The 116,492-nt window shown below is 31.6% G+C and overlaps 16 protein-coding genes and 1 non-coding gene across 31 annotated transcripts; 10 read left to right on the top strand and 7 right to left on the bottom strand.

Annotated features, from left to right (window-relative positions):
• Positions 1-8,974: 8,974 nt before the first annotated feature.
• LOC141460151 (cytoplasmic dynein 2 intermediate chain 2-like) lies at positions 8,975-17,859 on the bottom strand. Its single transcript, XM_074139852.1, has 11 exons — positions 17,719-17,859; positions 17,547-17,631; positions 15,930-16,154; positions 15,706-15,827; positions 15,380-15,492; positions 13,682-13,886; positions 12,621-12,769; positions 12,252-12,403; positions 11,935-12,146; positions 9,546-9,655; positions 8,975-9,428 (listed from the first exon to the last, which is right to left on the bottom strand). The coding sequence occupies exons 1-10, from the start codon at positions 17,775-17,777 to the stop codon at positions 9,580-9,582; spliced, it is 1,398 nt and encodes a 465-aa protein (XP_073995953.1). The 5' UTR covers positions 17,778-17,859; the 3' UTR covers positions 8,975-9,428; positions 9,546-9,579.
• Positions 17,803-42,674, top strand: Ide (Insulin degrading metalloproteinase). Its single transcript, XM_074140416.1, has 22 exons — positions 17,803-17,942; positions 18,157-18,326; positions 18,396-18,586; positions 18,694-18,901; positions 19,578-19,747; positions 19,833-19,955; positions 20,187-20,389; positions 22,363-22,563; positions 22,649-22,786; positions 22,867-22,970; positions 23,165-23,267; positions 23,373-23,468; positions 23,546-23,655; positions 23,952-24,096; positions 24,172-24,282; positions 29,613-29,825; positions 30,064-30,115; positions 30,259-30,416; positions 30,503-30,637; positions 31,875-32,084; positions 37,942-38,079; positions 40,515-42,674. Exons 2-22 carry the CDS (start codon positions 18,223-18,225, stop codon positions 40,620-40,622), a joined length of 3,021 nt encoding a protein of 1,006 aa, XP_073996517.1. The 5' UTR covers positions 17,803-17,942; positions 18,157-18,222; the 3' UTR covers positions 40,623-42,674.
• Positions 25,590-28,186, bottom strand: LOC141460154 (uncharacterized). Its single transcript, XM_074139858.1, has 4 exons — positions 27,875-28,186; positions 27,525-27,757; positions 26,078-26,329; positions 25,590-26,007 (listed from the first exon to the last, which is right to left on the bottom strand). The coding sequence occupies exons 1-4, from the start codon at positions 28,064-28,066 to the stop codon at positions 25,812-25,814; spliced, it is 873 nt and encodes a 290-aa protein (XP_073995959.1). The 5' UTR covers positions 28,067-28,186; the 3' UTR covers positions 25,590-25,811.
• Positions 42,675-43,724: 1,050 nt separating the features above from the next.
• LOC141460156 (uncharacterized) lies at positions 43,725-48,604 on the top strand. Of its 3 annotated transcripts, none has more exons than XM_074139861.1 (2): positions 43,725-44,288; positions 48,155-48,604. In XM_074139861.1, the coding sequence occupies exons 1-2, from the start codon at positions 43,979-43,981 to the stop codon at positions 48,340-48,342; spliced, it is 498 nt and encodes a 165-aa protein (XP_073995962.1). In that variant the 5' UTR covers positions 43,725-43,978; the 3' UTR covers positions 48,343-48,604. The 3 variants fall into 3 exon arrangements, 2 of the variants coding, with proteins under 2 accessions (XP_073995962.1, XP_073995964.1); XM_074139863.1 differs by lacking the exon at positions 43,725-44,288 and adding an exon at positions 44,312-44,616; XR_012461751.1 differs by lacking the exon at positions 43,725-44,288 and adding an exon at positions 44,804-48,078.
• A 136-nt stretch (positions 48,605-48,740) lies between these two features.
• LOC141460153 (spondin-2-like) lies at positions 48,741-53,190 on the top strand. Of its 3 annotated transcripts, none has more exons than XM_074139855.1 (6): positions 48,741-49,089; positions 50,113-50,327; positions 50,405-50,509; positions 51,551-51,664; positions 51,817-51,976; positions 52,116-53,190. In XM_074139855.1, exons 1-6 carry the CDS (start codon positions 48,756-48,758, stop codon positions 52,307-52,309), a joined length of 1,122 nt encoding a protein of 373 aa, XP_073995956.1. In that variant the 5' UTR covers positions 48,741-48,755; the 3' UTR covers positions 52,310-53,190. The 3 variants fall into 3 exon arrangements, with proteins under 3 accessions (XP_073995956.1, XP_073995955.1, XP_073995958.1); XM_074139854.1 differs by having other exon boundaries at positions 51,551-51,730; XM_074139857.1 differs by lacking the exon at positions 48,741-49,089 and adding an exon at positions 49,162-49,309 and having other exon boundaries at positions 51,551-51,730.
• On the top strand, positions 49,177-49,278 carry LOC141461540 (U6 spliceosomal RNA). Its single transcript, XR_012462969.1, has one exon. It is a non-coding gene; the product is annotated as a U6 spliceosomal RNA (small nuclear RNA).
• A 246-nt stretch (positions 53,191-53,436) lies between the features above and the next one.
• Positions 53,437-57,809, bottom strand: Sps1 (inactive selenide, water dikinase). Its single transcript, XM_074139853.1, has 7 exons — positions 57,389-57,809; positions 56,572-56,676; positions 56,353-56,501; positions 55,361-55,473; positions 55,080-55,270; positions 54,771-54,983; positions 53,437-54,172 (listed from the first exon to the last, which is right to left on the bottom strand). The coding sequence occupies exons 1-7, from the start codon at positions 57,690-57,692 to the stop codon at positions 53,988-53,990; spliced, it is 1,260 nt and encodes a 419-aa protein (XP_073995954.1). The 5' UTR covers positions 57,693-57,809; the 3' UTR covers positions 53,437-53,987.
• Positions 57,810-58,721: 912 nt separating this feature from the next.
• On the top strand, positions 58,722-78,525 carry slmb (beta-transducin repeat containing E3 ubiquitin protein ligase slmb). Of its 3 annotated transcripts, none has more exons than XM_074139827.1 (11): positions 58,722-58,911; positions 60,203-60,440; positions 61,255-61,441; positions 62,211-62,304; positions 66,371-66,592; positions 66,868-67,008; positions 67,354-67,616; positions 70,011-70,121; positions 72,005-72,083; positions 72,465-72,597; positions 73,683-78,525. In XM_074139827.1, exons 1-11 carry the CDS (start codon positions 58,858-58,860, stop codon positions 73,691-73,693), a joined length of 1,533 nt encoding a protein of 510 aa, XP_073995928.1. In that variant the 5' UTR covers positions 58,722-58,857; the 3' UTR covers positions 73,694-78,525. The 3 variants fall into 3 exon arrangements, with proteins under 3 accessions (XP_073995928.1, XP_073995930.1, XP_073995929.1); XM_074139829.1 differs by having other exon boundaries at positions 58,747-59,062; XM_074139828.1 differs by lacking the exon at positions 58,722-58,911 and adding an exon at positions 59,115-59,292.
• A 1,152-nt stretch (positions 78,526-79,677) lies between these two features.
• Positions 79,678-80,988, bottom strand: PQBP1 (poly-glutamine tract binding protein 1). Its single transcript, XM_074139842.1, has one exon. The coding sequence runs from the start codon at positions 80,986-80,988 to the stop codon at positions 80,161-80,163; it is 828 nt and encodes a 275-aa protein (XP_073995943.1). The 3' UTR covers positions 79,678-80,160.
• A 235-nt stretch (positions 80,989-81,223) lies between these two features.
• LOC141460146 (uncharacterized) lies at positions 81,224-82,182 on the top strand. The gene has a single exon (XM_074139844.1). The coding sequence runs from the start codon at positions 81,224-81,226 to the stop codon at positions 81,653-81,655; it is 432 nt and encodes a 143-aa protein (XP_073995945.1). The 3' UTR covers positions 81,656-82,182.
• LOC141460141 (probable methyltransferase-like protein 25) lies at positions 81,657-87,313 on the top strand. 2 transcript variants are annotated; one of them, XM_074139835.1, is made up of 6 exons: positions 81,657-82,208; positions 82,452-82,868; positions 82,953-83,120; positions 83,406-83,552; positions 83,638-83,653; positions 85,869-87,313. In XM_074139835.1, exons 1-6 carry the CDS (start codon positions 81,657-81,659, stop codon positions 85,901-85,903), a joined length of 1,335 nt encoding a protein of 444 aa, XP_073995936.1. In that variant the 3' UTR covers positions 85,904-87,313. The 2 variants fall into 2 exon arrangements, with proteins under 2 accessions (XP_073995936.1, XP_073995935.1); XM_074139834.1 differs by lacking the exon at positions 83,638-83,653.
• Positions 86,728-95,358, top strand: Oat (Ornithine aminotransferase precursor). 5 transcript variants are annotated; one of them, XM_074139837.1, is made up of 7 exons: positions 86,728-86,867; positions 87,449-87,640; positions 91,795-92,019; positions 92,648-92,871; positions 92,956-93,207; positions 93,352-93,607; positions 95,154-95,358. In XM_074139837.1, the coding sequence occupies exons 2-7, from the start codon at positions 87,454-87,456 to the stop codon at positions 95,327-95,329; spliced, it is 1,320 nt and encodes a 439-aa protein (XP_073995938.1). In that variant the 5' UTR covers positions 86,728-86,867; positions 87,449-87,453; the 3' UTR covers positions 95,330-95,358. The 5 variants fall into 5 exon arrangements, with proteins under 5 accessions (XP_073995938.1, XP_073995937.1, XP_073995939.1 ...); XM_074139836.1 differs by lacking the exon at positions 86,728-86,867 and adding an exon at positions 87,174-87,313; XM_074139838.1 differs by lacking the exon at positions 86,728-86,867 and adding an exon at positions 89,718-89,953 and having other exon boundaries at positions 87,500-87,640.
• LOC141460147 (transmembrane protein 203) lies at positions 91,046-91,538 on the top strand. Its single transcript, XM_074139845.1, has one exon. It carries the CDS (start codon positions 91,046-91,048, stop codon positions 91,448-91,450), a length of 405 nt encoding a protein of 134 aa, XP_073995946.1. The 3' UTR covers positions 91,451-91,538.
• A 102-nt stretch (positions 95,359-95,460) lies between the features above and the next one.
• Rpi (Ribose-5-phosphate isomerase) lies at positions 95,461-98,878 on the bottom strand. The gene is made up of 7 exons (XM_074139843.1): positions 98,723-98,878; positions 98,592-98,652; positions 97,966-98,081; positions 96,354-96,487; positions 96,129-96,270; positions 95,697-95,799; positions 95,461-95,598 (listed from the first exon to the last, which is right to left on the bottom strand). The coding sequence occupies exons 1-7, from the start codon at positions 98,876-98,878 to the stop codon at positions 95,507-95,509; spliced, it is 804 nt and encodes a 267-aa protein (XP_073995944.1). The 3' UTR covers positions 95,461-95,506.
• A 212-nt stretch (positions 98,879-99,090) lies between these two features.
• On the top strand, positions 99,091-100,872 carry LOC141460148 (chromosome transmission fidelity protein 8 homolog). Of its 2 annotated transcripts, XM_074139847.1 has the most exons (4): positions 99,091-99,228; positions 99,298-99,409; positions 99,485-99,717; positions 100,051-100,872. In XM_074139847.1, exons 1-3 carry the CDS (start codon positions 99,209-99,211, stop codon positions 99,695-99,697), a joined length of 345 nt encoding a protein of 114 aa, XP_073995948.1. In that variant the 5' UTR covers positions 99,091-99,208; the 3' UTR covers positions 99,698-99,717; positions 100,051-100,872. The 2 variants fall into 2 exon arrangements, with proteins under 2 accessions (XP_073995948.1, XP_073995947.1); XM_074139846.1 differs by lacking the exon at positions 100,051-100,872 and having other exon boundaries at positions 99,485-99,762.
• U4-U6-60K (U4-U6 small nuclear riboprotein factor 60K) lies at positions 100,023-104,457 on the bottom strand. The gene is made up of 10 exons (XM_074139826.1): positions 104,325-104,457; positions 104,017-104,239; positions 103,734-103,938; positions 103,464-103,591; positions 103,180-103,384; positions 101,910-102,086; positions 100,733-100,948; positions 100,546-100,653; positions 100,304-100,472; positions 100,023-100,223 (listed from the first exon to the last, which is right to left on the bottom strand). Exons 2-10 carry the CDS (start codon positions 104,210-104,212, stop codon positions 100,068-100,070), a joined length of 1,560 nt encoding a protein of 519 aa, XP_073995927.1. The 5' UTR covers positions 104,213-104,239; positions 104,325-104,457; the 3' UTR covers positions 100,023-100,067.
• A 2,306-nt stretch (positions 104,458-106,763) lies between these two features.
• Positions 106,764-116,110, bottom strand: LOC141460140 (APOBEC1 complementation factor-like). 3 transcript variants are annotated; one of them, XM_074139832.1, is made up of 12 exons: positions 115,960-116,110; positions 114,766-115,010; positions 110,616-111,042; positions 110,360-110,537; positions 110,186-110,277; positions 108,692-108,780; positions 108,545-108,618; positions 108,326-108,373; positions 108,051-108,093; positions 107,595-107,685; positions 107,411-107,512; positions 106,764-107,109 (listed from the first exon to the last, which is right to left on the bottom strand). In XM_074139832.1, the coding sequence occupies exons 2-12, from the start codon at positions 114,969-114,971 to the stop codon at positions 106,969-106,971; spliced, it is 1,491 nt and encodes a 496-aa protein (XP_073995933.1). In that variant the 5' UTR covers positions 114,972-115,010; positions 115,960-116,110; the 3' UTR covers positions 106,764-106,968. The 3 variants fall into 3 exon arrangements, with proteins under 3 accessions (XP_073995933.1, XP_073995932.1, XP_073995934.1); XM_074139831.1 differs by lacking the exon at positions 115,960-116,110 and adding an exon at positions 115,488-115,706; XM_074139833.1 differs by lacking the exon at positions 115,960-116,110 and adding an exon at positions 115,488-115,702 and having other exon boundaries at positions 110,204-110,277.
• Positions 116,111-116,492: the final 382 nt, after the last annotated feature.

Genomic DNA, 116,492 nt, shown 5'->3' with positions numbered 1-116,492 from the left:
AGATTACTACGTCGTAACTTTGTATTTCTGGTAGCCATCTTGTTTGTTTTGTTGTCGTTTGACAGCTCGTAAATGCGATACACTTTTCCTTCCACAATTAAAACTTTATCGTACTCTATGGATAGTGCTTGTTGTGATGGTCAACCGAGTCCAGATATTAGCTTAAGAATGGTGTGTTGTAATGATAAACCAGCATTAAGAGTATCTCATTTTTACCAGTACAGTTAGCCCAAGGACGTACCATCTGTTCCTTTAGAGTTACACTGAAAACCAGCTTACTGAGTGAGGGGTTCCGGGTTAACTCAACAAACATAGCATTTTGATTTCATTTCATTTTTTAAAAAAAGTGGTGCAATTTGCAGAATGACAAACACGGTAATAATTAAAACAGTTGATTCTGATTGTGATAAAGTGAGTCCTTTTGTTACCTCGAATGGAAAGAATTCGCCCAGTAAAGGTACTAGGTCGAAAGTTAGATTCCATGGGATGTCACCCACATCCCCTCGGGGCAAAAATCTCTATGAGGGAAGTCCTAGAATGAAACCAAACAACCATGGACCTTATCCGGGTGGCAGGCCACGGAGTTCTCCGTCCAAGGATAAATCCCCTCGTTTATCATCTCCTTATACAGAATATTATGCAGGGTTCAGCGAACCACCATCACCTGATTCTCTTCCTAAACCTCCACAGCATTGGATTCCTACATCTTTGCGTACGTCCACATCTCCATCATATCTCTCGGCTTCCAACGCTGGACTTTCTAATCTAAAGGTACTCCTTGATGCGTTGGCGTAGTCATCTATCATCTTCGTCTCATCGAAACAACAAATACCACCTTTAGTATTAATATAATTGTTTTACTAAAATATAAAATAAGATGTAATATTTTTAATTTTTTATACATAGTGTAGAATATATTTACATAATATAAATGAGAGCAAAATAATGTATAGTTTTCCGTCACTTGGCCTACTTCCATTTTAAACATTTACTTAAGCCTTTTTGATAGATAAATCTCTAATCACAATAAAATAGCAATAAGCATCGTTTTATCAAATTAGTCGCGATTTTTCTATCATCAAAAGGACTTGAAAATACTTTTAATAAATTAATAAATTCATGAACAAATACATTATTTTGCTCTGTTAGTGTTAAAAAAGAAAAAGGTTATTGTATGAAATGGCAAAACAAATTCTTTTGTTGGTTTTATTTCTGCTCACTGCCTATATATTCTAAAAAGTTCTTTTTGATCCCCCCCCCCCAAAAAAAATCTTATAGGCTACTCTTTATTAATTGATGTTACTTCCTGGAAAAAAATCTATTATAATTTTTGTGGCGATAAATACATATCAGTTAGTTTAGCATTAAGGAACTTTTTTGATTATAAAGGCTACTAAGGTTTTTTTGTGATTATTTTTTATATCTTGCTGTTCAAAATAATTTTCTTTCTTTCCAAAATATTTCTTCTTGTTTTTTCATCATAATTTACTTGCCATTTTGCAATAATAGTTAATTTCTATTTTCCTGGCTTTAGTTAATGTTGTGATATTAATATGTGTAGTAAAAAATTCATTAAATAAAAATACGTTTTCTGAAAAAAAAAAAATTAACCAGTGTTCCATTTTTGTAGTTATCAAATTATATTAAGTTATGTCGTACTTACAAACTGCAGGACAGTACTTTAGTTTTCTCCGTGCTTTTCAGTAATTATATTTTTATTCAGTTCATTCCTTCCCTCTTTGAAAGTACTACACATGTTCATTTTATAAAGTTACTCTAATTTTTAGTTCTTGTTTTGCTTTAGTTTAAGTGAAAAAATACTTTAAATAATTTTAAGAAGTTGTTTATAAAAATATATGAATAATGTAACAAATAGAGGAGCTCACTCAAATCAGTGCAATTTTAACAAGTATCTCTACTTTTTTTTATCTGGTATTAAAAAAAAATTTAGTTGAAATTATAATTGAGAATTCTTTGCATTGTTTTTCAAATTTGTTTAATTCTTCTTAAATTTTAATAAAATGTATCTTGTAACATTACAGCTACCATCAAATCAAGCACCAAAAATTGTTGGATTATATATTATGCATTTATAAATTATTGGATTGAAAAAGTAAGGTACGTTTACTATCCACAACCGTCCTAGACACGTAATCAGTGGTTGGACGCCTAACTCGCCTTAAAAAAGGCGTTGCTTTACATATTAATTTATAAGCGCATACATATATTCTAGATATATATCCGAAATTTAACCGAATACTTCTTTCATTTCATTTCAGTAGTCACAACAAAAAAAATTTTTGTCACCATACTGAGTTAGCTCCTTGGAATATAGATTATAAGATATAAAAGTTTTCTGTTATTCATAGCTTACTTTATTATTTCCGTTGCTTTACAAGTATTAAAGTGCATGACATCGGTAAAACAATTGATATGAAAGCTATACAAATTAAATTGGTGTCTAGTCAAAAAAATAAATATACATATATATTTAAAAATACTTCGTCGTGAACCAATGGGATTTGTATGTAATATTAATGAAGATTAATAAGATATAATAACGTGAAAAAATTATATTTTAAATAATAACACGAATACTGTGATTCTTATTATATTAACAAAAAAAAGAAGGTAAAATAAAATGAAAATAATTTTACTAGAAATGTTTTTGAGATGCTACAAATGTGATCAAAGAAACGACTGTTATGAGTGGTTACAATTATGTAAAATATTTTATTGTATTATTATTCAAGCCTTTTATATTTCATCAACAAACATTTTTGGTTATTCCAGCATAGTAAATAGTGGAGGGTTAATTTTTTTTTTTCCAGTCTTACTGGCTAACTACTTAATTCTAAAATTACAATATTTTTTTTTTAATAGGTCATCTTTGCCATTATTTTTGGTTTGAATTCAGGAATTTAAGAGGCTTGAGTGGTTGTGATTTATTTTATTCTTATTTTTTGTTTTTGGTTTAGTGCACTCTTCGAAGCAAATAGCACTGAATAAGCAAAGTTTTAAAAAAAAAAAAATCGATTGTTTTATGCAAAATAAAATGAGATTTATTTTTTAAAAAAATCAATGGACTATTGAGGAAAGGAGGCCAATTATTTTGTGTGTACGGAGTGCTTATAAGACTGATTCTCTTGTTATCATTCCAAAAAATAAAAATTAAAACAAAAAATAATTGAGAAAATTTTGTGGCCGTAATAAGTTACTTAAACGTGAGTAACAAAGGACCAAAACTACGTGGTGTTTAGTTGATATTATTCAAGATTTATAAATAAAGAATATATTTAAATGCATAATAATTAATGGCCTCTAGCAAACAAACGTTAAGTACAAAAAGAACATTTCTGGGGTTTAGTCGACCCACGAATCGGCTAAGTTTGAGTGCCAGAGACTGTTTTAAAAATAATTTCAGTGGGGTAATTAAAGTAAAACCTAGATAATAATTATTAATTATATAAAATAATCACCTTGCCGATTTTATCAAAACAAAAATTCACAAAAATACAAATTATAATAAAAAATAAAAATAAATAGACATAATGTCTTCCATATTTTTTTAATGATATTGTCATGGTACAATATCTTTTCTAAATACGATTCTAAAAAATATATATTCTTTATATTGATTCTCTTTAAGTACCTTTGAGGATTTACATTAAAAAAATGTATAAAATTAAAAAAAAAAAAAAAAGAAAAAACAAAAAAAAATACAAAAAATATGCATGTTTTTCATCTAATGATCTCAAGTACAATTTTTTTTTTTTTGTTCAGAGATATTTTTTGTTTTCCGTTATTATATTTTTACCTAGATTCAGAGTTTTATGTTCTAAAAAAAACAAAATAGTTCTAGTCCAAAGATCTATCAAAAACCAAAATAAAGCTTAAAAAAAAAAGTCCCTTCACAATCCCAAAATTTTTCCCTGACATTTTACCTTCATTACTTGTGTCCTATCTAAAACAATCCTCTTCCTTTTCTTTACCCATCCGGTTTGTTATTCTTTCCAATGTTCTTCCCTTACCACCCCTTTTCCCCGGGCCTCCCAGCCCACCCAAATGTAAAATAGCAAACAGAATCAAGTCACCCCTGAAAAGGGTGCATTTTTTTTTTAATAATTTTTTCAGATACTTATTTTTGGAGCAAAGCTGTAAAGTATGAAATTTGCTAATAAAATAGTAATTTTGGTAATTGTAACCTTTCAAGATGGACACTGACTAGAACTCTAATATGCAAAATAACGATGCTTGGAAAAACAGATGACAGGTAAATTGTTTTAACTATATTTTTAATCAAAATATCTTATTCTTCTATCTGCAATAGAAATGAAACAGATAATTTAATTAGTTGTTATTCATCGAAGTTGCCTAATCCGAGACTATTTCTGAAGATTCTAGTTACTTCAGCCTTACCATGAATGCATATATCAATTAATCGAATTCACGGATGTTCAAATAATTAAATAAATAATTTTGTTTTTTGTGTGCACATTCCTTAAGAGTAAGAGGTTATGTTGCATTCTCAAACCCTCTATTATTATTTTTTTAATCGTAGCGCGTCTACATCTGAGGATATTGGCACCCAGAGCTTTTTTCAGTGTACAGTGTTTTTTTTTTATTACTAACGAAACTGTTGCTGCTGGATTTGACCCGATATCTGTGCATGGAATCCAGTACCTCCTTTTTTTAAGCATAATAAATCTTAATTGCTTGATCAATTATTAGAACTAATTTGATTCTTTTTTTTCTTCAAGTACGGTTAAACAATCTTCAGGAGTTTGTATTGAAACCTACATTCTGCCTGTAGATCAACTTAAGCACTCTGTAAGAATCTCTTTAAGACGTCCCCAGATTGGAAGACGTGATACTTAATCCGTTTGTGGAACTTCCTTGCTAATGAGAGGGGAATTTCACGCCTTCTCTTGGAAATACCAGTCTCTGCTTCCCACATAAGCTCTACAAAGAAGGATTTTATATGTTATTGTCGGCTTCAATTGTGGATGAGAGGCAAACTTTACTGCGCTGGCTGGAATCCCTTAAACTTTCAACCACACAGCGTGGCAGTTGAGGTTATGTCCTTATTAAGAAGTCAATTTTTCGAATTGATCGTTTAGGAATTATACGTTTTTATATTCTTTAACATTCTTAATTCATATATGTGAATATAATGTCTAAAAACATAAAATCCTTGAAAATATACATCTCTTTTCCCATTACTTTTATGCATGTATCGCTATGACGCTATGGTTTTGGCCAAAATCCTTGTTACCATGTGACTTTAAATGAAGAATTTTTTTTTTTTTTCGTAAATGTCTCCAATAATTTTGTTTGTACTTTGTATACTGTACACTCCTCTTGGTTTTTGGGTAGGGGATGAGATTTTCGAGGGATTTTTTTAAGCTTTCCTCTGCTGCACCCATTGAAAATAATTCATCCTACATATATAATGTCTATTACGATAGGCAATTTGTGTTTATTTATCTAATGGTTTAAGACTGTTTATCGCACTTGTGCGATCGTTGTCCGGTTTAAATTGTAAGTTTTGATTGCGCATGCTTCGTGCAATAACAAACCAATCTAAAGTTCTTAGGGAAACATCTATGAATGAATGAATAAATGAAGATGTATATTTACAAAATATATGAACAGAAAAGTATGTACTTATTACAGAATGATAGCCAATTAAACCTAAATTAAATAATAATCACTATAAAAAAAACAAAAACAATACAACTGCTCCAACCGCTTGGTGACACTAATCAACGACTTTTATCGCTTATGTTAGGGCTCCTTCAAACAGCAGAATGCAATAATAATTTGTTTTTTCGATTAAGACACGTCTTGTAAGTATGATGTTATTGGTAATCGGCAAAATTATTTCACTTTCAAGTCTCTTTTTCCGCTTATATTTATCTTCTATAACTGTAATTACTAAAACTAATGTTAATATATTATGCCTATTTTGCAATAAATTGTTGAAATTGCATCCTTTTTAAGGAAATCGAACTTTTTACCATGTTTATTCGCATAGAATGTAATCCAAACACAGATTTGGTTCGTTATTTGATTAGGACGAATTTAGCAAAATAAGCTCAACACATATTTTTGTTTGATTTTCTTAATAATAAAGGAAAAGGATAATGAATCAAATTTAATTTTATGTTGAAAGCAGTTGTAATCTGACGCATTGCTGATCCAAATAAAACATAATTATATTGTTCTATAAATATTAATTTTATTTTTTGTTTCTTAGACAAACTGACGGACTAAGTCTGCCGTAGCCGGTCCCAAGCCCGGTTGAAAAAGGATGAGGGATCGTCGGATTGATTATGTTACTGAATATAAAGGCAAACTATATGCAAGGTCAGGATAGTTAAAATATCTATGTATTTAAATGTATGCATTGATAATTTTTGCTAAACTACAAAAAAGTTCTAATTAATCTAAGTAAAACGTACAAACATTTTCTAAACTTCTAATTCAAGAAGTTTAGCATAAGTGATTAGACGAAAAAAGATTCAAAAACTTCCCAAGTTTTCCAGATTCAGAAGAACCAGAATTTACTTCAGAATTCAGCCAGAAGAACTTTCTAAAAAAGTTAAATGTCTTAGATCCTTGTGCTGGCCGCTTTCAAGTTAATTTACTTGGAATTTCAGTCTGTAACATATTAATAAATAAAATATTTCTTGTTGAAGTTATATTAAGATGCTATAATGGTGTTACGAAAGTAGCAATAAATATTTTATTGTATAATACTGTATTTATCTATTTCATTATAAGTCTTTTTTTGTTGTAGAAAACATTATTGGAGGGAAAGATCAAAGGAAACTGTAATTAGAAGAAGCAGGGTATTGTTTGTTCTAGTCTAGTTCAGGTTACCTTAAATTTATAAAATAACAATACAGGGTGTCCCGAATTTAAATGTCATAACTTCGGGAGCGTGTAGGGGATCGATAAACTAAAAGAAAAAGTGGTATAGAGATATGCTCGTTTTTGCTTCGTTTTGGAGAAAATCGCAAAAAACATAAAACGTAGTTTTTATTTCTGTACTTATTTATTACTTTTTAATTCATATTTATTTGTTCGCGTTGTCACTTGCCTAATGTAAATATTGTTTTGTTCAAAATATTTTGCCCTCTTGCAGCAATGACTCATCGTTCTGGCATTCATTGAAATCGTACACGGAAACAATAATATTCCGTTTTTTGGTAAAAGCTTTTTTGTTTGTTTACATTTCTGCCTTTCTCCTATAAATTCGTCAGTTACTCATCAGAAGCCATCGAGTGAATTACTTCTGTTACAATATGCCGCGTACATATTCTAACGTTGAATATGCTGATATGGTTTTCGTGTATGGTTTCTGCGACGGTAATGCTGTGGAGGCGGTGCGAGAGTATGCGCGCCGATTTCCAAATAGAAGAGTGCCGGATCGGCGAGTCATTACGATGACTTTTAATAGGCTGCGAGAGACCGGCTCATTTTCAATTCATCAAGATCCGTTAAGAGCCAATTTGCAAGAAAATTGTATTCTGCACCATTTTGATAACAACCCTGAGACCAGCGTTCGGAGAGCATCAGCTGCATTACAAGTGCCGCGGCAGACAATCTGGCGAACTTTGAAAGATGATAACCGCCACCCGTATCACATTCAAAGGGTGCAGAATTTATTACCTGAGGATTATTTTAAGAGGTTGAATTTTAGTAATTGGTATCTTGAGCAATTTAATAATGATAATTCCTTTCCATCAAAAATAATGTGGACGGATGAAGCTACGTTTACAAGAAGAGGAATTATGAATCAAAGAAATTGTCATATATGGGCTGATGAAAATCCACGGGCTGTTAGGGAATGGAGGTTCCAGCATGAATTTGGTGTTAACGTTTGGCTCGGAATTTTGAACGAGTCTGTAGTGGGACCATTTTTTTTACCCCGCAGATTAAATGCAGCCAGATATACAGACTTTTTGGAGAACGAGTTGCTTAATTATTTAGAAGATATCAACCTGCAGCAACGCATCGAAATGTGGTTCCAGCTCGATGGGTGTCCAGCTCATTATGGCAGAGCTACTCGAGCTTGGCTAGACAACCATTATCCACGAAGATGGATTGGACGTGGAGGAGTAGTATCTTGGCCACCCCGATCGCCTGATCTGACACCACTGGACTTTTTTGCATGGGGTCTCCTGAAGCAGGAAGTTTATTCGTTACCAATCAACTCAAGAGAGCAATTACAAGACCGAATCGTGGCTGCAGTACACCAAATATCACCAAATCAGTGTTTGGCTGCAACACGAGCTGTCCGTACTAGATGCAATGCTTGCATTGCTGCAAGAGGGCAACATTTTGAACAATATTTACATTAGGCAAGTGACAACGCGAACAAATAAATATGAATTAAAAAGTAATAAATAAGTACAGAAATAAAAACTACGTTTTATGTTTTTTGCGATTTTCTCCAAAACGAAGCAAAAACGAGCATATCTCTATACCACTTTTTCTTTTAGTTTATCGATCCCCTACACGCTCCCGAAGTTATGACATTTAAATTCGGGACACCCATATTCTGGAGTTTGTTTTTTATGTAAAAGATGTTTATTTTTTATAAATTGTTACAGACTTGAATATAATTAATACATAAATCATTTTAAAAATACTTTAAATGTATTCCGTTAAATTACAACCTTTTCTTGAGGGTGTCTAATTTAGGCTTCCCTGCAGGTGTGTTTGAAAGTTCTAATGAATTGCTTTATTAAAACTATAAGTGTTTTGGAATGGTACACTGTGCTGTCACAAAAATAATTTTAAAAATATTCGGCTTCTCCAACCAATTTTTCCGTCCATTTGTGATACTTCTTCCACAGTTCTCAAATTTAGCTCTATTATACTCATTTTCTTCTTACTTTCTCTGCGACTTGAACTCCTATCTTATAGCTTAAAAAGTTTTGCAAATGTGGATAGCATTGCTGAACAAAAATTTTATCTAACTTCCAACCTTTTGTGCTACTTCTTTCTTTCACTCCACAAACTCTTTCAAAATGCGCGGTCAAAAAGATGAAAAGAAAATGTTCTGAGCAATCGCATCCAATTCTCGCTCTCTCAGGTTTATGCTTACCTTTTTCTTTTTTTTTCAAAAATTTATTAATTAAAAATAAACGTTACAATAATTTTTTTAAAAAAATGTATGTAATTCATTTTTATAATAAAAATATTTTCGACCATTAGGTAATTCAATATTATTACAGACTAACATATACATGTTATTTATGGCGTATATTATTTTGTTTCCCAATATTAAAATCACTTTGTACAAATATGAGTAAGTAAACTTCCTTATTTAAATAAAATCGTTACGAGACGATAGGAGCTGAGAGTGATTGAGGGTGAAAAGTCTAACGCTCGTTCGGTGGACTAACCTCTACTTCCTAATACAAAGAAGGATTAAAAAACATTATTTTTCACCTTAGAGTTAGTTACTCAGAGATTTTCTGGCGTTCTAAAGCAGATTTTAACATCCACCAAAATAAAGGGAAAAAACAAACCTTTTATGAGCATGTAAGTATTTATTATTGTAATTTAAACCCTAAAAACAGTAGGTACTTTCCAGATTTTTGTTAAGGCTTCAGTTCCCGCTAGAGCTACCAGACTTGAACTGAAACAAAAAATACACAGTGTTATAAAACAAAATGTAACCATGTTGCCTATTAACTAAAATGCAGTTTTTAAACTTGAAAAATTTATATATTTATATTTATTATAAGAAATTTTCAACAATTATAGACAATAGTTGCCTCCATATACAGGAAAATATAATCAAAATCTATCGAGTAGTTTACGAGATATTTGAACTTGAATATTTCACTGTTTCAAAGGAAACGAAACTTTAACTCTAAATATCTCGTTTGCAACTCGACAGATTTCTACGAAATTTTACACAATACGTCTCCATATACAGGTAAAATATAAACAAAATCTATCAAGTAGTTTACGAAATATTTGAACTTAATTATTTCACTGTTTCAAAGGAAACTAAACTTTAACCCCAAATATCTCGTATTCTGCTCTACAGATTTCTACGAAATTTTACACAATTATAGACAATATACGTCTCCATATACATGTAAAATATGAACAAAATCTATCGAGTAGTTTACGAGATATTTGAAGTTAAACTTTTCAATCTGTAAAACGAAAGCAAACTTTAACCCCAAATATCTCGTATTCTGCTCTACAGATTTCTACGAAATTTTACACAATTATAGACAATATACGTCTCCATATACATGTAAAATATGAACAAAATCTATCGAGTAGTTTACGAGATATTTGAACTTAAAGATTTCCCTGTTTCAAAGGAAACGAAACTTAAACTCTTAAATATCTCGTTTCCAACTCGGACAGATTTCTACGAAATTTTACACAATTATAGACAAAAGTTGTCTCCACTTACAAGTAAAATATAAACAAAATCTATTGAGTAGTTTACGAGATATTTGAACTTTAAGATTTCACTCTGTAAAACGAAGGCAAACTTTAACCTCAAATATCTCTTATTTTGCTCGATAGATTTTTACACAATTAAAGAAAATCTACGTCTCCATATACAGGTAAAATATAAACAAAATCTATCGAGTAGTTTACGAGATATTTGAACTTAAAGATTTCCCTGTTTCAAAGGAAACGAAACTTTAACTTTTAAATATCTCGTTTCCAACTCGGACAGATTTCTACGAAATTTTACACAATTATAGACAAAAGTTGTCTCCACTTACAAGTAAAATATAAACAAAATCTATTGAGTAGTTTACGAGATATTTGAACTTTAAGATTTCACTCTGTAAAACGAAAGCAAACTTTAACCTCAAATATCTCTTATTTTGCTCGATAGATTTTTACACAATTATAGAAAATATACGTCTCCATATACAGGTAAAATATAAACAAAATCTATCGAGTAGTTTACGAGATATTTGAACTTTAAGTTTTCATTCTGTAAAAAGAAAGCAAACTTTAACTCTAAATATCTCTTTTCTTACTTGACAGATTTCTTCGAAATTTTACACAATTATAGACAACATACGTCTCCGTATACAGGTAAAATATGAACAATAACTATTGAGTAGTTTACGAGATATTTGAACTTTAAGTTTTCACTCTGTAAAACGAAGGCAAACTTTAACCTCAAATATCTCTTATTTTGCTCGATAGATTTTTACGAAATTTTATACAATTATAGACAAAAGTTGTCTCCACATACAGGTAAAATATAAACAAAATCTATCAAGTAGTTTACGAGATATTTGAACTTAAAGATTTCTTAGTTTTTAAAGGAAACGAAACTTTAACTCTAAATATCTCGTTTCCTACTCGACAGATTTCTACGAAATCTTATACAATTATAGACAAAAGTTGTCTCCATATACAGGTAAAATATAAATAAAATCTATCGAGTAGTTTACGAGATATTTGAACTTAAAGTTTTCACTCTGTAAAACAGAACCAAACTTTAACCCTATGCTTTATAGATGAAAAACATATTTTTAAGCACGACCTGAACTGCCACAGAAAAAAAGATGAAAATCCGAAACCAACCAGATTAAAGTAAGAAATATATTTAAAATTACGAGTTTGATGATAGTTAAAATTTTTAGGTTTTAATAAGATAACTATTTACTTTTAATTTAAAATATTTTAAGGATCCTGGAAGCTTTGGTAATGGTTAGAAATGTTATAATGATTTCTAAGTGTTTAATTTTTTGATGTATGCTTAACGTATAGACTTACGAAAGAAAAATTAATTCTTTCATCTGATAGAAGAAAAGGAATCGTGCGACGGAAACCGATAACAATTTTTGGTGCAGAAATTAGTCACATTAGATTAATGCCAACAAACACAAATTAAGGTATTTCTGTTTGCTTCAAACTGTTTACCTTTTCGGATTAAATATCACTTTACGGTATACATTATTATTGGAAATAGAGTCATTTTCAATTCCTAACTCCTTAATTTTCTTTCCATCCTCTTGATTATAAACATATAATTTCGATGAACTTCCCCAAGCTATGAGTATTTTTGCTTGTACCGGACTCCAATCAGCGCCAAGAATATCAAAATCACTGAATATTTCAAGTATTGCAGAGGCCTAAATAAGATATAAAAGATTTTATTCTGTAAAATCATCTTAATATATTTTTTTATTCTCAATAGATACTTCAAATGTAAGAAATCAAAAACAAAAAATGCATACCTTATGAATAGAATGAACTGAAATTTTAAAGTTTAGGAGAGCCACGAGGTAGACATCACTTTCGTAAGGACTAAACTTTACACTCGTAATTAAACCTTGTTTTTTGTCCAACGGTCTTAGAAGCAAACTATTATCCACACTTTTCTTAATAGCTGGTAATAAATTATATAATTAAAAAAATCGAAATGATTTATATTGCAAAAAAAGTTATAATAATTGATTTTCCTTCTTAGAAGCCTCTAATGCACTCTCACTGCCTGGTTTGTCTGTAGCGAGAAAACATTGTAGGCGTATTGCTCTAAGAAAGAACCGGGCACCGATGATATTACATCTGTAGCTAAATGAATAATAATGAAGGTAATAACTCACAACTTTTTGCATTAGTATCAAATGTTGAACATAACATCAATTGACCACTTTCCAACGCTGCAATAAAAGTTCCTGGTTGCTGTCGACAAAACGAAAAACAGCTTATACCAGCTTTCAATACGTCTGAACTTTCTGGATCCAAGACATATCTGTTATATATAAAGAGATTTTTCTGGGTTAATTAATGTTACATACTAAATTTAATACATTATCATCATATAATTAAACATTGCGTTGAACATGGTAATTAAAAATATTTAATTAAAATGAAATGAAATCATCTTTAGAAAAGTAATTTTTCTAATGACCGTACAGAAAAGTGTTCTTACTATACATCTTTTTAAGTTTTTTCTTGCACCATGAACTTGAATTGAGTCATGATAAGTTTTTTCGCACGCTAATTACCTTCACATTTTAAATCAGATTATAAAAATAAATTTTATCTTTTTACTTTAATTTGTCTATTTTATTTCTATAGCAATACACACAAAAAAAGGATTTAAATTTATTTGTTTTAAAATTACATCAATGAAATTAAATATTTCTCACCCAACTTTACATTCGACCCGGTAAGCAACGAAAACTGTAAAAACCGTCCTGACATCCTCTGCCACATCTTTTGTCTCACAGCCTACCTACTCTTTACGTTATTACCGATTTACAGAAAACGTGAAAATGGGATATTTGAAAATTTTTTTTCCAACTAAAGGGTTCCTGGATTGACAAAGAGTTGGACTGTTTTACTTCTGTCTTATAGAAAAAAAAAGGCAGGCGATATTTCGACCATTTTTTAAAGATTATAAATCTTTTCTTTAATAAATCCTTTCATTTCTTTATATTTTTGTAAATTTATTTTGATACAAAAAGAAACGATACCCAATCTCAATACTGTAATTATTCTTAAAATGTTACCATGCTAAAATACATGGTTCTTTCTAGATCTCATAGGATCATAAATGTAATAGGTATCAAGATATTCATCCACCACAGCATTCTTTTTTCGTCACGAAATTTGGAGATTAATTTTTTTCTAATCATAGAAATAAATAATATAGATTTACTTGTCTACTAGCTGAATACCACCAATTGAAAGATTCTTGAAAATGCACATTTTGCCATCCAATGATGATGTAATTAAAACTAGTTGTTGATTACTATCATAAGTCCAAGAAATCTGAGTTATTTTCTCTTCATGGTGTTGTTCTTTATACAAGCAGACACCATCCAATCTATTGTCTCTGCCTACCGCCCATAATTCCACATTCCCTACAAACAAAAAATTTTTATTAAATAAATAATGTTGAAAAAAAATATACATACATAGAAACAATGACATATAAAGAACATCTTTATATGTCTTTCTTCTAAGCTACTTACATATTGTACAAATAACTTTGGCCTCACAAAATGTTTCAATAACAATATTTGCTAAATTAATTCTAAAAAAAAAAAAAAATATTTATGTTCTTGTGCAAATTTCTAGGGATTATTACTGTTATTAGAAAAATAATTAATTTCTGGAGAACTATTAAATATAAAAAGCACTATCTATCGGCATACTTGTAAAACAAGAATTAGTTGCGGACAGTGAAAAATCCGGCAAAGTAATATACAATCGTAATTCAAGTAGACTAGAACATTCATTTAACAGTAATAATTCAAGTAGCCAGAAAACTGAAGAAAATTTGACTTCTATGGGAGATGAAGACTGCCCAATGAAGTACTTTTTTTACAAACAAAAAATGACAAAGAAGCGTACATTTCAGTAACACCCTGAAACTGCTTATAGCAATCTGAAACGATGTTTATGTTAAGTTTTTTTATGATGGAAATTTCACAATAAAATTTTCCACACACTTATTCTCCTTTTTAATTTTAAATATAATCGATCAGTAAATATGAAATTGTATGGTAAAAAAATCTCTCTCACTCTCATCCTTAGAAATAAGAAATAAATTTACTCTAGACAATCTTATAAAATTAAAATTATTAACGATACTTATATTTCTTTTGGCTGGATAAGTGAATACTCGTAGATCAACATGTTAGCCACAGGTTGAAAAAGGTGTGGAACTTCTGATTTATATAAGAAAATAAAATGAGCATCCAATTAAAAAGTATGGTTTGAAGCTTAGTTCCTCCCTTACTGTGTTGTGGACAGAAAATTCGGGCCATTGAATTTTGGAATTGAACGACTCGGCGTTGGGGGTAAGAAAGACACTTTGCTAAAAAATATGTTTTAGGGACTCAGAGAATTGAGAAATTACAAAAAAAAAAAAAATTTTTAAACTGTTGTCTTATACGCCTCAATAACCATTTAAAAGTTTTCTGAAGCGGCTCTGATTCTTAAATCGCATTGCAGAACGCGTGATAAATGGGCGAATAGAACAATAGAACAACTATGCAATACTATGGAGCAGAGGTAGAAGAGAGAACACTCACTTCCAAAGAAAATTAAAAGAAATATCTAGATCATGAGTTCTTTAGAATTAAAAGTATCAAGAGTATAAGAAGGAACATCGAAGAAGCAACAAAAACCATACCTCCCGAAATTTTTTTTTCACCACCTAGCTTTTATCGAGAAAGTTAGCTGTTCATTAGAGAAATGGATAAAACTTCAAAATGCAGTATTTTATTATAATTATTTTCTAGAGAAAAAAATGTTTTATGAATTCTTGATAAGTTCGTGTGGAATTGTTGGATGACCATAGATCATATTAATGTAACAGCTATTTGCTCAAATTAGAGAATAAACGAACCTGAATAAGTTCCTAGGGCTGCAAGAGACGCTTCATTTGGATGCATTGCAAGGCTTGTAACGCATGAATCCGTTTGTATAACATTGATGGCATCCTTTCCATCAAATTTATGTCTAAAACGTGATTCAGAAAAAAAGAATTTATCATAAATTGTACATATTACAATTAAATCCAAAGACAAATTTCGGAATCTAATCCAGATCTCAAAATGCTCTCTCAGCTTTGTGGTAATCGCATCTAAGTACTCTGATATTCAGGTGTCTAAACCTAGTTTATTTGCCTTTTTTTTTTTAAGGAGAAATGTATAAAATTCTAAGCTTACTCACAGATTGATGTTATAGAAATTAACAAGAGATTCATGAGTACACCATCCTTCGTGAATAAGACTTTCGAAAGCGATGCCTACAACGTTTCCAGTATTGCTCCATGATATACAAGAGACGTTTATCTAATTAAAAAAATGTAGGTTGAAACACAATGAATTAAACATAAAAATAAATCAAATGACAGAAAAAGAACTAATCGTTATAACATAAAAGTTTATACTAACCTGTGTTATTCCTGGTACTGGCTTGCCAATGAGCACATATATCTCCTTAACATTCTGATCAGAAAAATCTACGGCAATATTTGCATTCTGAGCAGAAAAGGCTTTACTATGTTCTATCTTGTCTAGTTCTTTAAGTAAAGGTCCTGTAACTCTATTCAGAAACTTTAAAAGCTTACTTTCGTCACATTTAACTTCAGTAACCGTACTACACGGTTGACTTTGTACCTAGGAAAAAATATAAGCGATTACAAGTAACTTATTAGAGGCAGGTTTATTATTTTATAGGCATTATGATTGACAATCCTTATCATTCGTGTTCAGTAAAAATTATATGTACAGAATCAATCGCTTGAAAATCGAAATCCGAAAACTATCAAGCATACAGAAACTATGCACGCAATGAAAATAAAATCAACTTTTATTTCTCTTAACATATACCTCGAGTTCCATGTCCAACGATGAAATGGAGATTGTATTTCTTTATTAATTATAAAAACGAATCTTCTTGAAAAACCTGGTCATAGTCACATAGGCAAGGTCACAAAAAACTTTAAAGAAACGGTTAATTTAAATAATATTTACTTTTTATTGTTTTTGGTGACAGGTTCAAAAGGAAGAAAGAATAATGTCAATTTCAGTTAGTTCCCAGTGCCGAATAATACCGTTAATTTTATCTGTCGAAGCATGCTGATTTGTACATCCCTAACGGTATCGAACTTTCATGGATGATAGATGAAAGTCCGAAGGACAGGGATTCAATAAACTTGCGAAAGATAAAGTTAACGATAATCGGATTTTATTACATCAGAGATAGTTTCATCAAATGTTTTCGGGGTTCGCTCTTTTTAAATGTTTTTACAGAACTCACGTATATGGATGTTTTGTGAATGTGATAAGTACCAGCTTATGACATCACCTTATTATCAGTTTTGAATACTAATGATAGAGAAATACTAATCTAACTGAACTTAACGTCTGCAAATCAACCTGTTTTTAAATAATTCTGAAAATAGACGAAAACCTGACGTCAGTCTAAACAAACTGGCGAGAAATCAATATGTTTATCATGAAGATGGGAGAGAAGCTGATATAAATGTGCTGAAAACACTATTAAGATATCCCCTTTTTATTTCTATATTTTGAGGATGGTACTTAATATCTTGACGAATTCGAAGAGCCGTGGGTAAGCCAGACATGGATAAGACTCGTTAGTTACTGCTACAATTATTTTATCCCATTTTTGATTATTTGTTTTAAATTAATTTTACAACTTTATAGTATATGATTGTTTTTACTTTATTTTATTGATTATTTTGGAATTGTAAGTAGAAGGGAAGAGAAATAGAAAAATTTTGGGCTAGAAGGCGATATGTGGATGGAAAACAACCTTTTCTTTGGCTGGAACTGGATTGTCCGAAGAACATGCATTGGATAATGTTAGAGGATATGTAGATTTGGGGACCCACTCCTAGTACAACAATCCTTAAAATAGTTTTCATGGAATTCAAATATATCAATAACATTTATTCTTGCTTTTTATAGCTCGATATGTGTTATTGATGTATAAAATGCCTTTTAGACATTAATAAAAAATTGAAAGTAGCAATAAATACTAACGCATTTATCAAGTAATTCATGGGATTGTTCCCCTTTACTGTCAACGACTATTTCTGAAGTTTGTTGAATAGTATTTCCAGTTTCCCTGGAGAAGATGAGATGATGTCAATTTACCTAACTAAAATACATGAAGATTTCAACAGTTAAATTGTAAAGCATATTTTAAACTTACTTATAACCTTCTACAACTGAATTAAAACCCACGCTGTCAAAAGTTGTACTCGAAAACATTTTTGCAGTAATTCTTCAAACCTGCTTTTATTATATTTGTAACGAGTTACTATGGAAACGAAAACGATCATACCATAGACCAACTAGAACCTTCGTAGCTTCAGGTTTGCTGTCTGTTTTAACCTACATCTGTAGGAAAGCTGCAATAGTACAGGTATTACACAGGTGAGTAGCCATTAAGAAAAGGTTATAATTTTTGAGTGATTGGACATACTTTATTTCAATTAAGAACCTTGTGTATGATCAGTTTACGCTGTTTTTAGATATGATATATTTTATTATCCCGTTTGAGTTTATTTATTACATTGTAACCTACCCCATGAAAATTTAGTTAGAATTTAACCGCAGTTTTACATTACAATAAGGTGAGTTTTTACAGATCAAGAGCGTGCTCGAACAGAAGTACATACGTTTCAGTATTTTATTTGCAAATAAACTTATCCATATGTTAGCTCTTAGATACGCAGGAAGCCAGTTAACAAATGTGTCGCGAAGCCAAATAATTGTGGGTGACACTTTCATTAAGAGAACTGTGATTTTTCATTCAAGGTAGGTTTTTATTTGTACTTTTTTGGTTAAGAAATAATAAATAAGTTCAACATTCTTTTTTTAATGTAGGAGACCTTTTGCTTATAAAAGGTTCTTCAGTTCTACAATGCCCAAAGTTAAGAAGCGATTCGATAATATTATAAAATCAACTGAAGACAAACGAGAATACAGGGGTCTAGAATTGTGCAATGGGATGAAAGTTATTTTAGTAAGTGATCCAACTACTGATAAATCTGCTGCAGCAATGTGTGTTAACGTTGGTAGGTATTTAGTCCTGAATTTATTCAATTTAGACTTTGAGAACATGGTTTTATGGATGTTGGTTGGGGTCTAACCATTTAATTATTACTATTTGTACGGAATCTAGGTTATATGTCAGACCCAGATGAGCTTCCTGGTCTTGCTCATTATTGTGAACATATGCTATTTCTTGGAACCGAAAAATATCCAGTTGAGAATGAATATAGCAAGTTTCTTTCTGAACATGGAGGAAGCAGTAATGCATCAACCACTGCCCAACATACTTGTTACTATTTTGATGTAACTCCAGAACATCTATCTGCGGCGATTGACGTGTAAGTATTGTGATCTGGTGAAAATTCAAATTCTTAATCCATATTTACTTTAGTTGCAGAATATCTTTATCATTGATGTGTCTTAGGATTACCTCTTTGAGAAAATTGTAGCATACAGGAGCCTTGCAGGAAGTTAATCTAACTCATAACCTTATATTCGCAGGTCAAGCAACTGTTTTCTTGTGTAATATAACTTGCACTACCACTGTTCTGTCTAATCTTTATTTACTTTGTTAATTTCCTTTCTGCTGCTGAGGTTTTTTCCTGAGCATGAGGATCTTAGTTTTCTTTTAATTAATGTAAAGTTCCATTATTCGTGACTCATCATCTAGCTTTTTGAATACTTCAATACTATGCAGTGATGTTCCAAGATGATTATATCAGCGTAAGCGAAGATTTTAGTCGACTAGTTAAAATAGTTCCTCTTTTAACCGCTCCTGCTCTATTAATCACTGTTGGACGGCATCATTAAAAAAGTGGGGCCACGTTTCTCCTTATATTAAGCCGTTCTACACCTCGAATGGGTCCGAGATGCCATGGCTTTGCTCTGTGACGAATAAAATTATTCGATCCGTTGTGTCAGCAAGTGTAGCGCGAGACGATAATAAAATTGAAGTAAAAATCTCTTCACCAAAGTGATTACTATACATACTAGATTTTATTTATTTTGTTTTAGATTTGCTCAGTTTTTTATTTCTCCATTATTTAACGAAGATTCAGCAGATCGAGAAGTGAATGCTGTTAATAGTGAACATGAAAAAAACTTACAAAGTGATGCATGGCGCTTTGATCAGCTAGAAAAATCTAGCTCAAAGCTTGGACATCCGTTCAGAAAATTTGGTACTGGTAAGTTATGCAGTGATTTTAAGGTAAATATGAAGTAATTAAAATGAGTTTAATTAAAAAAGTATAATTGAGGCTCATTGATTAGGTAATAAAGAAACTTTGATGATTCTGCCAAAAGATAAAGGAATAAATGTCCGCGAGAAGTTATTGGAATTTCACAAAAAGTGGTACTCCGCCAATATAATGACTCTAGCAGTAATTGGAAAAGGTAATTTCAACTGACGATTAAATTAAACTTTTTTAACTTGGAAGAACTTAATAGAGAAAGAAGAGGTTAAAAGTTGAGATTACTAAATTTGAAATGAACAATAAATGTTGACCAACTTAGTTTACTCTTGATTAGTTCTTTAATTAGTTTCATTTACAAGTTTCTAATAGTCTTAATCAATAAAACCTGAATAAGATAAAATTGATCAATGGATATATGAATTGTTTTCAGAGAGTCTAGATACTTTGGAAAATTTGGTATCATCATTATTTTTACAAGTAGTCGATAAAGGAGTGACTCCAGAAATATGTGAAGAACCCCCTTATGCCGAGGATCAATTGGCCAGTAAAGATTATATAGTTCCTATTAAAGATGTCCGACAACTTGCTGTTCATTTTCCCATAAAAAATTTCCACGAATTCTATAAGTCTGGGGTAAGTGAGGCTTAGCATAGACATAGTTATATTTTTCAGTAAAAGCCTGTAAGTATACCTACATGTTTCTTTTTGACGCCTAAGTTAACCTTTGCTATTTTCAAATTCTAATTTGGTTTTAATAGAGTTTTAATTATTCTTATGATATTATTTAGAATTGTTTAAAATTTTCTTGATTAAGGAAAAGGTCCCTTTTGCTTACCAATTGTTATTTTGTAAAATTTATAGTCTCCAGTCTAAAAAAGTCTCCAGTTTAAAGTCTCCAGAAAATTATAGAGTAATATCACTGTTTTAATTTTATAACCAGTTTTTTTACTATTGTATTTTTTTACAAATTTCTAGTAATAGTATCCAACAGGATGAATATTGTAATACTGAAGGAGCGAAAAGGTTTTGAATATAATTCCACATTTTATTTATCGTAGGATCCTTCTTTTACTTATTGTGGCAGATTTGGAATTCTCCACAGTTATGATGAGGTCATTCGTCAATTATATTTAGTCCGTTGACTATTTTTACAATTTCTGTCACACTAATCTGACAGGATTAGTAAATAGTGTAAAATGTCCTAAATCTTTTAAGTATTTTCTAGAATCACTATTCTGGCAATCACGGTTAGTCGTCCAGTTCACCTTTTATAAATGACTGGCCCAAGAAGCTTTTCTAATTTAAGTTGATGAAGTAGCACATCAACCAAAACTCTTATTTATGTGTCCAAAGAACTTCGTGTCTCTCTATTTCCTTTTGCAAAACATTTAATTCTCGCTAATTTTAGACTGATGCAGAGTCGGCTTTTTTTATTTGAAATATTGTTTAAAATATAATAAATAAATAAAAAAAATGCGTGAACCTTTTAAAGAAAATGGTAGGAGCCACTTGGAGGTAATTGAAAAATTCATCCAATAAAATGGTACTTCTAGTTGAGGGACTTAGTTCGGTAAGATCCTATCGGATCTATTGGTTTACCTAAACGAAATAAAACGTTTAAACTTCCTTTGGCTTTTCTTTTTTTAAGCAACAACAAATTTTTAAAAAACACTTTTTCAGGGCAGTACAGAATTTGTATTTCCAATGGTGGAAACTCTATGTAGGAACTTTAAACTAGATCGTTTTACTTCTTACAAAAAATAGTTAGCGAAAGTAAAATCATTGTTGAAATTTCAATCTTTCTAAGTATTTAAAATCTCTTTCATGCATAAGTATATTGTTTTAGAATAACTGTTCAAGACAAAATCATAAAACGCGCTTACATTTTATTTGTGTGAGAAATTTGATGGCATTCTATTGGAGTTTCTGTCCTGAGAAAGTTTGTAGACATCTTTACCAGTCATACGGCATGGAGAGTCAAACCTCAAGTTAATGTTCAGTTTCATCATAGAATACGAATGAATTTCAATTTTCATTCATGCTACGGTCACAACTATTTTCTAGCTAAAAATCATCCGCTTTATCTCGCTTATAGAGGTCAATCGCGTCTGTCAGGTTAAAGCGTTTGCAGGAGTAAATAGCAAATATTGATGCCAAGATATCAAGTCTATTTAACAAATTAAAGTTTAATAGTTCATTATTAATTAGTTCTGAAGTTGTTTTTAATTTAAAATAAAGCATTGAACAAGTAAATGATGGAAATAGTTTGTTGTTAAACAAAACTTAACTACAACTCACACAACGCAGTATTTTTGTTTTAATGCTTTTCATTTGACCTAAACGTTCTTAAATATTATTAAGTTCGGTATATTATTATGTAGGTTTCAGAGATTCTTGACAGTCAGTGAGTATTCTATAGTCTCGATTTTCTTCAAACTTTGAAAATCTATGCATTTATTATTAATATGAAGATTCCAAGCCTTTAGAATTCTCTCTAAAATTGTCATTTAAAAGTACAGTTTTGCCATTAATTTAATAGTAAAAGGTCAAAGGTTATAATTTTAATAAAGCGTTTCATATTTTTTTTTTAAATTAATCTTTTGTAGCCAGATCAGTACTTAAGCCATTTAATTGGCCACGAAGGTTGTGGTTCCTTACTGTCAGCTCTCAGAGCAAAAGGCTGGTGTAATAACTTGGCAGGTGGTGTTAGAGGTGATATAAAAGGATTTGATTTCTTTTCCATTAGTGTTGACCTTACGGAAGAAGGTATTGAACACATTGACGACATAATTCATACCATATTTCAGGTAATTTTATAATTGATGAATACATAAATGCATTATTTTATTGATAATACGGTATGTAAATTAAAAATAATAAAAATCCTTTCAGTACATTAATATGTTGAAAAAAGAAGGTCCTCAAAAATGGATATTTGAAGAATATTCAGAATTATTAAAAATGCATTTCAGATTTAGAGACAAACAATCTCCAAGTATTTATGCAAGTACATTATCTGTTAAATTGCTGGTAAGTCATTAAATTTATTATATTTTTTTCAATTTTTCCTCACAAGATGAATTAATAATAGAATACTATTGTAATTTTAGGACTATCCTATGGAAGATGTGCTTTGTGGCGGTCTTAAATTGACCGAATGGAGGCCAGAACTAATTGAAGAATTGCTTGCATATTTGAAACCAACTAATGCCAGGTTGATTTAAAAAATATAATTTGAAATACTTATTAAATTCAGTGACATCAAAGAATGCTTGCTCTTTTTCACTCTTGCTAAAAAATATTACTCCATATGGTTCGGCTTTTAAGCAATCTTAAAAATACCTAAGTTGCTTATTTTAACTAAATATGTACTATTTATAAAATAATAAATTATTAATTTTTTTGTAGGGTGTCAGTAGTTGGTAAAAAATTTGAAGCAATTGCCACAGAAAATGAAGAATGGTACGGGACGCAGTATATGACAGAAAAAATTCCCAGAAACATTCTTTTGGTTAATATAATTTGAATATTAATTACATAATTATAATTTGAGTTATTACAATAAATTTATTTATCTACGAAAATATAAATTTTTTTAATATGTTTTCGCTTTCAGAAATGGGAAGATGGATCAATCAACGAAGAATTACATCTACCTGCGAAAAATGAATTTATTCCTCATAATTTTGATCTCACTAGTAGAGATGAAAATGTAAATGTAGTAAGCAGTTTAATATGTGTAATATAATAAGTAATTTTAAATTTTAAATTTTTTTATTACATTTATAGCCGAGTTGTAATCCGATAATTATACAAGAAACTCCATGTTGTCGAGTTTGGTACAAACAAGACACAGAATACCTTCTTCCTAAAGCCAACATAAGATTTGAATTTATTAGGTAAATCAAAATGAACTCATTTTAGCTGATTTTATAAGTCGTAGCATGCACATTTTTTGTTTTTTTGTATCTCTGACCTTTTTCAAATATTTAACCATCATCAGAAGTTGGTTATACTGTTTTGTATGCATTATTTGACTTCAACTATGTGACTGTTTCATATTAACTTTTTGACACTGCTTGCTACGACTGATAAAATCAGGGATATCCAGCATGTGGTCTAACTACATTTTCAGTAAAATAATTTTTATTCAACTACAGAAGCAAATTAATTCAATATTTAAATAAATTTTCAGTCCACTTGCATATTTGGATCCAGTTAGCTGTAATATGACTTATATGTTTGTAATGCTATTCAAAGATGCTCTTCTTGAATATGCGTACGATGCACAACTTGCTGGGCTTAGGTGGGAATTAACTAATACAAAATATGGGATGGTGGTAAGTATTGTTTATGTATACTCTTTCTTTTTCGTCTCTTCCTTAGTTTTACTTACATAGCTAACTTATTTTCAGTTGGCAATTGGTGGATACAATGATAAACAAAAAGTACTTCTAGAGAAAATTGTAGAAAAAATGACCAACTTCAAAATTGATCCAAAAAGATTTGATATCCTTAAGGAAAACGTAAGTAAACTTGTTCAAGAGTCTGTCTTTCAATGGAAAAGAAAATATATGTTTTAATTAGTTTTGTTAGTTTAATTATTTAGGTTACTTTATGCTACTGAGTGAGTAATTCGCAAAAACACTTTAATTCATCTGTCTGTTACAAATAGAATTTAATACACAAAACAAATTATTCAACGTATCACGCTAGTTTGTATGTGTGTTTTTTAAAATGTTCGTGAACAGTAAACAATTTTTTGTAAAAATAGTCAAAATAATAATTAATGAAACCTAGTACGTGTTTAAGGGTTATATGTGTTTTGGGCAGAGGTAATGTTATATAGTTGTAAAGTTAGAGTTGTATTTTATACAAACGTATTTTATAATACAAGAAAAGTACGGAATTATACTTAGTTTATAAGTACTGGGAAATATTTAAGTTAATATTGATGAAATTTTGCTTCTAATCATTTAAATTGAATTTTGAATTTTGAAAATGTTTATTTACAATTTAAAATTTTTTATACAAATATATACTTAAGGTTAGTTGGGTCATATCCCCGGTGGACACCCATAGATTACAATCATTTAAAAAGTAGTGCGTAAATAAGTTGAATCTTCAAAAGGAAACCTTAAATACATAGAACAGGAAACTTCCTTGTTAGTTTTTTCTTTGCTAATCTGGGTCGGTGTGATTGGTAATACGAAATTACGTTTAAAAAAAACTATTCGAGTTGAAGTAAATTTAGTCATTCATAAGGTTTTTTTGAATGGCTTTATTTTTAAGTATTTATACACTTTCTAAGATATCCATACGTCTTCCTTCCCTTACTGTTAACAGCTCATTGTGTTATTTATACTGTCCGGTTGGTGACTGTGTTTGATAAGTGATTTGCTAAAAAGTGACTATGTTTTTTTATGTTAAATCTTATTTGATTTATTTGTACTATGGTATGTGTTTTTTTGTGATTGACTTTGATTTTTCTCCCGATCTGGCCAATATAACCTGGGCAAAGTTTTGTGAAAAGAAGATTGTTTGCCCAGTTTAGTATTGTCCTAAACGCGGTTGTTTTTTTTACCAAAGTTTCTTAAAAATGTTACTTCGTTTGTAAGGTTAGCTTCCGATGTAAGTAAAAATGGCGAACCAGTTCGGCAATATTCTTTAAATCTGAACTTTCTTCTGACTAGTTAAAATTTAAGAATTTTACATTTGTTTTTACATTTATTTATTTTAAATTTATTTTTATTTTTTAAAAATTGTTCAATAAATCCTATGCTCATGAGTGATGGTAACTAAAGCCAATAATAAAAGATAATTTTTTTGTTAGGAATTCTTTATTTATTAAATAATAACAGGTTAATAAAATATTTTGCATTTTGACCACGTTCAAAGAACGTACTATCTTAGTAGAAGTTATTATCTTTGTTTTTAATCTATTATAAAATAAATACGTACTCGTAAATTCTCGAATTTTAAAAGAATATTAAATTCATTTATTAAATTAGATAATTGTACAAAATGTAATTATGAGTGATCATTAAATTAACCATTAAGCGTATTCGCTGTCTTTTAGTAATATTTCTAAACAAATATTGCGTGTATGCAAAACTTTCCTTACAGATGTGTCTAATGCAGTGCGTAAAACTGGTAGTGTGAAGTTATTGAAGTTGTGCACAAACCATTCATCTATGTAATCGGCTAGAAAACTAAAACGTCCTATTTTAGACGCAGAAATCGGTCCAAATCTGCAAATAAAACAACTTGTAGTAAAAATCGATGTTACTATTAAATAATTAAATCATATTATACTCTTACTTTTGCAAAGGGAGAAGTTGCAATGGTTCCATCAATATGGTACATTGTTTTTTACCATTTGCCGTGTCGGTGCTATTTATGCTTGTTTCTTGGTTATTTTTATGAATATGACTAACCATAATGGACATTTGGAATGTAATTGGTATGCTTATAGGATATTCATTACGTAAAGTGCCTGCTGCCCATATTAAAATAGGATCTATTGTTGAATCTTCGGTTGAGTTCATTTCTGCCCGATATGCGTAGTTCATGCTGGATAAAAACAAAATCTTATTTAAAAAAATATTTGGAGTATTTAGTGCCCATTCTTTACTAGGTGGTTTCCCGCATTCAATAAAGCTTTATTTTTGGCAGCAGTACTGCCTCAAGCACTCGCGCAGTCCCGATTACAGTGTGGGCACCCTTAATAAATTATTTTACATTTTTCATTCATTTTACTCATTATTTATTGAAAGGTGAAAAAATAAAAAAATAAAAAGAAGAGATCTTTAACATATTTGTTAAAAATTAGATATAAGGAAAAATTTTTACAATAACGCTAAAACTACTTCGTTGGCCGATGTCTTACTACAGTAACAGCAGTTATTACGATATTGTTCAAATAAAAAAATCAAAAAAATATACGATGTTTTTAAAGTAGTTCAATACCATTTTTTTTCGCATTATACTAGTCTTGCCACTAGGCTTTAGTATTATTAAATTTAAAAAATAAAACTAATAGTACAGTATTACTCTTTGCACCAATACTTTAATATAAATAGAAATAATTCCGGGTTCATTTAATTAGTAGTACAAGAAAGTAATAATTATATTTCCAAAATAAATTACTTAAGAAATTAATTAGAAAAAATAAATGACTAATATTGCCCCGCACATGGCAGTCCCCTCGCTTGTCTGAGTCAAGCAGCTGTTGAGAAAAGTTAAGTGTTCTTTTAGCCCTTCAAAAGCATCTCAAGTAATAGCTAATAGAAATTTTTTGGCCAGTTGTAGAACCCAGTTTTGTCAACCAATAAATCACATTCTCTAAAAGCAGTCTCGACCTCTCGGAATAACAAATTACAATATTCTCAGGATACCATGATAATGAATAAAGTTGGAAATTACTAAAGGGAGTTTGTACAACACCATGACCTTAAGCAACTACGACATTATTATCAAATTTCTGGGAACATCAAATGACTCAGTTGTTATATCATGTCGCACGATGCAAAAATCCGTGCTTCTTTCTTGTACTATGTTTACCTCGTCTCTCCTTTCAAGAAAAACGCGATTGTTATCGCGATTTATTGCATTCAACGATTTATTGCCATTTGCCTTTTATTTGGCTTCTACCTTCTCGCATTGACGATAGTAAATTTATATTTGTTGGACATTCATTCGGGTAAGAACTATCCGTTGAAATATAACTCGAATTAGTTTTTGTTTTAATTTAAGTATTAAGACATACCTTTTAAATGTTAACGCCGTGCATTCCAAGCAGATAATCATTTCATGTTGATTCCTTTTTTCATGGCTATTATCCTTTACTTTCTCTTTAATTCCAGCTGCTTTTTCATGTAAATATCTTTCAGCTCTTGTCATTACAACTCTTCTTATATCTGCTCCTTGAGAAATACTTTCTAATTGTAAATCTTCCAACCATCCATTATATGTTTCAAAGTCTACAAACATTCCATCAGTCTGTTTAAAACAAAAACAAAAAAATAGGAATTAGCATTCAATTTTTTTTCTCTTAGGGTGAGTTGTGAAACTATATACTTTCAAACAGTAAATGTAATTATAATCTTGTTGACGTACTGTATTGATTTTTGTTGTAAAACTTTGAACTGGGTAAACACCTTTTTGACCTAGAGTGAGTAATTGTACAGCTTCATTAAATATATCGTTTATGGACCATCTTAACTGGTTAATCTTAAGACCAGTACCCCAGGTTTTTACTAGCATGCCTTCGCACCAACCTAAATATAAAATTATCATGAACTTAAACATTTTTTTTCCCAATACTTAAAATTAGAAATAAATTTTAATTAGCTTTAATATTATGAGAGTATTCATTCAACTGTTTTAGTGACATATAAACTGTAAAAACAATGATGATGTGCCTTACAAAAGATTAGAGATAACCTTGATGCCCTTTTCCTAGCCCACATTTTACTTATCTCTTTAGCAATTTGTCTACTAAATATTTCTGTTAAGTGGAAGTTCAAATTTAAAATTTTGCTAATAATTAAATTTTATGTTTTTATGATACTTTAAAGCTGCTGACGACCACTTTCTTTGACCATTTTGCTCATAATTTTCTATTCGTTTCTGTTCTGAAAACCGTACATTATTGTGTGATACAGTTCTGTATAATTTTAAATATAAAACAAAATTTTCTGCAAATTATATTTTCAAAAGTATCGAAACAGTAAACTTCAATTATATCTAAAATTTGCCATTTCAATAAGAACTAAAATTTCCTAATACTAACTTTACCTAATATTAAAACTCATTAATTTGGATGTTTAAAATAAGTTTTTGAATTTTACAGGATTTTATTAATAAGGGTTCCTATTTTTTTTTTTTTTAAGCATAGAATGTTTACTCAGTGTACCGTACTTCTGAAATTTTGAAATTGGAATAAAGTTTTTAAATTTCCATTATCTTATGAGGCCTGGCCAACGTACAGTTCTCAGGATTTGATTTTGTCTTTTTTTAAATGATTGTAAAGTTTTAAACAATTTAATTTATTATTTTGTATCGGTTGTTCTGCATGTTGAATCTTCTATTTTTATCTATCATAATATAATTTAGTTCCCGCTATTCTTTGTTGTGGTAATTTGAATGATCTGGTTAGGTAACAACTTCAAAAGAAAAATGATAGTAGAGCTCAGCTGTAAGCTCTAAATTTTAGAATCAAATTTGGTAATGGTATGTAGTAATGAAACTTGAAGAAGTGGTTACCTTAACTACTATCATAGAATTGCTTCTGTCAGTAAGCTGAATATAGGATTTTGGGGGAATGAGGAGATAGATAGATTAGCTATTAATCACACCCTCTCTTGATGTCATCATTTTTACGGTACTCTACTACCATTAGTCCGCCTATAACAAATTTAAGTCTAGTTGCTATGATTATTCTGAGCACATCAGGCTATAATCGTTTTCTCTTTTACAGTGTAATGTAGTTGCGCCAATGTCAATGTGACAAGTAATTTCTACAGAATACTGTGTAAAATTTTAAGACGGTGTAAGAAACACCCATTCATCTCCTGATTGTTTTGATTATGAGGAGATTAGGTTTGAAAATCATTGGTCGGATTAGGTTGATGATGAAGATCTTAAACTATTTCCACTTAAGGTTGCTGTCCGATCTTCTCTAACCGCTGTCTTAACTCTTAATCTTAACTGGATTGAGTCCCCGCACTTAAATTTTTATTCTGAAAGTGGCTTTTGATGTTTATATTTTGCTTTGATGCGTGAAGAATTGAAACTTACTTGATTAATTGTTTTCTTTTATAAATTCTTTATAACTAAATTTTTGTATGTACAGTACATAAGAAGTTTGAAGAATTTCGAATCAGAACAGCCATATTTACATGCAAATTATTATCTATCAGTACTCTTGTCGGAACAAGCTTGGACAAAAGGAGAACTATTGTCTACCACTGATGTTTTGTCAGTGGATGCTTTGAGAGAATTTATTAAACAGTTACTATCCAGAGTTCATGTAGAGTCTTTTATACACGGCAATACTACTAAAGAGGTATGATTTATTATTTTGTTTTCTTTTTTGCGCATCAACAGCTGAGGTTATTAGCGCCCGGAGCTTTTTCCAGTGCACTGCCGGCCTCCGGACAGTGTTCTCTCGTTACAGACAACACTTTCCATCATCGGACAGTGAGCTGTAAGAAGCTCCTAGGAAGAGAAAATCTAAGGGTCAGCTATTATTATTATTATTATGTTGCATAAATAAACTTAATTTAAATTAAAACTATGTTTAGATAGCGTTAGACATGGCCAACACAGTAATGGACAGATTAAGTGGTAGTGTTGGTTTATGACCATTACTCCCCAGTCAGTTGCTACGCAACCGCGAGGTACAACTGGCTGATGGTATGTAGCTTTATATCAAACTTAGTTTGTTTTTTTTTCAGAATTATTCCAAAAGCTAATATCATATTATGTTATTTGTTTAGGGTCAAATTTTGTTTATGAAATGAATAACAGCGTACATAAGAGTTCTTGTGCCGAAACTTATTATCAGTGCAATTTACAGTCTACTAAAACCAATATGTTACTAGAATTATTTGTTCATCTAATTTCAGAACCATGCTTCAACATTTTAAGGACAAAGGTTGGTAGAAGATTTTGCTATTATAAAATTACAAAAATGTATCATTTCGTAAAAATACATCTTGAAATATTAATATATTTTTTTAGGAACAACTCGGTTATATAGTATTTAGCGGAGTAAGGAGATCAAACGGTACCCAAGGTTTACGTGTAATCGTTCAGTCGGATAAACATCCTTCATTTGTGGACCAAAGGGTTGAAGCATTTATTGAGTGCATGAGTGTAAGTTTATTTATTTTTTATATTTTGATTTATTTTTTTTTTTTAAGCAAACAAAATAAAGGCACTCTCTTGTCCAATTGAGATTTAGATTTCATTTAAGTACTTGAATGAAGTAATGTAATATATAAATTTAAGTACTACTTCAAATGAAGTAATTATATGTTTATATTTTAATAAATTAATGAACGTAATATTTTTTTTCTGGAGGAAGAAAAATGTTTTATTACATTCCGTTGGCAGATTCGTATCTTTCATTCCAGGACCGCATGACGTGTTCCAGAGCAATTTTTTTTTTTCTGGATGTTTAAGTCCCTTTTAGTACTTGCGAGGGATTAACTTCTTGCTTTAGAGTTCTCTTATTTGAGAATCTGAGACTTCAGTGACTATTACCACACGCTCCATTTCATTAATGGTCATCAATCTGTTTCCAAAAATCGTGAATGCTCTCATTTGGTTGAAATAGCAACTAATAGAACTCACTGAATTTTTCTTGTATCTATTCCATTACTGTACCATGGCTCAAAATAGAAATCTTATTTGGTTCTAGAATCCAATGGCGTTGTACAGATAATTTCGATAGCATTGATGATTTTCAGTAAGCGTGAGTCTTCGTAACAGCATTTTTGATAGCGACCTTCATTTCATCTACTGTAGCTGCCTAATTTCTTGATTTCCTGGCTAGTAACTAACTCGAGCTTTTTCACCCAGTGTTTTTGGTATTATGGAGAAGAAAATCTTCTAGCCTAGCCCTCAGTCGTTCCTAGCATTCGTGCTTTCCGGATTAGCTCATTTCTCCGAAAACCACCGTTTATGTCTTCCATTTCTTAGGCAAGAACAGAAGGGTCTTTGTCCTGTCGCCTCTTTTTATTTTTGTTTCTAGGCTTTTAGTAAAGGGCCTGAAATCTTCTCTTTCTTTATTGCTTTTTCTTTTAGCAGTTCTTACCAGGCAGCCTTAGTCTAAGCGGTTGGAGCCTTATCCCACAATCTTCCCTTTTTTCAGATATTTGACTTATTCCAACTGCGCTTGGTGTTTTTTTTCTCCTCCTAGTTTTTCTATCGCACTCAACACTCTACAGTGGCTTTGTCTAACTCTACCAGGCCATCCTTGATGTTTGTTCTTTCTTTTGTCTGGTACTAGCAATTGTCATCTTTCTATTGATTTATTTTATTTAAAAAAATAATCTCTTTCATCAAATCTTTATTGTATTTTATTATTATTATTTTTAAATGTTTATAGGATTACATCTCGTGTATGTCAGATGAAGAGTTCGCTAATCATAAAGAAGCGCTAGCTGCTCAAAGATTAGAAAGACCAAAACAGATGTCAGCACAATCGGCAATATATTGGGCAGAAATTACTTCCCAGCAATATAATTTTGATAGAGCAAATATTGAAGTAGCGTTTCTTCGAACTTTAAAAAAAGAAGACATCATGCAATTCTATAATGTAAGTATAAAATTATGTGTATTTAATTCATAATGTTACATAATTTACACAATATAACTAGACTCCTCTGATAAAAATTTGCGTTCTTCTGCCTAACTTCAACGGATTATCTCCGTTATTAATAAGCTGCTCATTAATCGTGAGAAGAACCGTTTTTCTGAATTATTTATTGGCTCTGAGCGTTCCAGTTTTAATATTTCAGCGTTTCGCTGTAAAATGCCGTTAAAATTTCTAATGGTCTAAGAACCCAAAGGGCTCTGATGCACAATAAAACCCTATCAGAAAATGCTAAAAATCAGCAACTTACCATCCCCCACTGCTTGAATTTATGTATAATAGTGGTCATTATGAGATTAATAAAGTCTAAAGTGAAATAAACATTTATAATAACCGTTTACTATTTATCCAAAATAAGAAAAATTGTTGAGTGACCCAATTAGTTTCTGGACAAATGCCTAATTTCTACTGATCGACACCATCAAAGGGTAAAGTCTGTCAAACTTATCGAATTTGAAAAGATAGTTTCATCTATGTTCTTCATGAGAAAACTTTAGAAACAGCTTATTTTATTAAAATGGGTTAAAAGTATATAAAGACAAAATGAAAATGAAGGAACAATCTCTGAAAAAAGTATTAAGAATTCTTCTTCGGAAATTTATTATTATTATTATTATATTATTATTATTATTATATTATTATTATTATTATATTATTATTATTATTATATTATTATTATTATTATATTATTATTATTATTATATTATTATTATTATTATATTTCCCTCTGTGGTTCCGGGGGTAGAATAGGGCCACAGTATTTACCGCTTGTCGTAAGAGTCGACTAAAGGGACAACTGTCCGTTGACCATCATCCTTTATCCTTCCCTTACATTTTATCCTTATTCCATCTTCCTCACCCTTATCCTATTTTTTCCTTACTACTTCCCAACTATTATATGATTGGTCCCTCCTGTTTAGAGGGGGAAGGATGTGAGTGGTCTCTGCTGGACCTCTCTTGCAGTTGGGATCAGGGACCAGCCCCTTCGGGCCGTGATCGGGGAGTACACACTGGATGACGGATGTTAAAGGCTGTCATTGCTCCGGGCGAGTTCCAATCCGTCAGGATCTCGGGATTGGTTAAGCGAAGGCTGGGCCTCAGGGAACTGGGGTAGGATTAAAATTATCCGAGGGTACACCCGCTCCCAGCTATTTTGGCCCGCCCCCTTGTGTACGATGCGCTGGCAAACAATTTATGGTAAATCAATCTATTAAAACAAATACGAGTAGAGGGAAGGAGAAGACGGGTGTCTTGGAAGGACACTTAGAAGTTAGTAAATTAGAGGAGCAGGAATTGGAAAAAATCAAGGCAGTCCTAAAAAAGATGAAGGATGCTGTGAAGGTCCAAAAGAATGTCAGTATGGATGTGAAAAAAGGATTATTGAAGTTGGACGAATCCGTGGATATCCTGGACAGCCTGCTAAAAAAGAGGGTGGCTTTAGAAATGAAGTTGCAACCGCAGACACAAACGGCGACAGTGACCGAGGCGTCGACTTCAGCACCGAGCATCAGTCAGGAGGAAGAGAAAAGAAATGTGGATGCGGGTAGCGAACAAACATCTGAGGAAGTCGCGGGACCTTGGGAGACGCAGAGGTCAAGAGCCAAGAAGAAGGAAAATAGTTCAAAGAAGCGGGAAAAAAGAAACAGAAAGCCCAAAGTAAGAAGGCGACCAGATGCAATATTAATAAAACCGGGTGAAGAAGAGACTTTCGCGGGAGTTCTTAAAAAGATTCGCGAAAATATTAATCCAGAAGAGGTCGGTACATCAGTGCAATCTTTGCGACGTACTCAAAAAGGTGACGTTCTGATTGAGCTTGGGCAGCAGAGTGGGGCTCAAGAAGCGTTAATGGAGAAAATTAACACAGTTTTAGGGGATGCAGGAACTGTTAAGAAGCTGACTCCACGAGCGACTATTGAGATCAGGGACCTGGATAGTATGACTGTCGTAGAAGATGTCATAGCGGCCATAGAGAGGGAATGTAAGCATGAGGCTGGTGAAGTTGAAGTAAACCTGACTGAATCCAATAATCGGGGGCAGAGATTGGCTTTTGCCAAGATGAATGAGAAAGCTGTTTCTATGCTTCTAGAAACATCGCGAATCAAGATCGGATGGGTAAATTGCCGCATGCGGCGCAAAACTGTAGTAGACAGGTGTTATCGTTGTCTGGGATACGGACATCGCTCAAGTAACTGCAAGGGGCCAGATAGACGGGAACATTGCTTTCGATGCGGACAAAAAGGTCATAAGGCCAAGGATTGTAAAGGAGTTCTGAAATGTATGTTGTGTACGGAAAAAGAGCTTACTAATTCGGATCACGTGCCTGGTACAGGAAAATGTGAGGTATTTAGGAAAGCTCTAGAGCATGCAAAAAGTCGGTCTGCATGACAATAATATTACAGGGGAACTTACACAGGAGTGTCACAGCGCAGAATCTTCTTCACCAGATTCAACGTGAAAAAGAGGTAGACATACTATTTATTAGTGAACAACACCATGATTCCGCAGATGGTCAGTGGTTTTCGGATGAACTAGGTACAGCGGCTATTTGGGTACCAACTGGGAGAGGTGAAGCTTTTGTAGTAGATCACGGCGCTGGACAAGGTTACGTTTGGGTGAAATGTGCGGACATTTTTTATGTGAGCTGTTACTTCACCCCGAATGTGAGCATTCACGATTTTCGGGAGAAAGTCGACAGACTGGAAGACACAGTTCGAGACTTGGGACGGGCAATTGTAGTGGCTGGAGATTTTAACGCCAAGGCAGTGGAGTGGGGTATGCCTACAACAGACGCTAGAGGGAGACATGTATTGGAAATGGCGGCTAGGCTTGGTCTCACGGTGGCTAACGTCGGAAATAAGGCGACATTCAGGCGGCCTGGAAACACTGGGACGATACCGGATATCACTTTGGTAACGGAATCATTGGCGCGGTTTATAGGAAACTGGAGAGTGATTGAAGACTTCACGGGTAGTGATCACCAGTATATCACCTTCAACCTTCAACGTAACCAGAGCAGACCTACAGGTAATGGTGTGAAGCTAACCGGATGGAATGTATCCAAGTTGGATGAGGATATCCTTGAGTTGGCCATCAATAGAGGTAAGGATGCAGTTCTGTCGGAGAGCGGCTCTCCCGAGGACATTGTTAATACTACTATGTGTCTTGTACGACAAGCGTGTGATGACTCTATGCCGCGAAGAGCAAAACTCAGAAGAAGGAAGACTGCAGTATATTGGTGGACGGAAGAGATCGCTGAGCTTAGAAGGAAGTGTCTGCGCTTAAGACGTATTGTCACAAGAGCTAGGAGACGGAATAGGGACGTAGAGATGGAACACTCCCAGTTTAGTCAGGCAAGACGAGCACTCAAGAATGCCATTTTCAGGAGCAAGCAGCTCAAATGGGAAGACCTGAAACGGGATGTAGATAAGGACCCGTGGGGATTGGGATACAAGATTGTGATGCGCAAACTAGGATCCCAGTCGCCAACACCCAAGATGGACGCGAGGGAGATGGGCAAAATAGTGTCTACACTTTTCCCGACCCATCCGCTGAGAAGCCGAGAGCAGTATTCTCCCCCATCGGAGGATGTGCCGCTGTTCACGGAAGAAGAATTGAATCAGGCAGCTGGTTCTCTCCAGAACAAGAAGGCCCCGGGGCCTGATGGTATTCCCTCGGAGGTACTAAAAGTAATTACCCGATCATGTCCTCAGTTGTTGTTGAACATGTACAACCGCTGTCTTGAAGCTGGAATCTTTCCAAAAATATGGAAAATACAGCGGCTGGTTTTAATTAGCAAAGGGAAGGGCGTTCCGAATTCCCCATCAGCTTACAGACCTCTGTGCATGCTGGATACAGCGGGGAAACTGTTAGAACGTCTTCTTAAACCACGGTTGTCTGCGGCAATCCAAGAGGCTGGTGATCTGTCTGAAAGACAGTACGGCTTCAGACGAGGTCGGTCTACCATTGGGGCTGTACAAGAAGTGGTGAGAACTTTCCATCTGGCACAGCAGGGAAACCACTACTCCAGAAGAATAGTGTTACTGGCCACATTAGATGTCCGAAACGCGTTTAATTCAGCGAAGTGGTCAGATATATTGAGAGCCCTGGAGACAGTTTTTAGAATACCGCCCTACCTTCTCCGCATGGTACAGAGCTACCTTTCGGACAGGCAGCTGAAGTATGAAACTGCAGACGGGCTGCGTAGCAAAGAGATCACGGGAGGAGCTGCTCAGGGGTCTATCTTGGGGCCGGATCTGTGGAACGTTTCTTACGATGGTATCCTGCGTATGGAGATGCCGGAAAGTTCTTTCGTGGTAGGATATGCTGATGACATCGCTGCCGTTATCGTTGCACGCGATACTGAAGAGGCTCAGATTAGGCTGAACCAAGTGATGAGGCGCGCGACCTCTTGGTTGGAGGACCATGGTCTCAGTTTAGCAACAGAAAAGACGGAAATAGTCCTACTCACAAGACGACATATTCCCACGAGAATACATGTTTGTGTAGCTAAAGAGACGATTGTCGCCAGCAACGCGGTCAAGTATCTGGGGATTCGCCTGGATACTAAACTCTCGTTTTGGGAGCAGATCAGGCACTCTTCGGAGAAAGCCGCGAAGGTGACATCGGCACTGAGTGGGCTTATGTCAAACGTTGGGGGACCGACGTCTAGTAAACGGCGACTTCTGATGTCGGTAACGAACGCCATACTTCTATATGGGTGTGAAGTTTGGGCCGACGCTCTTAGAAAGGAAAAGTACCGGAAGCAGATGGCTTCGGTCCAAAGAAGAGGAGCATTAAGGATCGCCTGTTCCTATCGGACGGTATCGGAGCCTGTGGCACTAGTGGTGGCTGGAGTGATCCCTATTGATTTGATGGCCCAAGATCGTAAAATGGCTTACGATCTAAGGGAAGTCCTTGGAACATCGGAGGCGAAGTTAGTGGCCAGGGAACACTCAATTCGGTCCTGGAATGAGAGGTGGCGGACGGACACCCGAGGCAGATGGACTGCACGGCTAATTGGCAACCCTTCTGTGTGGGCCGGAAGAGAGCATGGCGAGGTCGACTACTACCTCACCCAGTTTCTTACGGGGCATGGGTACTTCAACTCGTACCTGTATAGGATGGGGAAAGTGGGAGACCCGTCATGCATCTTCGGAGACTCTGACCTCGATGACGCCCATCACACATTCTTTATGTGTGAAAGATGGGTGCCGGAGAGGGAGAGATTGGAACAGGAGGTCGGAAGAATTACGCCCGAGACCGTAGTGGGGATTATGCTCTCTCACACAGACTGCTGGGACCGGGTGGCGACCTTTGTGAAGGCAGTCTTGATAAGAAAGAAGCAGGAGCTGGATTTCCGTCTGCTCCGGTCGTTCCGGAGAGTTGAATAAAGGCCGGTGGGAGCTCATATGGGCTACTGTGAGGCACCACCCTGAAGTAATGCGTAAGTGGTTCCAGGGTGGGTTTCAATGCCTCTTGGGGAGGTGGGTTTTTTAGTGGGTGAGGGTCCCACATACCGTGGGATTTTCCCACGACGATGCATTATGCATTTTTCCCCCTCCATCAAAAAAAAAAAAAAAAAAAAAAAAAAAAAAAAAAAATTATTATTATATTATTATTATTATATTATTATTATTATTATATTATTATTATTATTATATTATTATTATTATTATTATATTATTATTATTATTATATTATTATTATTATTATTACTTTAATTTAAGACGCGTTATTTCTATGTTACATATTATTTAGTTAAATGTTATTATTTTATTTTATTTTTATTTATTTCTTTAAGGAGCTGATATGTACAGAAGCACCACATAGACATAAATTAGCGGTGCATGTTCTATCTACAGCAGTAGGTGGAGCTGGTCATGATCGGCCTGCAGATAATGGTCCCTCAGAGCCTCAGAAGCTTGAAGTAAATAATGAGGTTACTGTTCAATAATTACTTTACTTCCCTTTATTTATTTTTAACCTAATATTAAATAACTGCGAAAGTACTTCTAGTTATGTCTTATTGCGTCAGAATTATATTGTTTCTTATTAGCAGTAAGTGATATTGAATCCAAAATTATTATTACTAATTACTCTGTAAATCTTGGCCCGATTTTGATAAAATTTGGTAGGATGATAGGGTTAGGGCTCCCTTACGTAACATTAAAGCGGCGATCAGCTCTTACACTTGTTAAGGGGAAGTATAGGAATTGTTTCAAATTATCGACACGTGAACCGATTTTCATGAATGAAATGTCATTCGAATCGAAATTTTGTACAGATTTGCACTTTAAAAGTCTCGACGCCGTGCCTCATAAGGAGGGGAGTTTGCCCCACCCAAATAAGGCCCTTTCTAAAACTATTATTACCAATATTTCTATAACGCTTAGTCCGACTTTGATAAAATTCAGCTCGAATAAGTGGTTAAAGCTCCTCTACATTGCTGATGCTCTTGCACCTACTAAGAGGAAGTACTGCAATCGTTTAAATTATCAATGAGTGAACCGATTTAAATCAATGAATTGTCGTTCGATTAAAAAATCTTTGCCTCTTTGCCTAGAAGTTCTGCAATCGCAGTTTATTTTTCTTACTCCTCTTAAAAGGAAGTAATGAAATCGCAGTTTAATTTTGCTATTCACGCACAAATACCTTCCTATGTTATTCAAAACGCTTTTTCAAGAAAAGTTGTTACTGAGGATGGTTTGGGGGACCTTAACGATAATCATTCTTTAAAAAGATCTCTCTAGTGGTAGTTACGGTTCCGACTTACCATCTTATCAGGTTATAATGATAGAATTGCTTATTCCAAATTTAAAAAATCTGTAAAGCAGATATGTAACTTTGTAAAATAGACAAAAAGGAAAATCTATCCAAAAGGTACAAAAATCTCTTTAACAAAAACTTACAGTTTAAAATGTTAAGTATAAGGGTTGATTAAACGCCAAAAGGTACACAAATCAGCAAGCACTCAAAATTTCATTAATTCTTCATTAATATTTAAGTAATTTTACTGCATTAATATTCATTAATATTTTTTAGAATTTATTAGATGTCACAGACCCTTATGCTGGCCACTTCATTTATAATATTTTTTTGTTATAATTATGATAAATCACACATATGTACATGCATGTTAAAGTAGAAAAAGACAAAGTTAGAGTAGGCTACTGTCTTGAATTCGTCTTACCGAAATATTCGAGAGCACAAATAACACACAGTTATAACAAGTAGATTATTCAACAACAATTATTGATTTCTCTATTTTAATTTAATTTTACTTATAGTAAAATACTGGAATAATTAGCTGTCCTAAAAATATACATATCTTATTTACTTTATTTTACATATTACATTTTTTTTTATAAAAAAAAGTTTTGAATTTTTTAGCCTCATAATTTTTTTTTATTTTTTATAACGTTTTTCTTTTTAACCTGTATTTAATAGTTTGATTATTATAAATAACTAGATATTACAGTCAATCTACAGTGCTACTTGAACAAATATTTTGTAGACGAAAATGGCCAGCATAAGGGTCTGTGACATCTAATAAATTCTAAAAAATATTAATGAATATTAATGCAGTAAAATTACTTAAATATTAATGAAGAATTAATGAAATTTTGAGTGCTTGCTGATTTGTGTACCTTTTGGCGTTTAATCAACCCTTATACTTAACATTTTAAACTGTAAGTTTTTGTTAAAGAGTTGAATAATTTATGTATCAAAAGTAAAAGCTCGGAAATAACAGATCGCCTGCCTTAAGAGTGAAGAATCTTAGAATTTTTTAAATGAAATTATTTGAATTTTTCTACACCTCTTAAATATCGAGTCTTGAACCACAAACCTTAAACTCCTTGAAATTTTCTCTTGACCACTCTAAAGACAAAGTGAAAAAGTAGTAATTTATATTACATTATCAGTTTGTAACTTTTCTCGTAATGAATTTTTCGCGCCCACTTGAGATCGTGGAAATTTTGAGGAAGAATTTTCGTTATAATAAGAATATAAATAAATAAAAATACTTTAAATGAAACAATACCATCTCTGATTTAAATTAATCTGAACTTAAATAACAATTTTTTTTTTTTACAATTGAGTTTATAATATTGTAGTATTAAGAAGTTGGGTTAATCTTTAATTGATTAATCATCCTGAAAATGTTATTGTAGTTTTATTTTAATAGCGTCATTTTCTGTTTTTATTGAAAATAAGTCTTAAAATGGTATAATATATTGATGTTTGGTGCTATTTCTAAATTAAATTTTGTAGTTATTCAATTTGGTCAAGGAGTTTTCAATTTGTTTTTGTCAGTAATTTACTTTTTGTGCCTTATTTGCTAACTTCTTTATTTTATTTTTTTCTTTGTTTTAGCCTTGCAAGATAGACAATATCACCACATTTAAAAGTACTCAAGGATTATTTCCACTTGTTCAGCCTTATATTAATATTACATCATTTAGCACCAAAGCAAAATTGTAATTAACTGGTCTGGTTAAGAAAAAAAAAAAATTTTTAGCTGCGGTTTCATTTTTAATATAATATTAAATAGAAACTCGATTGAATTTTTTCCACTAAACATTTCTTGGTAATCCTTTCATATAAGCACAGATAATGGGTATTCTTCTTTTACTTTTATTGTTTTTTTTAAAATAAAATTAGATATTTCAGCTCAAAATAAATAGAAATTTTCAATTATGAAATTAGACCATTGAGTTTTAATATATAATTTTCAATGCTACTTATAAATGATAAGTAAATTAAATTTAATTTATTTTCTTAACTACAACATATTATATATTCGTTATTGTTTTTATATAAATGTGTATATAATTATTCTATTTTGTAAAGGTTATGTTACTTGAGAACGTATATTCATTTTAGTTATTATGATAATAAAATTAACTTCAAATTATTTCCTCTTGGAAATTTTAATAAAATTGGAAAAGGCTATTAAGAGTAATATAATTTTTTTCATTGTACTAGTGGAATGTACTACTAATACTAAACTGAAGGCTCTTCAGAAATCTGCTGCAATCAGTAGGTTATCTGCGAATGCCACGATAACAAACTCGAATCTGGAGATGCGTGAGTACTTTACCCAATGTGTACTTTTCTCATTCTCCCTTCACAAATCTTAATCTTAAAAAACAAAGGAAAAAATTCAATTTACTCCTTTTTTCTACTCTTGGTTGTAAACAGGTGTAAAAATCTTGAGATTTTAGGTCATTTTATAGAAATAATGCTTTGTTCATTTATACATAATTTGGATGGCAGAATGTAAATATTTATTTACTTCTTTGTCATTCTGCACTTGACAAATCTTCCCGCAGACATTAACTAAATCAATAAATCACCGGTATATTATTTCTCCCTTTTTTTTCTAAGAGCTAATCGCTTGTTCGCGCAACATTAAATATTAGCTCAGCGTATTACAGTCAGCAAAAATCCCTGTGTACTAATATCTTTCAGATTAGGTCAAATCTCTTTTCATATGTACAATTTACCGGATACACTGGTAAGGAATTGATGATCCTATGGTTAGTACAATCCCAATTATCTCATTTCTTGAAAAATGGCTCAATAATGGAAAACTGTATCGTGAGATAAAGCTTTCTGATGTCATTTCATGATAAATACAAGCAATAAGACCTTACTTTTCACGCTCATGAAGCTATGAAAATTCTCTTTCTTCTATTAATTTTCTACTTTCCAATCTAGTATCTATAGTCCTGTAACAAATAGTGTTCACAGCTAATATCATATCCATGCTTTACTTTTTTATCGCGGATAACCTTCCGTTCAATCCTATAGTAAAGGTGTAGTTTCTTCAAACCTCAAGTATTACGAAAATGTACTTCCTTTCTTCTTCTTCTCAAAAAGAATCACTATACTTCTATCTCAAAAGGAAAAGGGGTGGCCAAGTAAAAGGCACAACTCGGGAAAAACAGAAATCGAATCTAGTAAAACTATAACCTTCGAATGAAATAATTACTAATTTGAAAATTTGGAACTTCGCTAATTTTTCCTATGAAATATCTACTTTCTTCAAATGTTTGGAAAAGTTCGCTAGGATATTACTCCATGTACAGCTTCACGAATGTAATCCGTAGAATACATAAATGAAACATTTATATTCTATATAATATATACTAAAATAGATTGAAAAACTTAGTGGTTGCGTTATAAAAAAGGTCGCTAAATGCAATGACCAATTTAATTTCAGTAACTAACATGAGGATATAATTAAAATAATAAGATATTTTGGCTACTTCAAAATCACATGAAATTTTGCGGTAACTTAAATTACAATGATTTTGTTTGTAGCTATAAATCAAATTATATAATAAGAAATAAGATTGGGAATCAAAAATTGGGAATGGGTTGTGTGTTAGTTTAAATAATAATAAATTTATGAAATATGGTGTACTTGATATGATAAAGTAATAAAGGACAAACAAACTGCTCAAATTTATGTCATTAGGCATTGGAGTAACTGTAAAAATATAATAAAATCAACTTTTTAATTGTAAAGATGAAGTTATTTAATTTTTTCAAGCATCCGAATATTTAGTTTATAATTTATTTGAATAGTGGCGACCTGAGCATTTTCATATCTCTGCTTAGTTTTCCCTATTACAGACAACACTATCTCCAGTCTTACATAGAAAAAAAACAAAAATCTAAAAACATTTAGAAATTCTCGAAATGGGATTGTTCTTTGAGAAGGTTGAATTTCAATATACTGCTGACAAAATGTAATGCTTCCATTCAACTGAAGTTCAGAAAGTGCATCTCTTCTGCCGGTAGCTGCACCTAGGCAGTTCCCAGACTTAGAAGGAACCTAAGGGATGTCCTAGCACCACATGGGTCACCGTAGACTTCTTTGGTCACAGTGCAGCGTGTCTTCCCTCCTGAAATGATATAAATGAATCAATAAAAACTGAGGGTTATAAAAAAGGAATACTATTATTGTACTTACGAATAAATGGGGTAGTACTTAGTAAAATTCATTTTGAAGGAAATTATTCATCTCAGAAGTATCACAATTTCTTCAGCAGTTTTTTTTTTTAAATTTTTTGTTTTTCTATTTATGTATTTTTTACTTAAGTTAATGTAACAAAGAATGAAGAAGAACAGGAAGTTAAATTGTCTAAAAAGATAATTAAAGGATCCCTTAAATCGACTGTGGCTACTACTAAGGCTAAAATAGTCCACATAGTAATTAATCTTAGCGGTAGAATAGCTTTTCTACTGGGCCAATTTGGGTTATTCATTTAATTTCATTATAATTAATATAAGGAATTTTCTTCGGTGTAATTATCTTTTAGGTGTAAGAACTGTCCTAAAATTTTTTTTTAAATAAATAAATAAGCTTTCGTTAAATTACACACTGCTTTATTTATTGGAGAGTAAGAATTAAAATATTAACTCAAATTATTCTTTTGAAATATGATAAATCACCAAGCAAGCAATTTTCTCAAAATTTCAAAGTAAGGGTCGACATTAAAAGGAATAAATAATAAAGGATTATTAACGCTAATAAACAAGTGTTGTAGATGTGCCAAAAGAAAAAGAAAAAAGGATTATGTTTTATTTGAATATTTTATTTATTAAAAGGCTATTTTTGGAATTTCTATTTATACTAATTATGTCTTTTTCGAAGTTAGTTCCAGGATAATAGCATTCCAAAATAAACCTGTTTCTAAACTAACTTCTCTACCGCGTAAGACACTGTAAGTAGTGTGATTCTATTCCTTAGTAAAGTAAGAATATTTCAGATAGATACACTCATGAACGCTGAAATAATCTGAAATATTTTTATTTTAATTTTAAAGATGATTATGGTCGCGGATTTAGTTCATAAAGTTTTAATATTATTATTTTCAAACTTTTTAGTAGCTAGTCATTACAGTGTAAAGGGTGAACTAGTAAACATTACAAATGGTAATTCAACTAGTGTTACAGATTTTGGTAAAACCATAATGGTTAACAGTACATATATAAATTCAAAAACTGCTAAATCACCAAATACTGTGACTGAAGGCGAGGAACTTGTTGAAACTACATGCCACATTTTTACTGAAAAATTAGTGGCTACCGCTAAAGCATCTGTGTCAAGCGCTTTTGAAAATCTGTGCGATTCAGGTAGGATTTTGTTTATCCTTTTGCTTTTATTAAAACCCTAATAAATGCAGTTTTTTTGGTTTTTTTTTTAAGAAAGGAAAAAGGAACTTTTACGTTTTCTTTTCTCCTAAGGATCTAGGAGTCGAGACACTAAAATACAAAAGATGTTTTTTAGAAAATGGTCTGTATGTGAGTTTGAGAGTTTTCCTGGCGACAATCCAAAGAGTTTTTGGCGACTTTACAGATACAGTAAAAAGCATGTATTCTTTGCTAAAGAATGAATTCTAACTTTGAAATTTGTAGTAATTTTAGACTTTATTTTTGCTCCTTACGAAGATGGTTGTTTCAGGTAATAATGTAGGTAATATCAGTTCTTTAAAACTTTTTCGAGTCGGCAGTTTCATTCCTGCTATCCCGCAGAGACTTTTGAAAAGGTATTTACATCTACGATCATCATGTATAGCACGGTGATTCAGGTTTTTTTCCATTATTAGTAAGTCATTTTGCAATCTCTAGAAGTTCTATTGTGACTGTGGCAACTGTTTTTATGTAGTTTTATAAATTCTGGTTGTCAATACTTCAAGTTCGTATTACGTTTTAAGAGCATGTAAGATGGCCAGAGATTAAGACGGTTTTTGGAATAGCGTGCTGTCAGTATGTACGCTGATTTTAACATGCCTCCCAGCAAAAAGGCAGGCACATTCTTTTGAATCTCCTTTCTACCGACCGTGAATCCTTTAAAGTCATGATGAAAGATACCTCAGTTAAACGATCAGGCTATAAGGGAACAAATCCTATTACAGGTTGATTAGACTGCTCCGAAAGTGTTCAAAAAGAAATATTTCTTCCTTTTTTTTATCGCATACGAAATGATGTTTCCAATGAGATGGTCTTGAACCCACGAATGACATGAATAAGATGCAGATTAGCTCTCGGTAGCTGAGCGTTTAGAGGCGAGACCTGTAAAGCTAAAATGTATTGTGGTACTGGGTTCGATTCCCGGTCTAAGGCCTTGGATTTTAATTAATCGTTAATAAAAGTTATTTACAGTACAGCATTTGCTAGTCGCCTCCGTCCACGACACTTAATTGGTAGTTGGACGGACGTAAAGCCCGCACTGAAAAAATAGGCAATTACTTTTTAGAAGCGGATTAGCTTTAGCTTGTTTCTTCTTTCTTCAATGCATCCTTCTAATCAGAGCAAATGCAGGACAGTTGCGGTACTGTAGCTTCTTCTTAAAGACTTCTGATGGTTCATTTTGAAACCTCATTCAACTACGGCGATTTTGGAATGGATGTTTGTATGGGTCAAATGATGTTAAAGCTCAAATCGAGAATGGAAGTGTTTATTTTGAGTTCTTTTCTTGTTTCATAATCAGCAGAACTTCAAATTTTGTTCATACTCTATGAAACGTTTCTAATGTAACTAGCAATTATTGTAATGTAAATAAGAGTTAAAGGAAGTTTATCGAAACGGAACTTAATATTTCGTTAGTGATTTTGTTTACACCTAGACATTTGCGTGGGTTCATAGATTTGAGGATATATACATACTAATAGATCGCAGGTGCTGAATGATATTGCTTTGAATCCCACTAGGGATCCCGACTGTACTGTAGGGATCAAAATAGCTCAACTTTAAATGCCTCTTTACTAATTGGATTTTTCATTTTGATATTCGTGAGTTAGAAACTTGAGAATAGTAAGAAAAAGCCATGTTAACATCAGATTTATTTTGGCAATATTGTTCAAAATGTTCTAAAAATATAAATTTCATAAAATCGTTCCAATCTAACAATAAAAATAACAATGGGAGCTCCTAGTACCAAATTTTATTTTATTATTTGTGTCTAACTTATGTGAGAAGGGGAATAAAGAAATAATTAGTACATGTCTACTTAATTTATATCGTGACTGTTAATTTGTACTAAACCGCTATAACTGACAAGTTATACTAAACAGTTAATTTACTTGAAGCTTGTTAAATCTTTTTTTTGGCGAATCTACACTGCGAACATTAGTATAAATGCGCATGACTTTAATTATGTTGATACTTTTTCATTCATTTATTATCACAGTTGGTTAACAAGGAATGCTAATAAAAACTAGGGCAAAGTAATAAAGAAATTGAGAACTGTTAGATCATCTTTTTGTTAGAAAACTTTTTGATTAAAATTTCGAGTATCATAAAAGAAACTATTGTTATACAGGACAAGTAGAATAAATTCATTGATTCATTGAATAGAAAATTTTACAATTTTCTGAAGCCATAATTTTAGGTAGATATACATATAATCTTCACAAAAAAAAAAAAGAAAAAAAAAAGTAATTCAGTTTCCAATTATGTATTTAATGAATTACTAAAGTAATAGAAAAGACTCATTTACTAAGGAACCAGATGCAAGAACGTCTAAGAGCAAGAAGGCATGTAGAAAAAAGTAATAAATAATCACCAATTTTTGGTTAACGTATGAACACTTATCATATTAGGTAATAAAATGAGTAATAACTTCTCCATTTTTTTCAAAATTCTTATTCAAATATATTTTGTTCATCCTATACCAATTGCAGAAGAAGAAGTTAGTCTTTCAAATTCACTCTCCAAGCGTTATCTAAATCTAAATTCACCAGTCTAAATATTGGTTAACAAATCTAACATTCTCTCTCAACCGGGCACATCAGGTCATTCATGTGAGTACATGGGAAATAATGTTCCGGTTTGTAATGCAAAGAAATCATATGGAGCCATGTGTGGTAAAATGCGTTTCCCGATACTGTCGCTCTCATCTTCCCGCTAAGTAGGATATCTGAGCTTATGTTCTAGATATAGCTATTTCTGAGAAATGGTTATCTTCGACAGCGTTCAAACACCGCGCCAATTATTGGTAATTATTGTAATTTAGATATTTGGGAAAGATAATGATCTACAAGGTAGCCTTAACCACTGTGCTGCATTTAGGTTCCATTTCCTAGTGCAGTAGGGACGATTCAGGGGAGCCTGAGTATGTTTATCCAAATAGATAAGGATGCCCATCTGATCTGATCCCAATGGTTCATCCAGTACCTCTCAGTCAAATCCTGGTAGCAAGTGATGTAGAGCAAACAGAGAGATTAACCATAGAAGGACTACAAATTAGTGTGGGAGTTCTGTCGTTCAGTACACAAAGATATTCTGAATTAATGGTAAATATCAAATTAAAACCTTCCACTTTGTCACAGGAGCATCCGAAGTTCGTTTGGTCGCCAGAGAGCAACATTGGAGATTTGATATATATATTTTATGTTAGTTCCATTAACAGCATTCCGATCAATACACAACTTATTTTGATTTGAATTTGAAGGCGGAGGCCCACGACCACCGCTGTTCGCTGATAGGTTCACCAGCAAAAATAATAAATAATAATGTTGCTAATATGTACTGATATTCGTGAAATCAGTAAAAGTGAAATAGAGAAAGAGAAAAGTGAAAAAGAGAGAAATTAAAAAATGGAAAAAGAGGAAAAATGAGAGGAAAAAAAAGGAAAGCAAAGTTAGTTAGCTATGACATTAGAAAAAGATATTAGCATTGGAAATGAAACTGCAGTACAGCTAAAAAAAAGCGCACACTAGAGACACTTTCTTAGAAGATGTTGACCCTACTTTTTTTATATAAATATTTTTTTCTTGTGCTATATTATACTACGCTTCTTAATTAGTACCCCTTTATAAGGTTTTCTGTTCACATTACGTAATGAACCGCATGACTTTCATGTATTGCGTGTTAAGTATAACTTTAAAACAAAGAATGTTTTACTACTACTTTTATTATACATGTAGGTATGATTTTTGTTCTAATGGTAAAAAAAATAAATTCCTTAGTAATGTAATGTTGTACTTTAATTTTTTCAGGCAAATTGATAGCACACATTGAAGAATTTGAAGCAAGAATAAAGGCAGAACTGAACGCACTAAAACAAATACTTTTAAAGATGGAAACTAGCTTATTAGATTTCGAAACAAAACTTACCGCATTGTCAAATGAGCTAGGAAAAAAATATTTAAGTTCTTCAAATACTAATAGTTTAATGCAATATTAAATACTAGTATTAATAATAAAATAAAATAATAAATACAAAAGTACGTACGTAGTTATTTTTATGTTCATCTTACTAAAATAATTTTAAATCAAATAACTGATAGTAATATTATTTCGTATAAACCACTTCTATATGTGAAAAAAGTATAAGTTTGATTGTAAAAATTTAATTTATAATTGATATTAGTAGAAAGAAGAATCATTTAAAGGAATTACTTAAAAAAAAAAAAAAAATGCTCTTTTTAGGATCTCTTGTTCAGAAGCTGCACTTTCTTTAAATAAATACGTTTTTTATTTTTCTTTTGACTTATGTACTTTTTAATGAATACATTTTCCTGCCCTTATTGATCTAACTTAATTTGCTAAATTGGTTGCTCCGAGAAATATAAAAATTAGAAGGTACGAATATGAAATATGAAAAGAAAGAGGGACAAAGTAGAACTTGAAATGAAGAGAGTGGGAGAAATAAAAGCAAAAATTAATATGAGACCAACATTATTGTCCAACAAGCCGAAGACAGCTACTACTGCTGCTGCAAATATAATAAACCAAAAAATGAGTGCTATCAATAATTTTATTATATTTTTCTCTGTGTATTTTTCACACTTTACAATATCAACTGCTGTTTTTTGCCGAAGTAATACACTAGCAGTATATTCTTTAAAGCTTTATACATTTTGGAATCAGAAAGATTTTCCAAAACAATATCCCCTGTACAGGCCACCAGCACAATGGTCCAAACTTTTTGGTAAGTTGTTCAAATTATTGTAAATATAAATAACATTTACTAACTGATAGTCATATAAAATGAAGTTATTCCGCAGAAAATACAATAAAGAGTACTCGCTTGGCGGTAAAATATGAAATTATTCAGAGAAAATTAGCATGACCCCTAAGCAAGGATGATACGCCACATTGAAAGGCATTCTTCAGTTTTTAGTGTGCACTGTGATTACTAGCGTGGATTTGTAAGTTGGAGAGTCTACTTTTTCATTGTTCGAAAAAATATTAATTGTTAACTATATGCTTCCTCTCCATTCATAAATTAATAGCTGCAGTTAATCCTTGCCTGAAAAAACAAAATAAAATGGGCGCTTTCTTTACTAAAGGCACTAAAAATTGTTCTGAAATCTTTTTTTTTTTTCGTTTGCTCTATTTTCTGGAAGAAAATTTTTCTTCATACCTCCAGCTGAAATTGCAGTTTCTTAATAATTATAATTCTACATAAACACAAGAAATCTCTTAAAAATTTATTTGGTTGTTAAGGATCAATCTGATAGTTCAATTAACTTGCCAAGTTAACTCTCCTGGTGATAATCTCACAGTGAAGAAGGGACTCCTTGAAATTTCTTTTTAAAAAAAGAATCCAGGTAATGAAAATGAATTCTGCTCATTATTCATTCGATACTTACAAGATTTTAAGGCATTTATTGAGTCCTTATTCCATCTCAGTTACAATACTCCCTGAATTTTCAACAAAAATAAGTTAAATGGCTCTAATTTAGCTTACGGTATTGTGTTGGACTGTTATAAAGAATCTTTCCAGAGAATAGCAGTGCACTGAAAATGGCTCCGGCGCTGATCTGGCAATTTTATGAAGGGGAATAGTTAGCACAATGATTTCAGTCACCTTACTTATTTCCTTTAAAACTAAGCCCTTGAGAAATTAAGTTCACTTTTCAACTCCCTACAGAAGACATTATGTATTTGCTGAAACGACGTAAAATTTGCTTCCAAACTTATAAAATTTATTATTTTTATTAAAATGTAGGTTTTACTCATGATTCAAAAACGATATTATGGAGGGAAGGTGAATTAGCTAGAATTGGTATTGGACAAATGGCTGAATATGGTGTTACGGACATTCTAGAAAGAGAAATTAACAACGGTACAATACTTGTATTCAATGAATTCAAAGGATTACCTATAACAACAGGCCAAGGAATGACTTCTTCCAAAATTTTTGCTGATGGTAATAACACTATGGTTTGTAGAAATTTATACTGTATTTGTTGAATATACTTTTAATTTAAGTTATTAAGTAATATAATGGTTTTAAGTAGGTTTCTTTTATAATGAAGATTATACCATCTCCAGATTGGTTTATAGGATTGGATAGTTATGATCTTTGTCAACATGGCCACTGGATTAATACTGCTGAATTAAAAGTAAGTAAAATAACAAAACTGCCCGAATTATACGGAATTGATATTTATTTATTTCATTAGATCAATTAGAAACCTATGATACGATTTTGAACGTATATAATTGTTATAACCATGTTAATTTATACAGTTTCACAGATGTATGTATTAATTTAAGAGGAGTCGACATATAAATCATTGGCGCTTTATTTTCTTTCTTTGTAAAAATGTTTAGAAAATACTCTAATTCAGAAAACAGAATGGAAAGATGATTCATTTGTTTCTTTACTATTTTTATTTATTGATTTTATTAGATTTATTTCATATTTTGTCTGATTTAACTTCTGGAAAACCTTTTTGGAAAAGCAATTGTAACCGAATTAACATAGAAAAAGCAGCCTACAAAAGGACAGGAATATTCTTAGAAATAACTTTTCATTCTTGGTTACATTCTGCAACTCTACGACGAAATTTGCAATGGAGTTAAAAAAAGTATGTTTTGGATTCATTTTTTTTTTTTTTTTTTTTTTTTTTTTTTGCGCATCAACAGCTGAGGTTATTAGCGCCCGGAGCTTTTTCCAGTGCACTGCCGGCCTCCGGACAGTGTTCTCTCGTTACAGACAACACTGTCCATCACCGGACAGTGAGCTGTAAGAAGCTCCTAGGAAGAGAAAATCTAAGGGTCAGCTGCTGGATTCGAACCCGGAACCTCCGCGTGGGAGTCCAGTATGCTAACCGCATAGCTAATCCCTTCCCTTGGATTCAATATTGTTATTACTACTGTGGTATCAAAACGCGTGGTGATCTCTTTGACTTATTTTACGAGACCCATTCCTTAAACAACGTCAAAAGCCTTCTAGAAGTAACCTTCTCGACTGCCTACAATATCATGTATCAAGTTCTAAATCTCTAAAGCATTCTCCTGAAAGAATACCTCTCCCGAACCCACGATACCTAAGTTGGTAAAACACCGACTTAAGTAGTGATACGTGTCCCTCTCATCGCAGTTCTTGATATTCAATAAGCTTTGGCATTTTATAAATGGAGCCATTTGTCCTTTCACAGGTAAATCCGATGGATGCTGGAACAGATGATGGTTTTACATTCACGTCGCCAAACTGGAAATCTGAACCATTAGATAAAATAACAACTATAACCAATAAACAACCTAATCATCCGGTTAATTCTTTTTACTATCCTGAATTATATAAACTTCCAGATATTGGAAAAATAATTATTAAAAAAGTAATTTTACTATTTTTTTTTTTTTTTTTTAATTAATGATTAGGGTTAAGTCCGTTTAGTTCATTTGAACTTAATTTTTCTTAAAGGAAAAGATATTTACATTAATAGAAGAAGATGATAATGAAATAAATGTTCCTCATTTTTCGACTGAACATCTTGACAGCAATAAAGCGATTGCGCATAAATCGTACTATGTAAAAACCCTCAAAGAGAAATTTGGTCAACTCAAGACTGCAAATAAGCATAGTAAGTTAAAGATTTTATTTTTAATTTCTTTGGATTTCTTTTCCTGATTTTTAACTGATTTTGATTACTATTATTAACTAATAAAGCTTAATCAAGAATTATTATTTATATATTATATAAATATAATTTATTTTTTTAGAAAATCGAAATTTTAAAAGAACAGCACTTGATTGTAGCTCCGTAAATTGGAATAAATTTCCAGCATGTAAGATGTGTAGAAAATTGTCGTTAGCGAATAAAAATAAAAAAGTAATTATACTCGCAAAAAGGCGCAGAAAAATATTTTGCTCTAATAACATTGTAAATGAAGAGACCACAGCTCCAAGAATGTAAATGAATAAATCAAATTAATAAAAACAAACAGTTAATTTAATGAAGTATTTAAATTTGTAAAAAAGGAAACTCATTTATTGAAAAATTTACAATAAAACTGGCCGAATAATGTATAATGCAAGGCAATAATGCATTTATAAAAAAAAAAATCATTATCAATTTTCAAAATTACTAACAAAGTGGTGGCTAAGAATTTTGAAATTTGAATATCAAGAGAATAAAAACAGAATGAACCTTGGTAGTAATTAAACCGTTTTGGAGCAAACTAAATTAATTATTAACAGTAATCATTTCGTTACCTGGTTAACCTTAAAATTGGAGTATCCATGTTCAACTTCTTTAATTAAGAGTGCAGATTAAAAATTACAAACAAATTAGTAAATTACAATGACTTTTAACTAGATTTTTCATTAAAACCCATTAATGTTCAAGGGTGACAGAGCAAACCGTAAATGAAAAACTGAAACCGTTCAAAATCAGAACTTGAACAAATGAACTATTTTATCTAGCACTCATATTCAACCTATTTTTTAATAAGTTTGTTGTAGATTTTCTGGTTCATTTAAATTCATTAAATGTTTTATTTTAGGAACTCTCAGTTTCAATTAAAAAAAAAAGAACAATATTGCTAAAAGTTAAGTTTTTTGCTAACACCTATGATGAGAAAGTTTTTTTCAAATAAAACATGGATTTCTGTATACATTCTTGAAAATTGCATTATACAAAGAGAAAATACTGCAGTATATTTAAAAACAATTAAAATAAGTTAGAGGCTGAATTTATTTTATAAAATTCTTTTAACATATATTACACAAAATTTGAAATAAGTCCTTTTATTTATCATACAATTAAAAAAAAAAAAAAAAATGCTAATATTAAATTGGCAATGGATTTAAGAAATACAACTATAAAATATAACTTATGGAATGAGAAATAAGTTTTTAAAATATGATTGGAACAATGTACATTTACTCGCTTAACGATTTATACAAACAAAATAAGGATTTTCACAGAATTAACCAATAACAATCTGTAAATTTAACTGTAATTTTCGGGCCCAACAAAAATGTAACTTTTGTAGAAAGTGCATTTCTTAAAACTGACATTTTATTTTTTTTTAAGGTAAATTTTATTTTAACTTAGAAGTTTTTATAAATTTATATGTTAAAATAATAAGCCCACATTAGAACTGTTAATGGAGTAAACTTTTTTGATTGGTTCCTAGCAAATGGCTGATTCATTACTTCTATGATAATGTAAAGCCCACAACAAATTGTCAAAGAAAATTGTATGTAATAATTTGAGTTTAATTCGGAAATTTAATGGAAAGAACAATACATAATTTTGTTTTGCTTAATCAGAAATGTTGACTTCTCGGTACTTTTATTTATTTATTTTATTTAATGACAAAAATAAGCGTAATACGAAACAGAAATTTAAAATTTTTGGAATATTTGTAAACATTTTTTTTTATGTATATATTTTTTTTAATATCAATCTTTTTCATTTATTTTTTGTTTTGAGCAGATCAAATAAAATTATTTTAATCAAGGAAGGAAAAATAACTGATAAATCCTAGCTTACTGAAAAGTGAGCGACAATATAAAGGCAAGTTGCTGCAGTAATGAAGTGGTGGTACACTTCTACTGATCTTTTGGATTTAGAATTTTCCCCCCTTTTACCACAATTCACCGTCTTTTTCTTTAGCAGGCACTTCAATAACTCTAGGCTTGTCAATAATTCTAGCCGTTCTTTGGCCTTTCTCTACAATACCTATAATCCACGCTTGATATCCCTCTTGTTTCTCTATATCTTTACAGTAGGCAGCAGCCTGTTCTCTTGGTAAACAGATCAGCAAGCCACCTAAGTATAAAATATATTAATAAAACACAGAAGTAAATATAAACAGTTTAAAAAGAGACACTATTAGAAGTAAAATTATACACTTGAGAGGTTAGAAAAAAAAAAAATCCTAAGACAATTATTTCTATTGTTTCTACAGAAAAGGTAGAAATACTGTTGTGGTAAGTCAAATTTTCGAAATATTGACTGTGGAAAATTAAAGTTTAAGTTCCCCTTGAAAAAACGATTTTGGAATATGTTTTTCCATCTGTAAACATCTCAGGTTACTCAAACGTTTTTCTCGTTCTACAAGATTTAAGATTTAGATTGACGTCGAATTAGTATGATTCTTAAAGTTCTGTATAATTCATTTTATTGTGAATTACATAACATTTATTCAACAACTATTTAAAAAAGAAATCTATAAATAATCAATAACGCTTTAATTTTTTATACAGTAGAATGAGTTGAAAAATATATTAGAAATAAAAACAATTAGCAAGTTCTTTCAATTGAATTTTTGTCGTTTATGTTGACAACTGATCGTTATCAGTACAACAATTAGTCAATTTGGCTTATTTAAATTATGAACAAGTAAATAGAGTATGTTGTTTCTAACCTGATGTTTCAGCAGAATGTCCTTGCAATAATTGAAACATATTACCACAAGCTTTTGCCACAGCTGCCATCTTAGCTATAACCGGTAAGTTATGGATGACAAATGATACCTCATTTTTCTGGTGTTTAGCTAAAGTTTGTGCATGGCCAAGTAAACCAAATCCTGTTACATCAGTTGCACCATGTGCATTGTACTTGTGCATCAATCTAGCCGCTAAACATATACACCTTTGACATATTTATATATATTCAAAAAAAAAAAAAAAAATAGTTGTGTGTTTTTCAAATTAATAACAACTTAAATGCTAACCAACTCTGTTCAGTCTAGCCATAGAATCAGTGGCTCTCTGATATGCTTTTCTGACATCTTCTTCATTAACAACAAGTTTAATTCTATTCCACCTTTCTGGTATATCCAACCACTGATGAGCATTTACAGCAACTTGTGTACCTAACGGCTTTGTAAGAACTAGCACATCACCGGTGACAGCATTATCTGGCCTAATCAAACGAATAAAATTTATATTTTGGTATTCAAAATAAATTTTTGTTTTATTATATTACAAAAAACTTTTTTTCTCAGAAACTTACACAATGTATTCATTTGGTTGACAAATGGTCGATGCTACTCCACCAATAGTACACCACGGGTTCACCACTGTCTGACCTCCACTTACAGTAGTTCCTGCTTCCATGGCTGAATCCTTTTATTTTTATTGTAAATTTATGTAAATTTTAGAAATATTATGTATATATTAATAACAATTATCAATTTTTTTTATACATTTACGAGTATACTCTAAATTGTGCAACAACTTGAGTTAGACATATTTTTAAATAAAGCAAGTATTTTTAAATATGGGTAGTTTTATAACATGCTGGTGCTCTCTCTCTTCATGCCCAAGCTTCTCACACCATTTGCGTGACTTTGATGGCGTCATGGAGAGATAGCAGGTGGTATTTAAAATGATTTATCTAGTCTGGTTTGCTTGCTACCAAAATTTGGGTTGATGTCCTGATAGTGACGACCTAGCGACAGTTCCGAGAGACACTATTTTATCATGGGCCCTTGAAGCTTAGGGCTGAAGAAGAAGTTACTTACAGCTACACCGGTTTCGTCTGTAAATAGTTGTGGGTCTTGAAATTTGAAGACTAAACCGAGCTTTAATGACGACTACTTGTGACTGTCACTTCTTATATGATCCGAAGGTTATAAAAAATCTAAAAATCTCTACAGGATGTACAGCCTACAGTTCAGAGAAGGCAGTGAGAAAACAGGAGAAGAGAAAACGTCTCTTAAACAGACTACAATTGCTGATATACTTGCAAGACCTGATGATTCATGATTTCATTCGATTTTACTCAATAAAAAAGAAAAAAAAATTAAAAAAAGAGAGATTAAATGAAGTAAAAACTGAAATACACATATGTATAAAATACTTTTGTTACTGATTGAAGATTTGTTTCTGTCATTTAGTTAACTGCAATCAAGGTATATTAATAATGTTTTATTTAATGCAATTATCTTAACATTTGAAAGATTCTAAAGGGCAGATCAAATTCTTTAAAAAATCTTGCACTACCTTGAAGCCTCGCATAATAAGTGGAGTAACTACATCCCTTTCTCTTTCAGTCATCTTCGTTGAAACGGCCAATAACATAAGCATATTATCACATTCGGTCACACCCATTGCGTATAGATCGCTTAAAACATTTGCGCATGCAATTTTGCCTTAAAAAAAAGAAATAATAAATAAATCAAAGCATTTGAATACTTAAAAAATTACTAAAGAGATAATTACCCATCATATACGGATCGTCAACAAGAGGATATATGAAATCAGTGGTTTGAACCAGTGATAGTCCACTATGCCTTAAAGGAATAACACAAGAATCCATACCTATTCCTACAAAAAGTAGTTAATTAATGCAATAAAAACTCTTAGAAAACTATTAAATTACCAGAAATCATGTCATCACAACTGTTATCGGCAACCAAGAGTGGCAAACAGGTAGGGAGCTCAGTCTCCAAAGTTTTCCCTTTCCAGAGCCTTTTTTTAAATCCTGCCTCTGGCAATCTTCTCTCATTACTGTCGACTGTCCGTAACTGGGCACTCGCTGATAGCTTGTCATACCAACGCAAACTAGTAATTTAATTTTTTTTTTTTTTTAATAAAAAAAAAAGCTCATTACACTGCACTAACTTCCATTGGCATCACGTATCAATGAATACTAATTAATTGATTGTAAAAACTAAAATAATTCAAGTTAAATTTAAAATACTAGTAATAAAATTTATAATTAAAAAAAGTCTTGCCTTCCGTCAAGGAGAATTTATCGCATTACAATCTCTACTAAAAAATTACAAACTTATTATTAACTAATTTGGCCTATTATTTATTTAAGCTGAAAGCACTGTGACTTTCGTGTATGAATGAATTGAAATAGAGAGGCGATTTTCATCAATTTACTTTCATAGGATTTGCTATTAATGGTTAGATAACCAAACTATAACCTTACTCTCTAATGAAAAAGAGCATGACTGACAAGTTATCTTCTGATTCGATTGTGAATTCCTAGTTGAACTATTACTTTTCTTACCTATTAATTCAAACTTACCAATTCTTGTGAGGGGAAGGGGCAGGAAATGAGACTGTTCATGATCCTGGGCATTGTTCTCATCCTGCTGAAGTCCCTCAAGAAAGCGTGAAAGCACTTCCTGAGGGACTTTACACCCTCATCCTTTCAGGTCTGAGAACCTAGTCAGTCGGAAAGTAGCATCCAATTGATGTGCCACAGGATCGAACGGGCGTCTCAGGGCAAGAGCATTGGGATTACCTCCAAGCTCTAATTGAACAGTAGAGAAAGCATCCTGATTAACGATCGAGGTCTGGAGCTCAGCCATAATAGGATTGGCCATCATTGAAAACGGCAAAACTCAAAATTAACACACAAAACAAATACTAAACAAACACTGTTGAAGCCCGAGAACGCCGCTCAACCAACAATACATATGGCTGACTGAAACAGTAGTATGAATGTGATTGGTTAGCTGTTCCCGCTGTGATACCGCAGGGAGCTAGCCAAACGTCTCTCCAGACAAGAACATGGACAATCGTTTCAACTTCTTTAATTTATTCAATTCTTATTATTTAACTAACGGTCATAGAAAATTCTAATTAGTTAGAGATATTTAAAAAAATATTATGCTTTTCATTGCTAAAAAGCTAATTCCTTTCTAGTGGATACTTCTTTGAATTTTCATAAATTTGATGAAAATAAACCCTAGCTAGTTTATTAAGCACTTTTTCCTTTAGTAGAATATATTAACTTACACACCAACATAAAAAGTATAAAAAAATCATTAATTGATTTAAAGGGAAACTTGTTCATTTTGTATTAGTTTTGTTAAAGGGGGGGGCTTTAAAAAAATTCTTAACATTTTCACAATCTTGCAGAGTATGCAATAAATATTTCTGAAAAAAGCTTTAGCCAAAGCCAAATGCGAGAATTAATAAGAAAAGCTTATTTTAAAGAACATTTTTAATGAATATTTACATAATAGATTTGGCTTCAATTGAGTTACTCCTTAACTGCAAGTATTGCATAAAGAAAATGATTCTGACTGAGAAACAACTAAAAAATAGCGAGAGGGCAAAATAGGTTCTTAATTTTTTTTCGTGATGCTTTTTCTTATTTATACTATTACTCCTTTTGTAATATTATTTATAACAGTAAACTTTAGTTCTTCACTCCGAGAACACGAGATTTTTTTGTCCATTTAAAGAAAGAGTGGTGCACATTTGGTATAAGCGGTCTAAAATTTTCATTGAAATAAAATGGTTATTTGATTTTAATTTATGCTGATCGTAAAAGTGTTAAATGTGGCTGCTTGCTTATGGTGGGCAAACATGGTGGTGGTGGCACTGGCAGCCAGCCTTTAAAACTTCGTTCGAATGCCTTTGGGAGAGCTGTAATCGAAAATGACGTCATTTTAATCTGTGTGGGTACTGAGTGGTATTGACTTTCTTTGTGTTTATAGTGACCTTAATTTTATTATAAGTGTTTATGACTTATTTTGTGAGATTATGATTAATATGGAAACTGAAAATGTGTTAGATGATGGTTTAAATAATTCACAGGTAGGTCATTGTGGACCAAGGTCTGTAGATGAATAAGGTGGTACTTCCATAGCCTATATTTCTTATAATCCACCATTTTAAGATTGGCACAATTGTGAAGCTAGCTCTATACAACTGATGAAATAATATTAAAATTATTTTATTCTTTAGTGTAAGTAAATATTAAATTTGCACATATGTAGGATGATTAGGATTTCCTTACTCAATACTAACGTAGTGACATAGCAATTTCAAATATCTGATCTGTCGATACATTAATTATATTTCGCATAGTTCATCGATTTTAATATATTTTTTTAAATATTTGACAAATTTGTACTTCCTGGCGTGAAATGATTTGTAGGCAATGTTCTCATCGACTTTCGTAAAACTGTGATAGAGGTAACTTCTGCCAACATATTTTTTTTTTTTTTAGGCCTTAATATAATTTCTACAATTTCTTAGCGAATTTAAAATATAAGTAAAATAGAAAAATGAAGCAGTTCAAAATTTCATTATTAAAAGAAAAATTAAAATAGACAATTAAAGATCGTGAATACTATTAAGTTTTGCTTTGGCAGGAAATTTTGAATCATGTGGATTTCTACTTAAAAAGCATTCTAGTTTTTGTTTAACAATTTCAATTCTGCAGAAAAATAAATAACATGAACGTTCGTTGGAAAAATATGGGAATAAGTTAGTGTTTTTTTTAAAAAAAGTATGAATAATATCTTTCCTATTATTCATGCAAACAAGATACCTACACATTTCAATAAATACTTATTTTATTATAATAAAATGTTTTTAATGAAACAACCTACAGTATGATGTTTAATATTTACTTGATTACTAAATTTATCCTAAAATATTGCGCCTGATTTTGCAACTATTTGATGAAGTCCAGTTAAAATAAAGGAAGGTATTGAACTTGTCGTATTTGTTTTATTAGACGACAAAAAAAAAATACTGCTGGTAACTGTTTTGTTAATTGGCTTAGATAAAAAAAAGTGCCACTTACAGTTACTTTCCCTTCCTGACGACCTCCCTCCCTTTCTTGCTTTTTTTTTTTTGGTAGTAACGCTCTCTACCTTAGAATTGGTAAAAACAAATCTTCTTAAAAAAAAATATTGTTATTGATAAGTGATGGTATTAGAAAATCCTTTTTCGGAATAATATTTGTAACCATCTTTATTCCGTTACTTTTATATAATTTTGTGGGTTCTTCTTAGGTTAAATGTAAGTTTATTTATATTAATTCATTTTTCATTTTGGTATGTAGCATGTTTATTAACTAGTGGAAATGTGTTCTTAGATTGGAGGGATGACAATATTATACGATAAATGTACATCTGGTAACAATACTAAAAAGGAGAATTCGCAGTTTAATACGGAAAAAGAAATATGTATCAAATATTTCGAAAGATGGAACGAAAACCACCAGATAGAATTCGTACAGCAGCTGTTATCGCGGATGTGCCATTATCAGCACGGTCATATCAATTCATTCCTGAAACCTATGCTTCAGAGGGATTTTATTTCCCTACTACCAAGTAAGTATCATTCATTATCCATTTGAAGTTTTGTTGTAACAGATAAAAATTATGTGATCTAAAGTTTAAATCTTCTGCTTTCGTTTCTTTTAAACGATAGAATATTGTAATTACTTTTTATTTTGTTTATATATATCACGCGATCGTATTATATTTGAAAAGCTCTGGGTTAAACATTAAAATCATTTCCTGATCGTAGTGTTGTCTGGTTATTTGCCCTATCTGCTTTTTCCTAACAAGAAGAACCAAAACTTCCTTTCTTTCAAACTCATAAACCAGGGTTTCGGGAACGATTATAAAGTTTAACCTTAGAACTAAAAAAAGTCCTCTTGGGGACTATGACCAAAAGTTCTATCAAGTCCAGTAACCTCAAAGACTTTTATTCTTCTGTGAAATCCATTCTCGAAGTTCCATTTTTGGAAAGGTAGTCTCGTTATTTATTTTTATTTTTAATTTAGATTGCGATTAGTTGTAAGGAAATAATGACACTTTCTTAGCTTATTTCAAGCATATTGAACTTATATTATATATATTATTATTGTGTACGTACAGTATTTATTTGTCATATTTTGGGAATAATTGATCAGAGTTCTGGACTAGGAGCGATATCATTGTAAGATTAACCTTATGGGAATTTAAAGAGTTACCATTAAATTTAAGTTTTTAAGAAAACGTTCAATCATTTGTGAAAAATTTCATTAAATAGTTTTTAGTTATTCACAGTAAATTTTGTCATATTGCTAACATGTATATTATTGTGAATATTTATTAAATATCATTATTGATTTTTTTTATTGTTATTATTTGCATTCAGAGAAGGGGCTTGATCATGTAGCTGAAAATATTCTCTCGTACCTGTATGCTGATTCACTGTGTTCAGCACAACTTGTCTGTAAAGAATGGCACAGAGTTATATCAGAAGGTATGCTCTGGAAGAAATTAATTGAAAGAAAAGTTAGGACGGACTCTCTTTGGCGCGGACTTGCCGAAAGGAGAACTTGGTAATTAAAAAAATATTATTATATATTTGCACCGTAAATAAATAATCAGCTACTAAAGAGGAGAGGATTTAGAAATCAGAAAGAGGAGTTTTGGATGCCTCTATGTTTTTTTGACTAAAGAGCCTGCTATAGTTCACTTCCAGTAAGGTCAGTGTTGTTTCTAAACGAAGATTGTTAGGACATTGAGAAGGTCCCTCGTGGCAGTGACTTCAGTTGTTAATTGAAAAAATAAAAAACGTTCTAAGAAGTAGCAAATATTTGTAATTACAAGAGAAGAAGTTTGTCTTCGAGTTAATTAAATATCTCTCCTCTCGCCAATATATACATACATATAATATATCTATTTATTTATTTATTTTTGCAATGTGTTAATTGGAGTTATAGTTTAATAAAGAGAATTCATTGCCAATTTTAGTTCTAGATTTTATTTATTTTTTACGAAGCTTTCGATCTAGAGACTAGATTATCTATAGGGCGTATTTCTCATTGATTAACACTTGAATAAGTTTCGATTATATAATTTAAACTGTAGTTTTACGTTTGTTTACATAATAGCCGTTATAAAAACTGTGTTAGCCTCAAAAGTTAACAGTTGTGGGTTTTAAAAAACAAAAAGCCAAAAAAAAGTAAACTGATGATTGAAATTGGCGATAATTTCTCTTTTTTGAATGGATCAGTCAGTAATCGAAAAAGATTAACATTACTCTACAATTTTGATATCTTGTTTATTTTATTTTATTATTATTATTTTTTTTTTTTTTTTTTTTAGGATACAGTATTTATTTAAACCAAAACCTGGCAAAACACATCCTAATCACAAATTTTATAGGTCTCTCTTTCCAAAAATTATTGCAGATATTGAGGTAATTACATTTCAAATTTTTTTATTAGATTATTATGTTATATAATTCAGAACTGTTTAAGAATTAATAAGTTCAAGAATATCCACAAATTTATGTATATATTTTAATAGCATTAATTTTATTTGCATATTACTTTTTTTTCAAATCCTTTACTATATTCGAGTTATTTTTAGTATATTACAGTATTGTTGGTAATTTTAGTTGTAGGCCTTATAGTTTTAAATTCCTTTCATGTTAGTTTTAAGTTATTATTAACACCATAAAAAATGCCTAAAAAATACTAAAAATATTTAGGTTATTTTTTATATTATTTATTTTTATTTGGAAAAATTTAGAATAGACATTTACATTTAAATCAAGTAATGTTCAAATTTTTACATACAGGCAGTGCAATATTTGAGGAACATAAATTTTTAGGCCATTCTAAAGAAAATAAACAGGATGTTAAGAAAGCATAGGACCAGATAAACTAGTTTTAGGGAATAACAAAAGTTCGAAATAACAATTTTTATTTATTATTTATTTTTTGTAATCACAAAGAAAGTGCAGTAAACGTATAGTTAGATAAAGAAATTAATTTACATTTATTGCAATGCAATATTTATTCTTCGAGCCAATTAGCTAACGTTTTTTTTCTTTTTTAAACGAATGTGAGGATGTGTTAGGATGAATTATTTAATGTCAGGATGGAGTCCTCGCTGAACAGGTACCTGGACGCAGTTTTGTTAATTTTTTATTTTTTTTTGTAATTTTAAAACTTGATAGTGTAAAATAGGTTTTTCAAAGATTTTATTAAGGTAAAGCAGATAAATGTTCGAATTGTTATCTTAAATAAAAACGTTGTGCAAGAATTTTAAATGTATTTGTGGGAGTTAACTTAAAAACACTAGCTGTATTATTAATTTTCTTTTTTAATGGAAAATTTTCATAAATTATTTTCCTGGATATGGTGGAAAATCAGATTGAAATTTAGTTAAATCAAAATTAGGTAATTGAAATATGATTGTCACCTGGTATATGATCGGACATTTTTTTTTTTAATTTTTTATTCTTATAAAATATCTATAAAATAATAATTTATAAGGGAAGGCTGAGTGATTAGCGAGTGCTGGTTTCCAACACGGAGATCAAGGTCCGATTACAGCTGCTGGCCCTTAGCTCCGGACGTGAATAACCTTAGATGTTGTGTGACATTGCCTTAAATAAAAATTTTAACTCTGCAAATTGTAACCTTGAGAGGTCAAATAGATAAATATTGTATTTAATTAGTTCTTAACGTTGTATTTCTTACTTTTTGTTGTTCAGTGAATCCTCTTTAAATGTGACCTTTTTTAGGATAAATTGTGGCAATTTTAACATAGGTTTTTCAAATAATAGCATTTATAAGAAGCAGAAAATATTCACGTTTAGAACACAACGTAATTTGTAAGTGTAGGTTACATTCCAATAGATGAACTATTCGTAGTCAATCTTAAACTAAACTTATGATATATATTATTTTAATAGGTTGCTTTAGCCAGATTCCCTTCTGCGACCTAACCTTTGGTAACTCACAGACAGGTCAATTTAAACATTTTTTTTGTGCTTGTAATTTTTTTTGTATATTGAAGATGTCTTGCCTTAGGGAACGAAAACAATAAAGAATTTTATCCCATCCTAGGAAGATGAACTATTATTTTTAAAAATATCTAGCCTATTACCTGCATAAAAACTATAAAATTTCTAAATGAAAAACGTAATTATAAATAATTTTATGACTCAAGGATACGTTTAAAGTAAAACAATTAGTACACTATTTTTTTATGGAAAGTCTTATGGACTTATTGATAAAAATGGACTTAAAATTTGTAATAAATTAATAGCTGCGAATAAATCAAACCACCGATAGAATAAAGTTTCCAATTTTTGTACTTCAACCATTAGTAATTTCCTAGTTATTAAGTGATATATGTATTAAGTTTAAAGTAAAGTTTTAGAAGTTTTTACATTTTATTTTAATTTTAATTTGTAATGGGTTATTTGTATACTATCTTATAGCAAATTTTCTGCTTTTTAAGAATGCACTTTTTCTTTTTCTTTTTTCTAAGGCGCGTCAACATCTGAGATCATTTGCGCCCGCAGCTTTTTTCAGTGCACTACCGGCTTCTGGACAGTGTGCTGTCGTAACAGATATTGTCCTTCACCGGACATTAAGCTGTAAAAAGCTCCTAGGAAGAGAAAATCTAAGGACCAACAGTTGGGAGTCGAACACGGGATCTTTGCGTTGCAATCCCAGTATACGCTTAAAACTGAGCTAATCCCTACCTTAAAGAATACATTATTATTTTTTATTTAACCTTTAATGTTTCTACATTCTTACAAAACCATTGTGACAAGTCGTGGAAGTAATTTCGGACCATTTTCTATTTTCCTGTTTCAAACTATATAGACAAAGCACTGCTGAGACAGCTGCGAAAATTAATACTGTTTGGGACGCCATAATGAAAGCACTGTACAACAGAAATTAACTTATTGATTAACCTACGGTTCTTGAAGAACCGTTGATTCAAAGGCCAACGTGGAAGTTCCTTTTCCGAACTATTCGCGAGCAACTGGTTGTTAGCTACATTACTGTAGTGCTTTTGAAAGGTGAAAGAGCCCTGAAAGTATTTGTCACTTGATTTGAATTGTCGGCAAAAGTTTTTATGTTTGATGGTTCCCTTTATTACATTGTTTTTATTTTTATTTATTTATTTTTTAGGGCATTATCCATTTGGGCATTGTGATGTGCACATATTATCTTGACATATATCTGCACAGTTTTAGCTAATTATATATTGAAGTGCATACATCTCTAACATCAATACATTTATTGAGTAACGTTCAAATAATGTAAGACTCTCCTTACAGTTTTGTGTACAGGAATATTTTAACACATTCAAAATACCTAAAATAACCTTCTTACCGAATTATTAATAAATAAGAGAATAATAATAATAAATAATAGAAAATCGTACAGGATTATTCGAAAAATGTCCCAGAAATGTTGGAAATTCTATTCAATACAGTGGTACTTTACTGTGGAAGTGGTAAAGTGGGATTTTCTGTTACACCTAATTTTAGAAAGTCATTTGTACACTTATTTACAATAAAAAAAACTTGTGAACTGTACATTATTCTGAAATGGTATTATAGAAAGAATAATACCCACCCATTTTCCATGAGTCACTTAATCTAATAAAACTTGTATTCTATCAGTGAGGATAAACAGTTTAAGAAAAACCTTTGGCGCCATCTACAAAGAAAGTCTCTTAAAAGTGAATTATGACTTCAGTTACGTGGATCTCATAATTTTAACTACGCATTTATTCCTCCTTTGTAATATGTTTTACACTAAAAAGTACATTATACCTAAATAGCTTTTTAGACGCTTGCCTTAATCGATTTTTTCTAAGAAAATGTTTCAAATTAAAATTGACCATCATGAGTGCAAAGTTTAAAAAAAAAATTTTTTAGTCTATTTCGAGAAAATCTTTTGAAACCTCACACTTTAGCAGTGCACTCTTTTAAGCTTACTGCAAACCTTATTTTTCAGCGGGTATTGGTAATTTGGTAGAGAACTTAAATTAAATGTAATATTCAGCATTATTCTACTAAAATCATTTGTAGAAGTCACTTTTCGGAGAACAGTTTCGTAATTTATTACTTGGTCTAAAACGTTATAAGCTTTTCTTGCATATTTTCTCTAAGGATTTTTGTCTTCATTTGTTTTCAGACCTTAGCTGCTAGAAAATCTTTTTCTTTTGTAGATGGTTATTTAACTCTATTTTATCTGTGTACTTTTTTATTATGTTTGTGTTCGAAAAAATAAAAATGATTACTATTTATAATAAGCAATTTTTTTGTCTATTCGATATTTGCTTTCTGCAACGAAAGCGGCAACAATTTAGCCAAGAACTTCAATTCTATTTAAGCACACCACTTTATTTATGATTTCATAAGTTTATGTCCTTGACCTTTTGTCTTCATTCTGATTATACATTAATTTTGAATTTAATTGACCGAAGTAAAACATTTTGTGTTGCAGAGTATAGAAAATAATTGGCGATTGGGCCGGCATAATCTTCAACGTATAAATTGTAGGTCAGAGAATTCTAAGGGTGTATATTGTTTACAATACGATGATCACAAAATAGTATCTGGTTTAAGAGATAATACTATAAAAATATGGGATCGATGTAGTTTACAATGTGTTAAAGTGCTTACTGGACATACTGGTTCCGTATTATGTTTACAGTATGACGATAAGGTTAGTAAATTAATTATTAAAACTTCGGATATACTTTTCAATATTTAAGAAAAAATATATGTGCAGATAATATCAGTTTGAATTAACAAGTATGGTTATAATATGAATAGGTAGGTTCTATACTCATTTGAGACGAAAAATAAAAAAACAAAGATAAATATGTACAATATCCTGACCAATTCTAATAGGTTATTGAGAAAAATTGCTCATTTTATGCTTTCTTTTTATTTATACTTCTGATAATTGTATAGTTTTTTAACAAATTGAATTTGCAGGTAATAATCAGTGGTTCAAGTGATAGCACAGTACGAGTTTGGGATGTTATCACTGGTGAAATGGTTAATACATTATTACATCACTGTGAAGCTGTATTACATCTGAGGTTCTCGAATGGAATGATGGTCACCTGTTCTAAGGTCAGATACTTGATTTAACGTTCATAAAAAGTATTTTTTTTTTTGAAAAATTAAGTTTAGTTTTTAAACCTCACAGCATACTTTTCTTTGATTTTGAATATCTTGTGTAATTTATTTTTCTCAATCAAAAGACTTCCCTTGGCAAAGTTGCATTTTAAATTTCTATCTATTTGAACTTGATGAAACTAACTTTGGTGAAGGGAGAAAAGTACGAATTTGATAGAATTAAAGAAATAAAAGTGATTTAAACTAAGTTGATATAGCCCAGATAATTTCAGCTAGAAATTTCGCTTCATGTGGAAAAATTGCTTTCCTTATGTTATTTATTTATTTTTTTTCTCCCAGGATCGTTCGATAGCTGTATGGGATATGTATTCTTCAACAGAGATCACATTGCGCCGAGTATTAGTAGGCCATCGAGCAGCTGTTAATGTTGTAGATTTTGATGAAAAATATATTGTATCCGCTAGTGGTGATAGGACTATCAAGGTTTGGAATACTGCATCATGTGAATTTGTAAGGACTCTTAGTGGACATAAAAGAGGCATTGCGTGTCTTCAGTACAGAGATCGCCTGGTAGTTAGCGGCTCTTCAGATAACACTATTAGGTATATACTATTATTCATTAAGTGCAAATCACTGACACAGTTGGTTATAATGGAAGACAGTTGAAGAGAGTGGTATGTCATTGCTTTAACCCTGATTACAGAAGCAGTCATACATATTTCCTTTATAGGCTAATAGATTTTTAAATAAATTATGAAAATAGAAATAGTTATTAAAGAATAGGGTCACAAAGATCTTTTATTTATTCCGCCAGAGATCAACGTTTTTCTGAGTTTCCATTCTTTCTTTTTTGTCAAGTTGAGACACTGAGAGAAGGTTTAGGTGTACTTTAAATAGTTTATAGTGAAATAATCTAAAACGGAGTAAACAATGGAAAAAGTGGTTGTGGTAATTAAAGGTTTTTTTTTGTATTATTCTATCTTTTTTTTTACTTACAGCTTCATGGAAATGTCTGCTTTTGTCTAAACTAAAGGCGTCAAAGGTGTCCGTGTGTTAAATTTTTGTATCAATTTTCAAATTAATGGTAAATTTTGCAACGAATAATGATTACAAAATTATGAGGAAAGAAAAAATAAGTAATTAAATTATTAAATTAATATTTTATCTTGATATGGTTTTAAATATATACGAGGGTCGTTTGAGAAGTCCGTGCAAAAATAAAAACTACTTAATTTTTTGGGGTAAACCTTTTTTATTTTTCAACATAGTCTCCTTTTAGGCTTATACACTTCGTCCAACGCTGCTCTAGTTTGTTGATCCCTTCCGAATAATAGGATTTGTCCAAGTCTGAAAAATAGCCATTCGTTTCTGCAATCACCTCCTCGTTTGAATAAAATCTTTTTCCCGCCAGCCATTTCTTCATATTGGGGAACAAATAGTAGTCCGAGGGAGCCAAGTCTGGAGAATAGGGGGGATGTGAAACGAGTTGGAACCCTATTTCCATTAATTTTGCGACCACAACTGTTGAGGTGTGAGCTGGTGCGTTGTCGTGATGGAAAAGGGTTTTTTGTGGGCCAATCGTGGGCGTTTTTCTTGCAGCTCGGTTTTCAAACGGTCCAATAACGATGAATAATATGCACCTGTAATAGTTTTACTCTTTTCCAGATAGTCGATGAGGATTATTCCTTGCGAATCCCAAAAGACAGTCGCCATAATCTTTCCGGCCGAAGGAACGGTCTTCGCCTTTTTTGGCGCAGATTCCCCCTTGGTAACCCATTGTTTAGATTGTTCTAGTGTAGTGATGTATCCATGTTTCATCCACAGTGACGAAACGACGCTTAAAGTCCTGCGGATTCTTCTGGAACAGCTGCAAACCGTCCTTGCAGCACTTCACACGATTTCGTTTTTGGTCAAGCGTGAGCAATCGCGGCACCCATTTTGCGGATAGCTTTGTCATGTCCAAATGTTGATGCAAAATATTATGTACCCGTTCATTCGAGATGCCCACAGCACTAGCAATCTCACGCACCTTCACTCTTCTGTCATCCATCACCATATCATGGATTTTATCAATGATTTCTGGAGTAGTAACCTCAATAGGGCGTCCAGAACGTTCAGCGTCACTTGTGCCCATATGGCCACTCCGAAAATTTTGAAATCACTTATAAACTTTTCTAATCGAAGGTGCAGAGTCACCATAAATTTTATCAAGCTTCTCTTTAGTCTCCTGAGGCGTTTTGCCTTTCATAAAGTAGTGTTTAATCAACACACGAAATTCTTCTTCGTCCATTTTTTGAAAATCACTCGACTTCCTCGATTCAAACGAATGCCAAACACAAAGAAATAGACCGATCTGGCTGAAACTTGGTGAGTGTTCCTCCAAGAGATGCTACTAACTAAACATAACCTCGATACGCGCCAGTGGTGCTATCTCTCTGACTTTGCGCGGACTTTTCAAACGACCCTCGTAAACTATTGATGGTAATAAAGTGATTAAAAAGGTATATAACGTAACTTTAATAGAAATATTAAATATTCTTCCAGTATAAAGATATGGTTAGATAAATATAATAATTGCATATTACATGTGTTGATTTTTCGAACATTATTTAAGTATGTAACCTCAAGAGCACTAGAGTGTAAATTTGTATAGCGATTTATTCAATATTCAATAAACTATATTTCCTTTATGTTAATAAAATTTTGCCCTCAAATCGCACTTAAGCAATCAACTGCGTTTCTTATTTTTTAATTTTACGTGTAAATAGTAATTTTAATTTGGTGATACTAATTCATTATATAAAAAATTACTAATTTACTAAAATGATAAAAGAGCTATGAAATTTTTCTATGTGCCAGCGTGAGATACATGTGCCATAGATACGCCACCCTGTCTCAACTGTCTAGCTCCATATTAACTGTGATTATTGCTTTTCAAAAAATACCGTAAAATTTTGATATTTTATAATTATAAATTACTGTATTTTATTTTACAGGTTATGGGATATTGAATGTGGAGCTTGCCTTAGGGTACTGGAAGGTCATGAAGAACTGGTCAGATGCATCAGATTTGACAGCAAGCGAATAGTTTCTGGTGCTTATGATGGGTTAGTTTTGTAGTCTAATGTTTCTTATTTAAATTTTTAATCATTATTTCCGTTCACCTCTGTTTATCGTTAATTGTAATTTGATTAAGGCGGAATTCTGTATCAACCGCTACATTTCGTATTATTGTAAAATATTCGTTAAAATCATTATTTTGCTTGCTATCTAACTTAATTAATTTATTCTTACTAAAAAAAATCTCCCACTTACATAAATGTTTTGCTTTTCTATGTTTTAAATGAGCATTTACAATACGTATAATTTTTCATAATGCGACTGAATAATGTTAGCATGTTATTGTTGTTGTTACATTATGAAAGGAATTATAATATTTTTTAAAAATGTATAATGAATTATTTGATTTAGTCAACATATGTGAGGGTAGAGCCTAGTCTCTTTAGTACTGCCTCTGATAAATGTCTTGGGACTTGAGGTCCGTTGCTTATTGGGTTGTTGGTGCCGTGAAATATGAAATATGATCCCTTCATTATTTTACTAAGAAGGTTACAAAGGGTGCGTTCCACTAAGCGACCACAACGATCAAAACATACCTTCAGGCGTTCCACTTGGCGACCGCGGTCGTTGTGGTCGTGGCGAAAACGTCACTATTTTCGCTCATGCGAAGCCCTTAACGCCCCATCTATAGAGCTGGGTCGAAGTGGGCGTTCAGAAATATGGCGCAATTTTTAAAACAAAATATGGCGACCAAAAAAATTATCTCTTGTAAATGAAAGTATTATTTCATGTAAATAATAGAATGTGTTTCTCGAAAGTCTAAAATAAATAAATAATTGCTTATCCCTTTGCATACTAAATCACTGAATAACACAAAATCATTTACCTGAAATAACTTTTAAATTCTTCATCTGAATAAAGATCAATAAAACTAACAGCTAACAATACGTGGCCTAAGTTTTCGCTTTTCATCATTGCGATTTTGTAAAATTGCATTCCACTCTTCATCGGAACTAGATAAAGAACTTTCTAAAGCATTATCAACAAATATCCAACTGTTGCCACAAAAGACATTTTAATTTTATTTAAACGTAAATTTTAAAAATACTCCACTTAAATGTAATATAAAAAATTGAATTATAGATGTATATATTTTTAATATAACGCTGGCTCAAATATTACAAGGTTCTATGTGACCAGAGGCACGTTTAAAGAAAATCAAATTTTTAACTTTTATTCTACTATTTTTAGATAAGTTAGCGCTGCAAAATTGAGTAACTGTTACTAACTAATGTGTAAACTAAAAAACAAAACTGAATAATCCCCATTTCGCCTTATTTAGATTATTAAATATGTTTCATCATACAACTTTGTAATATTGAGCCAGCGATAAGTCAACTTTACCAATAATTAATAGTTTATTATAACTGCTTATAAACGGGGTTAAAATTAAAAAATAACCTCTTCAAGCTTCTGACATTTTCGAGGTCGCCATTTGTAATATTTACAAGAACGGTTAAAATGCCCACAGTCCATTCCACTTGGGTTTTCGATCGCAACGCTCGCAAGCAAGTGGAACGGGCAAAACCGCGGTCGTGAGCGTGGACGTTGTGATCGCTTAGTGGAACGCACCCAAAGAAGGTTAAAAAGGCTACCTCATATTTGTTGGAAACAGTGCGACTTCCAAACTGTATCTTATTGTGGTTAGTGTTTACAAGTTTTATCACTGCAGTTATGAGTAGAGCTGTGAGAATCATCCCGGTGCCAACCTAACTAGAAGTATTTTTGCTAGGAGTACCCTTGCAATGGAGCCTTTTAGGGTGTATAGAAGCCAAAATAAACTCTTTTTCTAAGAATTATTCCAACTTCTATTTAAAGTTAGTTTAACCTTATTAGGGTGTAATTTACACTAATTTAATAATGTTTTCAGAAAAATTAAAGTGTGGAATTTAGTAGCAGCTTTAGATCCAAGAGCACCAGCTAACAGTTTGTGCTTAAGGACTTTAGTAGTAAGTTTTTAATGTTATTTTATACATTATTGCAATATACATATGTTATAAGGCGCCACGGTAGCCGAGCGGTTAAGAGGCGAGACCTGCAAAGCTATTATGCATTGTGGTACTGGGTTCGATTCCCGGTCTTAGGCCTTGGATTTTATTTAATGGTTAATAAAAGAAATTTACAGTAAAGTATGTTTGCTAGTCGCCTCCGTCCACGACACCTATTTGGTAGTTGGACGTTAAGCCCCGCCTGAAAAAATAGGCGATTACTTTACTTTACTTACTTTTTACATATGTTATATAAAAAGAGTTTGTGGGCTTTAAAAAATGTTTATTTTAATTGTATATAACCATAAAATTAATCGTAACTAATTTCATGTAACATTAAAGGAACATACTGGACGAGTTTTTAGACTGCAATTTGATGAATTCCAAATAGTGTCTTCATCGCATGATGATACAATACTAATATGGGATTTTCTAAATTGTGCGCCGCCTGATGGAACTCCACACCACATGTTGCGTAAGTTAACAATTTAATATGCCCATTGACAATTATTGATGGTTTTAAATTTTTTAATAAAAGTTCTTGTATTATCTAATTTATGTTTTCTAAATACTCGAATTACTTTTCACTATCTTAATTCTTTGTTTGAATTACACGCTTTATTACAAATTTCTTATACATAAAAAACAGTTAAAAAAAAAATAATAAAATGTATGTTTGTATTATAAATTTATATATTGTAATTTCTTATTTTGGCGAGTTATTCCTATAAATATAAAAATAATTAAATAATTAATTGGTGAATATAACTAGACTTTTTGGTGGGCTTCATGATGACAGTGTTATGCTTCATTGGTTTATTGAACTTATTAGTTTATGAAGTAATAAGCATACAATTTAAAATGAGAAGTTTCATAAAAATTCAAATAACAATTATTATTACAATTATTTCATTTTTGTCAGAACTGTAGCATTTAACTTGCAGCAATACTGTATATGATACTTCAATTGATCACTATTTGGACAGCCGTGTTCGCTCTAATAACCAACTTAGATCCGCCACTCCTTTAGAAAGGCTAGCACCTTATATAACAAAAAGGTTAAACTTCAGTAGATATTAGAGGTTTTCACCTCTACAATCAGCTACTTGTTTCGCGACATTCTATCATCATGATTTTTATTTAGCAATTAAGGATTGATGCCCCTACTTTGCTTGATCAGAATCTTAAAAACGGACTTATTAGCGAAGGCAGAAAACATAAGACATTCGGGAAATTCAAGCATCAGTTTTGTTTTGTTATTATTAAATTTTTAAAAAGCTAAAATGATTTCGATTTATAAAAAGACATCATATAAATAGTAGGTCAACAAATTAAATATAATTTTTTTTTGTCTGCATATTATTTATTTATTTTAATTTTATTTTTGTATATATATTTATTAATAGTAAAGGTAGTGCAATTTAATTTAAGAACCAATAGAATATTAACTAGGGTTCCTTTTTTGATTAGATAAGTTAATAGATAAGTATTACAATTTGCAGTATAATTTTAATCATTTTATTTTATTGATTTCATTTTTTGTTTTTTGAATTTTTTTAGCGTACGAGTGATGGGACTGCAATTACTTATTTAAAAAGAAACAAAAAAGGTGTCGCCGGTCAAACATTTTTGAGAACGACAGAAAGATAGTAATAGCAAGAGGTTATTAATTAACGACCAGAAGGAACTGTTATTTATTTTTAGTTCTTGTTTTTCATCAATTCTGGTTAGACATCTGCGTACAAGGAATAAACAGTGCCTTTTGCGCTGCGTCCTATTTAAAAATTTCTAAAATATAACTGTCCGCGCACCATTTTATAATTAAAAATTTAAAAATTAAACCAGTGGTCTACTAATTAATTTTAAAGAAAACAATAAAAAATTGATTTAATTATCCGTTAAATTTTTAAAAGTTATGTAGAAAGAAGCCCTCCCATAAAATAAGCTTTACCTGGCATAACAATAAATACCTGGAATACCAAATTACAGAATCAAGAAACTGAAAACAGTACGTTAGGGACGTGTTCTTATTTAATTGTTGTAATTAGAATTGTTATTCTGTGCAATACTTTTAGAAAAACAAAGCTAAGAATCTCTTTGCATTTTAAGAAACAAGCTAACACAAAAAAATGATCCCATAAATATATGTCCAACTACATGGAGTATTGTTTAACAATTTTAGTTTCAATAATAATATTTATACACTAAACTTTAAAAAAAAAACGAAAAATATCTTCAAAAAGATGTTAGTTAATTCTAGCTGTCGCTTAAATTTTTATTACTCAAGTATTATCTTCACAGATTTTAATTGAAGAATTCTTTCCTTACAAAACTGGGAAGAAGGTAAATGTAAAGTACGTTTATTATTTTTTTCATAAATGGGATGGGATGAAAAAAGACGAAAAAGAATGTAAAAGAGCTTCTTTTTTTTGAGCTCAAAATGCTATGGATTGTGATATTTTTATTAATGTAAAGTATAACTTATATTCTAATACTCCTCTTTTTTTTTATTAATTAAAGCCTTAAAAAAGAGATTTCAACGCGATTTAAAATTACTTAAGTTTGTTTTTAATAAAAGCTCATTTGTGCATTTTACATGCCACAAGAACATTTAGATGACTTGCCATTTACGTTTGGAAATATATTAGAAAATGTTAACAGTTTGAATCGTGATTACAAATTCATATTTTCTTAGTACGCAGTTTAAATTGAGAATTTATTGATTTAATTAAATAGGAAAAACGTGCTACCAATATTTTACGCGCTTTAATAGTTGACTTATCATATTATATATCATATGAACATAAGTTTTTATTTAAAAATTATATTTGGTCAAAAAGTGTTCCCTTTTTTTAAACATTTAATGTTAAAATACCTACTATCTAAAATTAAACTTTTGTTATCAATTATTGTTTGAGACAGATTTTTAGTGGGGACCATTAAGCGTTCCGCCCATTGAGGTCCAAAACTTTCTGACAGGTTAAAAGTTCATTCCTTGTTTAATTTATGATCTGAATTCGTTAGTTATTCAGCTTCCCAATTTCAGATTCATTTATTTAACAAATTATAGCTGTTTCACTAAACGAAGTCTAGGTTTTTAGAAAGATATTAAAATCTAATCCAAGTTTGTAGATGATTATAGTTGGTAGCCTTCAGTTATGACCGACCTAATACATATCCTTTTAGCTTTGATTATGCAAAGTTTTCTCTCCTTTAACATATTTTTAAAAAGGTAAGTTGTAACATACTCTTCTCCTGCTAAACTAGAATGCACACAGGTCTGCAAATATTAAAAAAAGAAAACCTACCTATAAAATTACACTCCTTGATGTAATAATGATAAATATACTAGATGTGGCCCTCGGCGTTTTACATTATTAGAACATTCTTTTCAGCTCAACAACTTTCGTATATCTAAAGATTCCTAAAACGCACACAGACCCATATAATTCTGCTCTGATACAATCATCCGTAACAATTGATTCTTGCCTCTTAGTTTATGGATCTTCCATTTCTTAACTCGTAAATGAATAATTTGCTTTTATCTTTTCTTTTTTAGTGGATCCATTCCAAATTACTCTAAAATTTGAATCGTTTTTTTATTCGACACAAATATTTTTTAATTCCACAAACTATTAATTTTTGTAATCGGCATTCGTTAAATTAACTTTTATTACTATTTTCCAATCAAAAAAACAAGTCTTCTAATTGATTATTGTGACGTTCAAAGAACAGTTCCAACAATTACACTATTGATTTGATCTTATTCTAAGATGTGCTTGGTTCTTAATTACACTTATAAAGCAAAGCTTTCTGTTTTCATCGGACTATCTATCTAATTGTTGCTAATGTATGGTTCATTTCTAAAGAAAACAATTTTTTTTTAATACTTTTTGACATTCTTAGTTATTTTGTAAATCTACTAAAATTCGAAAAAATAAAATACTTGTAAATGCCTGAATATGTGTAAAATAAAATTTAAAAAATAAAAAAAAATAAACTTGAATATATATATATATATAGTGAATTGAGTGTGATTTTGTTTGTTTTTTTTTATTTTATAATTGTAAATAGGTATAAATATATACATAAAAGGTAATGTTTACTAAAGCGAGAAGTGTTATTTATAATTTTATTATGCACAGTAATTGTAAATTATCTCTTTCCTTTTGCGAGTATTGAAACTATTTTAGGTTTTTGAAATATATTAATGAACACAAGACCTTATAAATAGTATTTTAAATGTGTATAGATTTAAATTTAATGTATAATATAAGACAAAAATTTTTAGTTCGTTTTATAAATTCAAAAATAAAATATAAAATTAAAGGACAAAAATACTAATTCAAGGAGACTAACGCTTGCACAAGCATAAATGTTACATAAGCAAATTTATATTATTTTTTTCCGCATCGACTGCTTCTATCAAAAGCGACTAATTATTGTTATTATTTTATTATTAGAAAAATAATAATAATAGAAAAACGGTACTCTAACAAAACCAAAATTCAAATTTTGCCACAGACATACGTAAACAAAAATAAATTGGACGTTTTTAATCTTAACCCTTCTCGGTCCTATTCAGTTAGAGGGTTGGAACATGATTCGAAACGGAGGCTACTTCTGTAACTTAAATCATTATTTACGAATTCGTAAACGGAAAGGAAGTAGCGATTGTGATGGCTATACGAATTAACAAAGTTCTGGTGAATAAGAAAATCTTGCTATTAAAATCAGATATCTGTTACTAAATAAACAAAAAAAAATCTCGTTGCGAAGGAGATGGGATATGGTCTGACGAGAATGTATTCCCGGAAGTCGATAATTGTGTTATCAATACGAGAAGAGAGATATTGCTGCATTGGTCAATCAAAGGAACTTAGTTCAATCAAATTAATTGCTAGCCTTAAAAGGTAAAATGTAAGCTCTTGTGGAATTCAAGAATAAAGCAGAACCTTTGAAACGCCGTTACTTAATGTTAATTTAGCGTTATTAAAAATTGTCGCATTTTTCTCTCAGAAAATCTTTCTTTACATAATACCTTCATTTTAGATTTATTTTTAAACAGATTTTTCTGTAATCTTTTATTCTCATCGGTTTTCGGCATCTATCTTCACAATTTGAATCTTCAGGTTTGTGTACAGAATTTGTATCCATTTAACGTAGCTTCTGTCAGAGTGCTAATCGGTTGTGACCGTATTTCACAACACTGCAGATCTAACCATCTTAAAATTCGCGCGTGGCCCCAAAGTCTAGAAAATCAGGACCTCCTTTTGACAAGTTATGTACCTTCTACCTTGTCTTTTCCATTAATACGCTGTATTTGATTGTTAGAAGTCAGAGGACGAACTGTCTGTGTAAACTGCATATTTTCTTTATAGTGTAATTGTATCTTTTACCTTAAAGAAGTATTAGGGACAGGCCATGGCTCAAAAGACCCGTAGTTCTCTTGCTGTTCAAAATTTATAAATATGATGTGAGGTAAAAATGAGACATTAATCTACTCTTGACACTCCTAGCTCATAAATTTGCTTCTCAATGTTTAAAAACGTATGGTTTTCAATTTTAAATCTGATTTGTTTTGATTGGAAAAAAAATATGCCTGCTAGATTAAGCTGACTTTTCCGTGTAAACCTACCTTTATTTGACCTCTTGCTCTTGGACATAGTCGGTCTCAACGCCTGTATGAAATTCATTTATTCATTTAAGAAAAAAAAAAATCTCTATCTCTCTTTATCGTAATTAAAGCGGATATAATTATGAGAGCGGAATAGTAAGTGGCATAACCCCAGTTCGAGTCCTGAGTGTAGTTTACTATATATTTTTTTGACAAATGTTAATATCAAGCTTCAGCTCCCCAATTAATTCTGGTATTTGGACCTGAAAAAAAATGGGCGATTACTTTTTTGTAATAATAGTTTTGTGAAGAAGCTGCTTATTTGTATAATATTATGGCCTTTAGATTGTCATAACACATTCAAATAGGACCAAAATGATTGCATTTTGAAGCTCTTGATTTTAGTAACTTTTAAAAAATAGTAAAATGTTACTCCACTTCACAAAATAATTTGTTGCCATTTTTAACAGGTTTTTCTATAAAGTCGATTATTGAGTTCATACTTTTTGTAAATTTTATTTCAAGAATTAAGTTTGGTTTTATGTGTATAAAAAAGAAAAAAAAAATTAACCACAAATAAGACAAAGATAACATGCTGCAACTGTTTGATTTTTAGCTCTTAGGCAACTTTTCTACAGTATCTTACATCACTATCATTTAATAACAAAATCGAATCTTTTTTTTTCCTCAACAATTTTGAGAAGGAAGTATGAATTGTGTATTATCTGAGAATTCTTTTATAAATTGTATATGAAGTAATAAAATACATTATCTTTGATCTCAAAATAGGCTGAAAAGTTTTTTCATTCGCATGTAAATATACTTTTGGAATCTTAAGTTTACCCCTTTTTAATACAGCTCTTAATGAGTTATAGTAAATTTAATAAATGCTTAATTCCTTTATTCTATCCTACCATTGCAATAAAAGAAGGTATTTTAAAAACCTTCGTATGAACTATGTTAATAAAATAAAAAGAGATAATTTATTTTTTTTGGTTCAATTGTATAAAATAAAATGTATGTATAAAAAAAAAAAATTAAAGAGAATTAATTTGAGATGACCAAAGTGTTTGTCAAAAATTGGTTATTGTACATTTACTTTTTATTATGAAGTAATAATGCTTTTCATCTGTAAATTTGATATCCCTGTATAGCCTCTAAATAAATTTTGCTAATGTGATTTTTTTCCCTCCTTAAAATAAATACGTAAGGAAGCATAACCCGTTTAGTTATTGAGGTGCTGAGCTCTAACGCAGAGATCCGGCACATTTTCTAGTTAACTGATTCTTAATTTTTGGTGATGCGAGAATTGATTTACCCTGATTCTTAATTTTTGTGATGCGAGATCATATGTTGAAGCTCTTTTACTAACTTTGATAGAACTAAAGTCATATGGGTGATATCGTTTCAAATGCATAACAATCATGAGGTCAGTCACATCTCAATCAAGAAATCATTCCTACACTAATATTAATTTAGATAAAAGTATGCTGCTATGTAACTAAGAATCCGAAATTTGTTTCCTTTTTTTTTAACCGTAATCGAGTGCAGATTTTCCTCTTCCATCAATGATTAGAGAGTTCGTCGAAAGAGTTGAATTCCACTTTATAAAAACTCCAACTCTGCTTAAGACTTCTAGAAGGATGAAATATTTTATTATCAAGATTCACAGCTGCCGGCCATTGCAAGTGTATCCTTATTATAGATAGTGAAGCTAAACTGTAGGGGCTGTAGAGTAATACAGAGCAGCAAGCTACAAAGTTTGAAGGATTAAAATTTTTACCCTCTTCAGATTTATCAAAACTATTAGTGTTTTGCATGAGAATTTCATTTTAAGTGTCGACAAAAAACACAAGCAGAAACTTGCAACACTGTAACGGAGCGAGGAAATAATTTGCCTAGAAACGTTTTAGAAAAAATAAGTTTTGCGAGTACAACTTTCATATTTACTAATAGTGTATTTACTTTATTCCATTTTACAATATAAACATCTAACGCATACAAAAGTTTACAATACACATATTTTTTTTTTGTCTCTAAAGCAACATAAGGTCATTAGAGGCAGGAGCTATCTCAGCCCTCTTCCGGTCTCCGGACAGTGTTTTCTTATATTAGTTAATACTATTCATTAAAGTGCAATGAACTATAGAGGTTCTTAGGAAATAAAAATTCTATTTGACGTAGCCACGATAAACTATGTAACAATTGAAAGGAAGAGAATGTCTAAATTACAAATTATTATTTTAAAAAATATTACGTAATTAAAAGAAACAGATTCCAGTAATTTTACCATAAAACAAAATTATTTACTAGAATTTCTCAGTTTGAATTAATTAATTAAATTTTTAATTGTGAAGTGTGCACTCACTTTTCTAAAAGTTGTTTTTTATGTATATTTCTAAAGATTTAAAGTCACTGTAATTAGGTGTTTGATGGTTTCGTAGCAGCATTCGCCCGAAGAACTGCTCCTGGATTCGGATACGGCCTCATCTGATATAGCGGACCAGACGCTGTCACATCTGCACCAGTTTTAGCTTCATTCCCACGTTCTAAGCCATCAGACCATTTACCACGAGGCGCATCAGAATATGCTGCAGGATCCATTGGATCAAGATCATTAGTCTTACTTTTAGCTCTTGACTCTTTCCGTTTAGTTTCTACGACTTTATCTTTAGTTCCTGGGGCGACAGTATCTTCTTCTTCCTCTTCTCCACTATCTGAATCGTCTCCACTTTTATCTGCATCTGTTGCTACCAGATGACGCTCTTCCCTTATGGTTGCAGCTGATTCCGTAATGTTCGCTTTAGGATGACTTGGAGGCAACCAACTAACCATATCACTAGACATTTCCCAATAATAATGTTTACCTGTACCTGGATCGTAAACTTCCTTCCAATTATTTGGAAGCGGATATTTAGCTAGCAGTCTCGCCTGTTTCCTCAGATACTTAGCGTCTGGTGTAGTAATACCTTTACCCCAATGGCGAGCACAAAATGACGAACACTCATGGTATATGTTCCACTTATTTGGACAACCACTATGACCCTTAAAATGTTTGTCCACTTGTACTGAAGTAATTTCATCTCCATAATTGTTCCCAGACGACTTATAATTATTGTCATAATTTTCTGCAATTACTTCTTCTTCAATATCTGTTTTCTGACGTTTTTCTTGACTGTTCCGTAAAGTAGAATCATTCACTAAACCCCTTTTTGCTAATTTTGCTGCTAGAGCAGGTGGCAAAGGCATGTTTGTAGTAGAAATCTAAATATTTCAACAAAATTAATAGTATGAACTTACTCTGCAACAAAAACCAAACACATGTATGACATCTAGAATTCACTAGGAAAAAACATAAACAGTCTGAAGAAACCTACTTTAACTGTACTTCTACTAACACTACTAGCTTAAAGTAACCTTCCTGGTAGACGTCGTAAAACACGTTAGGTTAGTTAATTCGTTTTCGTGAAATTGATCTTTACATATGTTTTGTATCGGAATGAACCAAGGAGAAGATATTAATGAAATTTTTTATTCAATTGCTTGCAGTGAAGAAGATGTAAATAGAAGGGGTTATGATGAAGGTTACAAAATTGGTAAAGAAGTTGGTTGGAAAGAAGGGCACCATTTAGGATATCATAAAGGAGCAGAATCTGGTTGTCTGATCGGATACTATGCTGGATTTGTTGATCAGCTTATGAAAGTTGAGAAGCATCTTAATGAACAAGGAGTGTTTGAAAAGGTATGCCCAACGCTGCAAAAGTTAAAACGATTAACCGAAGAATTTCCTCAATCAAATGATCCTTCTGTTGACATACTTTCCATTTTAGATGAGAGCAAACTTCTTTACAAGAAGTTATGTGCCCTTCTGAAAATAAAGTCTGAGCTTCCTGAAGCCAAATTTATTACGTACTGAGATGGAAAGAATAGCGATCAGGCTGACAAGTGCTCTTAAGTTTATTCAACCGTACATTCCTCTTATAGATTCTCATATGGTTAACTTTTTTACTGCAAACCTTTGGGAAACGCTTGTGCCTTTACGTTTAAAAGAAGAATTTAATGACTTTACAGATAATGTTGTAGATATTTTTTCATGTGCAGCTTCTGGTGATGAAAAATACAAAGAACTTAGTCGATTTTTACAAGCTGTAACTGATATGAATATAGCAGAAGAGGAATCGTTAAGTGTATCGCAGGCAAAAGAAATTTTAGAATTAGGAAACAATGATTTCAAGCGACCTCCCTTAGGAGAGTTTATGTCTAAAAAGAAGTCGCACGAAGTAGAAGTTTTGGTGGAATTTGTTGCAGCACTCACACACTATACAGGTGTAACTCATGTAGTGGAAGTTGGAGACGGCAAAGGATATTCTAGCTCACTTCTGGCCCTACAGCATGGTATTAAAGTTTTAGGTCTCGAAAGTTCTGAAGGAATAATTCATGGAGCTGAGAAGAGGAAAACCAAGTTATATGTAATATCTTTTTAATTAACAGCGTTTTCGTAATGTTAAATAATATTTTATAAACATTCATCATCCTATAGGTTCCATAAATGCTTTTTTTTTTTCTTTTTTTTTCTATAATTATGGAAAATAGACCTTAAAATTTCATATTTATTCTTTTTAGATGATACAAAATTTTTGCTACATTATCACTCATACGCACATAATCTTAATCTTATTAAGCTGAATGTTGAAATTTGTTGCATTCTTTAGAAATATTGGAAATCTTGCAAGAAAGGTAGTATACCTGACTTTTCTTTTACGGACTCACCGCACAGACAGGCTCAAACGCAAGTTAGTTTTAATACAAATATTGGACGGTGTGTGCAACATATGTTCCCAGAAGATTGGCCATTGTACTCTATAGGAATCACTGGTTTGCATACTTGTGGAGATCTCTCACCGATTTGTTTCAAGCTGTTCCTTTCTAACGACAGTTCTCCGTTACCAAGGTTTCTAATTAATGTTGGATGTTGTTATCATCTTCTCAATACTTCTAAAGAACATTGTGAAGAAAATCCTACAGGTTTCCCGCTTAGTAGTATGATGAAACAGAGAAACTTTAAATTTAGTAGGAATGCCAGAATGATGTCATTGCAGGCTCCACCTAAAATGTTTCATTTACAAAAAGTGAGCGTCAAAAACATTATTTGAATTAATTGTGAATTTTTTTTACAGAAACAGTTACTGATTGATTAATTATTCTCTTTCTAGCTTCCTGCTGAGTCATTAATGTATAGAGCAGTATTGGAGCAACTTCTTGACGATATTTTTGGAACTGGAAATCAGATTGAACGTGATGTTGGACGAATAGGTGTTAAATGTGAAAACTTTGTGGAATACGTTCGCAAAGCTTCCATCATTCTGAATTGCCATATCCCAGTAAGAACAATATTATTTTAGTTAATAGTTAAAAAGTTCTACTATTATTTAAGAGCCAGAATATCGCGTGTCTTTGTGTAGATCTTATAAGTCACCCCATTCCAAACCGTACCAGAAATTTTAACACAGATTTCACAATCCTTTTTTATTATAAATGATTTGATACCATTATTACCCCAAAAAATTAAACGTGCCAAAAAAATAATACTAAATTATGAAATATGTGAATCCAGGGTAAAATATTTACTCGCGCTTTCTCAAAAATATTTTTCCGTTGTTTGCCAGATGGACGATGATGAATTACGAAATTATTACAAGTACTTTGAGCCGTTTGAGAAGAAACTTCATTTTTATTTCATGCTAAGGGTTGTAATGGCACCAGTTATTGAAGCAATTATACTGCTGGATAGACTGTTATTCCTTCGAGAAAAGGTAAATTATGCATAATAACCTGAAATAAATTATAATATTCATTTGGAAATTAATTAAATAATCTTATTAATTGTAATTTTTTTAGTTGTCTCTTTCTCGAGGTAAGAACATGCATTGAAATACCATTTAAATTCTAGATTTTGAATTTTTATAAGATATACATATTTTGTTGATCTCTGATTCGATTTGTTTAAATGTGTTTCTCTCCACCTTAATTTATATAAGAGTGACTTTATTATTTTAAGGAGATAGATTTAGTTTTAGTAACAAGTCAAGCATGATTACATACTGAGAAATTAATGGTTGTTTTAACGACTGAAAAAGCTTGATGAAATATTTTTTTCGTGTTTTGAGAAGTGGACATTGTTTTTCTGACTGCTGATTATAATTCAACAGACTAGAACAGTAACGAACCTACTTTATCCAGAGGGCAACAAATTTTCCGAAACATTGGTAAAAATACAAAAAATTGTTTATAGCCCTCAAAGAAATATGTGTGTTAATAATGGTGACAATAAAATAGTAAATGCTTTTTTATCATCTTGCTCTAGGTTTTAATTCCCTGATGTTGGTCTGTAACTCCAAGCCAATAAAAACTATAAGTCTATAGTGGCACTTGCACAAATTAAACTGAAATGAGTCGAGTGAATGTGTATTTCTGTGAATTGAGTGCAGGATTAAAACGGCCCACTCACTGTGCAAGGTCGCAAAAATTCCAAGCAAGATTCTCTTTGTCTTTTACCTTTTCATCGTCTTAATTGTGAAATTAGGACATTATGTTCCACTCGTGGTCAGATCCTTCAGGCACCAGTTTATTAGACTGAACTCTGTACATTAGAAAAAAAAATAATTTATTGTTGTTTTGCTATCAGTTGCAAACGGGTAGCAGATAGTTTTCTCTAATTCACTTATTTACAATCTAGAGTTGAAAATCTACTAAGCTAAACTGAATTATACCGTACAACCATCAAAGATTTTTTTTTCGCTAGAAGTAGATTCTTGAAATCACCATTCTAAAAATAATAAGAGCTCTTAAAACTTTAGCACTGTGAAGAGCAAACTGTATGAAGACAAAACTCAACATTCTTGAGTTTTCAAAGTGTTTTATTTTGAGTTAAAATATATTTTTTTTGTTTCTGTTTTTCAATTTTTTCTTGTGAAACATGAGCAGCACTATTTCTTCTTTTTTTAGATTTTAAGCTGCCCCAAGGGAAGTGGAACTACTTTAGACATTAAAGTAAAGTAATGCCTACTTTTTTGAGGCAGGTTTTACGTCCAACAACCAATTAGGTATCGTGGATGGAGGCGACTAGCAAATACTTTACTACAATATAAAGTTCTCATATTAGACATTAAACAAAATCCAAGCCTAGTCCGGGAATCGAACCCAATACCAGAATACATATTAGCTTTTCAGGTCTCGCCTTGGCTACCGCCTTGGACATAAATGAATACTATTTCTTAGAGCCTTCTCTCTATCTTTCTCTCTCTGTGAGAGTTTAAATAAACTTTAAAAATGTTTTTTTTTCGCAGGAAATTAAAACCTTTTTTAACTGGGCCTTCTATTAAAATCCAGAAATCGCTCGTTACTGAATGGTTTTTTTCACTGATTTTCTCAAAAATGGTCCCAACCAATTTTATTTGATTCACTTATACTAATATTACTCATGTTGGTCTAAAACGTTTATTTTATACTTTTATCCTAGATATTTGGATTAAGGGCTATTTCAAGAGAGGTGTATTGGTAGTCCTCTTTCTAAATTACTGCTTTAATGGTAAAATAAAACAAACTATTTTTCTGGGGAAGTCATATTTGAAAAGTATGTAATAGAACTCCCTCTCTCATATCTCTATGTGCACTGACTAATAAAGGGTCCTAAGATTTACACAGTATAAGGAAAAATTAAATGTTTTGCTAGAATTACTAGTTCAAAGAAAATTGCATTATTTGGTTGGTAGTGCGATTTTTTGAAAATATAACTTACGATATTCTCTAAACCTCTTATTCACATTTCCTAAATGCAGAGCATTTTTTAAAAATAAATTGTGCAGGAAAATTCGTCATTGCGCATTAGTAAAGACTTTCAAAGTGTCTTTCTGATTAAAAGGCACTTACTTTCAACGGATACCGTAGAAAAGCAGTGTTGGTTTTCCTGGTAAATTAAAAATCAAATTTGATCAAATATCAGGCTCAAAACGTGTATTTCTTGTTAATGATCAAAATACGAAATCTAAGGTGTTGCATACCTCATAAACTTGTAAGAGGATGTAAAATATCTTTTGGAAGAAAAATTTTCATCTGTCATTTTTTTTCAGGGCATAGAAAAATCTTATTTAGTAAAACTGTTTGATCCAGTTATTTCTCCAAGATGTTATGGAATTGTAGCTGTCAGAGATGATTATCACACTCATAATCTTCCATCTCCTTTAAACTGATTTGATAAAAATGGAACAAAAAAATCTGTTGAACCTTTTTTTTTATTAGTTCGGAAATATTATCCTTATATAGATGTTGTTTTCACAATGATAATGTGTTTGTAGAATATTTACATTTGTACTGCAATTTGTGTTTCATTATAATTATTTATTTATTTTGTATGTTGTTACAATTGGAAGTTTTAATTTACCGTTTATACAGTGTTTGATTATTTTACAATAAATGCATTTTACGTAAGTTTTATGTATTACTTTTATGGTATATTTAAAAAGAAGAAAGAATATTGCCAATTTCTGTCATTATTTTTTATTTTTGACAAGTTTTCGACCTAGGGACTAGGTATTTGTTATTTCGATCTATTTATAGTACGTGTTAATAAAATTACAGGTTTTTTTTTTGTATACAGATTGTTTTCTAATATTATTTCTGCTTCAAACATTTGGAAAATTATTAGTTACTGCTAATTAATTAATTTCCTACTTCTTCCCTAAATTTCTCATCTTATTTCAATTCATTGATTGTAACATTCTTCCGTTCTATAGATCAGCATTTTTATGTATAGAATAACATTACTGTATAGTCGTACGATATAAAAATAATATATTTTTTTCAAATTCATTATCATTTTATGACTAATTTGTATCCATATTTAATCATATAATTATATTTATCTTTAACAGAATCAGAATTCACATATTAATTCAGTCTGACCAATCTACTCTGAATGTTATCGTTAAACCATTATGTAATGTTTGATAGAATCAATCCCATTATCTAAGTAGATTGGAGACATATCGTACTTTCTACTCTTCACTTATCCTGATAACTTTTCCTGTCATCATTCTTTCTTTATTGTCCTTGCGAACCTCAACCTTTGGGTAAGTAGACTAGTCATTCAGGTTCGTATAGTTTTGTACTATAAAATATTTGTTCCATTGCATTTCTTATTTTGTATCATTTCTTTCTTACTCCAACATTCGTCTTATTTCAAAGAAAATTTTTTATGGCACTTACTAATGCTTTCTATTAATTGGATATTCAAAACACTGTTAATTATAGATACAAAACCTTCAGGATTATTACAGTAATTAATTTTCATGTTTGCCCGAAAATAGAAATAAATTTAGAAGTTTCATTATTATGTTAACGCAATTCAATTTTAGCCACGTGTTTAACACATGTGAGGTTGCCTCAGACACCAAACAAATATGGATTTTACGATAAATAATTTATTAAATTTGTAAAAAAAAAAATAGCTTTATTACCCACAATTATCTTTGTGTTTATGTCTAAATTTAAAATTCAACCACAATAAGATGAAATGGTTAGTAAGAATTTTTAAATATTCCTACAAAATTGTAGAATACCTTCGAGAATATAATTGAACAGTACAGAAGCCTACTAAATTCAAGGTAAATTTTTATTTTATTCGTCTTCTTTAAAAATTTATATATTTCAGACAAAATGTTATTTCGAAAGCCACTCCATGAACTATTCCAAAAAAAAATCAACTGTGAAAATGTTACCACCTTAACTAGAACTTTATTTTCAAAGAAATCGAAAAAGGTTACCAAAGAGTATATAGATACAGAAAAAGCTCATGCTGCACACATATATGAACCGTTGCCCGTCGTCATTGATAGAGGAGAAGGTAAGATGTTTTATCTCATAGTTTAAAATAGAAACTTTTTTTTTCCTACCTTACCTTCGCTTTGGGTAGAAAACAGAATCTTTTGATGTCTGGATTATTTATTTTCCCAGTTCGGGTTCCCCAATTCCTTTCGATTATAACACAAATCACAACACTAATGTTTGAAAATTGTATACCCAGCATCTGCATAATAATGGTTATCTCATGGGGCTTTGTTGTACGTTAGTTTGAGACTTTTAAGTAAATTAAAAAAAAATTGTCATAGCTTAAGGAATATTTTCTAGAAGAGACTGAACAAAACAATATTTATTGAATGTGGTTTTAATGTTAAAATAAATAATTGCACTAGGTTTTTACACAAAGACGTTGCGGTTGAAATCGGTTTACAGATATACGCATTAAAGCGAATTTGGATTTTTTTTTGTTTCCGAATTTATGTAAAACATAATTTTATATTGGCTTGAAGCAGTTCTGGAAGAAGGCCCACGTTAGAATATTTTTGTGATTATTATGAATTAGATTATTGTCATTACTTTTGTTGTTATAATAGTATAATTTTGGATTTTGGAATTTTGGACTGTCATATCTCAAGGTTGTAGGTAAACAAAAAAAAAAAGTTTTAGCATCCAATGATTTTTTGTTTTTCAACTAGTGTTGTGCACCCTATCTATACATGAGTTTTCTGTTTCTCTTCTCACTTACCCACTCACACCATTACCAATTTTTGAGTTCAGGGACTTCTAAATGTATATTTCTTTGTATCAAAAATTTGACGCTATCGCATTTCTTTACAAGTAGTGAGTAAAGTAGATATGACTTCCTTGTTTATATCTCCTTAACAAAAAATTACAGTTTAAAAAGTTAAGTATAAAGGTTGTTTAAACGGTAAAAGGAAAACCAAATCAGCAAGTACCTGTCATCTCATTAATACTACATTGATATCATTTAAGTAATTTTACTGTATTAAATTTTCATTCATTTTGTTTAGAATTTATTAGATGACACAGATCCTAATGCTAGCCATTTTCATCTACAAAATATTTGTTCAGTAAAGAGTAGTTTATTATACAGGGTGTATACGGAGGAGTGGTCGAAACTTCGGGAGGTGATTCAGCAGCTCAAATGCAACAAAAAATATTCTCTTCACTTTGACCCGATTCTCAATAGTGTCCAAGATATTTGCATTTTTAACTTTTCCGTCGATATTCGCGTTTTCCACCACACAAACGGCCGTAACTTTTTTGTCCTTTATCCTACAACAAATCTGCTTATTCCAAACGAAAGAGCATTAAATTTCCTATAAATTTGCTTGGTACAGAGCTTCAAAACGATTCTTATAACAACGAAATTTTTACTTGAATGTCTAAAAATTTCGTTCTCGATGATTTTTGTTAAAATTTTCAACTGCATTTTCTCAATGGTTAATGAATCAAGGAATCACATAATTTCAGAAAAAGTTGCGCATTTATTGAGCTTCAAGATCATATGGATTTTTTTGGTTTTTAATAAAACCCTACCCCGAACAGAGGGGTGTAAATACAGAAAACCGGGATTTTGCGAACTTACTTTTCATTACTAATTTACTCAAATATCAATTTTTACCATTTTAGTTTAGAACAATTATTATTTTATAAAACGGAAGTAAAAAATAAAGTAGCAATAAAACACAGAAGTGAATAAGTACAATAGGCAGGTACCTAGTTAAAATTGCTAGGCCGTTTGTGTGGTGGAAAACGCGAATATCGACGAATAAGTTAAAAATGCAAATATCTTGGACACTATTGAGAATCGGGCCAAAGTGAAGAGAATATTTTTTGTTGCATTTGAGCTGCTGAATCACCTCCCGAAGTTTCGACCACTCCTCCGTATACACCCTGTATAGAATAAGTCCACATATCAGCGAACTGGCATTCTACTGGACTGCTTACCACTCACTCCCTCAAAAGTACCCTTAATCGAATTAATCCAGAAAAATGTTTTTTATAAAAGTTAAAGAACTATTTGTGAACTATAATTATACAAAGTTTAAAGAAAATCCACGAAGTGTGTTTTTAAAAAAAGTTGAAAATCTTTTCAGCAAAGTGGTACTACTGATCAATTCTATTCAGTAAAGGTGAACTTATTTTGACCAAACATTTATTGGCGTACGACTTTCTCTTGTGTCACCTGAACAAAATAACTAATTTTACATTTCTGCAATTATCCGTTCCCGAGATATAGTGGATAAACTCACTGCAGAGCAGTAAATTCAGTACAAACCTCAGCCATCAAAGACCGATGGGATAGAACATAGCAAATTACTTGGAAAAAGAGGTAATTTCTAGGAATTGACTTGGTTTCTAACACATCGAGCCTAAGCCGTTTTTAACATCAATTCTCTTTCTCTTTATGTATACCTAACAAGCCGAATACGATCGGTTATTATTGGCAATTTTCAGCTCAATTGCCATTTATATTAACTTTATTTCCAAAAAAATGTTCAACATTATAATATATACACTCCACGACTTTTTTTTACTAATACATACATTAATTTTTCTTGTAAGCTAGAATTTTCACCAAATAGTAGATGGCTTATAATTACAATACATTCTAATGTAACTATTTTTAAATAATCTGATGGGCACTTTAACTTTCTGTGCCTTCTACACTACTTCAGGGTGCTGAAATTTAGCTCCAATTTAGAGGTAAAAGTTCTCTATGTTTGAGCGGAATTTCCTACAAATATATCTTATTCATTCAATTTTGAATAGTATCTGGCATACATTGACACACATTAAACAAACTTAATTATTACGCATCATACATATTGTAAAAATTTAAAGAATATTAATTTTGATACTTTCAGTGATTTTTTTTTTTTTAATAGCGCCGGTTTTCACTTTAAAATGCCATAAAGTTCCGTACAGATCATTTGAAAGTTGTATTTGATGGAAATACTTGCTGCCAATTTGCTTACTAACACGGAATTTTCCGTTCGTCCACAATTCACCAATGAAAATTTTAGCTTTTTTTAAAATTTTGCGTTGACTTTGCAAAATAAAGGACAAAGGGCCTATTTTAGAAAATAAATAAAGTTAGAGCACAGGGCAGCGAAATATGGTTTGCCCTTTTAATCTTAAGTAAAGGACGTACGGTCACGGTGTGCACGTACGTGACTCATTGCCTAAGCAGACGCCATTTAAATCTACATAAATGTGCACACAAATGAGTTACTACTGGAAATTATGTTTATAACCTTACCATAATGTAAGGGGAGGTTAAAATCAAAACAATTTTCTAACCATTTCGTTCGTTTTTCTCACTTGATTATAAAAAGAAGATGCCATCTTCTAAATTACTTTGTGTTAGTGAGTTGTGGCCTAACTAAAACATTTCGTGTTTATTGTTTTTTGGACAAGTAAAATGTTCTTCTCGTTAGATGAATTGGTTGAATGGTTGGGAATGACAATATTTGAACTGTGGATTAATCTTTTATCTTTAGGAACATTTACTGTATTGTTAGCTTTAGCGTCTGAAGATATTTTGGTAAGCTCTTGGTGGGTAATTTTTTCACCACTGTTTGTAGCTGACGCTTTAAATGCCTACTTTTGTACGATTGTGCTTATACGAATGTATCTCGAAGCGTTATATAAGGTGGCGTTCTTCAGAGCACTTTGGTCTCTCTGCTTTTTGACAGCAATCTTTAGTTTTGAATTCCTTCTGTGTAAGAAACTTTCTGGAGAAACATCATTGGAATATTCGGAGGTATTATCACCAATTTTTATTTTACTTCAACTGATGGCGGTTCGAGCTTGCCAACTCCATTGAAGTTTTTCTTCAGTTCTAAATGTTTTATATTTTGTATAAATATAAAAGAACAAAGTTAATAAATTAATAAATATGTATTTGTTTTAAAGTTTTATTTTATTATTCTGGTTACTTTTCCATATGATGTAATATTCCAGACAGATTCTCTGTCTAAATAATAAGTTAGTGTAGAAAGTAATTGCTTTTAATAGTTCGTTTTACTTTCATTTGATTGAAATTAAAACTTAATGTTAAACACATTTTTTTAACTGAATAAACGTTTAAGTGAATAATACCAGGTCTAATTCAACTTTCACAGAATAAAACTACCTTGTACATAATTCTAAAAACACATTTGTAATTAGGTTGCAATGTGTGGGACGTGGAAGGTAAAATGTATTTGGATTTCTTGGCTGGCTATGCTACTCTAAATACTGGTCACTGTCATCCAAAGATTGTCAATAAGATGAAAGAGCAAGCCTCAAAGTTGCATCACACATGTCGAGCATTCTATAATAGTGTTCTTCCCAGCTTTAGCGAATGTGTTACTGGGATGTTTAATTACGAAAAGGTCATTCCAATGAATACAGGTCAGTTTTAGATCAGCCTCGCTTATATTATTTAATCAGTTTGTATCATAAATTAAACTTACATATCTAAAACGTATAAAAATTTGCTTATCTTGATATAATTTCATCTTTAAGTTCGTGTTAATTCCTTCTAAAATTTATTTCGCCCAAACTTCCATGCTCGATAAATACAATAAAATAAATAAAAGCATTTTTTTTTGACATTTTTTGTTTAGGCCTGGAATGTTCTTGGGGTCCATTTGTGATATTAAGTGACTTGGTTCTCTAAAAGATATTAGGTTTAAAGAAAGTATTATTATAAGCTGAAATATTTAAAGTTTATTAAAAACGTGTCCCATCCTTTTCCTCTAGTAATGGAATCCAATCTGTGTTACAGAGTTTGATCCTTAGAAAAATAAATGCTTATATGTATGTCTATCTAATATTAGTTTTCTGAAGTTGAGGAGGCAGGTTTAATACTTACTCGGGATTGTCCCCATCTTTGGTTATTGTCCAGCGTATTAAGTTATCTTTGAAAACCAGGGTCTGGTTTCTAAATATATTCTTGTTAAATTTTAGTGAAGTTACCTAATTAAATGCAATTACCTCTACTCATACGTGACGTTAAAACATAGCTATTAGTATGTAGGTGTGGAGGGCGGAGAAACTGCAATCAAAATAGCTCGTAGATGGGGTTATCTAAGAAAAAAGATACCTGAAAATGAAGCAATAGTTATAATGGCAGAAAATAACTTCTGGGGTCGAACTATGTCAGCAATTTCATCATCTACAAATCCTATAATGTACCAGCACTTTGGACCATTTATGCCTGGCTTCGCTATCATACCTTTCAACAATATTAAGGCCCTTGAGGTAGCAAGCAGAAATTATTATTAATTTTTATTGTTAATTTTGTTTAAATAATATAAACTTTAATTTCAACATCCTTAATGATAGGAAGCTCTGTGCAATCCAAACGTATGTGCGTTTATGGTAGAGCCCATTCAAGGGGAAGGTGGAGTTAACGTTCCCTGCGATACTTACTTAAGTGCAGTTAGAAAATTATGTTCTGAAAAAAATGTATTGTGGATTGCTGATGAAGTGCAAACAGGACTAGGAAGAACTGGATATTTATTAGCATGCGATCATGAATGTGTTCGTCCTGATCTTCTAATTATTGGGAAGGGTTTGGCTGGAGGTATAGTACCTGTAAGTAGTTTTAGATTTTATCTCATTAAGAATAAGGAATATCACCTTCATATTGTGGTTGAAAAAAATACTTTTATGTGTACAGCTTATAAAGCTTTATACTGAAAAACTGTTTATTAAATTTTTATGGTAAAAACACCATAGATGTCAGCAGTACTTGGAAATGGAGAAACTATGCATTTAATGACTCCTGGTACTCATGGTTCTACATTTGGTGGCAATCCTCTCGCATGTAGTCTTGCAATGACCACTTTAGAAGTGATTAAAGAGGAAAAATTAATCGAAAACGCAAAAAATATGGGACAAAAGTTTAGATGTGAACTTCAATGCCGTTTACCAAAGGATATTGTGCCCATTGTCCGGGGCAGAGGACTTTTGAACGCCATTCAGATCAATCCAGGTACTTAAATAAGATGCCTTATTTTTTACTATGCCCTGAATGTTTCTTAAAAGATATTCTTTAAACTTGGTGAATTAATTGGGCATAATTCTGCAACTTATATTCGGAAACATGTTTTCAGGTATATTTTATTAGAGCTCTTTTGGGAAAAAGAGTGATTAGCCTTCTCACGTGTCATTATGCTGCGCTTTCTTGTCTTGTCTTTAGGGAGGATTAAAGGTGGTAAAAATTGAAGTATTCAATTAAAATAGAATTCAGAAAAGTTCGTCAGAGGAAACCCCGCTTTCTCAAAGGATCGTTCACGTTTTTGACATTTTCTCGGCTATAATTCCCTAGTATTTCTGAAAACGTTTATATTAATTAAATAATTTTTATTTAAAATTTCGTATAGGGCTATGTTTAGAGTAGGGTTGGGGTATGCTTTACTATTAAGTTACATTTCATTGTATTTAAAGAATATACCACAGTATAATGTTGATAAGAATTTTAATGAATCTTAAATGTTTGGAGTTTAAAGGAAATTTGTGAGTTCGAATTTTGGGAATAGGAATAAGAAAAACTCGTTTGTTCGTGCCAGATCTTTTTCTTCTATAGAATCTACTCATTGAAACTTTTAATAAAGTTATATGGTCCTCTTTAAGCAGTCCGCAATACGTTCACACTTACTTTTCGGCAAAAAATCTGATGTATCATTCGAACGTTTCCGTTAACCAAAATTACTTTATAAGAAGAGAGTGCCGATTTAATGGAGAGATGTTAAGAACACAGTGAAGTGCTTCAGTTTAAAATCCTTATTACGTAGAAATATTTTTAGTATAGTAAATATTACCTTCTATTGCCTGTCCTGGAAGTTAAAATTTCGTAATTGAACGTTAAGTCAATCAACAAAAGAAGGTTATGTTTTCTCTTTCTTAAAATTTTATTTTTTGGATATATCTTATTAAAAAATTGTTTCAGCGGCCTTTTTTTCTATATTATTACTCTCAAATTCAAAAAGATTATTTCAGATTCTTTAGGTTAAGTATTTCAAACACGGCTATTTCCAAAAGTAATGTAAAAAATAGGAGTATTCGTGGATCTGTTTGCCCAATTTACCTACGGGTTACATGGATGTCAACATCCTTAAACAACGTGACGATATTTCATTGTCTGAATAACAGATACAATATACTTCAATTTAATACAATATACTTACCTTTGCTTCTTTCCCGAGTCGACCCCACTATTTGTACTTTATAGGGAAAACAGTGAAAGCTGAAGAAGAAAATTTTACTTCAGTTACATAGCAGACATCTAGCGCAGGAGGAAGTGCAACTCAGACGGAACGGTTATCACTTCTATGTTTTGTTTATTTAAATAAGTTTACTTATTTTGAGAAACAATTTTTTGTTCCATATTCCATACTCACTTTGGGACACTAGCGCAATGCAAAGTCTTACCTTGTCCTATGGCGCAAAACCAACCCGAATAACTTTTCCAGAAATGATCCGTTACTCTCCACAATTAAAGCATTTTATTTTCAATACATTTTTAATGTTTGTTTCAGCCTATGGCAATGCCTTAAACATCTGCATGCAGTTAAAAGATAAAGGCCTACTGACAAAGAATATGGACAGCTGTACAATAAGATTCACGCCTCCACTTACAATAGATGAATGCCAGTTACGTGAAGCAATCCAAATTATTTCTGATGTTATACATTCTCTTAAGCCTGTTTGCTAATATTAAATAACTCTTATTGTCTTTCATTACACACGGAGTAATGTTTTATTTCATTTTATTTTAAATTGCTTACCTCACATAGAAGAAGCCAAGGTTAAGGAAAAATATAATTCAATTACAATTACAGGAAGTATATTTTGATTCCTTAAATGAGGCCAATTTATTCAGTTCAGTAAATTATTTTGATTTTACAATTTTAACAGAACCATCCTTTTGTCCGAAATATACAGCGTCTACCATATTGACAAACAACCCTGTCTCTACAACGCCTGAAGAAATTAGTTATTACATAATTAGTTCATTAACATTATATATATTTATATATATATATATAAGTATAAAACAGTTATATATATTTGCAACCTACCAGGTATCATTTTTATTTTGGTATTAACTTTCTCCCAATCTTGGATACCTTCTGGGAACTTCCAGTCTAAAACAAAGTTTCCGTTGTCGGTTATTACGGGACCCTTAAAAAAAAAAAAAAATCGATTAATTTAAATTATGGATGTTAACAATAAAAATAAATTCGTAAGAAAGAGGAATAAACATTTTACAGACATTTTTTTGGATTGGGACCTACCATGCTTATAATTAAGTATATAAGTTCAAATAAAGAAAAAGAGTGATTAATTCTATTAATATTTATATAAAATGAAAACAAAGTGTTACAAATATATATACTATATTTTTAAAAGTTGAGCCATAATTGTTCTTTAAGATTATTATAAAGAAAAATCTATCAATCAGTTAAATTTTGTGTTTAAACGTAAAAAAAAATAAAGTTAATTTTTCATACCGCTTTCATTTTTCCCATTCGTAGATTAATCGAACCGCCTAATAAGGATACAATCTTTTTCTCTACAGCAACTCTGGCAAATGGAATAATCTCTATGGGTACACCTTTCACATAATTCTCACCTAATTGTTTAGAATCTTTCCTTAAAAATAAAGAAAGCGTTAAACATTTTTAGTAATCATTGACTAATATTTAAACAAAAAAAATAAAAGAAATAAAAATTACGTATAATCAGCAATGATGACCACTTTCTTGGAATTATAAGCAATAATTTTTTCTTGGGTTTGACAAGCTCCTCCTCCTTTAATAAGCGTCAATTTGCAGTCTACCTCATCTGCTCCATCTATGACACAATCAAGCTGAGAAAATACAGCAAAATTAATTCTTTAAATCTCAAAATCAGAAAAAATTATCTTGGAAAAATTGAAGAAAGCATCAATACAGTTTTTATTCAACATTTTTAAAATATTCTTAAGACTCTCTCGCAGTACACAGTAAAATCACTCCCTCGTAGGTATTTGTGGATAAATCGATAGAACTTACACGACTTCCCGAAATACGAGGCGTGTTTTCTAAGTCCCGTTTTGAAATATAAGAAAACACGTTCTTAACAATTTTATTTTTACATGAAAGCATATACCTTTTTTTTCTAAATAACTGCCACCATATTAGGGCACGTGTCACAATGTACAACCAGTTTTTGAATCCCATCCTCTCAGAAATCTTCCGCCTGTTTGGACAACCACTGCAACACAGTCGTTTTGACTTCATCATCGTCGTTGTGGCGTTGCCACCCAAATGCATCTTCAAATGCAGAAACAGGAGTCAATTTGCATTAGATCGTGACTGTATAGCCCAATTCGTTCTACATCATGAACATTCATGCGTCCATCTTTAAAAGCCCTAACCCATTCCCGGAACCATTCCACTGTTCATAATGTTTCCTCCATAAAGTACGCTGATCTCGCTAGGAAGTTTGGCCGCTTTTACACCTTCAGCATAAAGAAAACGAATCACAGCGCTTACTTCTCAGTCGGAGGAAGCATTTTAAAAACTTACAAACGTAAACACGATCGAATGTTTCATGAATAGCATCTGATTTTTTCCTGACGTCTGTCCACAGTGCGAATGCGCCAAATACCGACCGCAACACTGCAGCGGCCGAATTTCAAAACGGTACTTATTCAAAAAACGCCCTTGTAATGCAGGGATTACCCGCTCATTCCATAGAGATATGGTGATATAAGGAGTATGGTGAAAATGCAGATTAAGCCCCTAACACCCACATACGATCACATACCTTTTTAAGTGTCGTTGCTAGGATAAAAAGACGAGTAATATTGTATTTTCTGTTTGAAAACTTATTTCTATTTTTTGTTTAAATGAAAATATTAAAAGACATGTTTATTCAAACTTTACGACATTACAAAAAGGTTACTAATAATAAAACATAATAGGGCGCCAAACCCCCCTGCTACCTACACCTATCCATTTTTGGCCCCCAAGTCTCCCTGTACGCTCACTGGGCTTTTTTTTACCAACGAAATCAACCAAACACCCCTTTCTACTGTACTCGTACCTACACTATTTCTGTATGGATTCGTCTTTTACATCACTCAATTTAACAATCCTAAAAAAAAAAACGAGAAGAATTGACATTCTTATAATGGCAAGTCGAGGGAATATATGGATTGTAGTAGCAAATAGAAGAGAAATAAAATAAACAGTTTACAGAGAAATACCAAATTGTTTCAATGCCTTAAGGATACCCACCAACACCAGATGACAATTTAAAATAAATTAAGAATAAAAAATGTTTTCTTTATCGCAAACTTACTTCAGTACATTCATCCAAGTTTCTTAATACTAGGTTGTTTTTAACGATCAGCATTTGAGCTTGAAACGAAGTTGGTACACAGACTATTTGTAAGTTTTCTTTTATTACTTTCTCAGCTGCAACCAAAAATATGAAACTGTAAAAAGCCATTTTGAGTGCTTATATTATAGAGGACTGTTATCTATTTATTCGTGACATTAATCCAAAGGAAACAAAGATTATTGCCATTTTCTGCCATAATTTTTGAATTTGTACAATGCTTTCGCCAAGAGATCTATTATCTGAGCTTACACTTATGAACTATTTACAATATGTGTGTTTGCCTCAATAGTTCGAGTCTTCTTACCTAACTATTGAGTATCAGAAACAAACTATGTAAAATACAAACATATGTTTATATTGTTGCACCGACGTCTATGGCCTACTATTCATTTTTTCTTTTCTCATACAAGAGGTGGAAGATACATATGTATTTATATTATGTACAAGACGTGTATATATATAAGATTGACGTTAGTAATCATCATTCTTCCCTTTAAGTGCTCACACTAACAAACCTCAATTTTTTTTTTAATTTTAAATTTAAAGTTTAAATTTTGAGTATATCACTTGGTAAAAAAAGTTACCTAATCTATCAACTGCGAAAACAATTGTTGATCCACTTCCAATGCCCAGTACCATGTTCCCCTGCAATTAGCTACTATTAAATAATATTTTGCACTTTTTAAAAAAAGAACAAAATAATGAATATTATTACCTTCACGTATTCATCTACAGCTTGATGAGCTGCTTTTCTCTTTGCAATTTCTATTGGATTTAAACACTCTCCGGACATTTTAGTAGTGATACCACGCACAAAAATGGACAAACAAATTTTACTTGAGTTTAACAAGAAAGAAGACAAAAAGGGCATTCATAAATTATTTATATCTATTACAAAAGGTTATCACTCTATTTGATAAAATGACATTCATTCACTAAAATTGGAGAGATAATGAATAGTTGATACAAAAAAACCTTTATGTACTACTTCGCATTTCCTAGATCATAAACGTTACTTATTACTAACACTACTCACTACTATTAAGCTATACCGTAATGTCAACAAAACTAAAGTAACCTTCACGGCAGCAATGTTTATGGAAACCTTGCGACCTGCTTCTCTTTAATGTGTAGATTGTAGAAGGTTACGGTATTGTATTGAAATCCCGGGAAATCTTTCATGGACTGTTAAAATTTAACAATGACAATACTAGTTAAATTGTAAGTTTATTATTTTTTTTATTTAGCATTATTAAAGGAAATTGAGACAATAATAAATTATTGATCTAGGGATGAAAATTTAGGTACTTGGGGTATAATAGAACTACAAGGAGACCTTAAATCAAGAGTCGACAATTCATTGGAATCACAGTTTGTGGGTGATTTACATTATGGATTTCAAGTTCGTTATTATTTTATTTCATTTTTAAGAATGATCTGGTCAAAACATAGCTTTTACTGTTCATTATATTTTCAGAGCAACGGAATTCCTATTCTAATAATTGGCCATCACATCCTTTATGGTAAATGCGTGACAATGGATAAACCTTTTGCAGTTTTAGAAAAAGTTACAGATGAAAATACTTCTGGAGATAAAAGCACAGAATATCTTGTCAAGGCACTTGTGAAAAAGAAACTACTGTTTAAAATTAGGCCAAAACCTATTATTGCTGCCACCCCAGGCATGTAATGTGTATTAGTAAAGAAATTGTAAGTAAATTATTAAATTTTAATTATATTTATTTTCTTAAAGAATGTATTCTTTTTCTTTATCCCTTGCAAAAAGTGTGATAAGCTGTTCTTTTTGGGGAATGTAAAGTACGTATATACAATTTGTGATTATTAAAAGTTTTCTCTTGAAGCTAGAATTTTTAAAATTATTGTATCTTCAAAAAGAACTCCGAGAATGTTTGAGAGTAAAGCTCATCATTAATTTTGGAATTTTCATTTAGATTCAGTGGCTATCTGTACTATAAGGATTAATAAAAGAAATGTTAAAATATTAATTAACTCAGTTTGTAAAAAACTATTTTTATTTAACAGTTTCATGGAAAAATAAGTTATGCTGGCACTTCTTCAGGTGCCCACAGTTTGAATGTTCTATCATACGAGGCAGTAACTATATATTTTGAATCAGGGGTTACATCTAGACACATAACTTTACCGTCATGACCTGACAAAGTTTTCAACGGTTGCCATGTTTTATTTGACCAAACCTGAAAAAAAAAAAAAAATTCAATCGCTTTAAAAATGTTTTATTTCATGAATAAAAGCAATTTTATTATAAATGATTTACCTTTGCTGTATTATCATAAGATGCTGTAAGAATAAAATCTCCAGTACCTGGTTGATATTTAACATGTGATAAAAGATTGCTATGCGCTGGTATAGTGTACACACAACTTTGCTGTCGTAAATCCCACACTTTGCAACTGTTGTCACCACTAGCCGTTGCTAAGTGATAACTGAAAATATTAAACGTTATTCGCTGTCAATTATTTCGACTTTATAAATAAAAATATAAAAAATTGTACGTACCCATCTGGTGAAAAGTCAATACCAAACACGCTCTTTAAATGGCCTTCCATGAACATTATACATCGCCCAGTTCTTAAATCCCATACACGACCAAAAGCATCTAAACCTCTAAAATTTCGAGTTTAACAATATACTTTAATAATTATCAATCAATCAATTTTTATCAAAATAAAACAAGAGAATTTACCCCGTAGCTGCAATAGATCCGTCACCCTGAAAAGATACACAATACACTGCATTTGAATGCCCTTCCTGATGAAGTACTTCTTGAGCAGATTCTAAATCCCAAAGTCGCCAGGAGTAATCATAGCAACAAGTGGCCAGTAGTCGCCCAGATGGATGGAACCCTAGCCGGGAAACACGATGAGGAGAGTGTCCTTCCACATCAGCTACAGGCTCATCACTGCACAGGTAATTAAAATTGGAAAATTAAAGTATCTGGATTTATCCCTTGACTTCAACCAGCATCGCGAACCAAACCACATTTTCAAAAAATTAATTTAATTAACTTCATGCAAGGACTCACAACAAAATGCATTCGTGAAAATAAACGCGTTGTGAGTCCTCTTCTCACTCTTTCTACGATATACTGATTATTATAGTTTATTTTGTATCTTCACATTTCATTGTAGCTGGATCAATTATTAAAGTATATTTTAGTCGTAGAACAAATGAAGCAATAGTTTGTATTGAAGGCAAATCTTTGGTGGCTTCTTTAAGTTTTTAGGTTCTGCAGTGTATTTGTGAAGAGTGGTATGTATTTACTACTTTTTTCTGAGGGTTCGCTAACCCCTAATAGTTATGCCCACAACTACCTAGCAGGTTGCAAGGCCATTCATGTATATTTAAGTTAGGACACGGCAGAACTTAATGTAGATTGTTTTAGGTCAGATATCTTTAGGGATGCCAGATCACAGACCGTGACTTGTCACCTTCCTTCAAGAGAAAAAATTAGGCATTTAACCAATTAATAGATAGTTTACTAAGAGAATTAATTTGGTAGAATAATAAGGGCTTGCATGAATATATTGTATGCACTATATACGATTTTTCCAATCGATTACATTCACCGAAACCATACTTTGCAAGGTGCATGGTGACGCGACTTGAGTAAAGCATTCCGCACCAACGGAGCATCGTTGAAGTGACTCTTTACAAAGTTAATAAATAAACTTCCGAAACAACTGTCCAAAATAAACTTATATCATTATATCTTGCCTTTTCTTCAACCAGCTCCTAAGCTGGACATTCGCTTTTTTTCCAAGTATTACGGATAACAGAATGTTGGGGCGAAAATCTATAGATATGGGGAAAACATAAGACATATTCAAAAAGGGAATTCAATTTACTAGCTTGGTTCTTACCTGTTTAAACTCCATAATTTCACTGTACCGTCAACAGCTGATGAAGCTAAGGCGCATACTGTACCTTCTTCACCAGCGTTTGGATGAAATACAATGGAACACACATTACAATTATGCCCTCTTAAAACCTTTTTCTCATTACAGTCTGGTACGGACCATATTTTACACAATCCACTCCTGTAATAAAGAGTTATAATCAAACATGATTTAAAGATAAAAACACAAACACATTTTACACATTCGAGATAATAATTATATAAATATATTCTTTTTTCCTCACAATGAAATTCATGCTCAAGTATATTAAATACTGAGGGACAGCCTTATCCTAAATATAATACCCATTAAATGAAACATTTTGATTTTTATTTCCATAATCAACCTGCAAATGTTTTAGTTACAGTCTGCTCTAAGGTAGCGACAAGAGATTCAACACCACCAAGTAAACATCTTTTCGAAAACTTATAGTTCAGTGGATGTGCCCTTTTAACACTCGGATATAGGCAAGAGTTGAGTTTAATGCAGTAATCTCTTAGAAATTCTTAAAAAAATCCACTCTTTCAAGAATATTTCTACAGAAATAGCTGCGTATTTCCTATTAACAAAAGAGAACGAATTCAGTCAAAGATTCAAGTAGATAATTTTGAGTTAAAACTATCCGATTTAAGAGAATTACCCAAAATATAAACAGCAAAATATTTTGACAAAAAGTACTTTGACGTGGGAAGTAAGTTTGGGGAAAGACTGAACGAGTAATGTCAATCCAGCTTTAATCTAAAACGCATCATACTTCTTACTATGACTATGTGCATTTTTTTCTATTAAGCATTTGTATATAAGCAATATATTTTACAAAGAGAAGCGAAAAAAGCTTGAACTAATAAACGTAGGGCCTGCAAGGATAATTAATGTTTAAGACTATTTAGATTAAGCGTACTCTAGCTTCTCCATTTACTAAGCTCATGCATAAAAGAACCCTCAACAAATTTGTAAATATACACTAAACTGTGCTATATGTCCCTTGCTCCTTGGATTGCAAAGGGCTTCGTCCCTCGCAATACTACAAATTGATTACTGTAGTGAGATATTATTAACACCAACATGAAGTCACAGTTGATGTTTTTTTTCTTGCGGCAGTGCAATAAATAGCACCAAAAAGTAATTCTACCTAATGAAGTGCAGAAGTGTGAAGGAAAAAAAAATAGTTTCTATCGAGTTTCTTGATGAAATAATGTAAAGAGAATTAACGGATACATGATAAATCAATTACCAAGATGATGTAGCCAACATTGTTGAGTCTGGACTAAAACAACAATATGATACAGGTCTGGTGTCACCAATTTGACTTGAATAAATTGTCAGTGATGTCAATTTCTTTTGCAATTCTTGTCTCCTAGCTGTCACCGAAGCTTCAGGTTGTGTTAATTCTTCACGAGCTTTTTTCAACCTTGCCCTAGCTCTCGGCAACGAATACCCTAAGTTTAAAAAATAAAGGATCCTTAAACAATAATAAAAATAATCTCAATATAAAATCATAGGAAGGTTTTAACACACTAGCAATCCAGAGTCTGGCTTCCCTCAGAGTTTCTGATCCTTCATGATACCATGTTTCCTGTTCCTTTTCTTGCTTTAACCTTTCTTCTTCTTCCTCCTGTTTCTTTTGTATTGCATCTTCTCCTAATCTTTGAATATATTTTACGAAAATTATTCCTTAGAATATGTAACCATTTTAAAATAAATTTATAGTATGTTTTTTTAATTATTTCTTTACAGAGATAACTTACTGTAGAGATAAATAGTCTACAAATAAAATATTCACAATACCTAGCTAAAAGATCTCTCAATCTGGATCTTCGTTCGAGAGGTCCTTCACCAAACAAGCATATAGGTTCCCCTAATTGCCTTAAGTTCTGTCTTACTTCATTATCATCCGTAGATACATTTACTTGTCTAGCTTTCTTTCTTCGTTCAAATTCATCTAGTAAAGCCTGTTTATCCTTGGACATCTCTTCCTCCAGCTCCATGTACTCTAAAATTTATTCGAAGCTTGATCTAATATCTTTAATTAGAAAAATAATAACTTTATTTTTTCTAAACATTCTTTTACCATCGGAAACGTGAAGGTTTCCAAGTTCATTCTTTCCTAACTTGTCAGCATCTTCAACTGCATTTTCCTCTCCAGCTGCCGCCGCTGCCACTGTTGACACCAAAGCATTTAAACGTTCTTTTTCCTGTTCTTCAAGTGAGCCATAATGGATAGTTTTCTGCTTCTTTATATATAAAAGGTCTTCGTCGTCAGACATATTTGTAAATTTGTCCAAAAGAAATTTCTGAAATGGAAGTAATTAAAAAATTGCTGCTTATTCAAATTGTTACATGATAAAATGAGCACTTGTTATATTTAATTCCACTTACCTTAAATCACAGTTTAGAGCAACAATTGATTTAATATGAATAACAATTGCACCGGCGTACCGTATACATACAAGCAGTAAAGAAGGTTAAAAGGCGGCTAGAGAAGAGAAGGTTGTGTTAGCTATTACAAAATTTCACCACTAGATTTCATTGCTGCGCGATTATTATGCCGCTTTATTATGCGAATGTTTTGAGAACTATGTAAGTATATTTTTCTATCAATATGCGCGATGAATCTACGTACAATTGATTAGTTGCTCGACAACCAAAGCATCACATCAATGCAATTTCTTGAACAGAAATTGGAAAAAGAAGCTAGCACTTCAGATCTTCAGAACTCTTCTTGCTCTTGATCTTTAAGCATCAGGAAGCAATCTTTCTTTTTGGTCACAACGTTATAATTGTAATAAAAGAATGTTTTCTCTGTCGAATCATTGGGACACAACAAAACCTGCTGCATTTACACGCACAATACTCATTCCATTTTTGTTTTTAGTCTGTGCCTCCTTCTTAACTACTTTTGTTAGTTTGCCCAGTTTTTTTTTACCGTAGTACGTTATCAAGTTCTCATAATTCGAAAACAGAAGTGTATTTAGATTGGAGTAGTATGAACTTGGGTCTAGTTGTCCAATAGAATTGTTAATCTTGACCCCTACTACCAGAATCTCATTTATCATTTAGGAATTTCTTATAAATTAGATGAATTTTGGAACATCCTTTTAGAAATAGTTTAAAAGGAAAACTAGAACCAAATAGCCTAAGGAAATCTTAATACATACAAAGTCTAGAGTTGCCAAATCCTAAAATTTTAAAAAAGTTATATTTTTGAAACATTTTTTTAAGAAAATTCAATTAAACGCACAGGTAGGAGGATTAGAAGCCTTTAATTTAAAGTGTTTAGTGTAATTTGCCCTGAGTAGCCGCTTATTTACCATTAAGGAGTGTAAAGATGTACCATTTGGCGCCGCGCGAATTCAAATAGGTTCTTTCCGTCCTTCGGTCATCTGCCTGTATCTTTGCTTAATGCTATGCATGTCTCACGATGCTCTAAGACTATTTGAGCACAATGATATCGGTAACGGTTTCAATCCTGAACAAATCTGCCTTCATGTAGTCATGTCCTACGGCTTAAGACTGCTAGGAGCAGTCCTTCTGTGGGTCCCCTGTTATTGAGGAACTATGACTTAATCCATTTCCTTTTAAAACTCATGCTAGCTTCAGATAGTCTCTCCATATTGGTAGTCACGTGGATGAGGTTTCAAAAAAATATTCGACAACAGGTTGGACCATATAGCACCTTTGTGTTTTTAATGTGCCCTCTTGTGCAGGTATAACATACATTACAAAGTAACCTTACAACCGTCTTCAGACGGTTCTTGGAGTTTTTGTTTATGACATTTTCATGACTACTAGTTCAGTAGACTGAAAATCCAGCAACTCGCATAAGTTACGGGGGTCATTATCGTCAGCCTAGAAGTGCGTTTACTATACTAGGTTTCAATTCTGAAAGGGAATTCGGACTATTTTTATAGCTTTTATTCCAAATTATTAGCAATACTTCAATTTCCGGCACCACGGTAGCTGAGCGGTTAGTGTTGAGGCCCGCAAAGCTAGGAAGAATTGTGGTGCTGGTTTCGATTCCCGGTCTAGGCCTTGGATTTCATAAATGGTTAATATGAGAATTTAATTGCAAAGTATGCATGCTAGTTGCCTCCGTCCACGACTCCTAATTACATTTGGTAGTTGGACTAAAACCCGCCTAAAAAAGATAGGCATTACTTTATCTTTTCCTTTGTGAGCAGAGCAGAGAAAATAAGCCATTTTAGAAGAGCTTCAGGAGGTCTGTTAATATTAGTTAATTAGAACTATTTTGAAGAAGCACAGTTAATATTTATATACAGTAACTTACTAAAGTAACAAAATAAATTGTTGATATTATATTCAATATCCTGTGTTTCAAGAGAACTCGTCGAAGTAAACGGCAAAAACACAAAAATATTAATTTTGCTAGCAGTAATAAAGGGAAAAACTAAATGAATAAAATTTATTAACACCTACATATATTGACCTAGTCGGTCTTACTACAAACTTGTATCTTTGCACGCAAAAACCATCAGTCAAATAAAAAATAAATTTAAATTTGTAGTTAAAAGCCTCAAGTATAGGAAACTTTTATGCTTTCAATTTACTGAAGTATTCTTACTTCTTTAAATGTTTTCATATTTATTCGATTTCTTCTTCGTTATTAGTTTCAGAGCACGATATTGTTTCATTCTTAAATGAGAATTAAGATGTATTATGTATTTTTATTTACTTTATTTATAATATAAGATCATGTAATATGTAGCTTGCATTTATAATTTTTATTTTCAAAATTGCAGAAATCGAAGAAAAAAATGGCGAAGAAAAAACATTAATTAATAAAGAATACCAGAATTTGTTAGTAGCTATGCTAAATAAAATAAAGACCCCAAACAAACGATTCAAACATTTTTTTTATTCAGAAACTTTTCTTAATTCATCCATGACATACATGACAAAAAGTAATGAACATTTTAATATTTCAAGAAAACTGATAAGTAAAAATGAAAATCTCATTAAATCTGAAAAATAACGTATATTGCAAAATACAAATCAAAACATATCATTCCGAAAACTGATTCCCTAGATAAGAGCGTACGAATGCTTGTGCTGCAGCATTCTTTGCATCATCTTGTGTATTGAATGGAGTATGGCATAAATTGTAATAGCTTGTGGCACCCCCTTCGCCGTGATGTATATGAATCTACAAAAGAAGTCAATTATATATTATAACGAAACTTAATAATTACAATAGATAAGACCGGCTGTGTAAGTCTAAACATAAAAAAATATATGGTATTTTTGAATATGAAACAAACACCAAGATTTTGGTATTTCGATTTAAACGAGAGGTTATAAGCGAAGACCAGTAAATTAGGTTCATGAATAAACTAATTTTGATAGAAGTTTTTTTTTTTAATGTTTTATGATTAATTCTATAACTTGAAAGACAAGATTTGGAAAGAACCTAAAAAAATTGAATGCCACTAAGAAAAATAACGTACCGTAGCAAAGTATTGTTGAAATGCTCTGTCACGAGACGGGCACAACCAAACTTTAAATTCTACAGTGCCCCAACCGAAGTGATTATATAGCTTTTGTAAAGCCTGAAACAAAAAAGGTTCAAATATATTCATTTCAAACTTACTGAAATGATTAACACTTATTATCTATCAAAAGACTACTTACGGTGGCCGGAGAAAATATGGAAAAATATAATACCATAACTTTTGGAATATTTAAAGTGTCGTGACGAGGATGATGGAGACTATTGTCGTATCTGTAAAAATAAAAAAAGAGAACGAGTTATTTTTGCTAATTAATGAATATAAATAATATTTATGATAAAAACTGACAATTAAACTAGAAAAAGGGGCATAAAAGTAATATTTATCGAAAGCTACATATTTCTCAAGATTTCAGGCTCTATTCCAAAGAAAAACCTGGTCTGATGGGAGCTATTCATCATATTAGTCAGTGCAAGTTTAATTAAACTGAACTTCAATATATTTGAACATAAAACATTAAAAGAGAGTAATAAGAGATTCGCCGACGAACCTACAAACGTTATTATTCAACTCAATACAGACATTTAATGCTTAATTCATCTCAAAAAAACAAAACAGGCATTAATAGATTACTAACTTCTTTGTCAATTTCTTTCCTCGATTTGGAGAAGAATGCGAGCCTGTAAAAATAATATAATAAATACATAATTTTTATTATATTAACTTTACTAACATTAATGTGCTTAATAGAGAAATAGATTATTGACAGCTTATTTGAGAGTTATGTTTACCAAAAACTAGAAGTAAAATAAACAAAGTTCGTAAGATATTCATTGATTATTTAATATTCATATTTTAATATATTTTTATACAGGAAGGTTTTTTCGGCGTTAAGGATGAAGAAGAATTTACCTGAAAGATAACTGCTGGGTCCAGTTAGTTCATTATAAGAATCGGTTCCTTTAAAAAAACAAAAACAAAATTATATATATAAATTAGGGAAGTAATTTTGAATGGCTTTAACAACTGAGGTTGTAACCATAGGTTTACCAAATTCTATGAATTTCTGTAAAATTAAAAAACACAAAAAAACAAACTGAAATTCAAAACATATAAAATGAATTGTAATACTTGAATTGAAACTAAAAGTAGTCTTCGGTGAAGGTTTTAGAGGTGTGCTACTAAAATATGGTTGCATGTAGGATCTGAAATTAAAATTTTCAACTTAATCTGATGTATTAATTAGAATTTAATAGTTTGATTCATTAAAACACTTACTCATGATCAGAATTTAGGAAAGAATTGTTAGTAGCTGATAAATCATTCTGATTAAATTCAATGGAGACTTTTTTATCTTTCTTAGAGCTCTAAAACACAGAATATGTGATTTCAATAAAGAATACATAACATTGGCAGATATTTATTTGACACATTTTTTTTTTGATAGATCATTGTTTAAAGGAATGATAAAATTAAAAAGCTGAAATCATTTTTTTCGTCACTTTCATTTTGCTACTTATTGGTAAGGAAATTATTTTTTTTCTTTCTCTTTTTTTTAAATTAATATAAATTATTAGATTAGATTAGATTAAATTAGGGCGGCCTCAAGGCCTACGCCACTGCGACCCCTTTGGATCTATTGTGGCTCCCCGATACAAATTATTAAATAAGAACAGTTTTCCAAAAACAGAACTGAATTTTGGAAATTAAAGAAAAAAAAAAAAAGAGAAAGCAATTAGTTTTTTTAGCGTTGGATGCTAGTGATCAAAACGACAATCTGTTAAAACTCACGATTTCTATTTGTAATTGCCTTTTAGAGGGGTAAAGACAGAAGAAGCTCACTTAAAGGTTACATAAAGCCTACTTTTTTCAGTCCAGCTTAATCGCGAGCAAAGTATACCTAGGCTAAACTCACACAATTATGTTAGAAAGTAAAACGTAGTAGAAAGAGCAGAAATTGCAATTCAGTACTGAAAAATTCTGAAATAGTTGCAATTTGCTGGCAGAACCAATCCTACAGCAATGTCTAGCTTACCTAAGACGTCGAATGGCCTTTGACGAGAAAGACAAAAGAATGAGGAGGGTTGAATATATTTAAGTATGTCGAAAATTCTAAATGAAACTTGAGATTAAAGCCCTCAATTAATTAATGGCTGCCAGTATTGTTCACTGAGTATAAACCTAGGAGATCGCGTTTAAAATCCATACTTCTCCCTGGCCACCCAGAGATGGAACTCCACCATATCTTGCTGGGCAAGATGTACAACCATCCCAGCTTGTGAGTATCCTGTTCATGTAGTTATAAAGCAAAAACTAGATGTCGATGCGCCAGAAAAAAAACAAAATCGCGTTTAAAAGTAGGTTATTAATCTTTGTAGGTGTCGATGAGATCAAATACTGGATTTGTAGGAAGGAAGGCTACATCAGGTGCCAATACAATATGCTCGTTCCTATCTAAGGATACTTAAACTGTATCTACCCTAAAATGAAATAACAAGCATGCGAATTTTCTAATGCGTAATGTGCAAACCTTTAGTACTCTCCATAAGTTAATTCTTTAGTATTTAACACATTTGTTATTTAAAACAGTCATGTTTAGTAGTAATGTTATTTCAAGTTTTGACATATGAAGGAAATAAAATTTTTAGCGTACAAGAAATAAAAACAAACAAAATAGGCATCTACTTCTTTAATAAGAAGTGCAAGAGACTTATAGGAGTCAGTCAATCAGTACGTGCTTAAGAGAAAACTTAAGAGAAAAGAGCGAATTACCTCCAAAATTTTATTTACCTTCCCTACTTTTTCTAAGGCATAAGCTGGCTTAGCCCATGTAGCAAATATTTCTGCGCCATCTAGTCTGATTCCTAAAATAATAAAATCAATGTATACATTTGCCAGCACATAATTCAAAAGAAATATACCAGAAATGCAAAATGATGAACTTACCATTTAAAGTGGTAATACATTTAGTTGCAGCATCACGATTCGAAAAATGTACAAATGCAAAATCTCTAACCTTCCGAATACGTAATATTTCACAGGATTTAACATATTTTAGCAATATTTCACGCAAAGTCGCTTCGGATGTTTTTAACATTAAATTTCTTAAGTACATTACAGTGACCTGAAATAAGAATAAAAAATAATAATCCATTGTTTTCATATTACCGTTATTTTTAAAAATAATATTTAATAAACTTACCGACTTCATCACTTCTTCATCAACATCCTCTTCAGGGATTGCCCAATCGATTACAATATCAGGCCATTCAGGTATGCCGGTAGTAAAGAATCTTCGCCTAGCTAAACAGGCAGCTCTATGATTTTCGTATTCAACAAAACAGAATCCACGATTTTGTGTTTTATCAGAAAGTGAATAATAAATGAATATCTGTTTAATATCATCAGTGTATAATCTTAAAACGTTTTCAACTTGTTCCCTGCTTAATGTCTTGGGTAAATGGCCGACAAATAGACGACAATTATCAACAGATTTTGTCACATGTAATTTCTTCTGAGGTTGTATTTCATAACCATCCAGTTTTTTAATAGCTAGTTTAGCTTCAGCAACTGTGCTATACTGTACAAAGGCAAAGCCACGATTATTACCAGAAAAATCCACCATTAACCTGAAATAATAACATATTTTTAATATATTTCTCTTTTAACAGTTATTTTTTATAAAATTATAAATTAAAATGGAAGGCGGTTTACTTGATAAAATATTAAGTACAAAACAACTAAATAAATATCCAAACAACTTTTTCATTTTCAGTTTAATGCGCCCCTACAACTTACGATTCAAGTAGATAACGATTGCCAAACTTTTAATTTATATTAATTCATTCATTGAGAACAAGAAAATACTGAAACATTTATGAAAGTGTCTAACCTAATGTACATTACTTCAAATAATAATAACTGATCGGTAAACACGGACTAGGACATCAGCCAATAGCGTAGACTATATCTTGGCTAGACGGGACCTTCTCAGAAAGTTGAGAGGCCTCATTAAATTAGTGAATCATTGCAGAACTTGAAAAGCATCTTTGAGAATTTATTATGAACATCTGAGTCTCCCGATTAGAATGAATTAAAGTACTTTAAATTTATAGGCTACATCACGTTTAGATATGATTTGTGTAACTGATTGGAAGAATGATTGGGTCAAAAAGCAGTTAGGCTTTTATGAACCGGAAATTCCGATTAATAGACACAATATTCTAACAAACCAACAGATTTACGCCTCTAATGAAATAATTGAAACCGCTTCGTCTTGATGAACATATGCTGAAAGAGAAATCGGTTATCTTTGATATCACATGTGTACCATCAAAAATGGCATCAAGGATATTGAAAGATTTAGAAAGTTACAAGTATTTTGCTCCACAAAATAAAAATAAATAAATAATCAAAAAAAATCTTCGGCCGACTCCATGAGAGCTTATTTTATAGGCTTCAAATCACCTTGCCTTTGATGCTGGCTACCAACAACTGAACAGTAACAAGGCAATGAATTTGGGAAAAACCTGATGAAGGATAGTGTGCCAGGTATGAATGAGTGAGTCATAAGGAACTCCTCGCACATTACTATAACTATGCGCATCTTACATTTCAATTAAGTAACAACTTCCACCTATCAATTCAATGGTCGAATTATGGCAGCCCAGTGCCGGAAGGGACTGTACAGGTTATTCAAAATCAGGAGATGGACCTTACTGGAAGTGAGAACATTCATGAGAAGTGCAGGCTAAAACCTGTCCTCAGAGAGTTTACAACACTTGACGGTGGGTTGTTCATTGCTAACCATAAGAATTTATGCAAGTCACAATAATGCGCCTAGATAGTAAATCTACAGAAATGAGCACCATGCAGAAAGTGGAGTGGTATCCTTTGTACAGTGTAAACCATCAGACAATGACTGATAAGAGTAGTTCTCACTAATAAGTCAGATCACTTAAGCTCAAGAGATTTTCTGAAGTTTAAGACTAACTAGACCCAACCTAAGCGGTTTTTAAGTTGCATGAGTCTGAAGACCATGTGAAACAACCCACGTTTTATTTTAGAAATCGCTGAAGATGTCTATTTAAGTAGCGAAAGTGATAATAGGATTTCTGAAAAAACATGTTTATCAATGTCTTACATTAAGAAGAAATTGACTAAATATTGCTACTAAAGACTTCAACAAATTCCTTATAATGGAATCGCAATAAGCACCGTCAAAATACCAATCAAGTTGGTGCAATAAAAGTTAAGGTTCCGTAGTTACGCTCAAGAATGACTAGCAAAAAGTAATCTCCAGTGTTTTGAATCTATTAAATAAATTAGCTCACAGATAATGCAGGATAAGTGCAGCTACAGTGGCAAATGATCTACAGAGAGGATTGGATTGTAACCAACTTCTTAATCAATGTGGATTATGCCTCAAAAAATAAATTTTCTGAACTAATAGAACTAATAGATGAAGGTTTTGGGAAAGATAATAAACTCTCAGAAACACTTGAGACTCTAACAGATGTATGGTAGCAGAAATAACTGATATATGCCAACTAGCTGCGAAAGTATGAGAAGCAGAGACCCGATATTAGATGAAGTTATAAGGAATGAAACGCAATAATAAAAATGAAAAATGACGAACTAGCGAATTATCAACAGCAACCCAGCAAAAAAGAAATGTTAAGGTTCTGGAAGAATATTATGGAAATATCATTTGAGCATGATAGTAATACTTATAGATTCAGTAGACTTATAGAGTCAGTGGCTTATAATGTCCACCCGAAAAAGTAAGGCTTATTGCACCGTGCACGGTAATTGCTACCACATCGTATCGAATGAGGTACATGAAAACGCTGAACAGGTATTCCATATGCCCCCACGGTTTAATAATAAATTATTCAAGAAATAACAATGAAAGACTGCGTGATCATAGACTCCGGGTAAGAGACAGACCGGAGATGACAGGTTAGAATGAGGTTAGTGAAAGCATGAAGCTGAGTGATAAGGGGGCTAATCGAGAAATTCTCTATTTTTTTGTTGAAATTTTCCATCTTTAGGTGAAAATACACACAAATATCGCGTAGAGAACAAATTGAAATGAACCTGGAATAGAGTATCGTTCTGTAACATAACATAACAACGAATCAAGCTTAGTGGACGATTCAGTTTATGGGTTCAAAGACAAGATAAAAAGGAAAGCCCATGAACCGTTTAAAGAGTCAGCAAAATAATTTTCACTACTCAGCACGCTCGCACAATACATGCATACCTTTTTAGCTCATACTACATCTATATAATTCAAGTAGCAATAAAGAAAATGTATTAATTTATTTTTTCGTAAAATGGACCAAACAATGCGGGTTGACAAAAGAAAAATAAAATAATATAATATTTTTTATCTCTCACCTGTCAATTTCAAATAAAGTAAGAAATGAAATCAACTAAAAGGTGAAAAGTAGAAAAACTTAAGTAATGTAAAATTCTTGAATAATTATAAATAAACCATTATGAATCAAAATAAAATAAATTAATGTAATACCTAATTTGTCGGGCAGGTTTTACGTCTAACTACCATTCAGATGTCGGAGACGGAGGCTGACGGCTTTCTACAATACTTACTAAACATTTTCTTTCGTGATATTTAATAAAATCCAAGGCCTAGACCAAGAATCGAACCATTAAGTCGCGTCTCAAAACGATCGGCTACCTTGGTGCCAAAAACAATAAATCTTATCTAAATGAATTGCAAGAGTAGCCAGTTCTAGCTGAGAATACTTACAAGATGAACTGTTAACCTAAATTATTAAATATTAAGGATATTTATTCCCAAACATTATTTTAATGATGTTTTTATCTAAAATATGGAATAAATTACAAAAGGAAAATTTGGTGGGTGAACAAAAAACAGCAGTTGAAGCGAGTTTGGTCAGCAAAACCTTCATATCATTGAGGCAATGCTGGATTGTAAGCTTAACTGGAACCTGATGGTTAGTTCCTACGTAAGCAATACTCTCTATCGTACGAGGCCTGACTCGGATCTCAGCAAGGCAGACGTTTAGTCTTGTATAAGAGGGTGTAAGGGGTCTGAAGCAATACCGTTGGACATCAGACTAGCGCTAGAACTGATAGGTGACTCAGCCATTATTTGCATTTCATCAGCCATGGGGAAGGGGAAGATTCATACTTAATTCAGCTATTAATGTTCTGCATTATAAATCCGTAGGGCTACTTACGGCAAATTTAAGTCAAAAAGAATATATTTCAGTTTATGAATATATTTCTTTTTTAACTTACTTATTATAAAACAACTAAATTGAACAATTACTTAAAAAAAAGTCGGTAAAAACGTATCTTACCTGGAACAATAGATGGTTCCAATTTTGGCAAAAAGAGGAACAAAAGCATTCTCCTTGATATTTCTGGGTAGTCCGCTAATAAATACCTCAGTCCCTCGGGAAGGTGCTTCACCTACCCATCCAACGGGAGGGCCTCCAAATATACGCTGGCCATTTACTTGTATTATCTTTGCTTCATAATCCATCTCGTTTAAAGAGCAATGCATTGTTTTCTTTTTAATTTTTGGGGCAAATCAAATATCAATCTAAAACGTGCAAAAACTGGTTAAAATAATAATGTCAAAATTATACTTCTTTGGTAAACCCAATGCATATCAACTACATGGAATCAGGCAACGAACCTATCTATTCCACATCCTGACATGAAACTGGATTAAAATTAGTTGATGACAAGCCTATTAAATAAACAGGGTCATTCCTGACATGCAGTTCCAGAAAGATTATTGGATAAAGTTTCAATAAGAAGACCAATTTTTTCCCTTCATCAGGGCCCATATTTGTTGCTAAGGATTCAGGTTTCAAGGGCGCAAGATTGGAACTATACCTGGCAGATTTACTTTAATTTGCGCCAATAATGAACTTAATGCCTTTTTTCCAAGGGGATGACGAAAAATCAACTGGGGTCAAAGTTCACGCGAGCTTTATTTGAACGTAATGCATGGAAAGATTCATGTGATTTCGAATAACTTGTAAACTTCGCAAAATAGAACAGAAGTACTTACAATATGTTAAGTAATCACAACTGGCTTTAATTGATAACAATTCGTTGTAGGATGATGGGGTTACAGTTAAACGACGTTGATTTTGTTCACTTAATGGTGATAGGACACATTCTCGTAGACAAAATGGAGGGACTTAAATACCCATACCAGATTCTTCATGAAAGAGTATAATTTTCCAATCTATGGCTTCTCATTTCCCATAAAAGCTTTTCCAATTTTTTTTATTACACATATATCAGAGTGCCGAACAATAATCGAACATAATTAATTACAGAAGGATTTAAGAATTAAAGAAGCAGAATGACTTGCGTGATAAACAGGATGCGGTAGTTACAAATTCAAAATATAGGTAACCATAAAAAAAATCTAACATACATAGATTAAGATTAAAGTTATTGAAAAAATTTTAATCTAGGTGTTAAAAAAAAACTAAAATTACTAATGAAAATCACTGATTTAAGTATTTCTTTACCTTTTGTTCTGATGATAACACTCATAATAATTGTTCGAAGTAGATGTATTGTGACTTACACCCGGACAATGTATGGACTGAAAAGAGGAAAATCTTGAAGTAATCCTTTTTGGCCTGCTTTGCCCCATTTTGCCATGTGTGGGTTCTAGTTCTTGTGTTTGCAGGTAGAAAAGTGTTTGTATATGTTGCGATAATAAAATATACAAACTATATTAAAATAGGAACATTGCTAATGTATTAATTTATTTGAATAATAACATGGCGCTTACTTACCTGTAAAATTTCTATTGGATTAAAAATTCTGAATAAGCAACGATTTTTTTGGCGAGGTCGTTTCAAATTTTTAAAATTAAGTTTTCTAGCGCTTTTGATATGCTGAATCTGGAAACGGTGATCTTACGTGTATATTGTCTTATAAAAAAAAGTGGGTGTACCTTGCATAAAATTCATTATTTGAATATGTTTTTGCACTTAATCTGTTTTTTTTTTTTTTTTTTTTTTTTTACAAGTTAATGCAATTTTTGACATCATTG

This window comes from Rhodnius prolixus, unplaced genomic scaffold, assembly GCF_049639745.1.
Source record: "Rhodnius prolixus isolate KJV_2025 unplaced genomic scaffold, Rpr scaffold_6, whole genome shotgun sequence".
Lineage (NCBI taxonomy): Eukaryota > Metazoa > Arthropoda > Insecta > Hemiptera > Reduviidae > Rhodnius > Rhodnius prolixus.
Note: the sequence above shows the minus strand (reverse complement) of the source record. Positions and strands in the feature narration are given on the sequence as shown.

What these genes read in the sequence shown, in the direction of transcription:
- LOC141460151 (XM_074139852.1), bottom strand. Translation starts at nt 17,777, where the DNA reads ATGTTTTCGAGTACAACTTTTGACAGCGTGGGTTTTAATTCAGTTGTA. An exon ending in TCAGTTGTAGAAGGTTATAA is followed by an intron (nt 17,632 to 17,718) that starts GTAAGTTTAAAA and finishes CATCTTCTCCAG; the next exon opens with GGAAACTGGAAATACTATTC. An exon ending in AATTTCTATAACATCAATCT is followed by an intron (nt 15,493 to 15,705) that starts GTGAGTAAGCTT and finishes ATCACGTTTTAG; the next exon opens with ACATAAATTTGATGGAAAGG.
- Ide (XM_074140416.1), top strand. Translation starts at nt 18,223, where the DNA reads ATGTTAGCTCTTAGATACGCAGGAAGCCAGTTAACAAATGTGTCGCGA. An exon ending in AGCAATGTGTGTTAACGTTG is followed by an intron (nt 18,587 to 18,693) that starts GTAGGTATTTAG and finishes TACGGAATCTAG; the next exon opens with GTTATATGTCAGACCCAGAT. An exon ending in CATTATCTGTTAAATTGCTG is followed by an intron (nt 22,787 to 22,866) that starts GTAAGTCATTAA and finishes TTGTAATTTTAG; the next exon opens with GACTATCCTATGGAAGATGT.
- LOC141460154 (XM_074139858.1), bottom strand. Translation starts at nt 28,066, where the DNA reads ATGTTTAAGTTCATGATAATTTTATATTTAGGTTGGTGCGAAGGCATG. An exon ending in TTACAACAAAAATCAATACA is followed by an intron (nt 27,758 to 27,874) that starts GTACGTCAACAA and finishes TGTTTTAAACAG; the next exon opens with ACTGATGGAATGTTTGTAGA. An exon ending in CAACTTCTCCCTTTGCAAAA is followed by an intron (nt 26,008 to 26,077) that starts GTAAGAGTATAA and finishes TTTTATTTGCAG; the next exon opens with ATTTGGACCGATTTCTGCGT.
- LOC141460156 (XM_074139861.1), top strand. Translation starts at nt 43,979, where the DNA reads ATGATTATGGTCGCGGATTTAGTTCATAAAGTTTTAATATTATTATTT. An exon ending in TGAAAATCTGTGCGATTCAG is followed by an intron (nt 44,289 to 48,154) that starts GTAGGATTTTGT and finishes TAATTTTTTCAG; the next exon opens with GCAAATTGATAGCACACATT.
- LOC141460153 (XM_074139854.1), top strand. Translation starts at nt 48,756, where the DNA reads ATGAAAAGAAAGAGGGACAAAGTAGAACTTGAAATGAAGAGAGTGGGA. An exon ending in ACAATGGTCCAAACTTTTTG is followed by an intron (nt 49,090 to 50,112) that starts GTAAGTTGTTCA and finishes ATTAAAATGTAG; the next exon opens with GTTTTACTCATGATTCAAAA. An exon ending in CTGATGGTAATAACACTATG is followed by an intron (nt 50,328 to 50,404) that starts GTTTGTAGAAAT and finishes GGTTTTAAGTAG; the next exon opens with GTTTCTTTTATAATGAAGAT.
- slmb (XM_074139827.1), top strand. Translation starts at nt 58,858, where the DNA reads ATGATTAATATGGAAACTGAAAATGTGTTAGATGATGGTTTAAATAAT. An exon ending in TCTTCAGATAACACTATTAG is followed by an intron (nt 67,617 to 70,010) that starts GTATATACTATT and finishes TTTATTTTACAG; the next exon opens with GTTATGGGATATTGAATGTG. An exon ending in TGTGCTTAAGGACTTTAGTA is followed by an intron (nt 72,084 to 72,464) that starts GTAAGTTTTTAA and finishes GTAACATTAAAG; the next exon opens with GAACATACTGGACGAGTTTT.
- PQBP1 (XM_074139842.1), bottom strand. Translation starts at nt 80,988, where the DNA reads ATGCCTTTGCCACCTGCTCTAGCAGCAAAATTAGCAAAAAGGGGTTTA.
- LOC141460146 (XM_074139844.1), top strand. Translation starts at nt 81,224, where the DNA reads ATGTTTTGTATCGGAATGAACCAAGGAGAAGATATTAATGAAATTTTT.
- LOC141460141 (XM_074139834.1), top strand. Translation starts at nt 81,657, where the DNA reads ATGGAAAGAATAGCGATCAGGCTGACAAGTGCTCTTAAGTTTATTCAA. An exon ending in TTCTGAATTGCCATATCCCA is followed by an intron (nt 83,121 to 83,405) that starts GTAAGAACAATA and finishes GTTGTTTGCCAG; the next exon opens with ATGGACGATGATGAATTACG. An exon ending in TGTTATTCCTTCGAGAAAAG is followed by an intron (nt 83,553 to 85,868) that starts GTAAATTATGCA and finishes ATTTTTTTTCAG; the next exon opens with GGCATAGAAAAATCTTATTT.
- Oat (XM_074139837.1), top strand. Translation starts at nt 87,454, where the DNA reads ATGTTATTTCGAAAGCCACTCCATGAACTATTCCAAAAAAAAATCAAC. An exon ending in GGTCATTCCAATGAATACAG is followed by an intron (nt 92,020 to 92,647) that starts GTCAGTTTTAGA and finishes ATTAGTATGTAG; the next exon opens with GTGTGGAGGGCGGAGAAACT. An exon ending in ACAATATTAAGGCCCTTGAG is followed by an intron (nt 92,872 to 92,955) that starts GTAGCAAGCAGA and finishes CCTTAATGATAG; the next exon opens with GAAGCTCTGTGCAATCCAAA.
- LOC141460147 (XM_074139845.1), top strand. Translation starts at nt 91,046, where the DNA reads ATGTTCTTCTCGTTAGATGAATTGGTTGAATGGTTGGGAATGACAATA.
- Rpi (XM_074139843.1), bottom strand. Translation starts at nt 98,878, where the DNA reads ATGCCCTTTTTGTCTTCTTTCTTGTTAAACTCAAGTAAAATTTGTTTG. An exon ending in TTTCGCAGTTGATAGATTAG is followed by an intron (nt 98,082 to 98,591) that starts GTAACTTTTTTT and finishes TTTTGGTTGCAG; the next exon opens with CTGAGAAAGTAATAAAAGAA. An exon ending in CAAAATAAAAATGATACCTG is followed by an intron (nt 95,599 to 95,696) that starts GTAGGTTGCAAA and finishes TAATTTCTTCAG; the next exon opens with GCGTTGTAGAGACAGGGTTG.
- LOC141460148 (XM_074139847.1), top strand. Translation starts at nt 99,209, where the DNA reads ATGACAATACTAGTTAAATT. An exon ending in ATGACAATACTAGTTAAATT is followed by an intron (nt 99,229 to 99,297) that starts GTAAGTTTATTA and finishes TTATTGATCTAG; the next exon opens with GGATGAAAATTTAGGTACTT. An exon ending in ATTTACATTATGGATTTCAA is followed by an intron (nt 99,410 to 99,484) that starts GTTCGTTATTAT and finishes TTATATTTTCAG; the next exon opens with AGCAACGGAATTCCTATTCT.
- U4-U6-60K (XM_074139826.1), bottom strand. Translation starts at nt 104,212, where the DNA reads ATGTCTGACGACGAAGACCTTTTATATATAAAGAAGCAGAAAACTATC. An exon ending in TTGAGAGATCTTTTAGCTAG is followed by an intron (nt 103,592 to 103,733) that starts GTATTGTGAATA and finishes ATATATTCAAAG; the next exon opens with ATTAGGAGAAGATGCAATAC. An exon ending in AAATTATGGAGTTTAAACAG is followed by an intron (nt 100,949 to 101,909) that starts GTAAGAACCAAG and finishes TTACCTGTGCAG; the next exon opens with TGATGAGCCTGTAGCTGATG.
- LOC141460140 (XM_074139832.1), bottom strand. Translation starts at nt 114,971, where the DNA reads ATGCATTGCTCTTTAAACGAGATGGATTATGAAGCAAAGATAATACAA. An exon ending in AGGTAAATAAAATTTTGGAG is followed by an intron (nt 108,781 to 110,185) that starts GTAATTCGCTCT and finishes TCTGTGTTTTAG; the next exon opens with AGCTCTAAGAAAGATAAAAA. An exon ending in TTCCTAAATTCTGATCATGA is followed by an intron (nt 108,619 to 108,691) that starts GTAAGTGTTTTA and finishes TTTTAATTTCAG; the next exon opens with ATCCTACATGCAACCATATT.